Source organism: Phascolarctos cinereus, unplaced genomic scaffold (assembly GCF_003287225.1).
Source record: "Phascolarctos cinereus isolate Bilbo 61053 unplaced genomic scaffold, phaCin_HiC Scaffold_726;HRSCAF=1367, whole genome shotgun sequence".
Taxonomy (NCBI): domain Eukaryota; kingdom Metazoa; phylum Chordata; class Mammalia; order Diprotodontia; family Phascolarctidae; genus Phascolarctos; species Phascolarctos cinereus.
Window position 1 is genome coordinate 418,225,189 of NW_027556098.1, and position 141,536 is coordinate 418,366,724.

General features: G+C 40.3%; 2 protein-coding genes and 1 pseudogene across 4 annotated transcripts; all 3 read left to right on the forward strand.

Annotated features, from left to right (window-relative positions):
* Positions 1-11,567: 11,567 nt before the first annotated feature.
* Positions 11,568-38,511, forward strand: LOC110219877 (vomeronasal type-2 receptor 26-like; annotated as a pseudogene).
* A 14,072-nt stretch (positions 38,512-52,583) lies between these two features.
* LOC110219752 (uncharacterized) lies at positions 52,584-97,958 on the forward strand. 3 transcript variants are annotated; one of them, XM_021003384.2, is made up of 6 exons: positions 74,018-74,119; positions 80,513-80,900; positions 83,325-83,407; positions 89,450-89,576; positions 90,132-90,227; positions 94,842-97,958. In XM_021003384.2, the coding sequence occupies exons 2-6, from the start codon at positions 80,867-80,869 to the stop codon at positions 96,503-96,505; spliced, it is 2,004 nt and encodes a 667-aa protein (XP_020859043.2). In that variant the 5' UTR covers positions 74,018-74,119; positions 80,513-80,866; the 3' UTR covers positions 96,506-97,958. The 3 variants fall into 3 exon arrangements, with proteins under 3 accessions (XP_078002077.1, XP_020859043.2, XP_020859042.1); XM_078145951.1 differs by lacking the exons at positions 74,018-74,119; positions 80,513-80,900; positions 83,325-83,407; positions 89,450-89,576; positions 90,132-90,227 and adding exons at positions 52,584-52,804; positions 57,350-57,476; positions 57,918-58,013; positions 65,001-65,867 and having other exon boundaries at positions 95,391-97,958; XM_021003383.1 differs by lacking the exons at positions 74,018-74,119; positions 80,513-80,900; positions 83,325-83,407 and having other exon boundaries at positions 89,483-89,679.
* Positions 97,959-114,495: 16,537 nt separating this feature from the next.
* Positions 114,496-123,105, forward strand: LOC110219763 (zinc finger protein 28 homolog). Its single transcript, XM_078145965.1, has 5 exons — positions 114,496-115,010; positions 116,265-116,359; positions 118,993-119,119; positions 119,917-119,960; positions 122,989-123,105. The coding sequence occupies exons 1-5, from the start codon at positions 114,791-114,793 to the stop codon at positions 123,010-123,012; spliced, it is 510 nt and encodes a 169-aa protein (XP_078002091.1). The 5' UTR covers positions 114,496-114,790; the 3' UTR covers positions 123,013-123,105.
* The last annotated feature ends 18,431 nt before the right edge of the window (positions 123,106-141,536 follow it).

Sequence of the window (141,536 nt, forward strand, 5' to 3'; positions counted from 1 at the left end):
GTAGTTTGCCCAGGGTCACACAGTGGTAAGTGTCTGAGGACAGATTTGAACTGAGAAAAATTAGTCTTCCTGAATCTAGGCCTGGCCCCCTATCCACTGAGTCACCTAGCTGTCCCATTTGTGTGTGTTTGTGTGTGTGTGTGTGTATAACATATGAAAACTATATATGTGTATTTATAGACACATATAATATGTACAGATATACTTTCTTATACAGTACATATTTAGGATTGCGTGTATACATGAATATCACACATATATCTCATATTACTCCCCCTCAGAAACTGTATTCTAGCAAAATTGCCAATTTCTAGTGCATGACATTTGTTGTACATGATATTGCATCTTTGGCACCCATATGTTTCCAGAAACTGTCCCCCCTCCCTTGCACATTCTCCTTCACATTCTGTCCTTGGTAGCTCTATCTTCCTTTAGGACTTAGGCACCACCTTCCACAGGAGCCTTTTTCTGATCTGCCCAGGTTTTTAGTGCTCTATTACTTCATATTTCTTTTGCATGTGTTTGGTATTGAATTATTTTTGCACACATTGTTTTCCCCTGAGGAAAAGATTGAATACAGGAACTTTTTTTTTAATCTTTTCATTCCTAGTGTCTAGAAAAGTTCTGGAAATAGGATAAATGATTGATAAATTCTTGCTGAATTGAATTAAATTAAATCAACCTCTCATTACTCTGAGGCAGTTCTCTCTATGACTATAAATTTCAAATGAGTTTCATATCTGCATTTGCAGAAGGATTTTAAACATAGGAAGTTTCCTTCACAAATGAAATCATGTTTGGATAAAAATGTTTTCTCATAACATAATGCAATAAATTTAAGATTAAATTGCAATGAAAATCACATAATTTATAAAAATAACAGGAGCTTTAAAAAGAGTAATTTGTTAAACAATGATTAATTTAAAGAAACCAAACATTAAAAAATGGGATATTTGTTTCATTTTATTATTGTTTTAATTTCCATTTTCATGTAATGTTTTTTCCTTCAATATTTTCTGGTTTCTATTCCATTTTATCAGCTATAATTACTGCTACTCCTTTTTCTTAAACTTTCAGTTCACGATATATTTTTGATTAATTTTTAAAATTTTGATTCAGACTTCCACTTTTGGGAGCCAAGATGGTGGAGTAAGAGGTGAGTCTCTCTTACCCTCCCTTATTAACCCCTGAAAGCCCAGAAAATATCACCCCAGGAAAAACCCTGGAACAGCTGAACCAGAAGAAAGATAGGGTACAGCAATCCAGTAGCCCAGGTAGCTTAAGGATTAACTGGAAAGGCCCCTCTTACCCTGGGGGAAGGGGAGCAGTAGAGAATGGGAGGCATCCAGGTAAGCTAGTAGAAAGCCCCACTTCAGCATATCAGGAGGAGATCCTGAAGCCCAGGTGGTGGAGCCGGCAAACACTAACGCCTGGACTCCTGAGTGCCTCACTGAGGGCAGGGGAACCAGTGGAAACCAGCTCAGAAAACTACCAGATTCCTGGGCATTCTAGAGCAACCTGATCTCCCAGTGCCTCAGCAAAACTAAGGGAAGCAAAGCTCCAAAGGGCCCCAGGCAGATAAGCACCCTACAATTTCCATCTGAAAGGAGCTGAAGAAAGCTAAAGGAAGGAAAGGCCCAGGTGAGCAGGAAATCTCCAGGAGCCACACTATCCAATCCTACCCCTAGAGTTCCAGTGTTGCTGATGCCAGCCCCACACCAGGTAAGCTGCCAGAATCCTACAGCCTCCAACTGCCAACACTGGAGGATCCAGAACACAAAGCCATCAACCAAGCCCTAAGCTCTCAACACAAGAAGCTTGGGTCAGTGCCCTCTGCTCCCCAGCAGGAGAACCCAATCTCTTTAAAGGCCAGGAAATAAGCAAACACCATGAGCAAAAAAGAAACATATGATAGATTCTTATTTGGGAAGAGTGAAGATCAAGGCAGAAATTCTGAAGAGGACAACATTGTCAACAAACCCATATCTGGAACCTCAAAAGGGAATATGAACCGGTCTGAAGCCCAAAAAGCCTTATTAGAAGAGCTCAAGAAGGATTTTAAAAGTCAAATGAGAGAGGTAGAAGAAAAAATGGGAAAAGAAATGAGAGGTATGCAAGACAGAGTCAATAGCTTGGAAAAGGAAGGACAAAAATTAACTGGAGAAAACAAGTACTTAAAAAATACAATTGGCCAACTGGGGAAAAAAAGTACACTGAAGAAAGCAAGTCCTTAAAAAATACAATTGGCCAAATGGGGAAGGAGGTACAAAATCTAATAGAAGAAAACAATTTGTTGAAAATTAGAATTCAGCAAATGGAAGCTAATGACTCTATGAGAGAGCAAGAATCAATCAAACAAAAACAAAAGAATGAAAAAATAGATGAAAATGTAAAATATCTCATTGGTAAAACAACTGACCTGGGAAAATTGGAGCACTAATGCATTGTTGGTGGAATTGCAAAATGATTCAACCATTTCGGAGAGCAATTTGGAACCAAGCCCAAAGAGCTATAAAAATGTGTATACCCTTTGACCCAGCAATAGCAATTCTAGGGCTGTATCCTGAATAGATCATACAAATGGGAAAAGGACCAACATGTATGAAAATATTTATAGCAGCTCTATATGTGGTGGCAAAGAATTCGAAGTTGAGAGAATGCCCATCAATTGGGGAATGGCTGAACAGGTTGTGGTATATGAATGTAATGGAATACTATTGTGCTGTAAGAAATGATGAACAGGCAGACTTCAGAAAAACCTGGAAAGACTTGTATGGTCTGATGCTGAGTGAAATGAGCAGAACCAAGAAAATGCTGTCCACAGTAACAGCCACATTGTGAGGTGAGTAACTTTGATAGACTTAACCCTTCTCAGCAATGCGAGTATCTAAGACATCTCCAAAAGCCTCATGATGGAAGTGATATTCACATCCAAAGAAAGAACTATGGAGTTTAAACGCAGATTGAAGCATATTATTTGCTATTTTTTTCTTCTGTTGTATTTTGTTTCCTCTTCCTGGTGGTTCCTCCTATTAATTCTAATTCTTACTTACAACATCATTAATGTGAAAATATGTTTAATAGAAATGCATATGTGTAGCCTATATTAGGTTGAGCGCCATCTTGAGGAGTGAGGGAAGGAAGAGGGGGAGAAAAATTTAAAACTCAAAAGCTTATGGAAGTGATTGTTGATAAATCAAAATAAACAAATAAAATTTTAATTCAGCGACACACATATTTTGTATTAAATGGTTTTGTTGTAATCAGCACATGGATAGGTTTTTGCTTTTTATCTGTTCTGTAGCCTTTTACTTTAGTGGAAAAATTTATGTTACTCACATTTTATTGTTATCATAACAACTGAATGTAATTTCTCTTCTAACATTTTTGCTTTATAGAAATGAAAATCTCTTTTACTCATTTCAGTCTAAAGTATCAAAATTATTTTATAAAATAATATTTTTTAAAGTAAATTGTATTCTTCCTTATGGTTTCATTATAAATTTTCATTATAAGTAGAGTTTTGACTTTGTTACTGCAAATTTCTTTCAGGATTTGTGCCATCAATTTGCAAGGTCCTTTTTCTTTTCCTTATTACCATTTTGGTGTTATTATTTCCCAACTCCTTCCCCCAGACCCACGATGTCCCAATAAATCGAAGTCCAAAAGAGCCCTAAGTTATCTAATACAAACTTATTCACTGTTATCAAATCTAACTTCCTGAAAGAGAGCTATCTAAAAGTGAAATGAATTACCTCAGAGGATAGCTAAATTTCCATTAACTGATGTGTTCAGGCAAAGGCTGGATGGGATCTAAATGGCTATCTTCCACCAGGAATTGTTTGTGTTACAGATTAGTCTAGCAGACGAGTCTAAAATTCTATGGTTTTTACTTCTAAGTATCAATCAATTTCATTATGCTTGAAAGTAACTTTGATAATGGGATAGCTAGCATTTATATATCATTTTAAGGTTTGAAAAGTGCTTTGCTCATATTATCTTATTTGATCCTCCCAGCAATCCTGGAAGCCTGTTGTTATTATCCCCAATTTATATATGCGGAAACAAGGGGAGACACAAGTTAAGTGACTTGACCAGGAACACACAGCTAGTAAGTGATTGAGGGAGGATTTGAATTCAGGTCTTCCTGACTTCAAGTCTAGCATTCTGTGAATTATTCCAACTAGCCGCCTTAATACTAAAAACAAAGTTTCTATAAAACCACATACTTTACAGTTAATGCAATCCTAGTTAAAAAGTCAATGGGATATTTCATAGAATTAGTATCAACAAATTATATGGAAGAAAAATAGACGAAATAGTAAAATAAAGTATGAAACGTAATAATAATAATAGTGATAATGATGGATTTACTCTGCCAGATTTCAAATTCCATTTTAATTCAGTGATTGTAAAGCTCTCTGGTACTGAATTTCAAAACTAGGAGAATAGATAAGTGGGTCTAACATTTGATAAATCTAAGATCATAAATTAATGCAGAACATTTTCTTATTTAGCAAACACTGCTAAGAAGTTTGAATAGCAGCATGATGGAAAATGGAGCTAGAGCCACACTTTATAATATGTGCCACAATAAATTCAAATGAAAGAATAATATGAATAGGAGATGGTATAATGTTACACCATCACAATTATGGAAAGAGCAAACTTCTTAGCTATTCAAAAAGCAGAAGAAACTATAGGAGAAAAATAGATGAATTTGACTTAAACATCAGGTTTTCAAAATAGCGTTGTTTTTAATGAATAGTAAAGAAACAGACTGAGAGAAATCCTCCTATCATAATTTCTCATCAAAGTCTGACATACAGAATCTAAAAGGAATGGGCACAAATTTAAAAGAGAAGCTTTTGAAGAGGCAGTACTCCAGTGATGAAACAAAGTCTGAAAATCTACCTGAAAAGTCATTAAAATTCAATAACAATCAGATAAATGAAAATTAAAACAACTTTGTGATGCTACCATAGAGCTATAAAAACAGGCAAGGTTTTTTTTTTTAATTTTCTGGTGGAGTTGTGAATTGATTGATCTGACATTTTTGGAAAGCAAAATCGTTACTATAAAGTAAGAGTAAAGTAAAAAAAATGTTCTTACCATTTGAGTCAGTGTTTCCTCTACTGATACTATATCTTAGAAATGTTTTTGATAAAAAAGAATATCATTGCAAAGTTACTTATAGCAATATTATTCTCAGGAGCAAAATTTTAAAATTTGACAATGGTCTGTGTGTCCAGACAGTTTGATTCCTATTTGTCATCTGTGTGTGTGTGTGTGTGTCTTGTTGATATATATATTTGCTTGCTATCTTACCCATTAGATTTTGAATTTCTTGAGGTTGTGAATTGTCTTTTACCTTTCTTTAAATCCCCAGAGCTATGGATGGTGATTGCTGGCCTGATGGGTCTAGCTTCCTATAAGGGGGAGGGAGTGGAGTGGAAGAAGCCCTCAGTAACACAGGTAGGGAGATGAAAGGTGGTAGATAGTTTTGATTCACATTCTGTCCAAGGACTGGTACAGACAGGTCTCAATTTACATAAGAGGACAATACCACAGACCTCTACACAAAGCGATTTTTTACTTTGTGCATATTTACCTATGGATGTGAGTAAGGGAGGGAGGGAGGGAGGAAGGGGGTCACGTGCCAGCGGAGGGATGGGGTGGGCACAAGGTTTGAGGATACCTGGGGGCTGAGGACAGATATGTGAGAGCAGAAGGGATGGAGCCAGCCACGTGGGAACCTGGCCGGAACTGAGAGATAGACAGTGGTGGAGGGCCGGGAAGAGGGGCTAGAGTAGGGAGGGGGGTCAGACACAGACAGTACAGGAGAGGACCAGCACCACTTCCGGAGAACAGGGAAGGTCTCCTTATTCCGCTGGAATTTAGGAAATCTCAAGTCAAACCCCTAACAGGGCGGTGGTCTCTTCATAAGTCCGTTCTTCTAGAGGGCTTTTTTAAGGGTTTTTTTTTTTTGGTGGGGGGGAGGCCATGGAAAGCCTAGCTGTGGGGCAGGAGCAGAGAAGTCACAGTACAGAACAGTGAAGTTAATATAAGTGGGAGTTTTTTATTTTGGAATGAGGATTTCTTTAAGAATTTTTTACATGAAGTTGAATTTGCATAATGTGAATTTATGTAAAACAAGAACATTATAGTACTAACGTTATTATTAAAATGATAAATGAAAGCACTGAAATGTTAGTTGATTTGCCAAAGGTCATACAGCCTTTGCTTTGGATTTGATCCCAGGCCTCTTCACCAATGTTTCCTCTGTGGTGAGATAGCCACTTGTGGAACCTGATGGTTCATCTGACTAAGGAGAGACAATGGCCCTAGGGTGCATGAAAGTGACGTTGTGTGTCAACTGTCTCCAGGTAATATTCAAGTGGTGACTGTGGAAGCTTTCTCCATTTTGGCCTCCAGTGCTGGGCTACTGGGTTGCATCTTTGGTAGGTGGGGAGGAAGGAGATCCAGACGCTGCAGAACACTAGCATGCTGGAGGTGATTAACTTGGCTTCATTGTAAATGTCAGGAAAGTTCCTGGCCAGGAAGGCTACAATGAAGCTCCCAAGGGCCAGGAAACTCGTGTAGCCCAGGACACAATAGAAGGCAATGACAGAGCCTTCATTACACTCAATGATAATATACCCAGGCTGAGAATGGGTGTCTGGAGCTGGGAAAGGTGGAGATGTTCCCAACCAGATAGCACAAATAGTGAGTTGGATGGAGGAGAATATAAAGACCATAGAATTCAATATTTGGGGTCTCAGCCACCTCCTAACTGTGCTCCCTGGTCTTGTTGCCTGGAAGGCAAAAACCACAATGATGGTTTTGGAAAAAATGGAGGAAATTGCCACTGTGAATACAGTCCCAAAAGCAGTAGGAGGCAGGTGACTTTGGTTGGATGACTTAGGAAGAGCAAGGAGGAGAGTAAGCAGAGATCAAGGGAGATAAGAAGAAAAAGAGATTCCCCATATAACATATCCAATAAGTGACCACATAGCCTGTTTGAAGACTTCCAAGGAGAGGACCCACTACCTCTACAAGTGTCTCATTCCATTCTTTGGATGTTAGGCAGTGTTTTTCCCTTGACATCAAACTTGTTTCCCTCTTTGCAACCACTATTCATTACCCATAATTCTGACCTATGAGTCCAAAGAGAACAAATCTAACCCATCCTCTATAAAACATACTTAAAATGCTTAAAGATGGTTATTAAGGCCTTTTATTCTCTCCTCTAATGTAAGAATCCCTAGTCCATGTAAATGATTCTTACATGGCCTGGACTTAAGTTCCTTCACCTTTCTGGTTGTCCTCCTCTTGATAGACTCAAGCTTATCAATGACGTTCCTGAAATGTGACACCTAAAACTGAACTAAGACTCCAAAGACGGTCTGATCCAGACAAAAGTACAGTGGGACTATTACCATCTTATTGATAGAAATTTTGTTTCATCAGATTGTGAGCCCCTCAAGAGCAGGGGCTGGTTTTTGCCTCTCTTTGCATCCTCAGAGCTCAGCACAGTTCTTGACATATAGTAGGCACTTCATAAATGATTATTTAGACTGACTGAAGGTGGTCCAAGATTATATTATCTTTGGAGGATTATCATATCATCTTGTTGACTACTACTGAACGTATAGTCAACTCAAATAAATTTTAGACAAGTTGTCAAACTATGTGTCTGTCACTGGGGAATGTAAAAAGGCCGTCAGCTCACACTAATCCACCATGTGAGTACCATGCAGTAACATTTATCTCTTACATTGAAGATTTGACTTTATCTACCACAGACAACTGAGAAGGCTTCTATCCAGAAAGGGGGAAAAGGGATTTCTACTATATACATTTGCTTTGGTAGAATGTCATTCTTGAATCTCAGAAATGTTTAAGGAGTGAGGAAAAAGGACTTAAAAATTTAGGTACAGTGAGTTTTTCCTCTGGTCAGGTTTTTCCCCTAAGCAGGCTTTCTCTCCTCAGTCCCTCAAACAGACTACCTGTCCATTTTCAGAGAAGTCAAAGAACAAGGAGCAAACTTACCTTTGACGTCGTTGCTGGAGGCTTCTGGGGTGGGAGAAAGGAGGTGGGGCAGAGCTCCAGCTCCAATCTGCTCTGAGCAGACATCACTGAACATAGGCTAGTGCTGGCCTTTTATATGCCTCCCCCAGGGATGTCCTGGCAGGTCCAATTTACATTGAGAAGGTGTGAAGTCCCACCCTCAGAATGAGTGCCACAGGAGAAAAATCCTTTTCTTCCCTTCACCCCTTCTCCAAGATTCACACCTCAGTGCTCTCTTCCCTTCTACCTCTCTCTACCCTTAGCACCATCCAATTGCCTTTAGCCCTGAAACACTTCTTGAGGGCACCTAACTCTTACTTCTATAGAAATAGTTAATCTTGATCCATTAATTTTAAGAGTCTCCTACACTCTTAGCAAGTTTCTAGAGCTTAATGAATGGAAGGCTTCTGCCTTCTTCCACTGAAGAGAGCTTTCACACCAAGTGTTCATACCAATTCCTGCAGGTCTGACAGCAACATCCCAATGCATCTGGGGAATGCAGTTAAGGTTCAAGCTTCTCCTGCTCTGATCTTTGGACTAGACAATTACCAGCTGCTTGATGGAGGGAGTCACACCCATCCCTGGATCCCATAAATCTTATGATCCATGCAGTGTAGCCACAGCACCAAGAAATGTTTTACTAGAGTCAAACAGAGAGTAAGGGACTTCCCTAGACTCAGAGACAATCCTTGATAGTTTTGTAAATGGAGCTAGATGAATTTCTAGGAAAGAGGCATACAAGCATATGAAAGACTTCTTTCATAGTGGGGTGAGAGAATAATTTACATGCCTAAGTAAGAACTGGGAGACCTAGGAGCAAGGTTTTTCCCTTCACTTATGAAGGAAGTATCAGAAAGGCAGTAATTATCAACAATATTAAATATCAAACAGTGCTTTACAAAGTTGAATAATTATAAGAAGCCCTTGGATTATATAGGGATGATATCATTGCATTTGTCATTGGAGAGAAAATTTCAATAGAATATTGGGGATGGAAGGATGTTAGGAGGGTATGGATGACAAGAAAATGGGGGAAGTGAAGCTTGATGGATGGATGGATGGATGGATACAAAGATTGTATATATTGTAATGTATATATTCTCCCAACAACTGCAGAAAGACAGGGTTCAAGTACATCAGGACCAATGATTTCTGGAGGGAAAGGTTGGAGATGGCTTGCTGCTCAATAATGAGGTTTATTGATCTTAGAAAGTATCCAGTCAGCTTCTGCCCTCAAGTTCCTCCTCTTTTTTTCTGACTATCCTGAGGCAAAATCTTCTTATGCTGAATCTGAACCCTGAAGTATCATTCAGTGAAGGACATGAACTCTTAAAGCAAAACAGTGTTTTGCTTTGGCTTAATTTGCATCACTAATTTTGGTGTCACAATCGCTTGCTGCTTATGAATAACACAAATATCTGCTGACACCTAACCTTAAGGAGGGGGTGATGAGTCTGTCATTAAATTCTATTTGAACTCAGTCCGCTTTGTGACTTGAACTAAGTCATAGCATCTAATACTTTGAGAAACACATTTTTCAACTCTCTCAACATCACACAGTTTATATTGCTCTTTCTATAATAGCACAATCATCTCTTGATTAGTTTAATCAAACTGAATTTACATAGTCAAAAGGAATTTAATATAACATGAGAAAATATCAGGCAGAGATAAGGCACCAAATTTTTCGGAGTTTTCTAGGTCATTTCCATGAGGTCACTTTATTAATTCAAATCTAAGGCCAAAATAAGTGAGAGGCAGAAGGTCTAATTCTTGAATCAGACAGGATTTCTACTATCTGTATTCTTGAATTGAGTTTAATTCAAGTCAATTGAACGAATATGTCTCAATTACCTGTACCTCAGTGGAACCCTCTTTTGTTCAAGACTGCAGATACAAAGATAAACAAGCAACAGTTTCTTACCCCAAGAAGCTTTTAGTCCATTAATTGGGGGAATGGTGTGATATTGGTGTGTATAGCAGCAACTATCGTAGAAGACAGAATGGCATAAGTGCAAGGTTCCGGGGGGGAAAAAAACAAATAATGTTATGATAAATGAGAGATACTCTGCAGTGAGGTGGATCAGGAAAGGGTTCCCAATGAAAGTAAAACTAGGGTTGAACCATAACTTCTTACAGGTGGAAATGGATGCAAAGATTCTATGGCAGACAAGTGGGAGAGCATTACCAAAATTATACAAATGGTGGAAGAAAAGACAAGAATGGTGACAGGTTACTAAATCAATTATGAGAAAGTATCTTATATAAAGTGGACCTAGAAAGATAGATGGGATCCAGCTTGTGAACGGCCTTGAATGATAGGTTATGAATTTACACTTTAATTACTAGGCGACAGGGAGCCAAAAATGATTTTTCTCATACTGTTTATTACATTATTAATATTCTATTATTTATTATCATATTATTAACTATGCAGAACTTCACCTCTAATTTCTATCAGTAAGGATGCAGAGAAGAAGATTAATCATTAGGTTGAGGGAAAAGAATTTGTTTGGCTCTTGCTTTTACTTAGCCAGCTCCTTTTAATTTTGGAAATAAACCTTGTCCATCCCTGGTTTCTTTAAGAATGGCCGTGTCTTGGTCAGCAGTTTTGGACTCATGTGCCTGCATGTACCCCCCAGAGTGCTTGGAGACAGAACTTGTGGCCCTTCCACATCCAAGGACCAAGTTTGTGGAGGAATTATTCTCTACATCATCTGAGGGAGGCCTGTGCTGCCCTGTGACCATGGTGCCATAAATTATGGAGAGCCAGAAGCCACAGGCCTGGCAGACTGCAGGCACTATCGGTATCACTTCACTTTCTGACCTTATCACCTCTCATGGACTTCCTGCTTCAGCTTCTGACATTCCAGGGAGCAGCTCCCTCAGACTGCCAGATGCAACTCCTGACACCCTCACTCAGATTGACTGCAGGGACATAAGGCATACATATATTTCTCCAGCTAAAGAGTAGTACCTGAGGGCTCTAGACTTCTTTTTACCTTGGGCTTCAGAAAAGAGAAGGAGGTTCCCAAACAACCTCTGCCATTATTTTTTTTGCTTGGACTCAGGAACACAGGTGCTGAGACTTCAGGCAAGGACAGTCCTCAGAGCCCCTCAATGCATAAGCTCTGTCTATGTGGACTGAAGGCTAAAGGGGGTGGGATCTCAGTCATCCCCAATGACAAGAGCACTGAGAGTCACCTTTAAAACCTCCATGAATTGGCTTCTGTTCTTCCAGGCTCGTCCTTGTCCTTGACATGGACCCGATTCACATTCTCTTGTGTTTTCTCAGGTGTCAGGGACAGACAAGATTTGGGGAAGAGATTGCATACATTTTTCTTATGCCAGGGACCATTTCTATTGGAACATGAATTAAACAGCTATTATCTCCTGAGCCCTGCCTGTTCCCCAACTCCTCACGGATTCAGGACTTAATTTGCTTATTATTCAGGATCCATTATCATGATGCTTTCCCTTTTTTCAGATCTCTGCTTCCGTATCTGCTTCTCTCTGTGTTCAGGACAGAAACACTGTCTTGCCTCCAACAAATTAGTCATGACTTCTGCAGAGATGGGACCTGATAATTGGGGGATTTTTCTCCTTGTATTCAGTTGAAGTGAACAGTTTCACAGGCTCGGAACATCCTCAAAAGGCTTGTAATAATTATCAGGAAGTGGCTGTGTAGCCGTGCTTCAAAGAGTTGCTTTTCTTCCTAGTGATTCTGAACGGTACTGATGGAGCCCATGGGACTCACTACAGTCTATCCTCACATCTTTGTCATTGACTTTCATTCATTTCATTTTCCAATGTCTCAGTATTTCGTGTGTGTGTGTGTGAGAGAGAGAGAGAGAGACAGAGAGAGACAGAGAGAGACAGAGAGAGAGAGACAGAGAGACAGAGAGAGACAGAGAGACAGAGAGAGAGACAGAGAGACAGAGAGAGAGACAGAGAGAGACAGAGAGACAGAGAGAGACAGAGAGACAGAGAGAGAGAGAGACAGAGATAGAGACAGAGGCAGAGAGAGAGAGAGAGAGAGAGAGACAGAGAGAGAGAGAGAGAGACAGAGATAGAAACAGAGGCAGAGAGAGAGAAACAGACACATGGACACAGACAGACAGAGACACACAAAGATAGAAACAGAAACAGAGGTGGAGAGACACAGAAAGAAGGAAAACGGAGAAAGAGTGACTGAGGGAGAGAGACAGAAACAGATTATGAAAAGAATACTTTCTTCTTTGGCATTCATCATCTCTGTAGCCATTTAGTTCCTCAGAAGACTCCAGGATGAGGTAAATTAGAAGGCTCTGTTCATATTTCCATGAAGAATGTACTTTGCCAGCAAAACTGAGTATAGTTCTTCAGGGGGAAAAAATGGTCATTCAGTGAAATAGGGGACTTTCAACCATTCTTGATGAAAAGACCAGAGCTGAACAGGAAATTTGACTTTCAAATACAAGACTCAAGTGAAACATGAAGAGGTAAACAGGAAAGAGAAATCATAAGAGACTTATTAAGGTTGAACTGTTTGCATTCCTGCATGGAAAGATGATATTTGTAACTCATGAGTCCTTTGTCAGTATTAGGGTAGTGGGAGGGAAAAAAATTATATGTATGTAGATAGATAGATAGATAGATATAGATAGATAGATAGATAGATGGCACAGGGTGAGTTGAAGATGAAGGGGTGGTATCTGGAAAATAAAATTAAGGGGTGAGAGAGTAGATTATCTGGGAAAAGGAGAAAGGGAGAGGTAGAATGGGGTAAGTTATCTCACATGAAACAAACAAGGAAAGACTTTTACAATGGAGGGGAAATGGGAAGGTGAGAATGAATGAGTGAATCTTATTCTCATCAGATTTGGCTTAAGGAGGGAATAATATACACAGTTGGGTATGGAAATCTATCTTACCCTACAGGAAAATAAGGAAGGAAGGGGACAAGAGAGCAGGGGGGTGGTAGAGGGGAGGGCAGATTGAGGGAGGAGATAATCAGAAGCAAACACTTTTGAGGAGGGACAGGGTCAAAAGAGAGAATAGAATAAATGGGCGGGCAGGATAGGATGAAGGGAAATATACTTAGTTTTTCACAAAATGACTACTATGGAAGTGTTTTGCATGACTATAACCTGTATCAAGTTGCTTGCCTTTTCAATGAGGGTGAGTAGGGAGGGAGGGAAGGAGAAAATTTGGAACTCAAAGTTTTAAAAACACATGTTTTAAAAAATTGTTTTCACATGCAACTGAGAAAAGAATTACAGGCAGAGGGGTATAGAAATCTATCCTGCCCTACAGGAAAATAGAAGGGGTAGGGGATAAGAGAAGGGGGGGAGGGAAAGAAGGGAGGGCAGATTAGGGGAAGGGGTATACAAAATGCATTCCATCTTGGGTTGGGGGGAGGGATGAGATGGGGAGAAAATTTTGAACTCAAAATCTTGGGGAAGTGAATGTTGAAAACTAAAAATAAATATTTTTTTTAAAAAAACCAAAAAAAACACTTTAAAAAGTGGAGTTGTGGGGCTACAGATATGAAATACTACATGCACTTTCAGATGAGGTCATAGTACTGTTAATTTTGATTGTTTTACTCTGTTATAATAGAGCTCTCACTGGGTGGGGGTAAAGTAAAAATAAAGCATGTCAAGAAAAACTTTTTTAAAAGAAAAAACATAGAATGGGTTCTCTTTTCTTCCCACATGTTGAAATTTATCTTTTCCCTAAGTCATAGAATAGGGAAACCATTCACGCTTGCTCTATCCAGTAGAATCTATCCAGTTCATTGAGGGTAACTTTTTCATGTTTATCTTTGTATTCTCAGTGCCCTGTACATAATAGCTAATTAATAAATTCATATATGTTTGTTTTATCAAATGGAAAAAAGAATGTAGTTTGTGGCTTCTTAGGTATGAATAATCCTGTCAGTGTTGAAATCAACAAATATAAGATGTGATCCCTGTGATCAAAGGAGAAAGATGAACACAATGAAATGATACTAACCTTCTCTGCTCCTAAACAACAGCCCCTCTTTTTGCTTGGCTCTTTTTGGAGTGATTATTGCTATAAGCATTGGTGTTTAAGGTGTTAATCAAACTGAAACAAAAGCAAATCTATATCATATTCCATATCTCCTTTTTTATTTTTTCTTATTTATGGTTGAAAGAGTTTAACACAATATGTTGTTTATATTAGGTGCTTATTAAATGTTCGGTGAGTAAATTCAACCTAATTTCAAAAATATTTCCTAAGAATCTTGCATGTGCAAAGCACTAGATAAGCACTACAGGGGTCAAAGCCACAACCCAAATAGTTCCTTCCCCTAAGTAATTTAATGATATTAGTGAATGAATTAATGATGCAAATATCAGGTGAACAGCCCCAATAATGGAGTCATACGCCTGTCTTCAAATTGGGTATTAGTGACCCACATCCCCCTAGCCTGTATTATCAGACCGTACCCTTTGCTGACTTTCCATTTAGTGGGAAAGGATTCAATTTCTCATTAGATTACCACACGATGAAATTTATGTGGTCTACTAGTACAGCCCATGCTGTAAGAACAGATCAAAGATAACTAGCCCATGTTGGAAGTTTGAAGTGACTCACTCTAATTTACCAACATCACTCTAGGAACTTATAACCTTAACTGCTGAATACTTGACATTTCCTAGAGACTTTAGGAATTTTCTCTTTTCTCCCTCTAGGAAATTTAGAGATTTTTTAACTTGCTGGTCTGAATTCTTCTTCAATAATGTCAGAATCACTGGGCCTTTAGCCATTTTCCCACAATTTTTATGTATTCTGTGTTGATTTAGATAATGTTTATTAAAAAGCCCCACATCTCACAAAAATTTTATTGTTCAGTCATTTCAGTCATGTCCAGCTCTTTTTGACTCTGGAGTTTTCTTGGCAAAGATGCTGGAGTGGTTTGCCATTTCCTTCTCCAGTTCATTTTACAGATGAAGAAACTGAGCCAAAGAGAGTTAAGTGACTTGTCCAGGGTCATACAATTAGTATGTATCTGATGCAAGATTTGAACTCAGGCCTTCCTGATTCCAGGCTTGGTGTTCTAGTCACTGTTTCACCTAGCTACCTCTAAAGGCAGGGATACATATTATTTTTATTACTATCTAAGCTATTGTAGTGAGAAGGACATTGACTCACAGAGAAAATCTGTCATTTAATTGTGATCTGATTGCTTGCAATTGCCAGCTATAATATAAAGTATATAATGAAGAATTAACCAAAAAAGCAAGGGTACTTGTGTGGGATCACAAATTTTTATTAAGTCTAAGCCATTTTGTATGAGGAAAGAGAAGGACTGAGTGCTCAGTTCTCATGTATGTATTAGTAACATTAAACAATTTTGTTTCTTTCTGCAAAAAGGATACTGATAATGACAAAAGAGTTTATGAAAATCATTGAAAGGGACTGGGATTGAGGTGAGACCCAAACACTGGAAGCAGATATTTCTGCTCATTTTATATTGACATGAAGGTGAATTTAAAGGTAGGATTATTCAAGGCAAGAAGAGGATAATATAGGATCCCACTCTCTTTCTCTCCCCAGTTTTAAGATGGAAGCTTCATATAGGACAGCAATAACATCCACTCTCCTTTTGTTAGGGATGTTCTGGCTGACACAGTAAAGATTGCTTTACTGGAATGAGAATTTTAGAGATCAGCCAATATGTGCTCATTCTCAAAATCCTCCTGCTTCAAGACAGGTGGAGGCTCATCCCCATAGAATTTCTTTCCCTGATAGATGAAAGAGCAGAAGCTACGATGACAGGTATCCTGGGCAATGTTTGTGCACAGTACAGTATTTTGGACAGTGTAAAGTGTGGGACCATTTGAAGGCAGAAGTTTTGACTTCCTCTATCTCCCTGTGAGGGAATGATTTGTGTGGTCTTCTCTCTCCCACTCTCAATTCCTCTGCGGTTTTTCTCTGTGCTTCCCTTTCTTCTTTTCCCTGCTTATCTCTTCACTCACTGAGCAAATCAAGAACAATAGCGTTTTATCACTTGGTCTGTTTATTTGGCATCTTTAAATGTTCCTTACTCCTAAACTCTTTAGCTTTCCTGTTGAAGAGTAAGGTTATAAGCCAAGTCAAGGGTGACACGGCCAGCCCTGATTCCCTACTCATGCCTCTGCTTTTATTTTCTTTGAAAGGCCTTGAAGCTGTATATTAACATCTGGACTTTTTTTGAGAAATAGTGGCACACAGTCAGTTCTTTGTCACACTATTGTTTATGCAAAATTGTGGTAATTACAAATATTTATGTAATTGTGATTTTCTGTTGTGGAAGTAAAGGAGGAACTGGGGACTGAAGTGTCCTTGTGAAGGCCTTGAGGCAAGAACAGTTCAAAAATATTGTGAGTAGGAGAGATGTTTCTGTGTCTGTATGTGTGAGAGAAAATGTGTTTTTTTTTTAATTCACCAGATAAGCATGCCATTGCTATCTGCTATATGTGTGCATGTATTTTATGGATCTGTGAATTATTGTGTTTCTGTGCTATGTTCTCATGAATCAAAGAGTGTGTTCAAATCTTCTGCCTGCCCCTATGCATATCCCTCTCACTCAATGTTTATCCCATTTCCCCCTTTTTTCCACTTTTTCTGTTCATTAACCCTTCCCTATCATCACTCCTATTCAGTAACTATTGAAATTATCCACTGATAATTGGATATTTCACTTGAATAAGTGCATTAGATTCACTGAATTTCCTCTAACATGTTATATAACTGAAGAAATAATGGACTTTTTTTATAATGCTGAGAATTTTCTAATACACATTTTAAATAAGAAGATGTTTTTGGGAGCAGCTAGGTGGCCCTGGAGTCAGGAGGACCTGAGTTCAAATTCGGCCTCAGTAACATAATACTTCCTATCTGTGTGACTCTGGGCAAGTCACTTGACCCCAATTGCCTCACTAAAAAAAATAAATAAATAAGAAGAAGAAGGTATTTTTGTTTCCTGAGAGATATTATTAGGTGATACATAAAGCTATGTAAGCCAGAGTGGCTATGGGTCTTTGAGCAGGAAATATTTGAAAATAATGGATAGATAAAACCATACTGTTTTCAAAATATTACTTCATATAAAATCTAAATTTTTTCAACCTCTTAGTAGGCATTGGGTATCTCACAAAGGCCCTTTTTTTGATACAACAAATTGACTTATCATCAGGAAAGACTGCTTCCATTCATTCCCCACAAGAATTCTCTTATTCATTGATGCAAAGTTCTGGAAACTTTAGAGAGTAAAGACTCAAATTCTCTGAGTTGGTAGGATCCCCAATATATGAATCAGATAGACTGGTGTAGTAGTCAGAATGCTGGATTTCTTATCAGGAAAAGCTTGGCTTGAATCCCACCTCAGGAACTTATGAGATTTATGACCCTGGACAAGTCATTTAAACTCCCTACATCAGTTTCCTACACTTGAGTTAGACTCAATGACCTCTAAGTTCCTATTACGCTCTCAATCTTTGGTCAATCTTATAATTTTTGGTTTATGAAATCTCTCGCAAATCTTTGCTTACTTTAAACACTCCCTGACTTGTCTACCTAAAATTAATTGGCACTGGCTCCAAATACTTTATCCTTCTTTTCCTTTTCCTCCCTCTAAAATATCCGCACTCTGTAATACTGTCCGTGAAGTAGTGATTTATAAAGAAAAACATCCTCAGTAAATTGTCTTTTTAAGGGTCATCAATATTTCCTTTCTATCAAATGAAGTAATTTTCAGTTTCCATCTTCCTTTGCTTGCTCAAGTAAAATGTTATCTTAATAGAGACCAGCTATCAAATCTGAGATTACAAAAGCATTGAACAACAGCAATAAAAACAACAATGACAACAATAGTTATCATAGAGATGATAATTAAATCTATGGGAGGTAATGAGATCATCAGGGGAAGTTGCATAAAAGGAAAGAGGGCCAAGGACAGAATCCTGTGGGACAACTATGGCTAAATTGTGTGATTTGGATGAAGATCCAGCACATGAGACTGAGCAGGAATGGTCAGATAACTAAGAGGAAAACTAGGAAAGAGTGGGGTCCCAAAAATCTAGAGAGAAGAGAGTGTTAAAGAGGAGAGGGTGAACAACAGTGTCAAACCCTGCAGAGAAGTTGAGAATGAGGCTGGATGGCTTCATATTGCCTAATGAATAAATTCAATACATCTCTTTCTCCCTTGATTTTTTAAATCAGTCTTTCCAACCTTATTTCTCATCACCTTCCTACTCAAGCACTATGCTTAATCAAACTGATTACATTCATTAATATTTAGATAGTATAAATGGAATAGTCCTAGCTCAGTCACAACACCTCTGTGACCTGTACCAAGTTATTTCTCCTCTGAGCTTCAGTTTCCACATTTGTAAAGGATGGGAGTCAGAGTACAGCACTTATAAATTCTTTTCCAGTAGTAAATCTATTATCTCATGATAGTAGAATAATAAGTGCCTTGGTATTTCTAACCTCTATGCCTTTGCTTATTCCACTCCTTCCACCTTTATTTCTTTTATTTGACATTTTTTCTTACTGAAATCTTACCCATTCTTCTCAGTCCAGCTTAATGTCCATATTCTCCAGGAAACCATATTTATTTTTCCTGTCACCAGATGATATTGCTTCCCCCTCTGAGATTATATTGACTTTTATTCCACTGATCTGGCGCTCATTGCATAATGCCATGCCTTGTGGTTGTGTGATTTATCTGACTTAGAAATTTGACTCCAAGGTTCAGCTTTGTCTTGGTCATATTTGGTCTTTTGCCATAGCAGAGACTTGAATGTGGTAGCTGTTCAAGAATTGTTGTTCAGTCGTTCGGTCATGTCTTACTCTTCATGACCCTGTCTTGGCAATGATACTGGATTGGTTGCCATTTCCTTCTTCAGTGGATTAAGGCAAACAGAGGTTAAGTGACTTGCCAGTGTTATACTGCTAGCAAGTGTTTGAGGCTAAATTTGAACTCGGGCCTTTCTGACTCCCGGGCCCACACTCTATCCACTGAGTCTCCTAGTTGCCTCAAAGCTGTTCAATATACTGTACATTTTGGGGACCTATAAAAAAAATAGAATTTTCAGGTAGACAATATAATGATGATACTCCTGAAAAATGATTCTCCATTCTAGAATGTGAAACAGGCTAGGAATGTAAAGGAAATCAATATGTAGAAAACAGGTATTGCTCTGTGATGGCCAAACTGGCTGAACCATGCTCTCTGAAAGATCAGTTTTGTAATGCAACTGCAGTTCCTCCATCTGAAACCCATTGTCTTGAGATAGTTTCCACCCCCACCACCTCCACCTTATTGTCTGACACTCTTCTTATTCCTTCACCACATGTTGATGCATAAAAATTATCAGCAGGTCCTGGCCCTGGTGTTTGCTGTGGAGGAAATCAACTAAAATCTCAGCCTGTTACCTAACATTACCTTGGGATACCATCTCTATAACACCTACTACAGTGATGAGAGCACCTTGGAGAGCTCCCTGAAGTGGCTATCAGGCCAAAGTCCAACCATGCCTAATTACAGCTGCAGGGCCCAAGATAAGTCAGTGGCCGTCATTGGAGGAGCAGCATCTGCATTATCTGTTCAGATGGGGTCCCTACTAGAACTCTACAAGTTCCCACAGGTGTGGCCTGTTGTATCTGGCATCTTTTCCCTCCTTCGACAAATTAGGAAACTGATACAGAGAAGTTAACTGACTTGTCCAAAGGTTCCTTATCTGACACCACATTCAGTACTTGTTCCATGGGGCCATACTACCTGGTTTTCTAAGATCCCAGAGATCATTTGTAGCAGAACTGAGTTTAAGACTCCAGTCTCATCAATTTCATCCTATTGCTCCCTCCATTGGAAAGGATTACTTTTTTAAAAATCAATTTTTTTTAAAGTTTCAAATTCTCTCCCTACCTTGACCCATCCCCCTTGTCAAGAAGGGAAGTAGTACAGAAGCCATAACAGATATGAAGTCATGCAAGACAAATTTTTGCATTAGCCACATTCAAAAAAAAAAGCAAGAAACAGAGAGGGAAAAAATATTCTGCAATCTGCATTCTCACTCCATCAGTTGATGCCTTGTCATAGCTTTAAAAGGTATCTGATCTGATTGTATTTTATATGTTTTATGGTATGAGCTCTAATACTCAAATCACATGTCCATTTTTTACTTATGATGTATAGTACTAGCTAGCACTTATATACGACCCTAGGGTCTGCAAAAAAATTATAGTTACTGTTTCATTTTATCCTCACAATTATCTTGTAAGGCAGGTAATATCATCATCCTCATTATACAGATGAGGAAACTGTGGCAGTTCGAGGTTAAGTTAATTGTTCAGAGTCACAGAACTAATAGTCTGAGGCCAAATGTGAACTTGAGTCCCCCTCACTCCAGGGTCACTTCTCTATCCACTGTGCTGCCTAGCTACCTCATAGAGGGGAATATATTGATCAAAACTTGATTTCTACTGCACTACTTCCTTTTCTTTCTATTTTTATCAAATAGGGAGTTTTCCTCCAAGTAATTTCTTTTACCGGTTCTATTGTGCACAGAATTTTTTTCTGATTTCTCCTTATCTTGCACCATCCAAGGACCTTCTTTTCTGCTTGCCAAACTGTAGCAAATAGTTTTTAATGAATATTACTTTATAATAATATTGCTTGAGTTCTGGATGTGCCATTCCCCTTTTAATGCATCTCTCCCCACATTATTGTCCTTAATATTCTAGCTGTAAACCTTTTATTCTTCCAAATGGATGCTATTATTACATTATCTTGCTCTTGATAATACACTTTTGGCAATCGAATTGGTATAGTACTAAATACATAAATTAAGTATTATCATCATTTTAAATTACATTGGCATTGCTCAACTCTGGGAAATGAATATCCTTCCTTTTTTGTCATTTATTCCCTTTAAAATATTTTGTAATTATACATCTGGAATATGTCTTGATAACTAATCAATCAACAAGTATTTATTAAATCTTCACTATGTGCCAGACATTATATTAGGTGCCAGGCATGCAAATACAAAGAATGAAACAATACCTACTGAAAAACAGCCCGCATTCTAATAGGACAAGAACATATAAAAATGTAGCATAATTATAAAGTGGATAAATACACATATGTATGATGTAGTAAGTATGAGTTAGTTTAAGAGGGACAATGCTAGCAGTTGGGGATATTAGGAAAGGTTTCATGTAGAAAATGATATGTGAGCCCTGTTTTCTAAGGAAAAATGTACTGTGTAAGTCAGAGGTGAGGAGAGAGTGCATTCCAGGTATGTGGGATTACTGACGCAAAGGCATGGACTTGGGAGATGGTATGTCATGTGTGAGGATCAGAGATAAGGCCAGTTTGGCTGTGGGGATAAAAATGATCTAACCTACAATAAGAGAAACTGAGGCAGAAGTCTGAGCCAATGGCACTACATTAAAGAGTCCATGGTCCCCTCTAATAAAGTGGACCTCAGATTTTCCTCATGATCTGAGACGCCCCCTCCTTCAAGGGCCCTATTTTTTTTATAGACTTAGATATGTAAATATTCAAGAACAGCTATACCAGATACAAAATAACTTCATTGGTTGACATATTATTTACGGGCTAAAATAAGCAAAGCAATATATCAGCAAGGTCATGAGTTGGGCAAAGTAAGGAATATCTCCATGGAGTAGGTGGTCATAAGACAGACACTTGCTCAAGCTGGACAAGAGAAAATTGTCAAGACATACAAAAATAATTTGGGGGGACTTTCCATGTAGTTGAGTCACCTCTGCCACACTGGGCTTGGTCACCACGACAAAGAAAAGCAAAGGTGGAGGGCCTCCAGCCAGCTTCCCATGATTACACAAATGACCTTACCATCTGCAGCTCACAGCTCTGGGGCCAGAACTTATAATCATATCAAATCGATTGATACTGATTGGAATAGAGTAGAGGGTCTTCAATGAATCAACTTCCTCATGGCTAAATTGCAGAATTCATAAGAGAAAGTAATGTTCACTGAGTCTGGGAAGATAAGTTTGGGTCATTCTGAATTATTTAAAAGCAAACGAAAGAGTTTCATGCTACAGTCCACAGGAAGCAATTCGAGTTTGAGTAGAGAAATATATGGTCAGATTTGCACTTAAGGGAAATTACTTTGGCAGTTGTGTGCAGGATGGATTGGAGTAATGTGACACTTGAGAGGGCAGGAAGATGAATTAAGAGACTATTGCAGCAATCAAGGAGAAAAGTGATAAAATCCTGAGCCAAGATGGGAGCTGTGTGAATGGAGAGGAGTTAAATGTTAGACATGGTGGGACATTATTGATGCACATTTGACAACTGATTGGGTATGTGGGTGGGAGAGAGTGAGTAATTGAGGATAATACTGAAGTCATAAACCTCAGAGACTAAAAGACTTGTTCCTTTAACAGAAATAGGAGATATTTGAAGAGGTCAAGGTTCAGGGGGAAAGGTAACAAACTCAGCCAGTCAGTTACTCATTGAACAAGCATTTATTGAGAGGTTACTATGTGTCAGTCACTGTCTAAGGCTCTAAGTGCTGAATAAACAAAGGCAAGGATTCAATTTTGAAGATGTTGAGTTTAGAATGTCTTTAGGATATCCCTTTTCAAATGTGCAATAAATAGTGGGTGATGCAGGCCTTGAGGTTGGGGACAAACTGGAGCTAGCTGTGTAGGTTTGGATGATAGCTAAACCCATGGAAACTGGTGTGGTCACCAAGAAAGAGGGGTAGAAGGAGAAGAAAAGACCATGTAGGCCAAAACCTTCAGGAGACATAGTTAGTTAGAAGGTGAGATAGGGATGATGAACCAGAAAATGAGACTGAAAAGGATCATTCATATAGATAGGTGAGAGCTGCATCATGGAAACCAAGAGAGGACAGGGTGTCTGGAAGGAGAAGCTGATTTACAGTGTCAACGATAGCAGATAAGTCAAGAAGAACTTGCACTGAGAAAAGATCATCAGATTTAGCAATTAAGAGATTGTTGGTAATTTTGAAGAGAGCAGTTGAGTGACTAAGTGGGAAGCTAAATTGCAAAGAGTTGAGGAGTGAGTGAGTAAAAGAGAAGAGAAAGTAGAGACAATGAGTATAGAAGGATTTTCTAAATTGTCTCCATATATTTTGTGAACTCAAAAGTTATTTTAATGGAGCCTCAATTTCTATGATTTCCTTTTGGATTTTGCTATTGCTCTACAAATAGTCTGTGAGTTGTGTGTGTGTATATGGGTGTGTGTGTGTGTGTGTGTGTGTGTGTGTGTGTGTGTGCGCAGTAACCTTATCACCTATTATTTCACTGAAGCTATTAATTATTTCCACCTGTTTCTTTACAACCTCCTGGAATTTTCTATGTGAGTCTATCTTCTCTTTGTTTTTATTTTTATTTACTTTGTCACTGCTATTGTAATGTAACCATAACTCGTTGATATACTACTCTTTTGTCATTAGTGGAGATCAGTACCCCACACCTGTGTGATGATTCCATGACAGTAGGAGAGAAGAGAACCTCCCTGTAAGTGGGAATTCAATATACAGTTTCCCCTTCCACATCGTGGGGGTTAGGGTCACAGGGCCACCATGATCTGGAAAATCCCCATAAAAAATGTCGGCCTTCCTTTTCTACCAGAGAAGTCTTCTGGCTTTAAAGATTTTCTTTTTTTTTACTTGATATTAAACAATACTATATGCATATTTTGTGAATTTCTGACCTAAATTTTTTCAGTGTCTTCTGCTGGCTTTCACATGTTGTCTGCAGCTTCCACAAAATTCCCCCAAAATTTCCATTTAATTTCTTATGCCAAACACCAATATATGGGAACCACAATGTGGAAAGTTGTGATGCAAAAGGGATAACTGCACTTTTCTCCTTTGTGCTGCACAGTATTAGGGACAAAATTAGCATAGGGGCATTCTAATATTCCCCTCAAATGTCTCAACTATGGTTTGTCTTATTTCTAGAGCAATGTCAAATAACAACGAAGAAGTAGGACATCCTAACTTTTTCTTGTCATTTTTTTTAAGTTGTGTCCAAGTCTTTGTGACCATATTTGGGGGTTTTTTGGCAAAGATGGTGGAGTGGTTTGTCATTTCCTTCTCCATCAGCTTGCAGATGAGGAGACTGAGGCAAACAGGGTTGAGTGAATTATCCCAGGATCACACAACTAAGTGTCTGAGTTCAGATTTGAACTCACAAAGTCTTAGTGACTCCAAGCCCTGCACTTTATCCACTGTGCCTCCTAGCTGGGGATCCTTATTTTACTCTTGTATTTATTGAGAAAACTTTGAATATTTCTCCATCGAAAATGAGGTGAACCTTCGCTTTTAGGCATATACTATACACCAAATCAAAAGTGGTCCTTTTATTTGCTAGTATTTTTTAGCATGAAAGATTATTGTACTTCACCAAAGGCTCTTTTCTCTATCTATTCACATAATAATGTAGTCTAGGATGTTTTTGTTTCTAATTTTATCAATTACATTAATGGTTTTATTAATTTGAACTATCTTTTTGGCTTTTGTATAAATCCACTTTGTTCATGATTAATCTTTTTTTCAATACATTTAAGTTTTAAAATAAATGTACTGAATATTGAAACAAAGGAACCAAGGATTAATATAAATGCATGATTTGTCTTTGAGAGAACTGAGTTTTGTGAGTGGAGAAATTCAGAATTCTTTTTAATTTGATTCATCGAGTGTTTCTTAAGTTCCTCCTATATTTCAGGCACTTCGGGTACTGGTGACACTTAATATTTAAAAATCCATGTAAATCCCTTCATCTCTTAAGGTGCCTACACTCTGTGGGGGGAAAACAACAGATACAAAGATAATCCAATGCAAAATATATGCAAAATATTTACAAGGCATTTATTTTGGAAGCAGAGCAAGTTCAAACAACTGAGGTAACCAATAAAGGTGCAAACTAGGAGATGATAGAAGATGATTCTTGAATGGAACCAAAAATTTCAAGAGACAGAAGTGAAAAAGAAAGCAATTTCCAGCCATGGGAGATAACCTATACAAAGGCACAGAGGTGAAGGTTAAAAATCCATGTATGAAGAAGAGTGTGTTAGCAAATAGAGGACAAAGCAGAGTTAAATTGATTCACTAAGGGGTTGAGGCAAGAAAAAAGAGAATGTGGATAAGGTAGGGGAAATGGCCTGGGAAAGATCTGAGGGGTCAAGAGATTGGAGGTCACAGTGTAGACCCACATCCTGACTGTGCAAGAAGGGGACAGATGTGGAGATAGAATTGATAAGACATGACAACCTGATGAATATGGGATCTGAGGAAATAAGGAAGAGTAAAAAATCAAAAACAACTGAGAATTACTCTGAGGGTGGAACCTAGGTATGATCTTTTTAGCATCACTTTATTTTTTTAATGTGTATTTTTTAATCTCAGAGTATACATTGCCATAATTTTTATGTAGTTTATTTTTCTACCTTCATTCCTCCCATTTTTAGAAAACCGATTCTGGTTGTTGGTGGGAGCTTTTCATGAGCAGTTTAACCATCACCCTTCTCTTTGGTATTTCTAGATGTTTTATGTTGCAGTAATGAGGGATCTGACTTTATTTTTTTTCTCTCTCTCTAACATCTTGGATCAGTCGCAAGTCCCCTACAATGTAAAAAATAGCTAATTTTCATTTTAAAATCCAGTGATTAAACCACAAAAATTAGTGTTCTTGTTGAATGATTTTCTACTTTTAAGTTCAACCTCTAAAATTATTTGTATATTCCAACTGAATCTCATTTTTAGCTTTCTGGTCACCATTCATCATTTTCTTAAATAAAGCCCAGTAAAAATGATACTTTCACTGAGTAAGTCAATTCAGATTCCAAATAAAGTAGAACATAAAGTACAAAATGGAGGTGAGGACTAGAACAGGTACTAGCTGATGTACACAGTACCATAAAAGTATCTGTGTAATACTTGTTTTCCAGTGGACCCCAGAAGGGATAAATATTGGGGTGGTTAGACTTTCCCACTTGATCAGTGCCTCATGAGCCTATAGAATTTTCTCCTAATGAAGATATGTGGACTTTGTGATACACTTTGCTACTAGACTTTCACTAGCACCATTTTCATGGAACTCAAAATAACACACACTCTTTTCCCATCCAGATCACCTATGGTCCATTTGAACCTCTCCTGAATGACAAGGTCCAATTTACTTCCCTTTATCAGATGGCTTTGAGGGACTCCTTTCTATTTGTAGGCATAGTTCAGCTACTGTTCCATTTTGGATGGACCTGGGTGGGGCTGATTTCCACAGATGACATGAGAGGAGAAAAATTCCTTTGGAACATTGCAGAAGAGATGTCCAGGAGTAATATCTGTGTGGCCTTTATAGAAAAGATCCTTGTCAGTGAGAGACGTCAAGATGAATCTCATGTAGCTTTCATGCCCAGGATCATAGCACCATCAGCCAAAGTAATCATCATTCATGGAGATGCAGATTCACTCATGATCCTCAGACATTCTCAATCTCTTATTTTTACATCATTGAAATTGTGGATCATCACGTCTGCCTTGGATAATACTCTAAGAGCCCATCATTATGATAGTTACGCTTTTCATGGTGCTCTAGTATTTAAACACCAGACTACTGAAGCTCCTGGTTTTTCTAATTTTCTCAAGAGCGTTAACCCTATTAAATATACAGAGGACACTTTCCTGAAGAGCTTTTGGCATTTAACTTTCAATTGCCCAGATGAGCCTACAAAACTGGAGGAAGGGGGTTGTTCACCAAATGCTTCACTGGAAGATCTGCCTCTAGAATATTTTGAGATGACCATGTCTAGCTTGAGTTATTCCATCTATAATGCTGTGTGTGCTGTGGCATGGGCCCTCCATGAAATGTTCCTGGTGAGAACAGAAATGGGATTTGAGAGACAGGGAGAAATTTTCATATTTCAAGCCTGGCAGGTAACATTCCCTCTAAATCAGCTAGCCAATCAGTCAGTCTGCCTATCGGCATATACTAAGCATTCACTATGTATTTGGCATTGCAGGATGCCCTGGGAATACACAAAAAAAATGGTATAAACAGTCCCTGCCCTAAGTAGACATTCTAATGAGGGAGATGACATATGAATAACATGGTATACAGAATATATTTACAAATATATGCAAACATATGTGCATCTATACATATACACGCATTTGCATGTGTATATATGTATGGTGAGAGGGAGAGAGAGCTATAAATGGAGAATGAGAGAGAGAGAGAGAGAGAGAGAGAGAGAGAGAGAGAGAGAGAGAGAATAAATAACGTAATTTGAAAGGGAGACAGCATTATCAAGGTGGAGGGGGCAGGAAGAGCCTCCTGCAGCAGATGGAATTTGAGCCTTGAAGGAAGCCAGGGAAGATAAGAGCAGTGAGGTGACAGAGCATTCCTAATGTGGAAAGCAGCCAGTACAAATGGATGGAGATGTGAGATGAGGTGTTACGTCCAAGGAACTGCAAGTAAGCCAGTGTAGCTAGGTCATAGTGTGGAGCAAATTAAGGTGTAAGAAAAACTCCACAGGTAGGTAGGGATCATATTATGAGGAGCTTTAAATGCCAAATAGAGGACTTTACACTTGGTCCTGGAGGTGATAGAGACCCAGTGTAGCCACCGGCTGTTTCTGGTGAATGTAAGCTCTTTGCAGTTAAGAACTATTTCATTTTTGTCTTCGTATTAATATCATCTGGCACACAGTAGGTGTTTAGTAAATCCTTGCTGAATGAGTGAATCCTGGTAGACTCCATGGAGATGGAACCTGAGATAAGCTGTGCATGAAGGAAAGTATTTTAAGAGGTAGGGATGAGAAGACAACATATTACAGCCATGAGGGGTAGCTTGTAAAAACTGTGGAGGTGGAAAATGGGATATTGAATTCAGAGCAAAACAAACAGTTTGATTCGTCTGGCATGGAGGGTGTGTGGAGAGAACCACACAACAATATGAGCACAACAGGCTGTTTATGACATCTTCATACATCAGGCAATGGAAATTTGACGGACATTTTTTTCATTCTGTTCTGGATGGTCCTCACTTCCCACATTTCTGCATTTACTACGAAATAAGAATACTTGGTCTTACCTCTGAAATGTGGACATCCCACTTAAACAGACAGCTCCTTTCAACAAAAATGGAATGTCTTCAAAGGTGGGTTCTGGGGATTCACAGACATAAGTGAAGCCTTTACCTTCATGGAGCTCATTCTACTTCTTACATATACAGTGCTTGTTGGGTAAGTATGAAGTGTATGTTTATGGCCATAATAGTAATGTGGTCAGTAATAAATGCAAGATACTTTATCATCTTTTGTTGCTCAAGAGCTGAATTTTCTCCTTTAATTTTATAAATCCTAATGCATTTTGGAGGGTATTCTGGATAAATGTCAACTCATTTATTAAGAATTCACAAACAAATTGTTAGGTTTCACCATATATCCAACCCAAGCCTTTCCTCTTTACTCAAGATCCCTTGCAAAAAGGGCTAGCTCCATTTTCTTCGTCTGACACTCCATTTCTTGGGCCATAGACTTCAAAAAGTGTCTTCACTTAGCAGATCAGAAAATTTCACTGCTGCCTGGGCTAGAACATGCAACGAAGTTTTGCGATTAAATATTAACCACCTTTCTCAAAAAATATGACAATCAAGTACAAAATTTGTTTTCTTTTTAATGGATATCCCACCATATATTGCTTTGTAAACGTCATGCCACTATTTTAATGGTAACTAATAATTGCATTAAGGGCAGCTATGTGGCACAGCGGATAGAGTGCAGAGCCTAGAGTCAGGAAGACTTATCTTTCTGAGTTCAAATACTGCCTCAAGCACAAGCTTCACAAAAAAGTCAGACACGACTGAAATGACTGAACAGCAACAGGTGGTGCAGTTGATAGAGCACCCAGCATGAAATCAGGAAAACCTGAGTTCAAATCCAGCCTCAGACACTTGCTGTTGACCATGGGCAAGTCACTTCATCCTGTTTGCCTCAGTTTCCTCATCTGTAAAATGAGCTGGAGAAGGAAATGACAAATTGCTCCAGTATCTTTGCCAAGAAAACCCCAAATAGGGTTTTGAAGAGTCAGACACAACAGAAACAACTAAACAAAGACAAATTCAGTGGTGTATATTGTTTCTGATATTCATTTCTGCGAAGTTGAGAAGTGAATATAAAAACTCTCCTCCTAAGGTACTCTTTTGCCCCTTTACAATGAGGAGCCAGACAATTGTGATCAAAGAGCAGGAAGGTTCAATGATTCCTCCTTGTACATGATTAACTTACTCTCTGCAAAGCAGTGTTTGAAATGCTAACAAGATGACACCTTCAAAAACTCTGTGGATCTCTGAATTTTCCTACTAGAGATAGCCTCTCTGAGAGCAAATTATAAAAACAAATCCTACTCTTAAAGGAATATGACATATCGCATAGCCTAGGGTTCCAGCAACTTGACATATCTAGCACAGAATATTATACAAAATGTCAAGCATTTTTCATGAAAAAGAAACAATATATCTGATGAAAAAGAAAGATTATATTAATTAATTTCCTTCACTACTCTCAGACCTTGATATTGGGCCCACACTACTCTCAAGGAATAGGGAGTAACTGAGATTTCCCTTCCCCACTTAACTCCACTCCTTCCTGAAGAATGTCAAGTTTAATAATAGTGCTGGGGAACAGCTGGTCTTGGATGAGCAAAGAAACCCTGTGGCTAAATATGATATCATGAATTACTTGATCTTCTTCAACTAAAATGAAATTTTTGTGAAAGTTGGGCAGTCTATTCCCAAGAGTCTGCTGGATCAAAATTTCACCATTTCTGAGAATTCAGTGTGGGGTATTTCACAGGTCTGTAAAAATTTGAGTGTCAGTTTTTCATTTCCAGTTATGAGAATTATTCTTACCCATTTGAGTTCCTCCACAAGCCACAGTAATGAAAAGACTTTCTTTAATTTACCTGCTTTTCATTATTTTAAATTATTTGTTATGTGCTAAAGTATCCAATTAATGCAGGACATATATGATAAATAAACTATGTATGACATGTAATATTGTGCTTTATTATATGTGATATATAATGTTGCTGCAGTATATTACTTATTATAATATAGTATGATTATGTTATATATGAGTATAGCATTAGCTGATGCTTTGGATATAAAAGGGTGTGTGTGTGTGTGTGTGTGTGTGTGTGTGTGTCTACATACATACATCCCTGGAAAGTTTACTGCCAATGTAAGTGAACTTACCAATAGATATTCCGTTACCACCAACTGGTCTATATAGAACCAATTTTTCTGAATATATAAATAATATATAATTGCTGAAACTCTTATACAAAATATTTTCATAGCCAGTACCAAAGCAACATTATCTACTTTGACAGAACAATCAATCTTTCTCCTTGTAATTACAAATCACATTCCTCATGACATTTATTTTGCTTACTGCTCAGACTACTCCACAGTCTGTGTGCAATGAGAGCTGTGGTCCTGGATTCAGGAAGCTATCTTGTGAAGGGAAGCCTGTCTGCTGTTTTGACTGTGTGCAGTGCCCAGAAGAGGAAATTTCTAATCAGAGAAGTAAGTGTCTAAAAATAATTCTCCTCCCCAAATCTCAGATAACTCTCCTTCACAAGAACAGAGGAAGAGCCTTTGGCAAATACCTTTGCCAAGTTCTTGCAGTCACATTCAACTCATGGGAACATTACTCCAAGAGATCTACTTGTTACATCTAATTTATAGCTATCCAATGGGGAAAACCAAATTTACAAAAGAGAAACAACCCAGAGAAATGACCAGCTGTGAAGAATGAGCCCACAGAGTTTGTGAGCCCTAGGAGGAGGGGAGTAGCTCTGTTTCATGATGGGTGTTAGTCTAGAGAAAATTTGGTTGCCTTTTGATGGGCCACACTGGAAAGATTATCCACCTGGGACTCTCATTCAAGAATCTTCTGGCTTTGTAGGATCAAAAAAGTTATTGGGTTTTTTTGTTTTATTTTCATGTTGATCTGACATTGATTGATCTTCTGTTTCTTTTTCAAGTCAGACCACATATTTGGCTAATTTTCATTTGTTTCAATAAGTATTTATATATTGGTTTATTAAATTCACTGCAAGTATGCACAATATGGACATTGCATCTCTAGAACGCTGGTGTCTAGAAAAGCAATCAGATCCAACCCGAGGACTCCTACTTAAAGGAGTGTCATGTGACTGAAGAACCAAGGATATTGAGAGGATTTTGAAATATATTAATACTTTGGGGAGATGTGAAGTGTTCAATTATATAAAGAGAAAGAAAGTTGTTTTCTATAAGTTGCCTAAGGATATAGATTCTTAAATTCCTGCTAAGGTAGAAATTTTCTAAAGCACTTGAAAATGGATTTCCAGGCCTTTCTTTTTTAATTTTTTTTTTGCTTTTTTCTGTATTTTTTACATCACCATACTATCCTCAGTATCCTTTATCCTCCCAGAGAGCCATCCCATAGGATAAATACTATTTTTAAGAGAAAAAATTCAGCACAACTGATTGATACATTGAAAAAATCTGAAAATATATAATGTATAACACCTGTATCCCTCCTTTCTCCATTAAGGTGTGGGTTGCAAGTGTCCTCTCATATCTCTTCAATAGAGGCCATAGAGTTATTCCCCAAAGAAACATCCCCCAAAATTTTTCCTCATTCAACCACTTCCCTTTTATGTTAAGTATATAAATGTTGTCCATACAGCTTTTTTGTTTCGTGTAATGCAAGTTATTGATTTTATCTTTTATAATTGTCTCTTATCTCTTGGGTGGTTAATATATTTCCTACACATAGATGAAAGAAACATATAATCTGTTGCTCTTCTAATTTCTCTATAGTATGAGCTTTAATATTAAGATGTCATATCCATTTAGAGTTGTGCAATACGTGGTAAGATTTATTTCTGCCAGATTACTATCTAGCTTTCCCAGAACTTTTTATCAAATGATTTTTTTCCTAGGTAATTTATATTTTCTCTCTTATTGTGCACTGGATTGTTGTGCTCCATTTTTTCTGATTTTGCCTTGTCTGGTCTGGTCCATTGATTTAGCTCGCTACTTTTCTTAGTCAATACAGATGATTTGATGATTGATGCTTTAGAATGTAGTTTGAGGTCTGAAAGTCTATTTGCCCATTATTCCTATTTATTTTCATAATTTGCCTTGAATTTTAGATTCTTTAAATTTGTAAACGAATTGTGTTTATCAAGTTCTATAAAGCATTTCTTTGGCAATTTGATTGGAATAGCGTTAAAAGTGTAAGTTTAGTAATGTAGTAATGTCATTTGTATTATATTGGCAAGACCTAGCTATTAGGGTTGAATGATTCTTCCAGCTCCTCAATTGTTCTTTATTTCATTTAAGAACACTTTGTAGTTGAACCTATACGAGTCTTTTGAGTGCTTTGGCAGATAGTCCCCAGACAGTTTATGAATTTTGCTGTTATTTGGAACAGCATTTCCCTTTCTATTGTTGCCTCTTGTGTTTTTGTAATATTATATGGAAATGCTGTTGTTTTGAGAGCTTATTTTTTAGCCTACAACTTTGCTGAAGCTATTGTCTCAGCGTGTTTACTTACTCCGCCAGGTTTTCCAAGTGTATCTTTGCCTTTGGTTTCTTTATTTTGTCTTATTGCCGTTGCTAGTATTTCCAGAATTATAACAAATAATAGTGGAGAGAGTGGGCGTGCTTTTTCCATTCCTATATTTATTGGAAAAGGTTCAAATGCATCTTCATTGAACATGCTACTTGCTTCTGCTTTTAGACAGAAGACTTTTGTAATATAAAAATAAGTGTTCCTACACTTCGTATGGTTGTTTGTTTTTGTTTTTGTTTTTGTTTTTTAGTGTTAGTGCTGTAAGGCTTTGCATCTATTAAGATGATTATGTGGTTTTGGATATTTTGATTTTTAACGTGATTAATTATTTGATTGTCTTCCTAATGTTGAACCATCATTGCATCTTGGTATAAATGTCACTCAGTCATAATGAATGTTTTCTTGGATTAATCATTATAGACTGACAGTATTTTCTTTAAAATGTCTGAGTCAAAAGCCATGATGATATTAGCTTATAATTTTCCTTCTCTGTTTTATCTTTCCTTGGCCTCAGTATTAGGACTATATTTGTCTCATAAAAAGATTTTGGTGGTGTGCTTTCTCAATTTTTAAGAATAATTTATGAAATATGATCATTGTGTTCCTTAAAAGTTTGATAGAGTTCTCCTGTGCATGTATCAGGAGCAGAAGTGTTTTTCTTTGGTAATTCTGTTATAGTTAGATCTATTTTCTTTTCAGAGATTAAGTTGTTTAAGATCTCTGTATAATCTTCTGATAGTTTGGGTATTTATATTTTTGAAAGTATTCCTCTATTTCTTCTGTATTCTGTTTCGTTTGCATGTAGCTGTACACAATATGTTCTAATTATTCTTATTTTTTCAGGTTTTGTGATTTCACCTTGCTGATTTGCTATTTTATTGATTTGGTTTTCTACCTTCTCTTTTAAAGCAGATTAGCTAGGAAATTGATCAGTTTAATTAATGTGTTCAAAGAACTAGCTTTTAGTTTTACTCATCATTTCTATTGGTATTTTTGGTTTCTAATTTATCTATTTCTCCTTTATTTTAAAAAATGCATGTTTGGTTCATTAATCCTCTTTTTTTCTGTTTTCCTAATAGATGTTTGTAGGGATATGATCTTTTCCTGAGGACTACTTTAACAGCATCTCAGAAATTTTGGGATGCTGTTTCATCATTATTGTCTTCTTTCACATAATTATTAGTAGTTTCTAGGATTTGTTTTTAGACCTGCTCATTACTTAGGAGTACATTGTTAAGTCTCTATTTGGGTTGGCGTCTTTTACTTGTGGTACCTGAACTAATAATTATTTTTATTGTATTATTGTCTGTAAAGGATGTACTATTTCTTGCTTTTCACATTTGCTTGCAATATCTCTGCGCCCTAATAGATTGTCAACTTTTGTAAAAGTTCCATGTGATCATGGGAAATTTTAGATATGCATACGTACACATTCACACATATACGTACATACATGCATATGTACATACTCATATACGTATACATACATATGTATGTATGTATCTATACATGTGTATACATAATTTTACAGTCCCACAAGTCTTTTAGCTCTAATTGCCTTCAGCAGAAATTTGTTCAGTTTAGTATTTTCTTTTTTGTTTATCTTTCTGTTCAATATATCCAAAACCAAGAGAAGGATATTGAAACTCCTGTCACTGTTATGTTATTGTCAGTGTTTTCTTGCAGTTCAGTTAATGTTTCCTTAATAAATTTGGATGCTAAGGAATTGTGAGCACATAAGTTTATTCTGACATTGGTTTATTATCTGTAGTTCCCTTCAGTATAATTGGTTATAACCTTTTATTTTTGGAATATTTGTTTTTGCTTTGTCAGATAATATGATTGCAAGTCCTCCTTTTTGGGATTTACTTGATTTATAATGATTTTTTCCATCCTTTCATTTTTATTTTTTAAACGTCTTTGGGTTTATCTTCAATGTTTCTTGTAAACAAGGTTTTGTTTTCTTATCCAATCAGCTACTAATTTTTCATTTTATTAGATTGTTTAATCCATTCACATTTAAAGTTATGACAGTTGGTTTTTAATTTTCTCTCTCTGCCTCTAATATGGAATTTTTCTACTTAAGGTATTTACCATCTTTTGCTATAAATATGGTGCTATGTTCCTTCAGTTACTTTAACTTAATCTTTTTTTTTCTAAGATGGGTCTATTTCCACTGGCTCTCTTTCTTTCACCCCAATCCTCCTCTCCCATTTGTTATTCCTTTCACTTTGAGGTTTCTCCTGTTGGTATTTTTAATTTTCAGTTTTATCTGATTATTTCATTTCCCTTTTTGTTCTCTCAAATATATTTGCCTTTTCTCTCCTCTCTTCAGCTCATCTTGTTCACTTTTTACACTCCTTTCCAGAGAGGGATTCTTTTGCTTTCTTCATTATGTATCTTCTCTTTCTGTTCACTCTGGACCTTCATTCTCTTGTTCCTCCCCCCCCCATTATTATTTAGTCTCTCTCTATTTTCCGTGTACCTCATAGATTTATAATCCCCTCTAGGAAGTTTCTGTGACTGCCTCACACCCACAGTTCAGACAGCTGCCAAGCTGGTGCTACAGGGTTGGTTTCTGTAGTTCTCTGAAGCATTGGTAGGGATTGAGATGGGCAACGGTGTTGGGCTTTATTTTAACACCAGAAATGTGCTCTTCCCCTTTCCCTCTTGCCTTTCACTTTCCTGCTGAGATCTTTTGCAGTGTGAAATGCTACAACCAAAGGTATAACTGTCTTTCAGGGCTGCAGCAAGCTTCAACACCCTGTAATACTACTCAAAATGGTCTCTCTCTCTTGGACTGTGAAAAATTCTGCAGCCTGGTGCCCATACCTGTGCAGCACTAAAAAGGGGGAAGGTAGATCAGGGTACGGAGTTGGGTTTTCTTGCAAGCCCATACATTGGGTCCTTGGATCACATATCAGGTCCCTTGGTCAACCAGTGCAGTCTTTATGCCAGAAATGTGGTGGCCAATGGAGAGTGTATTGACTCAGCTTGGGGTAGGTGTCAGTTCGTGGTTTTGTTTTACCTTCTTTTGGATTCTATGAGTCCTAAACCAGAGAGACAGTTGAAGTCACTTTCTCTTTGAGGCATAATTTCTCCATTGAAGAGGAGTGAGAGGTCATGAGGATCAGAGAAAATGGCTAGCCTCCCTCTTGTTGATCACATGACCTGAAAGTTCAATTTCCAGGACTTTCACAGAGAATCAGAGGATACCACATATCATTAAAACTTTTTAAATAATGCAGGAGAATCTGGAAACAGATTATTTACTATCCTGGTGGGAAAATATCTGAAGATCTGTGTCTTCAGAAGGAGTAAATAAAGATGTAGATAGGCCTTCATAGTTTGTCAATATGGTGTTGAACTGCAATAGAACTATAGACCTGGGTTAGGTCTTCTTCTTTTTCTTTTTCTTTTTCTTTTTTTTTTTTGAGGAAAGGATTTGTCACTGTGAGGAATAACCTTGGGATATCTGGATCAGAAAAATAACGATGTTAACTAAGTCTTTAGCAGGTACCTGAAAAATGATATATCAAAGGTGGTGGTTTAGACTAGAGGAATATTATAGCTTTCTTCAGGTAGTTCCAGTGTTTTCCACAGGAAGATGGATTAGACCTGATCTATTTGCCCACAAAGAGAAACAATGGATGGAAGATTAATATATTCAAAGATATGGTCAATGAATAAACTTAAGCTCTTCCATTGCCTTAAGAAGTTGTATATTCCCTCTCAGAGCTCTTCAATCAAAGGTTCGACATTCATTGGTTATTTTTTGGAGGGGATCTTTGTTCTCACAAATTTGGCATAAATAGCTTCTTAGATATGTTCTTGCTCTGAGACTCTGCGCTGTTTTGATTTTGGTCATATGTCTTCCCAAATCCTCTAATTTTCCAGTTCAGGTTGTCTCTTTTATAATCCCACTAGATTATCACTTATGTTCTCTTTCCATTTCCAAGTCTTATTTCTTCTTATCCAAGTCTTCTAAACTATGTTTCTCGCTTTTCTCTCTGGATTTCCTTATATAAGTACATGCTAATTATTACAAATGATGCTTCACTTTGTCGTGTCTTATTCTCTGATCATTTAATAAGGCATAATTTTTTAAAGCCTTATGATTTTCTTGACTACCCATCCTAAGCAATTTCAATGATCCTTCTATATTTAAAGTCTCTAGTAAAAGGAGTCATTTTACCTAAGATGTTAAGAAGATACTGTGAATTCAGATATGCTGGATTAGGTCCAATATCATCAGCTGTTAGCATATGATCAGAAGAAACATTGCAGATTTTGCTAATCAATTAATGGTATCTGAGTTATCAGCTGGAATACCTGAATGGTTTTGTCAACTACTTTCTTAAGACATCATCTGAACATGTCACTGCAGCTGCACAAGTCGTTAATTTGTTAGACATCATCAAGAGGGACTTTGGTAGGAGGCAAGGTGTTTTGTAGGAAATGATTTTACTTTTATGGTAATCTATTAACATTTGCTATTCCAAATACTGCCACCCTAAAACAAAAGACATTGAAAAGAGGTAGGTTAGGGTGTTTGTTTTCTCTTCTTACATGGTCTTGAGAAAACATTAAAATTGCTCTATTTTGATATGAAATATGTATAGTTTGATAATGAATATGACTTTCATCTACCAAATCTTGATTGATTTGGGCAATGTAGAAATGTACTCTTTCATTGTGTTGCATACTGGTGGCACTCTATCCCACTGCTTCAGAAGGGTTCTGTAGAGTCAATAGAATTGATTTGATGTGATATAATGATTTTATTGATCTGGGGCTGAGGTGAAATTATTAACTATAAGATATTGACATACTCTGCTCCTTTCAGACATGGACCATTGCTTGAAATGCCCAGAGGATAAATATCCAAATAAGGAGAGAGATAACTGCCTCTCAAAGACCACGGCCTTCCTCACTTTCAAAGAGTCTTGGGGATTGACTTTGACTTGTATAGCTCTTTCATTTTCTCTCCTCACAGTTCTGACCCTTGTGATGTTTATGAAGTTTTGAGATACTCCCATAGTCAAAGCCAATAACAGAACTCTCAGTTACACGCTCCTTATATCCCTTACCTTGTGTTTCCTCTGCTCCATGCTCTTCATTGGCCGTCCAACATCAGCAACCTGCCTCCTACCACAAACTATATTTGGAATTGTGTTCACTGTGGCCATTTCTTTTATTTTGGCCAAAACCATCATTGTGGTTCTGGCCTTCAAAGTCACAAGACCAGGAAGCAAGATGAAAAGCTGGGTGCAACCCAGAGTTTTTAATTTTGTTGTCTTCATCGCTCTATGATCCAAGTGACTCTCTGTGGCATCTGGCTGGCAACCTATCCACCTTTTCCAGGACTAGACTTACACTGAGAACCTGCTGACGTAATCATTGTATGCAAAATAGGTTCTGTCATTGCCTTCTATGGTGTCTCGGGTTACATGGGCTTTCTGGATATAGGGAGCTTCATAGTGGCTTTTTTGGCCAGAAACCTTCCTGACACCTTTAATGAAGCCAAGTTTATCACATTCAGCATGCTGATCTTCTGCAGTGTGTGGCTATATTTCATCCCTGCCTATCAGAACCCCAAAGGAAGGGCTGTGATGATTGTGGAGATCTTCTGTATTTTGGCATCCAGTGCTGGGTTATTAGGCTGCATCATTCTTCCCAAGTGCTATGTGATCCTTCTGAGACCAGAGAGGAGCACCTTGGAATATCTAAAGCAGAAAGCCGATTCTAGAAGGAGTAATGCTGAAATTTTAACTAGGAGGCATATCTGACAGTATAAGAGATTCCTGAAAAAAGTTATTTGAATCAGTTTGAGAAACCTATGGTTGGTGATGCCAACCTTTCACAGCTGTTGTTATTCTCAACTAGATCATCATCTCTGGACTATTATAATAATCTGTGTGATACTTCATTCTAAAATGTCTCTTATTCTCATTAAGAGAATATTAAGTTCATAATTCAACCATGCCAATTCTTCCTACATGTCTATGGAAATTTACTTTGCTACAATCCAATGCCCCAAACATTAAAATTCCTACTATGTGCCATGAACTGTCTAATCATCTAATTAAATATGAGATCTATTCACTCTCATACACCCTTAAAACGGCTATGAGAGTGTTACTATCATAGGAGGAGAGATAAAAGAGCATTTATTAAGCACTTACTAAGCATTGGGCCTTATAGTGATAAACAGTGGCCTTAGGCCAGAGAATTGTAAAACAGTGCTAAGTATGATCTGGTAAATTCATTCCAGTTCAAAACAAAATGCTATTTGAGGTCTAACAGGAAAATTGTTACTTAAAGGAGGGATCAAGAAAGACTCTTGGAATTTAAAAGATGAGCACGAATTAAAGAAAAGACAACCTACTCTTGGCAGATATTTTCCTTGGGAAAGAGGCATACTCTGTCTTAACATTACCTGTGCCCTAGGCATCATGAACTGTATATTAGATTGCTATCCTATTGTGGAAATTGGAGATTACAGAGTCTGTGGCTTGATGTCTCACAAAGCTAACTCCTGTATTGCAGTAAGCAGGGCATTTATAACATCACAAGGATTGCCTAGAATGGGTTGCTACAGGGGACAGGCAACAGATTCTCACTGATTGGGGGCAGAACATCATTTATCCAACAGTCTCAGATTTTGTAGGTTCAAGTTTACATTTTTCCAAAATCAGGAAGAAAATCCATATTGGGAAATGAGTCAAAGTTAAAAGTATAGCATTGGTCCCAGCAGTTATGCTGCCAGTGAGATATCCTACAAAGTATATGCTAAGCCCATAAATTGAGGAAAATAGGAGAGGAGAGCACAGTGCTACAAAATGCTACAAAACAAATGTGACACTGATGTTGTTTGGGTTTTTTTGTTGGAGCACTAAATCATTGTGGCTGTTTCATGGTGGCTGGAATTTTGTACTTGGTTTGCAAAGGTGTTGGCAGGTGGGAATGGTACAAAAAGGTTGAATCAGCAAGCAGAAATAACATTGTTATATATCTTTCGGGACCTAAGGAATAGGTTTTGGGAATGGTGGGTGGGTGTTAAAATATAAAATAACCATTAGAAGAATGTTAGGTTATGCCATACAACAGCAATGGTCCTTATAAGGAGCACTCTAGAAAATTCTGTAACATTCTAGAAAATGTGAGGTTATCCTTCACACTTATCAGATTGGCTAATATCACAGAAAAAAATAAATGCTGGAGGAGATGTGGGAAAATTAGGACCTTAATGCATTGTTGGTGGAGTTGTGACCTGATCCAACCATTCTTGAAAGCAATTTTGAACTATGCCTAAAGGGCAATCAAACTGTGTAAACCCTTTGATCCAGCAACACCACTTCTAGGTCTGTATCCCAAAGATATCATGAAAAAGGGAAAAGGACCTACATGTGCACAAATATTTATAGCAGCCCTTTTTGTGGTGGCAAAGAATTGGAAATTGAAGGAACGCCCATCAATTGGGGAATGGTTGAACAAGCTGTGGTATAGGAATGTAATGGAATATTATTGTGCTATAAAAAATGATGAGCAGGTGGGTTTCAGAAAAGGATTTCAGGAAAGACTGACATTAAATGATGCTGAATGAAATGATCGGAACCAGGAGAACATTGTATACAGCAACAGTAACACTGTGTGATTATCAATCATGATTGACTTAGCTCTTTTCAGCAATAAAATGATCCAAGACAATTCCAAAAGACTCATGAAGGAAAATGGTATCCACATCCAGAAAATGAACTGTTGAAGTCTAAATGCAGATCAAAACATGCTATTTTTACTTTTTTGTGTTTGTTTTTTTTCCCTTTCCTTCTATTTCTTCTCTCACAACATGACTAATGTGGAAATATGTTTTTACATTATTGCACATATACAACCTATCTCAGATTGCTTCCCGTCTTAGGGAGAGGGAGGAAAAAAGAGAGGGAGAAAAATTTAGAACTCAAAATCGTTCAAAAAATAAATGCTGAAAATTGTCTTTACATGTAATTGGAAAAATAAAATCATATTAAGAATGAAAAAATGGGTGTGGAGATGCAACCAGTACTAAAAATGGAAGTGAAAAAGTGGGAGGAAAATTTGCAACAAATGTCTCTGACAAAGTCCTCATTTCTCAAATATATAGAGAACTGAGTCAAATTTATAAGAATGCAGATCATTTCCCAATTGACAAGTGATCAAAGGATATGAACAGGCAGTTTTCAGACAAAAAAAAATCAAAGTTATCTATATCCATATGAAAAAAGATGCTATTAATCACTATTGATTAAAGAAATGCAAATTAAAACAAGTCTGAGGTACCACCTTACACCTACCAGAGTGGCTAATATGGAAAAAAAAGGAAAATGATAAATTTTGGAGGGGGATATGGGAAAACTGGGATACTAATGCACTGTTGACAGAGTTGTGAACTGATCCAACCATTCTAGAGAGCAATTTGGAACTATGCCCAAAGGGCTATAAAACTGTGCATATCATTTGACCCAACAATATCACTGCTAAGTGGGTGTCCCAAAGAGATTTGGAAAATGAGGAAAGGATCACTTTGTACAAAAATGTTTCTAGCAGCTTTTTTGTGATGGCTAAGAATTGGAAATCAAGGTGATGCTCATCAATTGAGGAATGACTGAACAATGGTATATTATTGTGATGGAATATTATTGTGCTATAAGAAATGAGAAACAAGATGATTTCAGAAAAACATGGAAAGACTCACATGAACTGATGCAAAGTGAACTGATGCAAAGTGAAGTGAGCAGAACCAGAAGAACATTGTAAACAGAGTAATATTACTCAATGAAGAACTGTGAATGACTCAGCAATACAAGTATCCAAGACAATCCCAAAGGACTCATGATGAAACAAGCTATCTGCCTCCAGACAAAGAACTCATGTTGTCTGAATATAGACAGAAGCATACTATTTTTCACTTCCTTTTTTTTTTCTTTTTTATTCATGCCTTCGTATATAAAATGAATAATATGGTAATGTTTTCCACGACTGCACATCTATAACCTATTTTGGATTGTTTATCATCTCAGGGAAGGGAAAAGGGAGGGGAAAGGGGAAGGAAGGATAAAATTTGCAACTCAAAACTTTAAAAAATGTTTAAGTTGTGTTAGTGTAATTGGGAGAAAAATGAAATATCATTTAAAAAAGAAAATAGGTGTAGTGAAGAACAGAAACATGAAATACAAGGGCAACCTCCCTGTGAGAAGGTTGAGGCATTCTTGAAGGTGATCTGGATCTGTTGTAGCCCAGCAGCTAACACAATACTTCCCATCATCCAGATCTCATTTACTGAGTCAGCTGTGCTTAAGAATACAGATCATCATAATTTCTGAGGCTAGTTTTAGTCAGAATTCTCCAACTTTGCCTTCATCAGGAAGAAAAAATACTTCTAATCTAATCCTTGTTCAACCTCCCAACTTCTGTCTCCTGATTAGCCATTTGCTTTGGATGGTTTTTTTAAGGTTAGTTCCAGATCTGACTAACTCCAAATTTATCCCAACCCCAATAGCTCGTGGGTAGAAAATAGACCTACCCAGGCCCAGTTAGAGTTAATTTACATCTTGGAGGAGCTTTCAGTTAGTCTCCATTGAAAAGATCACCCTGCCCTAAACAATAAAAACAACAACAATAGCTAGCATTTCTATAGTGCTTTAAGGCTCAAGGAATGCTTTTCAAATATTACCTCATTTTAACGTCATAAACACCCTGAGTTACATGCCATTATTATCCCCATTTTATAGACAAGGAAATTGAGACAGACAGAGATTAAGTGACTTGCTAGGAAATGTCTGGTGCTAGATTTGAACACAGGACTTCCTGACTGCAGGCCCAGCACTCTATCCACTGTGATAGCTAGTTGCCTTTTAGTAATCTTCATTCAGTGCTCCATCTTTTATACCTATGCTTTAAAAATTCAATAAAATTAAACTATTTTGTTAAAAAAAATCATAGTGAGTTACTAAAAATATTTTTTGAAACCTAAATTCTCAGATATTATAATACTTTACTGATTAAAACAACTCTCCAAGCAATGTATATTATAGGAAAGAGGGCTGTAAAAGGAGTTAGGGTCATTTTATCTTTAAAAAAATTCGTAAACAACAATAGCTCAGATCACACAGGTCTAAATGGAACTTCTCCCATATTATTACACATCTATAATTAATTTTTGACATGATGTCCAGAAAGCATAATGAGGAATGAACTAAATCTGAAAGGCTACATTCATAGGATTTTGCCCACTGTAAATTATCTAGTTTGTATTAATAGATGAACAGCTCTTGCAGGTTTCCCCACACTAATTACACTCCTAGGGTTTTTCTCCCTTATGAATTCCCTTATGCTGAATGAAATGTTCCTTTTTGCGGAAATCTTTTCTACTTTAAATACACTGAAAAGTTTTCTGTCCTGTATGTATTCTCTGATGTTTCATAAGTGATGAATTTTTGCTGAAGGCTTTCCCACTTTTGTTGCATTTAAAGGGTTTCCCTCCAGTTTGAATTCTATGACGTTTTCTAAGGAAGGAGTTCATTACACATTCATTACATTCAAAGGGTTTCTCTCCTGTATGAATCCTCTAATGTTCAGTAAAATACTCCCCGTGACTGAAAACTCTCCCACGTTCATTACATTCACATGGCATATGGTTTCTTTCTAGTGTGAATTCTCTGATGCTTCTTGAATGATGAATGGCTGCTAAAGGCTTACCCATATTTATTATATTTAAAGTGCTTCTCTCCTGTACCAATTCTCTTATGTTCTGCAAGATATTTTCCATGGTTGAAGGCTTTTTCACATTTGTTATATTCATATTGTTTCTTGCCATTATGTTTTTGATGATATTGAATAAGGTCTGAATCAAAACATATCTTCTTGCCTTTATTATACTTGTAAGGGTTTTTATCTGAGGAGATTCCATCACTTTTCGCCAAGTCTGAAAAAGGTCTGAAGCACTCACCATGTGTACCATGTCTATGGAGAGTTTTCCTGGCAGCATCCACCTGTTGTACAAAAGAAACTGACCCCAGACTCAAACTTCTTGAAAGCATCTGACATTCCTGAGTGACTGTCATTTGCCTGTATTTTTTCTCCCATCTATCCTTTTGCCTACCCCACCCAACATGACATTCTCAGTCTCCTCCCAGCTTGGAATCCCACAGGTCATAGTTTGTGAATCTTTCCTTGGATGACTTTTCCACAAAAATGTCTCACTTTAGGGCAGTCTCTATGATTTTGCATGTTATTTCCTGATTAAGGGAATCTGAAAGAAATGAAATTATGTCAATATCCCCTGATGGGAGAAAGTATAGTTTTTCCACGAAGGAGATAAATCATTAACATGGAAAGTGAAGAGCATTGTTAAGGCATATAATGCCCAAGAGAAGTCAAGAGATAGTAACAAAACATCTAGCTTCTCCAAATGGATTGATGGCTTCAGGACAAAATTAATAATTATCATGTGCCTCAACTGACTTTATGGCTTGTCCTGTCACTCTTACTTTATTTCATATTCCTAATCATTCTCCAACTTGGAATCATTGTATTTAATCTTAAGGTAAATGCAAATATCTTCCTCAAGGGGAAACTGACTGAATCAGAAAGCTACAGAACGATAAACCGTGATGTTAGTCTCCAGGAAAATTCTAGCACCTGAGTGTCAATCAAATTCTATTATTCACACTTAGAAAAAAAAACTTAGCTTAAAGAGATGTAAAATGAGTTCAACATGAAAAGATCGTGTACTACAAATTCTATTTTTTATGCTACCTAATGATAGGTTCATCAGGAAATATTATAGACATATGTATATTTTAGCTGTGATGACTGAAAATTTCCTAGAGACAGACTTTATGGTAAATTAAAATCAATCTTATTAACTATGTCTAGAAAACACTCAATCAAGCAGGTTTATTGTCCTCACAATAGCAAAGACAGAGACACTGTTGAAACTTTGTTGTTTATAAAGTCTTTCGAAAAAGGGGTGCACATAAAAATGAACTCTAATTGGTTAACAAGTAACAACAAAGAATGAATATCATAATGAGAGGAGGGTGCTTGGGATGGTAGTGATTTAGGCCACCAAAGTCTTGGTCAAAGAGACTTTTAAATTTCCATATCACCTGTACAACAAAAAGTATAATCTGGTCTGAGTGAAGAAAATGAGTAGGAATAAAGCCATTAGTCTACATCTAGAATTTCTTCAGTCTTTGATTACATCGATACACTGAGTAAGTCTTAGAAACTTTTCCAAAACTAATTAATTTCTGGATGAGGAAGTAGAAAAGGGGGCAAAAAACTGGGCATAATTCAATAATTAGTTATTAAATACGGGAGATTATCATTTCTCTCAAAACAAACCACTTCACACTCTCTTCAAAGAAATTTTTGGGGGAAAAAAGAGACAAATGTGGGTGGGATGATAGCATAGCTACAAAGCGCCAAAGTTTCATAATTGATACATATAAATAACGAATTTACATGATTCTGAAGGGAATTCTTGAGTGTCATGCCCGAGGACTGAGTATTTAATCCTATTCTGGTTCTAAGTTTTACGACGATTTCTATAAAAATACAAAAACCAGAAAAATATTACAAATATATTAAACAACCTGGGGTGGAAAATCAAACGGTCAAATTAACGAAGATATTTTAAGAAGTGTCTCTCTCTCTCTCTTTCTCTCTCTCTCTCTCCTAGTGTGCCTCGAACTCTTTCACTCCAACCTCTTTTTCCCACATTCAGGCATTCTCTTAAGGTCCACACCGAACTCTCTGAAGGTCTTGTGGGATTTTCTTTTCTTTTACTCTGGGTCTCTTAAGAAATGTTTTTCTGCTTTACTCTTTCTGAAGTTAGTGTTTCCTTTTGCTTTGAATATAGGAATATGAAAGCATTCTGACGATTTCTTCCAGGTTTTCAAGGGAGGAACTGATCAACGTATTTGGTGCAAAAGAAGGTTTTCCTCCACGATGCTGTTGGCCTTACCGTCTTCTTCTTTTTCAATATTTGCGGTGAGTGCATTTTATCATTTTTCAGGAGATTCCATCTCTTACCCGGTCCACTCTGGGTTTTTTTTTCCCATTTCTCCTGTTCTCTCTCTCAATCTCTGTCTCTCTCTGTTCTCTCTGTCTCTCTGTCTCTCTCTGTCTCTCTCTCTCTCTCTCTCTCTCTCTCTCTCTCTCTCTCTCTCTCTCTCTCTCTTCTCTCTCTTTTCCCCCTCTCTCTTTCGGTCTCTCTCTCTCCCTCCTTCTCTCTCTCTCTCTCTCTCTCTCTCTCTCTCTCTCTCTCTCTCTCTCTCTCTCATTCTCTCTCTCTCCGCGCCCCCCCCGTCTCACCTTCTGTGGCACGACCTCTTTGTCTCCAGCCTCTTTTCCCCCATTCAAGCCTGTTCATTGGGCCAAAGGCCATCTCCTTGTTGGATTTTGCTGTTCCTTTTCTGAGGGTTTCTTACTCACCCTTTTGCTGTTTTCAACTTCTGGAGTCAGTTTTTCCCGTTCTTTGTTCCTTTTAACATAGGGAGACCCAAGGGTTCTGACCATTTCTTTCAGGTGCTAGAAGGAGAGGCCGATCTGCAGATGTGGTATCCAAAGGAAGCTTTTCCTCCCCAACCGCTGCCTCTTTACCTTGATGATTGTTAAAAGCATTTTGTGGGTTTCTCCTCACTTTTATCAGGAGGTGCAAGCTCTTCCCTAGGACCACTCTGGCTGTGCAGATGTACGATCGTGACTGTTTTCCTTTTGTTTTTTCTTTTCGGTTTTGGTTTTATGTTTCTCTTCTTTTATTTTTTGTTTGTTTGTTTCACGAGTTCTTTTTTTTTTTCTTTTTTGATTTCTGGTTTTCTGTTTGAGTTTTGCTGGGTCAGTGTTTTCTTTTTGTTCTTCGTTTTCCGCTAGGAAGACTAAGCGTTCTGAGGATTGCTTCCAGGTCCTAGAGGGAGGAACTGACGAGGACAGGTTTGGTAGTAAAGAACGTATTCCTCCGTGAAGTTCTTCTCTCTACCTTCTTCATGTTTTTCAACTTTCATGGGGCCTGGGGTCCCCGTTTTTCAGCAGATTCCATCTCTGTCCTGGAAACGCTGTGGTTTATTCCAGCTCTTTGCGCTCTCTCGTGTTCTCCTTGCCCAGCGTCCGGGAGCATTAGGAGGAGGGGAGGAGTTCAGAGGCTCCCGCCAATCAGCTGTGGCTCCGCCCTTGCGGCCCTGGGTCCCTGTATAAGAGGGCCAGCCGGGGGCTGGAGTACACAGTCCCAGGGGTGACAGACTGAAGAGAAGTTGCTCGGCTCCCTCCCTGTCTCCCTGTTGGGATCGCTCCCTGGCCTCGCCTGGCCGCTCCCTCGCTGCCCAGCCTGCCTCCACCTGCAGTTTGTGGCTGGACGCCGGGTCCTCCCTCAGGCCTATTCCAGAGCCTCGGAGCTCAGAGTCCCCAGCCCACTCTGCCTTTGCCTTGCTCCGCCACCCAAGCAGCCATGCTGCTCGACGCCCTCATGGAAGAACTGGTGGAAGCGCTGACGTCGCTCGGTGACTCGGGCTTCCTGCCACTCTGTGCCCAGCTGGCCGAGCTCCAGCACGAGTTCCCCGAGATGGCTACTCAGGTGCTGCACGACGTCTCGGCCTGGGAGGGTTGGCTGCACGTCGGGCAGGGCCCCCGAGGCCTGCAGCTTCTGCTCAATCTCTGGGCTTCCGTCCTCGACCTGGACTTTTTCCTCCTGTACACAACTCTGCACAGCCTCTGCAGCAGCCTGGCCCTAGGACAGCTAAGGGCCAACTCTGACCACGAGCTCTGCCTGCTGCTCGCCCAGGCTTGCAGCACTCTGGCCCAGGCCCAGCCGGGTGTCCTGCTCGACCGGCTCCAGCAGCTAGACGACGAAGGCTTCTTGTTCCAGAACCCGCCCGGTGACGAGGACGCCCTCGCCCAACTTTACACTGACCCCTCCATGTTGCCAAGCCACCTGCTCCTCCGCCAAAGCCTGGCGCACCTCTCCAGCCTTGCCAACGTCCTGCGGGCCATGAACCAGACGCACATCCTGCACTCATTGCGCTGCCTGCAAGGCTTTTTGGACGCGCTCCAAAGCCCCCAGGGCTGGGCCATTGTGCAAAGCAACCGAGCCTCCTAGCCTCAGACCGGGGCTCCAAGACTTCCAAGTCTCCACGCATGGCCACATGCCCAATCCATCCTTTAGCACCTGCTTTTTCTGGGGTGACTAGTTTCTTTCTTTCTTTTCTGTTGTTTTCTTTGGTTTTGTTTTCAACCTAGGAAGACCCAAGCATTCTGCGGATTTCTTCCACTTCCTAGAAGGAGAGGCTGATCAGGAGGGGGGTTTTCCAACGGAAGCTTTTCCTCCCCAACCCCTGTCTCCTTACCTTGTTGATTTGTAAAAGCATTTTGTGGGCTTCTCCTCATTTTTTTCAGGAGATGCAAGCTCTTCCCTCGGACCACTCCGGTTCTGCAGATGGAGGATGATGATTGGTTTGTTTCCGTTTTCCTTTTAGTTTTTGATCTTAGTTTAGTGTCTCCTTCCTTCCTTTTTTGCCTTCTTTTTTTCTTGGCGGATTTTGTAGTTTCTCGTTTTGTGTTGGAGTTTGTGTGGGGTCAGTGTTTCCTTTTTGTTTTTCTTTTTACACTAAGAAGACTACGCACTCTGAGAATTTCTTCCAGGTGCTAGAGGGAGGAGCTGATCAGGACCGGTTTGCTCCTAAAGAAGGTATTTCTCCCTCAAGTTCTTCTCCCTACCTTCTTCAAGGTTTTAAACCTTTGCGGGACTTGCACTTCACCTTTTCTTTTCCCCATTCAAGCCTGTTTACAGGGCCAATGTCCATCTCCCTGCAACTCTTGCTGCATTTTGGTTTGTTTTTCTGAGGCTTTCTTACTAAACGTTTTTCTGTTTTACTCTTTCTGGAGTTAGTGTTTCCTTTTGCTTTGAATGTAGGAGGATCCAAGCGTTCTGACGATGTCTTCCAGGTCTTCGAAGGAGGAGCTGATCACCACGTGTTTGGTCCAAAAGAAGATTTTCCTCCACGATGCTCTTGGCCTTACCTTCTTCTTCTTTTTCAACCTTTTCGGGGAGTGCACTTTCTCATTTTTCCGGAGATTCCAGCTCCTACCCTGGTCCACTCTGAGTTTTTTTCCACTTCTCCTGTCCTCTCTCTCACCTTCTGTGGCACGACCTCTTTGTCTCCAGCCTCTTTTCCCCCATTCAAGCCTGTTCATTGGGCCAAAGGCCATCTCCTTGTTGGATTTTGCTGTTCCTTTTCTGAGGGTTTCTTACTCACCCTTTTGCTGTTTTCAACTTCTGGAGTCAGTTTTTCCCGTTCTTTGTTCCTTTTAACATAGGGAGACCAAGGGTTCTGACCATTTCTTTCAGGTGCTAGAAAGAGGCCGATCTGCAGATGTGGTATCCAAAGAAGCTTTTCCTCCCCAACCGCTGCCTCTTTACCTTGATGATTGTTAAAAGCATTTTGTGGTTTCTCCTCACTTTTATCAGGAGGTGCAAGCTCTTCCCTAGGACCACTCTGCTGCAGATGTACGATCGTGACTGTTTGTTTCCTTTTGTTTTTCTTTTCGGTTTGGTTTTATGTTTCTCTTCTTTTATTTTTTGTTTGTTTGTTTCACGAGTTCTTTTTTTTTCTTTTTTGATTTCTGGTTTTCTGTTTGAGTTTTGCTGGGTCAGTGTTTTCTTTTGTTCTTCGTTTTCCGCTAGGAAGACTAAGCGTTCTGAGGATTGCTTCCAGGTCCTAGAGGAGGAACTGACGAGGACAGTTTGGTAGAAGAACGTATTCCTCCGTGAAGTTCTTCTCTCTACCTTCTTCATGTTTTTCAACTTTCATGGGCCTGGGTCCCCGTTTTTCAGCAGATTCCATCTCTGTCCTGGAAACGCTGTGGTTTATTCCAGCTCTTTGCGCTCTCTCGTGTTCTCCTTGCCCAGCGTCCGGGAGCATTAGGAGGAGGGAGGAGTTCAGAGGCTCCCGCCAATCAGCTGTGGCTCCGCCCTTGCCCTGGGTCCCTGTATAAGAGGGCCAGCCGGGGCTGGAGTACACAGTCCAGGGGTGACAGACTGAAGAGAAGTTGCTCGGCTCCCTCCCTGTCTCCCTGTTGGGATCGCTCCCTGGCCTCGCCTGGCCGCTCCCTCGCTGCCCAGCCTGCCTCCACCTGCAGTTTGTGGCTGGACGCCGGGTCCTCCCTCAGGCCTATTCCAGAGCCTCGGAGCTCAGAGTCCCCAGCCCACTCTGCCTTTGCCTTGCTCCGCCACCCAAGCAGCCATGCTGCTCGACGCCCTCATGGAAGAACTGGTGGAAGCGCTGACGTCGCTCGGTGACTCGGGCTTCCTGCCACTCTGTGCCCAGCTTCCCGAACTCTTTTTTCTTCAACTGACTTTGGGACATCTGAACCTAAGCATCCTGTATACCCATTTCCTGTATCCTCATCCTATTGCCCTGTATACATCCTAAATATCCTACATACCTCTTAAACTCAGCATGTAGAGAAATGTACGAAACAGAAATCTTTATTTTTCCCTGTGAACTCCTTCCCTTTCCCATTATTGTAGATAACAACATCATTCTTCTAGCCATTCACTCTCACAGTGTAGGATTTACCCTGGTTTTTCCACCAGTTTGCACTGCCACCACTTCCCTCCTTTTTCATTATGTGGTGTGGTGTCTGCTTCATCCTAATACCATATGTATAATATACCTGTTTCCCTTCTCTGGTATTGCTACTACCCTAACCTAGATCCTTTTCACCTCATGCCTAAGCTATGGTCATGTTGGCTGCTTTTTTTGTTTGTTTGTTTACTTTTTCTTTTTTTTTTTCTTTCTTGTACTGTCTGTCTCCACGTGGGTCCATTTTCTATTCAGTCCCTAAAGTGATCTTTCTAAAATATTGCCTTGGTTATTTCACACACTTTCTCTCAATGAATAATCGCATGTGGCTCCTTATCAATTTTAGATCAGATATGTTGTTAGTATTCATGGTACTTCATAACCTTTTCCTTCTGACTTTTCAGTCTTCGTGCACCTTACTTTTCAGGTACTCTTCTATCTTCTACCCTTGCCTCCTGGCTGTTCCATGAACAAGACCCTCCATCTCAGCTCTGGACATTTTCTCCAGCTGTTCCCCATGGCTGGAATTCTCTCCCTTCTGTTCTCTGACTACTGACCTTCCTGGCTCCCTTTGTGTCCCCACTAAAATCCCACCTTGTACTGGAAGCCTTCCCTCTTGTAAATATATCCTATTCATCTTGTATATAGCTTGCTTGTGTGTGTGTCTGTGTGTGTGTTTGTATACACACATGTACATATAATACATACATATATTATACATATATATGTATATATATTTACATATATATATTTGTATGATGTCTCCCCCATTAGATTGTAGGATCCTTGAAGGCTTGGAGTCTCTTTTGCCTCCTTTTCTATTCCTGGTGCTTGCCACACTGCCTGGCACAGAGTAAGCGTTTAATAAATGTTGGTTGGGTTTTTTTCAATTATAGCATTTATGCGCTAGATGTTGTTGAGTTTTTTTAAAAAACTACTCAGTTGTTCTTTATTTCTCATTTAATATACTTATTTTACCCAATTTTATATTAAAGCATTTTTTAACATTTATTTTCAAGTTTTGACTTCTAAATTCTATCCTCTCCTTCCCTCCCCCCTCCTCTCTTTCTCAGATGGCAAGCAATCAGATACAGGTTATATATGTGCAATCATGTAAAATGCCATATTGGTCATTAAGTAGCAGAAAACTAGAATTTAAAAAAAGCAGGAAAGAAAGTGAAAAAAGCACACTTCAGAACTATCAGGTTTTGGGGGGGTGTTTTGGCAAGGCAGTGGGGTTAAGTGAATTGCCCACGGTCACACAGCTAGTAAGTGTTGTGTGTCTGAGGCTATATTTGAACTCAGGTCCCCTTCTGAATCCAAGGCCGGTGCTTTATCCACAGTGCCACCTAGCTGCCTCCACTATTGGTTCTTTCTCTGGAGACAGGTAGTATGCTTCATCATTAGTCCTCTGAGATCTACTTTGCTACTTTGATCATTGTATTACTGAGAATAGCTAAGGCATTCACAGTTCTTCATCAAACAATATTGCTTTTACTCTGATGGCAGTATTTTTTTTTTAGGCAATTGGGGTTAAGTGACTTGCCCAGGGTCACATAGTAGTGTCAAGTGTTTGGAATATTGCTTTTACTCTGTACAAAGTTCTCCTGGTTCTGCTCACTTCACTTTGCATCAGTTCATGTAAGTCTCTCCAGGTTTTTCTGAAATCATCTTGCTTGTCATTTCTTATAGCATAATATTGTGATGGAATATTACCACATCTTCTTTTGCCATTCCCCAATTTATGGGTATTGTTTCAATTTCCAATTCTTACCCACCACCAAAAGAGCTGCTGTAAATATTTTGGCACAGATAGTTCTTTTTCCATTCTTTTTTTCATGCTTTTTGATATAGATCTAGTAATGGTATTGCTAGATCAAAGGGTATGCATCTTTTTATAGCCCTTTGGGCATAGTTCCAAATTGCTCTCCAGAATGATTAGATCACAACTCACTAGATGCTATTATTATCTTCACTTTGCAGATAGTAAAAGTGAAGGAGAGAGATTAAAGGACTTGCCTATGGACACAGCTGGTAAGTGTCAAACTGCATTTGAACTCGTGTATTGTTAACACCGGGCCACCGACAGAGGACTACGTTTCCCAGAAGGCCACGGGGCCGGGCTACCCTAAATTCACCATTGGAAGGTTAAAGATGGGGAAACGGATGGGAATGATGGGAAGTGGCCCCGCCCGAGCCGGAAGCTGTGGGATGCCCCGAGCTCCGCGCGGCCGCTTTGGTGGGCGGGGCCTAGCTCTGGAGTGGTCCTGTGCTCCTGAACTCCTGGCATTGTCCCGCCGCCGTCCGGGCCCTGGGGCTCGGCATGGCGGCGCAGCCCTGGGCCCGGCCGGTCCCGGAGCCCCGGCGGGAGCGCGCCCGGGTCTGGACGGCCGCCGAGGGCGAGGACGTGGTGGCCCCGAGGAGCCTCCCCGAGGGGTCCGGGCCAGTCCGGCTCTGCCAGGTGAGCGGTGGGCGGGGGTTCTGCTGCCCTGCCCGGGACCCTCCCCCGAGTGATTCACTCATCCCCCAGGGAGTCATTGCTCTGTTCCTCCATTCCCCGTTTCAGTCATCGCCCAGGCTGGCCTTTATTCGTCTCTCTAGACTTTGACTTCTTCGTTCTGTTCTTCATTCCTCCATTCGCTCCTTCAGTCATTGTCTCCGATCGTCACTGCAGCATTCACTCCTCTAGACTTTTACTCCTTCAGTCATTCACCAGACATTCATCTTCCATTGGTTCCTTCAGTCATTCACCAGACATTCATTCTTCCCTTGGCTCCTTCAGTCATTCATAGACATTCATTCTTCCATTGGCTCTTTCAGTCATTCACCAGACATTCATTCTTCCCTTGGCTCCTTCAGTCATTCATAGACATTCATTCTTCCATTGGCTCTTTCAGTCATTTTCTCAGATCATCATTCCTGCATTTATTCCTCTAGACTTTTACTCCTTCATTCATTCATAGACATTCATTCTTCCGTTGGCTCCTTCAGTCATTTTCCCAGACTTTAATTCCTTCATGCCTCCATTGACTTCTTCCATCATCGTCCCAGTCATTCACTGATTCATTGGTCATCCCAGTCCTCCCTCCCCCAGCATTCATTCCTTCATTACTGTAAACTTTCCCAGGTTTCCAGCTTTCCCATGAACTCTGTAATGAGGCAGGAGCTCTGCAGGATACCCCGTGATATCAGAGAAGTTGTTCATTATGAAAATGTTTACTGACATTGGAAAGACACAGCCAAGACTGACTTGAATGCTTAACCACGAATTTCTATGTATTGTCTTTTAAATATCAAAATCATTGGTAGAAGCCTTCCAAGAAGTTGTTGTGTGAGCTAGAATGAAGAGAGAAGTCTTTGTGGAAAAAGGGGAATTTTAGTTGGTCCTTAAGGATGTAGCATGGAAAAAATTATTAAGGGCAGGGACAATTGCCAAGATCACACTCTTGGGTTGAGGCTCAGTGGTATATCAGAAAGGATGCTGAGTTTGGAGTCAGTCAGGACCTAGGTTTGAATTCTAGTTCTGTTGCTTAATATTTGTGTCACCTCTCAAAAACCATTTAACCCTCTCATCTGGCCTGTGTGTTTAGGGGACAGGAATTCCTGTTAAGGTTAAGAGGGAGGAGGGGAGGAGTAGGGAGTTCCTAAGCCTCTTTGATGGTAGGAGACTATGTGATACATTGGGGAACCAGTGTGCCAGCTGGCCTGGCTGTTAGCAGGCAAACTAATATTAGGGAGTGGTAGGAGAGGAATTGGGGCAGGTTATGAATGATAAAGTTTTATTTCTAATCAGAGAGTGAAGACTTTTCACCTGGGAATGGGGAACAGAAGTTATTTTTCTTGGCAGATAAAAGCTGAATCTTCAAAATTGGGTGGAATTGTGGAATACTGTTTGACAGAGGAGGCATAGGGACTCAAATGGAATGGGAGAATTGTGGAGATTACATAGCTAAGGTTGGGACTGGGCAGGAGATTAAGTGTGAGAGGAATAAGTAGTTTCTGTAGCTTTTGTAAGTAAAAATAGCCCACTGGACAGAACATGAATTTATAGTTGGTTTTTCGTAGTTCTGTGTTTGCCTCCTCTCATTTTTTTTGGTGTTAAGGAAGAGTTGTGACTCACAGGGGCTTTGAGGTTGATCCAAGGCTGTAGAAGGTCATATTACTTTGGATGGTAAGAAGGGCAGAGATTGTGTGATAGGAGAGCTTTAATGGAGCTTAACTAGAATGACTTTGTGAGGGGCTGAGTGATTGGAATTGTCAGTGAGAATGCGAGGCAGATTTAATAGAGGTTAGGGAGATAGACGTAAAAAGGCTGTGCTTGGGAATTGGGGCTACTCAGTTTGAGAACTTGGAGGCAGAGAAGCAGTCTGAGTGGCCATGCCTTCAATGGCAGATGATGGGGTAAAGTGAGGAAGGTCAGGATGCTGCACATGGAAGGTGAAGTGTTAACAAGGATGATGACAAGTGTCAACCAAGTGCCCTTTTGGAAGACAGAGATGGCACTGGGGAGGTGGCAGAAAGATGGCAAAGATCTGGGAGGGGTGGTACTTAGAATGAGTTGTTGGTATTCTTGTCTTCCTTGGTTTTTCTCATCCTAGGCTTATTTGGTACATTTTTATCCCCCCAAGAGAAAGCCTGCTCCTTGGCTGCAGGGCTGGTTGCAATTTTGTCTCTGTTTCATCAGTTGTTAGCATGATGTTTTGACACAATAGGTGCTTAATAAATGTTTAAATTCACTTGTGGTTGAATGTAGATGGCAAGTGCTTAGAGAATGCCCGTGATTCCAGTGAAAAGAATTAGAGGGAAGTTGGAGGATCTGTGGTTCTGAAGTGGCAGTGAGAAGCAAGGAGTAAGATTCTCCTAGGGAGAAGGTGAGTGACTTCCTCACCAAAGGACACCTGGGGATATGAGTGGCTTAGGTCCTTTTAAGTTACAATAGGAGAATGTGAAGGAAGAGGTATAGAGCAAAGAGAAGTTTACCTCTGGTTGACAGGGTACTGTGAAACATCGGCACGCATGACATCATAGGGTAGAGGAAAATACTAAGCTGGGAACCTTGTTTCTGAAGTTTATTTTGTCAGCAGGTCACCTCCCTGCCTGAGACAGTTTCCTCATCTATAAAATAGGGATTGATAATCCTTGTACCACCCTTATATGAGGTGTTCAAGGAGGACTAGCCTCTCTGGTATCAGGGTTTTGGTATCTACCTGGCATTCAACTCTCACCTGTGGCTCCAAGAAGCTGCAGTATTCAAAATGGCCACACCCGGTTAAACCATCCCAGCAGATGGCTAACCAACAGGTATCAAACCCTTCGGTGAATTGCGGGGGGATATCTACCCCAAACATAGGAAGACTTTCCTTGTGAGAATAGGTGGATGAGGACAGTTTGTTCCAACAGCCATGAAGGTGGCTGAAGCAAGTGCTAGGGAGCACTTAGATTTTGGTCAGACACTGAAGAAGTCAAGGTCATCTACTACATCCCTGATCATCACCAATCATCTTGAATTTCATTTTGCCACTGGACTTTGATGACTCTGAAAGAGACAGTGAGGCCAACGACCTTGTGCAACTCTGCCTCACTTAAATCCGATTCACATGAGTCAAGACGTCACTTCATGCTGTCATGGATACTCTTCGACCACCAAGCCCATGAGATGCATTGCTTTGGAAACCTTAAAGTCCTAAAAGCATATTCCTGTATTTGAAACCATGACTGAGAAACTCAAATCCATCTGTCAGACATCATATTCTTAAGCAACTCTTAGCTTTTGAAACATAATGTACCTTAATTTTCTGATGCTCTTGCCTTCAGTCAGCAGACACATCATCTGTGCACCCAAGTATCTGTTTCTTGTTGAAGACTTTGCAATCTGGAGCCTCCTCCTTGATTCCTTGGTTCCATCTTCTCCAACCCTTTCTGCATGTTCTCTTGCCTGGTATCTGTAGATCCAAACCATTATTCCTTAGAAGACAAGCAATTGCTGCTTATATAGCAGAAGCATCTGGATAGCTCCTGGAATTGGGGAAGCCACAAATCTTTTTCTTTCATTATATTTATTGCTCTTTTCTTCTTCTTTTTTAGATATCACTAATACATCCCACTGACTTCCTCTGCAATAAAATCCTCCCTTATAGGAAATAGAGTCAAGCAAAAAAAATATTGCTTGGCTCCTGCTTTCTTTGCCATGACATTTTTTTTGCTTATCTTTCTGGGTAGGATGGCTCTGGTTTGGGGAGTCTTTTTGGTGCATGTATTCAATTTCCCCACCTAATGTAAGTTCTCTGAGGTCAGCATCCATTTTGAGGGTTTTGACTTATATAAGTTAGGTCCTTAAAATATTGCATGAGTTGAATTCTGAGGATCAGAGGGTCATAGGTTTGAAAGGGACCTCAGAATTAATTTAGTCCAGTCCTTTCATCTTCCAGGGGCAGAAGCTTAGAGAGAAGCTAAGTGAGTTGGCCGAAATCACACCATCCTTAAATACCAGAGTCCAAATTGGACCCCCTTTCCTCTGATTCCAAATGCAGCACTCCTTCCATGTCACCATCCTGCCTTTCAGAGTTACATGTTAGGACCTGATTAAAAGCAAGGTCATTAGATGTCCAGTAGAAGTAATTGATTGGTAGTAATGAGTGATTGCTATTCTATATGTAAATGCCAATACATAGTTTGACTACTGATATGGGTGTGGTGTAGACATTTTCTAAGATATATGCATGGTTTGAGAGTTAAAAGAGTAAATGGCACCATTTCCTTGGACTTGCTTTGGGAGCTGTTATCTAAGAGTGACCTTGAACCGTAGGGCAGAACTGTCTACATGCTCGAGTCTTCTTCAAAGAGAGCCACATACCAGAGCCTGAGGGCCTGAACTCTTTTTCTTGAACTTCCACATCCCAAGAGCTATGAAAGACAGTCCCTAAACCAGCAGCAAAGTTCATGTTGTGATAAAGCACCGTAGGATGAGACATTGTTCCAGTGAACATGAATATGTTTGATATTTCAGCCATCAATAACCTTCGAGGATATCGTTGTGGACTTTACCTGGGAGGAGTGGGAATATCTGGATATGGCTCAGAGGAACCTGTACAAGGATGTGACACTGGAGAATTATAAGAACCTTATCTCCTTGGGTAAGGACAGTTCTCTCTATATCCATGAGGAAGTTCTTGAAGACACCTTAGACTTTAGCCAGTTAAAATGAAGAAACTTTTCTAAGTTTAAGGTTAGTTGTTATGGACCAGTCAAGAGTGTGGAGACACAAAAGGACTTAGGTTGTAGACAGAAAATCCATAGCATCATTGTCTTGCTTCTGAGGCTGCTTCCTTTCTCATCCTTTCTCATCCCTTCAAGTCAGATATCCCCCCCATAGCACCCCAAGCACAAAATCTAATAGCAGTCATGAAATGGTTCAAATGAATTTATTTTCTTTCTAAGCCAAAACGGCTCCTTGGTTTTGTCCCATACTTCCTGGGCCTTCCCAGGCTTCCCTTTCTCTGAAGTCAGAGATTAGGGTTGAATTCTGATAAGATTCTAGAAATCTAGAAATTCCCCATTTCTTTTTCCATGGACAGGGTTTCCAATTTGTAAGCCAGTGCTGATCTCCCAGCTAGAAAGAGGAGATGGATCATGGATGCTGAGGAAAGACATTCCAAGAATCACCTCTCCAGGTGAGTACATAAACTTCCTGGAGACAGGAATTATTGCCATCAGTAGCGGAGCAATTCGGGGTCAAGGAGTTTGAGCTTCAGAGCAAATGGCCAGAAGCTGTGAAACAGGAGCCCCTTCCTAACTGTTCATCTTCATGTCAAAGAATCTATTTCCATTAAATGGCAGAACTGGAAGGGACATTAGCAATTAACTTTAACTATCACTTGAACTCAGGTTGCCTGACCCTCACATCGAGTGAACGAGTGTTATTTTTTTCTTCCAAAATATACTTCATCGTAAGTAAGAAAGTTACTGAAGAGCTAAGGTTAATTTTTTTTTATTTTGGTCTAGAATTAGTTTTTTTTCCTTTATTTTATTTATTTTATTTTTAATTTATGAAATAAAACAAGCATTTCCTTAGCATACTAGAATTTTTAAACAGATGATTGTTCATGACAACGCAAATCTATTATGTACAACTTGCTATTCCTTTTTAAAAGATATTCCTTTTTTTCCCTCCCCTCCCCTGCCCTAGAAATGGCTACAATTAGACACAAATATGTGTGTGTGTGTGTGTGTGTGTATACATATACACATATATGTAAAATTATTCTATACATCTATTAGTTCTTTTTCTGCAGAGAGCATCTTCCTTCATAGGTCCTTTGTATTTGGGTATTTATAATAGTCAAAGTGACTTAGTTGCTCAAAGTTGTTCTTAAAACAATATTGCTGTAGAATCTAGTTTCCCATGCCCTTTTCCCTCCATTTCTCTCTGCCCCTGCATGTACACTGATATTCAAATTGCCAGATGTCACATAGTGAATGAAGCATTATGATTATTCTTGAAGCCATTCAACCTTTTTTTTAACCAGTTACTCAGATTAAGAAAAGAAGACAGACTTCTCAAACCCATAGGTGTCCCTAAGCTCTCTGGTTAGAATCTAAAAAATACTGGACAAACTAGTAACAAGATCTAATTAGTTCAAATCCAGTTAGCTGAAATCTAATAGAGATCTGCATCTTACTTCCTTGTTTAAGTATCACTCCTATGCTGCTGAATTCCAGGCCTCTATATCCTGATATTGTCTATATTAGAAGAGTCTCTAGACCCACGTTACCAACTGCCTCTTGGACATTTCACCCTGGATATCTCACAGATACCTCAAATTTAGCATGTCTAAAAGAAAACTCAGTATCTGTCCTCCAAGACCCCCATTCTTCCAAACTTCCCTATTTCTCTCAAGGGCACCCCCATCCCTCCAGTCACCCGAGTTCACAACCTCAGTGTCATTCTCATCTTCTCCCTTGCATTAACTCCCACACATCCAGTTAGTTGTGAAAGCTTTTCATTTCTACTTCCCTTTCTTCACTCACATAAGCATTACCTAGGTTAGGCCTTTATCCCCCTTCATCCGGACCACTGCAATAACCTCCTAATTATTCTTCCTCCCTCAGGTCTCTCTCCCCTCTAGTCCACCCTTCATTTAGCTGCCAAATGGTCTTCCTTAAAAGCAGGTCACTCTCTTACTTAGTATACTGCACTGGCTCTCTGTTACCTCTTGGATCAAACAGAAACAGTTTTGACATTCAAGAAGACCCTTTACAATCTGGACTTCCTCTGCCACTGCCTTTCACACCTTATTATAGGTGATTCCCAAAACATAGCTTGTGGTCCAGACAGACTGCGTTCCTGCTGTTGTCCCTCATATATGATGCTCCATCTCGGCTGCCATCCTTTTAAACTGGCTCTTCCCAGCACCTGGACTTCTGATCCAGGCCTGACTGAGACCAGTCTCATGGTTAAGGCTTAGGATTAGAGTGCAGTGAGACATTTTGAGATCATTTTGCATTTAATAACTGTCTTCCTGAACAGCATGGCAAGGAGGTCCAGCAAGACTGTGAACCACATGGGTTCCCTTGCTCCTCCACCTTTGCCACAGTGGCACCACTGTCAGCTGCTCACACGTGAAGCTTTTCATGCTTGAGGTGACCAGCAAGCTGGGTCAGTGACTTCATCCTTAGGACTCAGTCTTGAGGATAGTTTCAAAGTAGCCTAGCCTGTATACCAGGGACTTTCTAGCCTTAGTAGACATTGCTTGTATTTCCTTCTCTGTACTTGTATGTGTCCATCTTAATCATCCTCCCCTCCCCTCACAAAATATAACCAAGAAATAGAGCCTGGCACATAGTAGGTGCTAAATATATACCTGCATCAGTTGACCTAGAACTAAAAATAAGTCTAATATCTAGAACTGATGTCTCTTCTGACATTTTAGCTTCTTTAAGGAGATGAAAATAAATTATTCTTAAAGCTAAACTCTCCCATTCATTTAGTCAGTAAACATTTATTACATGCCCACTGTGTGTCAGGCACTTCTGAGCAAATTCTTGATAAGATAGTTTCTAGGCTATTGACCATTCTGATGGCATCTTCTTTAGCCACTTCAGTTTCATAGAACTGTGGAGTTAGAGCGGGAAGGGACGGGATAGACCATCTCAGTCAAGCCCCTACTTTTACAAAAAAGGACATTGAGACTAAGAGGATGAAGAGACTTGTTCATGGTCACACCTTGGCCAACTTTGTCACACTTTGAAACAACGGTTTGGGCAATGGCCTTCTTACTACGTATTGAACAGAAATAGAAACAAATTCCAAAGGTGGTCTGTCTCTACAGATTACAGTGATCAATGTCTTTAGATGATACTGTCTGTTATGCAACTTACTGTTTTAGGCTGAGTTTGAGCTAGATTTTTTTTTCAGGTGCCAAAGTGTGTTGTTGAGCTTGTAGTCAATTAAAATAGGGATTTTAAATTCCACTTGTTGTCAAATCAGGCCTGCTTAATCTTATACTTAAGCAATTAATGTTTGAAATTTAAATCTTAAGACTTGACATCTGCTCATGAAATTTCATCTTTTTTGTTTGGCTCACTTTTCCACCCTGTGGATTTCATAATCTCAAGTAGACCCTCACTGCAGCAAAGACAATCCTTTTTAAACCTTAATAAACACACTTTACCACTCAGCAGAGTAATTCATCCAAATCTTTTCATCCATCCTCAGCTCTCCCATGGTACCCTCTCACTCAACCTTCTCAGCTGAGGATTTTGCCTTATACTTCACCAAAAATTCAGGCTACTCTCTGAGAGATCCCTCTTTCCATCTTCTATCACTCAGATGTCTTCCCCCATCACCTCCTCCTTCATCCTTGTCTCACAGGAAGAAGTGGCTGTTCTTGCCAAGGCAAACCTCTCTGCATGCACAAATGAGCCCATTCTGTCCCATGTTCTCCAGCACATTATCCCTTCTGTTATCTCCAGTCTCACTCATCCTCAATTGCTCCATATATACTCACTGCTTCCCTGCTACTTACAAACATGCCTATGTCTCCCTCATCCTTAAAAAACCCTCACTTGATCCTAATATCCATACTAGCTGTCTTCCTATTTTTCCTCCCCTTTCCATAGCTAAACTCTTTGAGAGGGGTCTGCAAATGGGAATTTCTACTTCCTCCCTTGATTCTAAATCCTCTTAGTCTTCTGATCTCATCATTCAGCTGACACTGCTCTCTCCAAAGTTATCAATGGTTATCATATCCTAAAGCCTTTTCTTGATCCTAATCCTTCTTGACCTCTCTGCAACCACTGACATGATCACCCTCTTTTCCTGGATACTTTCTCCTCTCTAGATTTTAATGCATTGCCCTTTCCTGGTTCACCTACCTGTCTGACTGCTTCCTCAGTTTCCTTTGGTGAATCTTTATCCAACTCACACCCACTAACTGTGCATGCTCCCCTCTTCCAAAGCCCTATTCTGGGCCCTCTTCTCATCAGCAGTCCCAGGTTCAGTTATCATGTCTCTGCAGATGATTCTCAGGTTTCTTTATCCTGCCCTAATCTTCCATCTGAATTGCAGTCTCACATCATCAGCTACCTTGTGGACATCTCAAACTAGGCGTCCTTTAGACATTTTAAACTTGGCATGTTAAAAACATGATTCATTGTTTTCCCCTTCCCCCTAACCCTCCCTTCTTCTTCACCTTCTTATCACTTTCAAGGGCACCACTCTCCTAGTTACCTAGGCTCAAAATCTTGGTGTCACCAACCCTTTACATATTATACTCCTCCCACATATCTAATCTGTTTTCAAGTCTAACTGTTTTCTGCCTTCACCACATCTTTCATGTAAGCCCCCTTCTCTCCACTCGGTTGCCACTCTGTCCAGGCTCTCCCTCCTAGCCTCATTACTGGACTATTATAATATCCTCCATCCATTTCATTCCATTCTCCACTCAGCTGCCAAAATGATCTTCCTAACAAATCTGACCATATTACCTCTCTACTCTATACATGCCAGTAACTCTCTATTATCTCCTGCATCAAATAGAAACTCCTCTATTTAGCTATAAAGCCCTCTACAACCTTGTGCCTTCCTACCATTTCCATCTTATTATGCTTCACTGCTTTCCTTGTATTTTACCATCCAGATCCACTGGCCTCCTTGCTCCATTGGTTTCAGTGTTCTTTTTGCTTATGTTAATGTAGGAGTTATATATATTGTTCTCAACATCCATTCAGCATCAGTTTATACTAGTCTTCCCATGATTCTCAGAAGTCCTCCTACCCATGATTTCTCACAGACAAATCACCTTTATCTATATTTTTTTTGCAACCTTTCTCCAACTGATGAAAGCCTGCTTTGTATTCAGGGTTTTTTGGTTATCACAAGAAGTGCTGCTATGAAACATTTGGTATTTGGTCATTCCTTTATGCCCATGACCTTGTTGGTTTAATAGTGGAATCTCTGGGGGTTGAAGTCCAGGAGCCAGGTACAGGGCCGAGATAGGAATGAAGGCTAGCCTAACTGTTCTACAAAATGGAAGCTTGAGGAAGATCTGACCAATGAGAGACAGAGCTGGGCCTGACAGTGTAATGTTCCAGGGTGAGGAGGCCTCAGGTTCTGAAGGAAGTTCCAGGATTAGATAGCTTGGTTTGGAATGTTTGAACTGTCCAGCTGGGTTTGTATCATCATTAAAACTGATAAGGCTGCTCTCTTTTTTCCAAGGTGTTGATAAAAATATGATACAAAGGCCTTCCTTTAGGTTGTCATTGGTCCAGTAGTCAAGAACGTTTTTATTAGGCTTACTAAAACATCCTAAAATCTCCTATCTGTCTTATCATTGAACCCATATTTCTTTATCTTGTCTACAAAGATATCTTGATTTTGACTTTCTGATACCTGAATACCTAGTAACAAGAGTACTAAGTACTTCATCCTTTTTGAGCTTTCTGCAGGCCTTGACACTATCAATCACTCTTCTCTCCAGGTTTTTGTTCACAGTTCTCTCCCTACCTGTCTGACCACTGTCAGCCACATTTACTAAAGGCCTTGCTTTTGGCCCTCTTCTTCCTCTGTGCCATTTTGCTTGCTGATCTCTTCAGCTTTCCTGGGTTTGATTATCATCTCTATGCAAATAAGTCTTAGAACTATTTATCTAGCCTTAACCTCTCAGCTTGACCTCTAGTCTCACATTTTAAGCTGATTATTGGGATGTCTCACACTGGATGTTCTATGCACATCTTCAACTGGGCATGGCCCAAAACTGAACTCATCTTTCCTCCCCAAGCCCTCTCCTTTTCTTACCTTTCCTACCACTCTCAAGGGCACCACCATCCTCCCATCACTTAGGCTCACAATCTAGGTATCATCCTAGACTCCTCTCTCCACTCTTCCTGCTATGCAATCTGTTACCAAGTCTTGTGAATTTTCCCTTTCTACATTTCTCCTAGAATGGTGTTCTCTCCTTTGACATTCCCACTACCCTGATACAGTTCTTCATTACTTCATGCCCAGGTTATTACAACAGCCTTGTGATTGATCCACTTTCTCAAGTCTCTCCCCACTCCAGGCCCTCCTTACTTCAGGTTCCAAAGTGATCCTCCTAAAGCATTTCTCTGACCTATATTCAGTAAACACCAGTGGCTCCCCGTCGTCTCCAGGAACAGATGTAGAATTATCTGCTTAGCATTCAAAGCCCTTTACTACCTGGCTCCTTCCTTCCTTTTCAGTCTTCTTATACTTTACTCCCCTTCATGGACTCTTTTAACCAATCACCCAATTAATAAACATTTCTTAAGCACCTGCTGTGTGCCACACTCTGTGCTGAGTGAGTCGGGCTTCTTTGCTGTTCCTCAATGAAGACACTCCATCTCCCACACTCAGCCTTTTCACTGGCTGTCCTCCATGTCATCTCTACCTCCTGGCTTCCCTGCCATCCTTCAAGTCTTTGCTAAAATCCTATCTTCTGCAAGATTTTCCTGGTCTTTCTTAATGGTAGTGCCTTCCCTCTGAGATTTCCTCCAGTTTACCCTGTATAGTTTGTATATTTATAGTTGTTTGCATGTTATCTCCTCCATTACAATGTAAGCTTCTAGAAGGCAGGTGCCATTTTTGCCTTTCTTTGTATCCCCAGTACTTAACGCAGTTCCTGGCACACAATAAGGATTTTAGAACTTGTTACCTTGACTCCTCATTAACCAAACCAAAATTCATATAAAAAAATGAAGCTAATTTCATGTGATTTCTTCATTTTTGCCAGATTTTTAAGAATCAATATTTGCTTTCCCAAATGCTTAATCCAGCCAGTTGAATGTAGATTTGGGGTGTTATTGGATTTTGCTTTGGCTGTTGCAGAGATGAATGTCATTTCTAGCATCATCTTGTTTTCCCTTTCTGAAAATTTTTACTTTTCTCAAAGCTTATGAACAGTAATAGTATGATGGCATTTATAAATGTTTTAAGTACCAGGGAGCGTCATTCCTTTAGTATGGGTCAGCTAGCTATGTCCTTCTCTATCTTGAGCCTTAGTTTCCTGTTAACAATATTTGTTCTTTCCAGGTTGATTAGCCTTCTCCTTAATGGCATAGGTGAAATTTACAAATTACTGTAGTTTCCTTTCTCCCAGCATAAAGAGTTGAGAATATTGACCCTATTACATTTCTTTCAGGTCCTCTTTGTCAGGTGAGTACATGTGACGACTCCACTCTGAAGCTGGGTAATTGTATAGGAGAATCATCTAAGAAAAAACTCACAGTGAAGAATAATGAATGCAGCAAAGCCTTAAAGCAGATCAATCAATCCACCAATCAGATGGGACACCTTATTATGCATCAGAAAATCCATACTGCAGAGAAAACCTTTAAATGTAATGAATGTGGAAAAGCCTTTAACTGCAACTCAGGTCTTCTTATGCACCAGAGAATTCACACTGGAGAAAAACCCTATACATGTAATGAATGTGGGAAAACCTTTAGACACAGGAGGACACTTACTGATCATCACAGAATTCATACTGGAGAAAAACCCTACAAATGTAATGAGTGTGGGAAAGCCTTCAGCTTCAACTCAGGCCTTACTGTACATCGAAGAATTCATAGTGGAGAGAAATCCTACAAATGTGATGAATGTGGGAAAGCCTTCAGAGAGAGAGGAAGCCTTATTAGACATCAGAAAATTCATACTGGAGAGAAAGCCTATAAATGTAATGAATGTGGGAAAGCCTTTAGACAGAAGGGACACCTTACTATACATCAGGAAATTCATAATGGAGAGAAATCTTATAAATGTAATGAATGTGGAAAAGCCTTTGGTAGGAGGGATAGCCTTAACATACATCAGAAAAATCATAGTGGAGAGAAAGCCTATAAATGCAGTGAGTGTGGGAAATCATTCAGCTGGAGGGGAAGCCGCTATATGCATCAGAAAATTCATACTGGAGAGAAATCCTATAAATGTAATGAATGTGGGAAGGCCTTCAGCCAGAAGGGAAATCTTAATATACATCAGAAAATTCATACGGGAGAGAAATCCTATAAATGGAATGAGTGGGGGAAAACTTTCAAGCAGAAGGAACACTTTTAGTGTACATCAGAAAAGTCATACTGAAGAAAACCCTATAAATGACATGAATGTGGGAAAGCCTTGAGAAAGAGGGTATACAGCTGTATGTGAGGGAATTAAGACTGGAGAGAAATTCTCATAACGAAACAAACATCAGCCACAAGATATCCTTCATTTATCTGTAGAGGAATACTTTGGATGAAATGAACATAGGAATATTTTCATCCAGACAGAAATAAATTGCTAAATTTCTTAGAGTTAAAACACTGAGACTTAGAAGTGACCTTAGACCCATCTGTTCTAGTCTCTTGAGCTTACAAATGATGGTGCTGTTGAGCAGAGAAGTACAAGGCAGCCCTCAAGTCCTTCCTGAAGAACATCTGCCCTAATGAAGCACACGATCACACTGCTGCTTAGCCTGCCTTCCCAGGCTGTGGCCTGATTGAGCCCCCGGATCTCTTACTGACAGACTGCTATCAATCGTGCCTCCCTCATTTTAGCACTAGGGAATGAATTTTCTTAATCCCAGCTCAGCTACCTGATGAATTCGGTAGCCCAGCTGGCTTTGTATCCTGCGTGGCTTTGAGAAAGATACAGCCTGTACCAGGAGTGGGGAACCCACAGCCTTGAGGCCAGGTGTGGCCTTCTAGGTACTTGGGTGCGGCCTTTTGATGGAGCCTAAGTTTTGCAGAACAAATCCTTCTATTAAGGGGATTTGTTCTGTGAAGTTTGGATTCAGTATAGCCACTATACCTTTATCCCAGTCACTGATTAAAAACAATACGAGCTCATTATGGCCAGGGACTTTCTTTTGATTTTGGCCTTTGTGTCCTTAGGACCATAGAGTTAGATTCAGGTGGGATTTCACAGGACATCCAGTCCAATATCCTTACTTTACTAACGAGGTGCTGAGGCCCCCCAGAAGAATAAGTGACTTACAGTCATAAAGGTAGCAGGGCCACAATTTGAGTGAAGGGCTTCTGACGTCAACATGGGTGATCCAGAGGCACTTGTTCAGCAACTGAATGTTAAATAATACAGTTGCTGATCCCTGGGATATTCCACCGAAGACCTCCTGCCCACTTGACAGAGACCAGTTGAGTACTCAACAATAATACCACCACCACCAACTAGAATTCATACAGCATTTTAAGGTTTGCCAAGCACTTTACAAACACCTCATGTGAGCCTCACGACAACCCTGGGAGGTAGGTGCTATTGTCATCCCCATTTTACAGATGAGGAAACCGAGGCAGGCAGGAGGTAAGAGACTCGCCTGTGGTCACACACTAAACGTCTGAGCCTGGATTGGAGGTCAGATGTCCCTGACTCCGGGTCTGGTGCTTTGTACGCTGCCTTCACCAACTACCTTATCCAGTTACGAATGCATCACATTTATTGTCCTCTAGTCCAGATCTCTCCATCGTTTCCCTAAGAATGTCATGAAAAATTGGTTAAAAGCTTTACAGCCATCTAGGTTACCTGTATCTGTGGCATTCTGCTTATTCATCAGTTAATTTTTTAAAAGGATGTACAGTTAGGCTGCCACAACTTGTTTTTGATGAATCCTTGCCCACTTTTGGTGATTAACACTTTCTTTTCTAGATATTTACTATCTTATTAATGATACATTCTATAATTTTATTTATTTATTTATTTATTTTTTGCTAGACAATCGCGGTTAAGTGACTTGCCCAGGGTCACAGCCAGTAAATGTTGTGTGCTGTGTATCTGACATTCTATAATTTTAAAGGATAATATTTGCCTTTTTTCTGTCCTTTGGTTCTCCTATTATCCTTAATCTTTCAAATATCACTTTTTAGTTTTTTTATTTAAAAAACAATTTTATAAACATTCATTATCTCTCCCTCCTATTGTCCTCTCATATGAACAAAAAAAAAAGGAAAGGGAAAAAGAAAACCCTTGTCTGACACAACAAATCCCCATATCTCCGTGTCTAAAAATGCACGTCTCGTACTGCATTTTAAATCCAACACTTCTCTGGTAGGCGGTGGGGAATGATTCCTATTCAGTCTGCTGGAATCCTAGTTTATTATTACATTGATCAGAATTCTAAAGACTTTCAAAGTTTTTTTCTCTATGTTGTTAAAATATATAAATTGTTCTAGTCCTGCGCTCTTTGCTCTGCATCTTCTCAGTTTCCTCTGAAACTGTCCATTTTGTCATTTCTTATAGCACAATAAAAAGAACAATAATGAGAGCCAGCATTATATAGCACTTTAGGGTTTGTAAATTGTGTTACAGGTGTATTTTCCTTTGGTCCTCACAACATCTCTGTGGGGTAGGTGCTACTATTGTTCCCATTTTACAGATAGAGAAACAGAGGTGTTGAGAAAGTAACTTGTCCAGGTTCACATGCCTAGTAAGTGTCTGAGGCAAGATTCAGTTCTTACTGACTCCAAGTCTAGCACTCCATCCACCGTGTCACTTAGCAGCCAACAATATAAATTAAATTAGCATACCATAATTTGTGTAGCCATTCTGGACACCCCCTTGGTTTCCAGTTTTTATCTATTATAAACATTTTTGTATGTATAGGTTCTTTTCCTCTTTTATTTCTTTGGGGATATTGGCCTAGTCGTAGTATATTTCTGGGTCCAATGGTATGTACAGTTTAAGGAATTTTGGCCTAGTTAATTAATGTGCCCATTTTCCCAAATCCCCTCCAACATCTGTCACTTTCCTCTTTTGTTCGTCAATCTGATGGATATGAGATGGAATCTCAGAGCTGCTTTAATTTGCATTTCTCTATTAGTGATTTGGAACATTTTTATATGGCGGTTGAAAACTGACTATTCATATTCTTTGACTATTCCTCTATTGGGGAATTCCCTTTTGTTTCAATACCTGAAGATGCAGCTCATCTGGGTGAGGTGATTAATTCATCAGGGGATAATAGGTTTACCTTCTACTTTGTTTCTTTAAAAAAAAATTTCTTCAAATTTAAGAAATACCAAACAAAATGTGCATTTTTATGTGCATAGTAGAATAGAAAAAGAGGATTGCACATGAAACTGGATCTATTACATACAGCTTGCTTATCTTTTGAAATATAGTAAATTCTACATGTAATTTTCAAAACTGTTCACTTTTTCTGAGATTACTTTTTGAACTGTGCAGTAAAAAAAAATCCTTTTTTCTTTACTACCCTTCTCTCCCTTTCACCCTACTTCCCAAATGTAAAGAAAAAAAAAGAAAGAAAAGAAAAATGTCGTAACTAATATGTGTCATGAAGCATAACAAATTCCCACTTTGGCCATATCCAGAAATCCATGACTTTTATTCTGTAGTTTGAATCCGTCACCTGGCAGGCGGTAAGGATTACACTTCATCACCGGTCATCTGTGTTTGTGGCTTGTTGGTTGATCACTGCATTGCTCAAGAGTTCTTAAATAAAAATAAAAAATTTTTAAAAAGACTTAACTCTTTCAAGGCTGTTTCATTACTGTTATTGTGTAAGTCGTCTTTCGGGTTTTGCTCACTTCTATATAAATTGCTCTGGCTCTGCTTACTCTCTACACTAGTTTCTATAAATCTTCACAAGTTTCCCTAAAACCATTTCCTTATTTCTTATGGCTCATTAATATTCCATTATATTCACATGCCATGTTTTATTCAGTCATACCTCAGTTGATGAAGAACTACTTTATTTCCAGTGAGTTGGGGTTTTTTTTGTTGTTGTTGTTACAACAAAAAATGTTGCCATATTTTTGTGTGTGTTGGTCCTTCTGGGTTTTTTCCCTTTTTTTTTTCCTTTTTTAACCTCAACATATAGATCCAGTAGTAATATCATGTGGTAGAAAGGGTATTTGCATCTTCTGCATGTATCCATGGACCACATTAGGTTTTTTTTTTCCGTTTCTAAAAACATTTTTATTTAAAGTTTTGAATTCCAAATTCTACCCCTCCCTCCTTCCTCTCCCCACTCCCTGAGACAGTAAGCAATCAGATATAGATACACATGTGCAATTGTGTAAAACACTTCAGTTATTTTGTACGAGATGACTTGAATAAAAGGAAGGAAAATGAAAACAGCAGTCTGTATTCAATCAATATCAGTTCTTTCTCTAGAGTTGGATAGCATGCTTCATCATGAGTCCTTTGGGATTGTCTTGGATCGCTGCATTGCTGAGAATAGCTAAGTTATTCACAGTTCTTCATCACACAGTCTGCTGTTCACTTTGCATCAGTTCATGTAAGTCTTTCCAGGTTTTTCTGCATTCATCCTGCCGGTCATTTCTTATAGTACAATCGTATTCCATCACAATCACATACCACAGCTTGTTTAGCCATTTCCCAACTGATGGGCATCCCTTCGATTTCCAATTAATTCTTAGCCACCACAAAAAGAGCTATGATAAATATTTTCGTACAAACAGATCCTTACCCTTTTTGGGGTGTCTTTGGGATGTAGACTTAGCAGTGATATTGCTGGATCAAAGGGTATGCACAGTTCTACAGCTCTTTGGGCATAGTTCCAAATTGTTCTCCAGAGTAGTTGGATCAGTTCACAACTCCACCAACAGTGCATTAGTGTCCCCTCCAACATTTATCATTTTCCTTTTTAGCCAGTGATAGGTGTGAGGTGGTACCTCAGAGTTGTTTCATTTTGCATTCCTCTGATCAATAGTGATTTAGAGCATTTTATATGACTATAGATAGCTTTGATTTCTTTGAAAACTGCCTGTTCATATCCTTTGACCATCTATCAGTTGGGGAATGACCTGTGCTTTTATAAATTTGATTCAGTCCTCTACATATTTGAAAAATGAGGCCTTTATTAGAGATATGTGTTGCAAAATTTTCCCCCAGTTTTCTGCTTTCCTTATAATTTTGGTTGCAATGGTTTTATTTGTGCAAAAACTTTTTAATTCTATATAATCAAAATTACTTATTTTACATTTTGTAATGCTTTCTATATCTTCTTTGGTCCTTGTTCCTCCCTTATCTGTAAATCTCTCAGATAAACTATTCCATGCTCTCTTAATTTGCTTACAGTTATCACCCTTTAGGTGTAAATCATGTACCCAACTTCACCTTATCTTGGTATACAGTGTGAGATTTCGGTCTTTACCTAGTTTCTGCCATACTGTTGTCTAGTATTCCCAGCAGTTTTTGTCAAATAATGAGTTTTTGTTCCAAAAGCTTGGATCTTTGGATTTATCGTGTACTAGATTACTGTGGTCATTTACTATAATGTAATTTGTAGCTAATCTATTCCACTGATCCTACCACTCTACTTCTTAGCCAGTGCCAGACTGTTTTGATAATTACTGCTTTATATTACAGTTTGAGATATGTATGGCTAGACCACCTTCTTTCACATTTTTTTCATTGATGCCCTTGATATCCTTGAGCTTTTGTTCTTCAAGATGAATTTCATGATTTTTTCTAGCTCCATAAAAGTTTTTTGACAATTTGATTGGTATGTACCCATAAACTGGGGAATAGATGAACTAACTATGGTCTATAAATGCGATGAAATACTATTGTGCTGAACTCTTACCATAATGACCAACTACAACTGCAGAGGACTAATGAAGAAGCTTGCTCCCTAGCTCCTGATAGACTCAATGCGGAATGAGGCAAGTATTTTTAAAGACATGGCCAATGTGGAAAGTTGTCTCTATTTACTATATATGCTTAAAACGGGTTTTGTTTTTCTTATGTTCTCGTGGGGGGGGAGGATAAGAACTTGGATCTTGACCAATGAAAACAAAATATGACAATATTTGTACTGGCTCTCCCAGAGATAGGCATCCTTGGAAGAGATCTATACCTTGGACAAAGTGCATTCAGATTCAGGGTGAAATCTGAACAATGTACCTTCTTCATAGTGTCCTTCCTGTGTGGACAGACAGCACAATCTCCTTGGAGTGAGTATAGATCTCTTCCAGGAGGCTTCTGCAGAGTCACTCGGCCTTGACGCAATCAAGACAATGCTATCCTCAAACAGAAGCATTTGAAGGAACTCATAATCTACAGGGAATCCCTCCTTGATCTTGACTTTGGTTCTGTCATAACAATGAATACCTTTGTGGAGCATGTAGATCCTTGTTCTATGCCTCATCCAATATTTATTTTCTCTTTTTGGTGGTGTTGGGGTTTTTTTTAGGCAATTGGGGTTAAGTGACTTGCCCACGGTCACATGGCTAGTAAGTGTCAAGTGTTTGGTCTGAGGTCACATTTGAACTCCGGTCCTCCTGACTTCAGGGCTCTATCCACTGTGCCACCTAGCTGCCCCCAATGTTTATTTTCAGAATGCTACTGAACAGAGTTATTTCTGTTGTTATTATCTTCCAAAGAATTCTGAACGAGATCTCAATTTAAAAAAGGGAGGGACTTAGTTGAAAAAAACCTGTAAAGTGGTCTTTGTCTAATAAATCAAATGTTCTGTCATGACCAACACACAATAAGCACAGTGGGCCCTTATGTTTTCTAAATCTTTCCATCACTCGTGAGATGATAAAGATGGAATTGGTCCATTGCTGAACTTTGTTTTCAAGGCTCTTCTGGCCAGAATGGCTGCCTCAGCTGAGTCAGGAAGATTAGCTGCCCCACACCTACTCCAGCAAAAAACTAAAACTCGAATGAGGCCAGTTATTGATCAAGGAATGCAACGAAAAACTACAGCAGCTGACACCTTCCACCCCAGAACAAACAAAAAGTCAGCCAGAAGCCAGTGTGGATGCCACCTTTCAACTTCTCTCAAATCTCCCCCCTTCTCCCCTCTGACCCTGCCGCCACCCTGGCACACGCCTTCATGCCCTCATGCATCAACCATGGCAGTGGATGGCTGGTAGATTGTCTCTCTCCACTACAATTATTCAGCCACCAAAGTGATTTTCCTAAAGCACAGGTCTGACCCCGCGTCACACACACCCCAAACTCAATAACTTCCAATGGTTTCCTGTCACTGCTGGAATCACACACAGAATCCTCTTGCATTCAAAGCCCATTCCGTTCCACAAACAAGACACCCCATCTCTCCACTCCAGGCGTTTTCTCTCACTGTCCCCCACGCGTAGACTCTGTCCTCATCCCTTAGGGCTTCCCTGGCGTCCTTCGAGTCCCAACCAACATTGTTCTACCGGAAGCTTTCTCAACGCCTCTTAATTCTAGCGCCTTCCCTCTCGTATTTCCTACCTACGTATTTGTTTACTTGTCTCCTGTGAGATTGTGAGCTCCTTGAGGGCAGGGGCTGTCTTTTGCCTCTTTTTGCATCGCCAGTACTAAGCAAAGTGCCCGGCACATAGCCCGCTCTTTTAAAATGTTCATTGAGAGGCAGCTAGGTGGCGCTGTGGATGGAGCACCGGCCCTGAAGTCAGGAGGACCCGAGTTCAAAGTCGGCCTCAGACCAAACACTTGACACTTACTAGCTGTGTGACCCTGGCAAGTCACTTAACCCCAATCGCCTAAGGAAAATAAATTAAAATTTAAAAAAAGAAAAATGTTCATTAACTCGTCTGGGCTCAAAGTCCATCACTCAAATCCACCACGGCACCCAGGGGCCTAAGTGTAGTAGCGAGAAAAAGATACGGTGTGTGATTGAGATTTAACGGTAAATTACTAAGTAAGCTGTTGACAAATTAAAGAACGGGACGTGGATAACAGGTACGGTTAATTCTCTCGAGGAGCCCGAGGGGCCCGGGGAGCCTCTTACTCAGCAGGTGGGCGAGCTCCTTCAGCGGAATACGCGACGGAACCGAAGCAGGCGCATGGCACAGGTCGGACGGTAGATTCAGGAGTCAATTGGGAAACTGATGGGCTTACGCCGTCTGCCTCAGTGTCCTCATCTGTAAAATGGGGTTAATGACCCTTATCGCCCAGGCCTGGAAAGGCTGAGAGGGCCAAACGCACAAAAAGAGGTTTACACGACACCCGGGGAGACCAGGGGCGGCCTCGGCCCACGACAAGAACGCAGGCCACCGAGGGAGAGTCTGGGAAGCGCTCTGTGGCCTCAGGTCGCACCGTACGGCGCCTAGCCGCGCCTCCGGACCTGCACGTGCCCGGGCCGCCCCGCCCTGCGCGCCGCCGGCCCCGCGGCATGCCGGGAGCTGTAGTCCGGGAACGAGGCTCCGCGTGCGCAGGCGCAGTGGCCCGGGGGCCGGCGTTCCGCCATTGAGGCCGGCCGGCTCCGGAGGTTCATTGTGGCCGCCCCGGCGAGCGGTTCTCAGGCAGGCGCGGCGGAGGGAGCTGGGGCCGGTGAGTGGGGATGGGAGGCCCGGCCTGCCGGCCTGGCAGCCAGCTCTCTGCCGCTGTCGCTGTCCCCGGTGGAGCCCCTGGCTCGGCTTGGGCGGCTCCACCGCCGCTTTGTCCTCCGTCGGTCGGGGTCCTGGGAGCGCCGAGTGCGCCTGCGCGGGGGGTGGGGGCTCCCCAGAGAGTTGTAGGCAGTGTCTCTGTGAGGGGGCAGATTGTCTTCAGGGGAGTGGGCTCTCCGGGTCCGAGATGGGGCAGAGTGCATTTATAGAGGACGAGTCTTGCGAGGTAGAGTGTGTCTACAGGGGAGAAGGCTGGGGGGGGGGGACCAGAGTGCATCTGTAGGGGAGGGGTCTTGGGGGGGCAGAGTGTGTCTGCAGGAGAGGGGGCTCTGCAGAGCCGAGGGGGGCTGAGTGTTTCTATAGGGGAGGAATCTTGGGGGCAGAGTGTATATAGGGGGGTGGGTGCTAGAGGTGTGAAGAGTGTAACTGGGTGAGAGGAGGCGTTTTTGAGGGCAGGACACAGTATAGGGAGGAGTGCTAGAGGCAGTTACCTGGGGATTCGGGGGGTAGGGTACTTGTGGAACAGAAGTATTTCTCCGTGTGTGCGCTGAGCTAAAGACAGGCACTTTTATATGGTGGCAGGCGGAGTCTTGGGGACCCAGACAGGTATTGTGGAGAAATGTTGCTGCAGGGCAGGAGGCAAGGGGTCTCTGCTATTGGGGACACAGGTGCGTGAGACGGGGACAGCGGGGACCTTGGTGATGCTGCTCCCCATTATGGCCAGAGATATCTGCTAAGGAATTTGGAAGCTCAGGATTGGGGAGAAGAGTAATCTGGGAAGATGCTAGGGAGCTTGAGGGTGGGGGGCACATCTGGGTAGACAGAGGGAGAAAGTCTGTCAAGGAGGCAGTGGCCTTTGAAAGGAGAGACCATTAGCACTCCCTGTGATGAGTTGGGCAGAAGAGGGGAAGGGTACTCTGTAGGCCCAGAACTGCCCTTATTTTTACACCGTTAGGTCCCGCAGGAGCTTTTTTCAGGACAGTTTCTCCCTTGCTTTTACTGGACTCACTACTTTCCTTTTCCTCTTCCACCATCTCTTCTTCTTTCCAGCTGCCCTAAATTTATTCTTTCTCTTCCTTGATGCTAAGTTCATTCTATGTATTATGCACAGGTGTTTGCCCACCACCCTCAGATACAATCTTTGATGCCTAGAGCTGTGATTTTATTGGTGCGGCTACCCTTTCTACCAATACCTGTTGCAAACACTTCATGCTTTAATAGAGATTTTGGTGAGCTTCACTGTCTCATTCCCCCCACCCCATAATAATTGGGAGACAGAGTCTCCAAATTTCTCTATAATGGGCTCTACATCTCCAGGTTTGAAGCCTTTCTTGTGTGATAGGACTTCTTTATCAGAGTGTGCAGCCTACTGGCACCCAAGTAGGACTTTATTGGAGAACGGAGGTTGATAAAATGCAGTGTTGAGTATTCAGTAGAGGGATGGTTTTAACAACAGAAAGACTTGGGTTCAAAGTCTGCCTTTGGTACATACTGGCTCCAGGCAAGTTTTCTGACCTTTCAGTACCCTAGGCAATTCTCTTAGACTAGGATAAACAAGTTGGGTATTTTCATCAATGAGGAGAGTGTCCACACCAGAATTTCACCACATCGATGAAATCACTGGTGTGAACAACAACAAAAAATTTTCAAATTAAAACATTATGAATATATGTATGTATACATATTTGTATATATGTGTACATATATATTTAATGGTAGAGGAGTTAATTTTTTGCTTATAAATTAAATTCCCTATTTGGTGCCTCATTCTGCTATGACACAACATTCTCAAAGATCTTGTCCCTGGAACCTTGGCAGGCCAGGCTAAGCTAGAAAGGCCCCCTCCTCCAATGGACTTGGCAGTGCCCTTTGTCAGTTATTCAAGGGGTAGTATACCTAAAGTCAGAGAGACTTATGACCTTGCTCATGGCTGGCTACCAGCTTATTTATTAAGCTCCTACTCTACTTAGGCGCTGAAGATACTCGGACCCATGGGAGATAGGCCCTGCCTGGGGAGCTCACGATCTAGTGAGGGAAACAGCATACACCTGGATGCAAGATTGTTTTAAGGAAAAAGTACTAGTAGCCAAGTAGCTAAAGAAAGGGGGTGTGTGTGTATGTTTATGTGTGTGAGTATAATACCTACACATACTCACATGTATACATATGTAATATGTACATAAGTATGTGTATAATATATAATGCTTATAATTATATAGCATACATATAACCTTTCCTGATATACATATATGTACATATATAATTAATATTACAGAGGTGAATGTTTCCATTTATAATTAAAATTTTAAATTATAGTTCCATTTCTGTTTATATTTAATTTTTAACAAATAAAATCCACAAGAGCTGATAAGATCACCATGTGAGATAGTATGTAAAGAGAAGAGGGTTTTGGAGGTCCTGGAGTGGGTTGGGGGGAGAAGGAAGGGAGGTCTGTTGCAGGGGTCTAGAAGTGAGGTGATAAGAGCCTTTACAAGGTGGGGGGGGTGAGTAGAAGGAAGGGGACATGTAGGAGACGGTACAAAGGCAGGAACAACTTTGGCTACAGATTGGATATGTGTAGTAAGTGTGAGAAAAAAAATCAAGGATGATACCAAGGTTGTGAATGTGGGGTCCTGGGAGGAAGCCCTTGACAGTAATAGAAAAATGAGAAGAAAAGAAGATTTCAGGGTTGGGAGCAAAGAAGAGGAATTCTATTTTAGGCTCCTTAAATTTGAGGTGCTTAAGGGGCAGCTAGGTGGTGCAGTGGATGGAGCTCTGGCTTTAGAGTCAGGAGGACCTGAGTTCAAATCCGGCCTCAGACCAAACACTTGACACTTACTAGCTGTATGACCCTGAGCAAGTCACTTAATCCTGATTGCCTCACCAAAAAAGAAAAAAAAATTTGAGATACTTAAGGGATGGTCAGCTTGAAGTGTCCAAAAGCCAGTAGATGATGCAAGATTGGAGTTCAGGAGAGAGAGGTTAGAACTGATTATGTAGTATGGGAATCATCTGTGTCGAGATTCAATCCATGGGAACTGATGAAATCACCAAGTGAGATAGTATAGAAGGAGAAGGTGGCCTAGGACAGAGCGTAGGTCCCCACAGTGGACCCAGGATGAAGACTTAGCAAAGCTGCCTGAGACAGAGCCTTCAGAGGAAAGAGGAGAACTAGAAGAGAGCAGCGTCATAAAACCCTAGAGAGGAGAGGGGGTAAGGGACAGTGTCCAATGCAGCAAATGAGTCAGAGTTGAGGACTGAGAAAGACTATTAGGTTTGGCAGTTAGGATCATTGGTAACTTTGGAGAGAGTAGTTTTAGGTGAATGGTGAGGTTGGAAGCCATATTGCCAAGGGTTAGAGGAGAGGAAATGGCTGAACAGAGGATAGGATCTCCAGTTTAATTGACCTACACCAAATATCTTCTCCCCCCTCCCCATGCACTGTGCACCTTAGTGACCTTGTTACTGGTCCTTCATGAAACTCTTATTTCCCGGATCAGGGTGTTTTCACTGGCTCCTCCTCCCCTCTTCTCTCCCTCCATACCTCCACCTCCTGGCTTCCTCCAAGTCCCCGGTAAAATCCTGCCATCTGCAAGAAGCTTTCCCCGTCCTCCTTCATTCTAGTACCCTCCCTCTGTTGAACAGCTCCAATTTATCCTGTGTATTACTTGTTTGTACGTAGTTCTTTTACATGCTCTTTACTCCTTTAGACTGTGAGCAGGGACTGTCTTTTCCCTTTCTTTCTGTTCCTAGGGTTTAACACAGAGTTTGGCACATAGTAGGTGCTTAATACATGTTTACTGACTGACTGAGGAGATAAAAGATGATTGCCAGCCTTGATAATAAGATCAGGGAAGGATTTTTTTGGATCACGGAGACTTGGGTGTGTTTGTAGGTAGTAGGGAAGGAGCAAGTAGATGAGCAATTAGAGATAAGAGAATGGGGATAATCTAGTGGGGGGGGGAACTGCACCCTTGTGGCCCTCAAGCTTGGCCCTTTGACTAAATCCAAACTTCACAGAACGAATCCCCTTAATAAAAAGATTTGTTCTGTAAAACTCAGACTCAGAAGGCCGCACGGAGGACCTTAGAGGGTCACATGTGACCTGGAAGCCGAAGGTTTCCCACCCCTGATCTAGGGGCTCTCTGCTGGAACAGATGGGACAGAATGTTGTTAAAGTTCATGTGAAGAGGTCTGCCTTGAAAGACTTACATGAACTGATGCAGAGTGAAATGAGCAGAACCAGGAGAACATTGTACACAGTAAAAGCCACAGTGTGGGATGACTGACTTTGATAGATTTGGCTCTTCACAGCAATGCAGGGGGGGGGGCGCACAGCTGCGTGGCACAGTGGGTAGAGCACTGGCCCTGAACTCAGGAGGACCTGAGTTCAAATCTGGCCTCAGACCAAACACTTGACACTTGTGACCCAGGGCAAGTCACTTAACCCCAATTGCCTAAAAAAATTTTTAAAAAATAGCAATGCAGGAATCTAAGATAACTCCAAAAGACTCATGATGGAAATTGCTATCCACACCTGGAGAAAGAAATATGGAGTCTGAATGCAGATGGAAGCGTACTATTTGCTCTCCTTTTACTTTGTGATTTCATTTTATTGCTTCATTCTCATAGTTCCTCTTATTAGTTCTAACTGTTCTTTACATCATGACTGATGGGAAAATATGCATAACATGAATATATAAGTAGAGCCTGTGTCAGATTGTGCGCCATCTTGGGGGGGAAGAAGTGGGAGGGGGAGAAAATTTAAAACTCCAAATCTTATGAAAGTGAATGTTGAAAACTAAAATTAATTTTTAATAAAAGAGGTCCACCTTGGCAGGAATAAGGGCTACTTCTTTGTGACAGACAAGGATGAAGGAGGAAATGGTAGATGTCTGAGGGGTATGTGATGAGGAGGGAAGAAGAAGAAGCTCCAGTTTAATGGCCTTAATTTTTTCAGTGAGGTTTGTAGCAAGGTCCTTAGCTGAGAAGGTAGGAGGAGGGACACTAGGAAGGTGTAAAAAGAGTGCCTTGCTGCAAAGAGGGCCCACTTAAGATTACGTAATAAAAATTTGTAGTAGACCTAGTTGGCATTGTTTTGTGAAAGAACTAAGAGTTGGGAAAATTGGAGGTCACCATGAGGACACAGAAAAGGGTAAGTGATCATTAAGTCAGAGGGACAGATGGAATGGTAAAAGGCAAAAGTGAGATAAAGGTGATTGGGAGTTCAAGAATATGGAAGAGGAGGTGGGGGCGGGGATGGTAAGATCAAAGCTCTGACCACTCCCTAGATGATGGGTGGTGAGAGCCAACAAGCAGTTATTGTGTGCCAGGCAAAGAGAAAGAAAGGCAAAAGAACAGCCCCCCGACGTCAAGGAGCTCACAGTCGGATGGGGAAGACAACCAAAAAGGCCCTAGTACTAAGGAGGGCATCAGCAAGGACTTCTTGTACAAGGTGGGATTTTAGTTGGGACTTGAAGGAAGCCAGAAAATGGAGATGAGGAGGATGAACATTCCAGGCAAGGGAGACAACCAATGAAAACTCTTAAGAGTGTGTTTGAAGACAAGCAAAGATCTCCCTCACTGGATTGACGAATTTGTGGAGAGGTCAAGTGTAAACAGACTGGAAAGTAGGAAGGGTCAAAGGGAAGGCCCATTCACTACCCCTGGGATGGTAGTTGTTTGAATAGGGAAAGGAAAATATACAGGGATGTGGAGGTAGAAACAACATGATTGGCAGCTGATCAAATATATCCCAAGGTTGTGAACTCAGTTGGCTAGAAAGATGGTGGAAGGTGGCTTCCACAGAGCTAGGGAAGTTGGCGAGAAGAGTTGGTTTGGGGAGAAAAGGAAACTTGTATTTTGAATATTCTGAGTTGGAAGCTTGTTTAGGACATTCAGTGAAAATTCCAACAGACAATTTGCAGTGTTTGTGATAGATCAGGAGGAAGCCTGGGGCTGGACACAGAGCTCTTAGTGTCACCAGCATAGAGATGATCATTAAACTGATAGGAGCTAATAGAGATTTTTCTAAAGCAAAGGTTTGTCATCTGCATTGATGGGGGTATACCCACAGTGATGAAATCATGTGTTGTTGAAATACTGTGTGTGTATCTGGAGACATGCACCCATAAACATGGTGCAGGTGTTATTTTGACCCGGAGCCCAATACATGTATTTGAATAACCGCATCTGACTCTCAAAGTGAGCTTTGCTGATCCCTGCGCTAAATTTTAAGCACTTACATTAGATCTGGCACATAATAGGTTTGCTTTAAGTCTTTATGGAAGGATTGTTGGATCAGTGAAACTCAGCATGGCCTCATTTGTATTTCCAGGGCCTCTGGCCACATCAGCAGTGCCTTGGGTTGGAGTGCAGGACTGACACTGCAGATCCTTCCTGCTCACTCCGGCCTGTCTCCGGCCCCAGCAGCCCTTTGGTAGAATCTGCAGGAACTCACGGCTGGGAAGATAGAGTCAAGGTCCTACCTAAAGTGGCCTTGCTTTTGATCCTCCAACTCCACTGGAAGGTAGGCAGGACACCTCTAGGGAACACGATTCTGTTGTAGGAGGAGCCTGTGTCTTGTCTGAGACTTCATCACAACGTTTGAGCAGAGACTAAGGTGAATGAGCAAACCCTGGAGCTGCTGGTTCTGCAGAGACTCGGGTAAAATCGAATCATCAAGGTGACTATGGAGAATTCGGCTCTCACAATTGAAGAGAGAGGTGAGAATTGCACAGGTCTGAGGGGGGAGTCTGTACTGTGTGGAGGGAAAGGAAAGCCCACCAGTGGGGAGACAGGTCAGCGGCAGGAACGCATTGGCATCTCTCATGACCTCAGCTCTGCTTCTCTTCCCATCTGCTCCCAGCATACACACAGCTCGGGTCTAGTTCCACTGGCCCTTCTGGGCTGTGTTCCCCATCTCTGGCCTGCCCAAGGATTTGTTTTTATGCCGTCGCAGAGCCTTTTGTGTCTTAGTTCAGTTGATCAAGATTGACATTTTTAAAAGAATTTTTTACTAAAGCAGTGAGAGAGAGTGAAAGGAAATACAATGACTTATACCTCATGCTATAGGAATGAAGGGGGTCTTCTCCCTTTGAGCTTGCAGCATACTCAGAGCCCACACCTTTGAATGATACTCTTACTTCCGTGTTGTCTCCCCCAGGCGGTAGCTTTGAGGATGCCTGTTGGAACTCAGGTGTGGCTCTTCCTTTTATCCCCACTTAATTTTCTCTCCTTAGATTTGGCTGTTTGTTCTGGTGTGCCCAGGTCTTGGGGATTTGGGGTCTTCTGTGTTATTAGCAGTCCCTCTAGCTTGGTGTCATCCATCAGTCTGACATAAAGCATGCCACTCACGACTCCATCCAGATCGTGGGTGAGTGTTTACTAGAACAGGCCAAGAAAGCATTCAGGTAGAAATTAGGTTTAGAACAAAATCTTACACCACCCTTATGCTTCAGGAAACTCAAAATGGGTGTGCAAATGGAATCCAGAAGAGCACGCCATCAGACTGCTTAGAAAAGAACAAGGCCACGGACCTTATTGTGATCCTCCCATTCTGCCTGAAGGTGGGGAAGACACCTCTGGGGAACACGATTCTGTTGTAGGAGGAGCCTGTGTCTTCTCTGAGACTTCATCAGAACGTTTGAGCAGAGACTAATGTGAATGAGCAAACCCCGGAGCTGCTGGTTCTGCCGGGCCTTCTGACCCTGCAGCCAGGGGATACAGGACAGGGACCTTTTGCATCAATGCCTAGGGAAAGTTCTTGTCCAGAGGAGACAAGTAACCACAAAAGATAGACAAGTTAAATTAGGTAACATTTTAAAACTTTAAAAATGAACAAAATCAAGGTCTTTGATCGGAGTCTGATGTTTTAAGATATAAGAACTTAATAATCACTGATAGTAATATGGAACTTTCAATGTGGCAAAGCACTTTACGCATATTATCTCATTTGAGCTTCCAGCAACCTTGTGAAGTAGGTGCTGTTCTTATCATCTCTATTTTACAGATGAGGAAACTGAGACAGAGACCTTTTTCAGTGACTTACCCAAGGTCACATAGCTAGTAGGTATCTGGGACAAGATTTGAGATCAAGTCTTCTTTAGTCCAAGCCCGGCACTCTTTTCCCTCCACCACTGAGTGGGATGAAGAGCAGAGGGGCTCAGCTCCTCCCAGGCACAGTCTCAATGGTTACCTGCCCCTACAGTAGGAAGGACACAGGGTCAAGCCACTTCCCCTGACTACTCCAGGCAACAAGAGGCACATAGGGGTTGTCCACCTGGCTTGGTGTAGGGCATCTCTATTCTGGGCATCAGTTACTCACACTGATACAATCACCAGTCTGGACTTCCCCCTCTCTCCTCCCCCAAAAGCCCGGATGCTTTTAAAGCATCGGCTCTTGACATAAGCAGTCAGACTGTTGGCACCTCAGGAGGCTTTACTTTTTCCCAGGGTCCCAAGGCCACTGTTTTCCCAGGTATCCTTGGGTAGGGTGGTGTGTCCCTGTGGGTGGGCGTGTTGGTAATGAGGTCTGGAGGACAGATTCTCCATCCCTGACTCCGGTGTACCTTGGATGTGCCTGGGCCCTGCTGGGAGCCTTCTGCCTAGAGTGGGGCCCCTGCTCAGGCGCTTGCCTCTGGCTGGGCCCGAAAGCCCCACTCTCTGGCCCCCGTTTTCTAGGGCAAGCTGACACTGAGTCGGGGTGATTGTGGTGGTGTTTTCACTTGTCAGAATGCTTCTGTTTCTATTATCTCATCTGGGCCTCAGGAAGGTCAGTCAGTCTTTGTCATTCTCCTTTTTACACTTGTGGAAATTGAGGCTTAGATGACAAGTGTCTTGCTGATGGTCCTCTGGTCACTAGCAGAGCCGGGCTAGAATCCGGATCTGCCAAGTCCTGGTTCTGGGCCCTTGCCACCACCCCGCATGCCACACCACTGCCTGTCTGATAGTAAAGCTGATCACTCTGCAGGCCTGCTGTGTGCCAGGACTATGGACATAGAGCTCTGAATTCCACCGATGGGTCTGTTCCTGCTCTCTGCTTCCCCCTCAATTCCCAAGACGCAGCTGGCCTCTCTGTTGACCGTGAGCTGTTTTCTAGGGTTTTCTGCCCTACAGCATATCCCTCATGACTCCTTTTTCTTCTGTAGCACTGTCTTTTCAAGACCCCGGCCTTCCCGGAGAAGGTGCTGAGGAGGAGGAAGAAGAGGAAGGTGAGCTGGCCAGGTTCCAGGTGAGTTGTTTGTCACATCTCTCCCAAAGTGTGCAGCATCATTGCACATCCCTCTTCCCTCCTCCCCATGCCATTGTCCAGTCCAGGGGTAGGGAACCTGCAGCCTCGAGGCACACGTGACCCTCTGGGTGGGGCCTTGGACAAGGGCTGCGCTTGAAGACCTAGAGGGCCATCTGTGCCTGGAAGCCACAGATTCCCCACCCCATTCAGTCTGCCTGGCCTGGGACTGTGCCTCAATCACAGCCCTCTGTCCCCCATTTCCTCGTGCCTGGCACAAACTCTTCTACTCTCCCTTCCTTCTGTGGCGCGTTACTTCAAGTCTGGCAGTAGCGTCACCCTCTATGCCTGATCTTGCTCCGTGGGTTGGTTAGTGCCCTTGTCCCCCAGATGCCCTGGGATCTCTTCTGGGAAGGTCCTTGAGGGCAGAGATGCTTTCTTTCCTTGGTTTGTATCCCCAGTGCTCAGCACAGTGCCTGGAAGGTGTCGAGCATTTAATAACTGAGTGACAGAAGCAGCGGAACAGATAATTGCTGTGAGTACAGGGAGGAGCTCTTAGTCTGTGTCGGTGTAATCAGTGAAGCTAGGTGGCACGGTGCAGTTCAAATCCAGCCTCAGACACTTGCTGGCTCTGTGACCCTAGGCAAGTCACTTAACCCTGTTTGCTTCAGTTTCTTCATCTGGCCCCTGAAGGATGAGCCCGGTATGGTTGTTGTCCTCCATTCTCAAAGAGAACCAAAAATGACGTTGCTACGTTAGAGTCAAGTTACAGTGTGTCCAGCGGTGGCTGGTCAGGTCGGGCACAAATAGTCCATGTGAACATTTGGGCGGGATTCTCTAATTTTGCGCATCTTGAATTTCTTTTGAGCTGCTGCAGTTGTGCTTTGCTCATAATGCACAGTACCTGCTGTGATGAGGGCACGCCATTCTAAGGGGTCCTGTACCAGTGGTCTCCCGTGTCCCATAATTAATTCCACAGTTCTTAAGAGAGGCCTTGAGAGTATCCTTGTAGCACTTCTGCTGATCACCATGTGAGTGCTTATGTTGTGTGAGTTCTCCATAAAATAGTCTTTTAGGCAAGGGCACGTTTGGCATTTGAACAACGTCACCAGCGCTTAGATAGAGGGGGCTAGTTTGCTTAGATGCATACACAGTCATCTGGTTTGGGCCCTAGGGTGGGAACTCCAAAGATGAGTGGATGAACTTCCCCAGGAAAGCTCCTCCAGTTGTAGAGATGCCAGTCTCAGATCTAGCGTGGTGCTTGCTGGGCCAGGTGGGCAGGAGCCACTTGGGTTTGAATCTCAACTGCAATCATTCCTATAGGGACAGGTGACAAGGGGCAAGTCACTTCACCCCTCCCCAGTTTTATCAACTATGAAGTGGTGGTGGTACTCCTAGGACCTTCCTTAAAATTGTTGTGGGGATCAAATGAGCTACTGTTTGTAAACATTTAAAGCTCTTGATATCTGGGTCCCTTCCTGCCTTTTAAGTCTTGTACTTGGCTCCCCTCCACACATCCCACAATCTGTCTGCACTGGCCTGCTTAGATTTCCTCAGACACGTTCTGATTGTCCCCTGTCACCTCTACCTGTTAGTCTTCCTGGCTTCCTCCTAGATTCCTGAAATCCCACCTTTCTTAGGTCTGCCAGCTGCCTTTGCCTCATCTACTCACTCTGTATCTTCTCTGTACCTAGTCATTTACATGTTCTCTCCCCCATTAGAATGGGATAAAGGGATTGTTTGTACTTTTTGTTTGTTTCCTGTGTTCAGTACAGTATCTGGCACACAGCAAGTCCTTGATAAATGCTTTCTGATTCACTGACTATAAGCCTTAAAGCCCAGTACAAATGATAGTTTTTAATGATAATAACAACAATGATGTTATTATTATTACTGGCTTTACCGATATTGTCCATCTTATTCCTAAACTGATCTCTCTAATTACAGTTCCCTAGACCTAGCTGCATTCCTCATGATTGTGCCTAAGCCAAGTAGTTCAGAGCTAAGTAGTTTTCTTTATAGGTACTTATAATTACCTAATACCATAAGTACATTGTTTCTGAATTTCTGTGTACTCTTTTCCTTTATAAATACCCTCTTCCCACCAAAAGTTCCAGACCTAGAGGGGTAGGGGGAAGAATTTTTGTACATTGAAAAAAAAATTTTAATTAAAAAAATACTTATAGACAACATAAAATATTTAAGAATTCAGCTATTAATACATTATATTTTATGGAATTAGACAACTACAAAACCCTCTTTTACAGAAATAAAGACCTTTGTAACTGAAAAGATAGTAATTGCTCATGCTTGGGCTGTGTCAGTATAATACAAATGATAATATGGCCCCCGCAAAGGCTCCAAGTCCACAAGACTGTTAGGAAGAAGGGAATTTAGGGAAGTCGGTATTAGAACCAGGCACTAACACGCTGTGTGATGCATTGGTTGCAGCTTCGTGGGCATAGTTCCTTGCTTTCCAGTTAACTTCCTTTTCTTGCAAAATCCAAATCGCTTTGGATCAGATCTAGTTGTCCACCCCTAACCTCTCTCCTGACCTCTCGTCTTGCGTGCACAACTCCCTAGTAGACATCTCTAACTCAATATGAACTCATCATCTTACCTCCAAACCCTCCCCTATTCCTAACTTTCCTATTATTTTTGAGGGCACCACTATTGTCTCAGTCACTCAAACTACCAACTTTGATGTTATCCCTGACTCCTCACTCTCAACACCCCCATATCCAATCTCTGGCCATGTTCTGTCAATTCTACCTTGGCAGAATCTCTTATATATGCCTCCTTTTCTCTTCTAACACCACCACTACCTGGAGCAGGCCCTCGTCATGCCTGGACTGCTGCAGTGGGCTGTGGTTTGGTCTTCTGCCTCTCCCCTCATTCTCCGCTCTGCTGTCAAAGTGGTCTTCCTAAAGCTCAAGTCTCGTCAACTCCACCGGCTCCCTGGTATCTCTAGGATCAAATATACAATCCTCTCTTTGGCTTTTCAAAGCTTTCATAACCTGGCCCCTACCTTTCCAGTCTCCTTATACCCCCCTGGGTATTCTGTGATCCTGTGACACTGGTCTCCTTGACGTTCCTCACATAAGATACTCCATCTCCCAGCTTCCAGACTTCATTTGCCGTCCTTCATACTTAGAATTCTACTTCTTGCTTACAAAGGAAACCAATTCTATTGAAATACAGTTATATAAATTATTTTTTTAAGTTCACAAACCTTAGTTTAAAGACTCTTGGTTTGGAATTGTGCCCAAGTTACTAAACTGTTATAACCTTCAGCCCAGCTAGTACTAGGTCTGTGCACGAAAGAAATCAGAGAAGGAGGAAAATGACTCATATGTCAAGAAAAAATATTTATAGCAGCTCTTTTTTGTGGTAGCCAAAAATTGTAAACCAAGAGGATGTCCTGGTGGAGAACCACTAAACAAACTGGTATGTGAATGTAATGGATTATTTGTTATGCCCAAAGAAATTATGAAATAGTTTCCCAGGAAACTGGGAAGACTTTTATGAACTAATGATAACGTTAAGAAGAAAAAAAAGTTTGAAAAACTTTAGATCAGTGCAGTGGTAAACTGCCAATCTATAAAACGAAGGTGAAACACCTATTCATTTCCTATCAGAGAGATGGATGAACTTAAGTGCAGTAAGAGACCTACATGTTTGGACATAGACAATATGGGAATTTGTTTTGACCAACTATGCAGCTATGTATTGAGGGCTTTGTTTGTTTGTTTTTGCCTTTCTTGAATTTGCACTATTGAGGGGGGCAAGGAGATGATGGGACAGATTATCATCATCATTGTTGTCGTCATCATTACCAAGTACATGCTAGGCATTGTGCTAAGTACTTTCCATATATCATATTATTTGATCCTCACAATCCTGGGAGGTAGCTGCTATTATTACCCCTATTATACAGTTGAGGAAATGGAAGCAAATAGAGGTTAAATGACTTGCCCAGGGGTCCATGCCCAGCGCTCTATCCACTGTACCACTTAGCTCTCTTTTAATAAAAGAAATTTAAAAATGCATATTGCAGTCACCCTCATTTCCATTTCTCTTCTAAGACTTGATAATCTCCAGTGATGCTTTCCATATTCCTTCTGGCAATAATATTTAAGTCTTCATGAATCAACATAAGTGGGTGGAAATCATCTGGTTTGTCAGTTTTTGGGAGGAAGAAAACAGGCCTCTCTGTTGTTATCATCTGCCTTGGTTCCCCTCAGCAAGGAGTCACCAACCACCACTGACCTCCTCTTCTTTCTCTGATCCTTCCTGGATGAGTTCTCACCTAAGAGCTACATCATTCCTTGGAGGATAAGCTGCTGATTTTTCTTTAAAATGTATAACCCCCTGTTGTCTGTGAAGATCCTTACATCTGTTTCTCAGCTCTAAGTATTTAGTGATCGTCCTTTTGCCCTTTCTGTGACATTTTTCTATTTTCCAGCTTCCTAGTGCAGACTCAGGATTCTCCTTTGCCTCTTGGAGATCCTTTTTCTTTTATTGTTTTCACGTTGAAGCCCTTCCAACTTTTTTTCAGGAATACATCATCCTTCCTTGTAATTTAGACAGGTCAGAGTCATTCCTTAGGCCCCTTTGTCCTTCCTTGTAGGAGGAAGACCATCCTGCACTTGGAACAGGAGCAGTAGACCACTAGGCCTTGGCAGAAATGTAAACGTTGCAGACTTGGTTACGGCCCCCTGCAGAATTCAGCTCGCTTTTCTTCCATTCTGGGAGTGAGATCCTCAGTCCTGTTGGTTTTTCCTTTGTGCTGCTAAGTCACATGGAGACTTGTTTAGCAGTTGTCTGTATGGGCTTTCTGCTCCTGAGCTGGCAAACTCCTCATTTGTGAGCTCCTCCTCATCAGCACTTGGACAGCCACACCTCACTCCCATTCTCATTTCTTATCATAATTCCATTTTCCTTTTGCCGTACAACCTTCTCCCAAAGAAGACTCTGACGAAGTTAGACTTGTTAGGTTCTAACAAAATCAAACTGTGTGCCATGCTTGGAAGTCTGCCACACTGTCCTGTCCATGATCTTTGCTCATGCTTCCTTATTCCTCTCCTGCTCTTGCCACTTTCCTTTCCACCTTTATAATAGTGGCTGTCCTTTAAGCACAGATGTCATCTCTTCCGTAACACCTTCTTTCATTCCCTCTTCCCCACTCCCAAACACTTACTGTGTATGTTTCTTTTCCACTTGTCTCATTTTATATTGTAATTATTTTATATGTCATTATTTCTGAATATGCTGTTCCCTCCTGCTTGATTATCAGGTACGTGAGAATGGGAACAAGCTGGTACTTTGTCATTTTTAGGATCTAGTATGCTTTCCACATAGGAAATGCTTACTGATAAATATTTAAGGAAGTCATTAGAGCAGGGGCTGGAGAATTTTGCCCTGTCATTAGCTGGAATAGGGGCAGCTAGGTGGCGCAGTGGATAGACCACTGACCCTGAAGTCAGGAGGACCTGAGTTCAAATCTGGCCTCAGAACAAACACTTGACACTTACTAGCTGTATGACTGTGGGCAAGTCACTTAACCCCAATTGCCTAAAAAAAAAAAAGCTGGAGTAGAGGAAATAGTGTTTTGGAAGAGCGATTAGGATCACATCCAGTAGCTGGAGGTGTAAATTTTGGGCACCTTTGTGCTCTGTTTGTGCTCTGCATCCTGCCCAAAATTTAAGCAACATGATGTGTTTGGCTAGAGATTAGCATTTGAAGTTTAAGTGTGTGTTATTTATCTAAGATGCATTTTGACTATATTGACCAGTAAAGTACAGGTTGGGCCTCACTTGAAGAGATAAACTATGAGGCTAAAAGTGAATTAAAGTTAAGTGTTTATTTTACCACCGGTTACAGAGAGTTTAGTTCAAAGTGAGACACATAGTAGTATTGTTCTAATACTCACAAGAGATACTCAAAACCCTCAATGATACAACTCTCTGTATTCTGTGCACTCCATGCCCCACCCACTGTCCATGTGAGAGGTGATCCTGGTCTGAACGAGAGTTTTTGTTTCAGAAACTATTGACATTCAAGGATGTGGCTGTAGAATTCACCCAGGAAGAATGGGGCCAACTGAACTCTTCCCAGAAGAACCTCTTCAGGGATGTGATGCTGGAGAACTACAAGAATTTTGTCTACCTTGGTAAGGACGGCCAGCTTTCCTCATGCCTCAGAACTTATTCATTGGAGCATCTTTGCATCTTCATTTGCTAAAGTCTGAAGAGCTTAACCAGCATTTTGGCTTGGTATGTAGAAGACATAATGGGAAAAGATTCCTAAATTCAAGGTCCTAGAGATTGTGTGTTTCTGTTTGAAGGAGAAAGGTCTATGTTTTATACAATTATAAATCAGTAGCTTCATTGTACTGACCCTCAGATTATGTCTTGCCCACTCTCTATTCCCGTAAGTCAAAGATTTTCCTCTGAAGTATGTAGGTATATGACGTATATGAAAAATTCTCTCATGGCAGAGATTGGGTCAAACAGACTAATTTTCTTTCTGGTTTCAAGGCTGCTTTGTGAATCATTTGCCAGACTTCCTGGGCATACAATGTAGAACATTCTTCATAAGTCCCTTGTACCACTGGCAGGGCCTTCCTAGCATACCCTGTCTTCCTAGAAGAGAAAGTGAGGTTGGAGTTGAATTCTCAGATGAGTATTTGCCCTTATCCCTTTCCTCTTTACTTCTCTTTGAGCAGGGCTTCCAGTTTCCATGCCAGCGGTGATTCTACTATTGGAACGTGGAGAGGTGCCACGGATGTCAGAGGGAGAAGTACCCAGAGGCATTCATTCAGGTGAATGAGGAAAGCCAGAGAGACTATAGCCATTGTAAATGAAAATGGTGTTTGGTTAGGAGGCAGCACCTTTGAAATGTTGGACAGTCAGCTGTCCTCAGAAGCCTCCAGGCTTATTGAGAAGGTCTGATGCTATCGAGTATGCGCTGCATAGCCTCACTTCTTATTTTTTGCTTCAAGAAAGAACTTTCCTGATAGCTCTTCCTCGTATTTCTTCTAGCCTTAAAGAAGGATGTGTTTGTTCCTCTGACTCTAGCCCATTCTCCTGTAAGCTGGATCCCATCTAACCTCTTCTACTCATAGGACCTTAATTCAGGTCCTCATTACCTCTTGTCTATATTAGTGCAGTGGCCTTCTAATTGGTCTCCCTGCCTTGAGATCCACAATTCTAATCTATCCTCCCCAAAGCTGCCAAAGTGATTTTTCTTATGTACATATCAATAATACCTTATAAACCACATAGCACTTAAATTTACATAGGGCATTTCTTCTCTGTGAAATAGTATAACTATTCTTAGCACTATTTTATGGATAAGGAGCCCAAAACTCAGAAAGACTTGACTCCTACAGTCACCTCTTGGTGTCAGCTGTGACTGTGGCTTTCTGATTCTTAAGTCTGCACTTTTATGATCAGTCATGTTGCCTCCCTTCCCTTGATCCAGATCTAGGGATCTTTTCTCAAATCTTAATTTCCTTCAACCTTTTCTAGCTGTTGACGATTTTGACCAAGTCTTTAAATCTTTTCTCTAAGTTTTCTCCAATCCTTGCAATCTTTCTTTTTTTAAAAAAAAATTTTCTTTTAATATACAATTATTTATTTTTAGTTTTCAACATTTACTTCTACAAGATTTTGAGTTCCAAATTTTCACCCCATCTCGTCCCCCCCCCCACCCCAAGACGGCACGCATTCTGAATACCCCTTCCCCTAGTCTGCCTTCCCTTCTATCTCTCCCCGCCCCCCTTCTCTTATCCCCTTCCCCTTCTGTTTTTCTGTAGGGCAGGATAGACTTCTGTACCCCATTTCCTGTATTTCTTATTTCCCAGTTGCATGTGAAAACATTTTTTTAACGTGTGTTTTTAAAACTTTAGGTTTCAAATCTTCTCCCTTCCTCCCTCCCCACCCACCCTCACTGAAAAGGCAAGCAACTCAATATAGGTTATACATGTGCAGTTATGCAAAACACTTTCATAGTAGACATGTGGTGAAAAACTAACTCCATTTCCCTTAATCCTATCCTGCCCCCCATTTATTCTATTCTTTTTTTGACCCTGTCCCTCCTCAGAAGTATTTGCTTCTGATTACCCCTTTCCCAATCTGCCCTCCTCTCTATCATCCCCTGCTCTCTTGTCCCTTCCCCCCTATTTTCCTGTAGGGTAAGACAGATTTCCATACCCAATTGAATGTGTATGTTATTCCTCCTTAAGCCAAATCCTATGAGAATAAGATTCACTCATTCCCTCTCACCTTCCCCGTTTCCCCTCCACTGTAAGAACTTTTCTTTTCTGTTTTTTTTTGTGAGATAATTTACCCCATTCTACCTCTCCCTTTCTTCTTCCTGAGTATAATCCTCTCTCATCCCTTAATTTTATTCTCCAGATATGACCCCTTAATCTTCAACTCACCCTGTGCCCTCTATCTATCTATTACTATACATACATATAATTTTTTTCCTCCAACTACCCTAATACTGACAAAGGTCTCATGAGTTATAAATATCATCTTTCCATGCAGGAATGTAAACAGTTCAATCTTAATAAGTCTCTTATGATTTCTCTTTCCTGTTTACCTCTTCATGTTCCACTTGAGTCTTGTATTTGAAAGTCAAATTTTCTATTCAGCTCTGGTCTTTTCATCAAGAATGCTTGAAAGTCCTCTATTTCACTGAATGACCATTTTTTCCCCTGAAGGATTATACTCAGTTTTGCTGGGTAGGTGATTCTTGGTTGTAATCCTATCTCCTTTGCCCTCCGGAATATTATATTCCATGCCCTGCAGTCCTTTAATGTAGAAGCTGCTAAATCTTGTGTTATCCTGATTGTGTTTCCACAGTACTTGAATTGTTTCTTTCTGGCAGCTTGTAATATTTTCTCCTTGACCTGGGAACTCTGGAATTTGGCTACAATATTCCTAGGAGTTTTCCTTTGGGGATCTCTTTCAGGAGGAGATTGTGGATTCTTTCAATTTCTATTTTGCCCTCTGGTTCTAAAATATCAGGGCAGTTTTCCTTGATAATTTCTTGAAAGATGATGTCTAGGCTCTTTTTTGATCATGGCTTTCAGATAGTCCAATAATTTTTAAATTCTCTCACCTAGATCTATTTTCCAGGTCAGTTGTTTTTCCAATGAGATATTTCACATTGTCTTCTAGTTTTTCATTTTTTGGATTTGTTTTACACTGTCTTGATTTCTCATAAAGTCACTAGCTTCCAATTGCTCTATTCTAATTTTTAAGGAAGTATTTTCTTCAGTAATCTTTTGGACTTCCTTTTCCATTTGGCCAATTTTCTTTTTAGGGCATTCTTCTCCTCATTGACTTTTTGGACCTCTTTTGCCATTTGGGTTAGGCTATTTTTTAAGGTGTTATTTTCTTCAGCATTTTTTGGGTCTCCTTTAGCAAGCTATTGACTTGTTTTTCATAATTTTCTTGCATCACTCTCATTTCTCTTCCCAGTTTTTCCTCTACTTCCTTACTTGCTTCTCAAAATCCCTTTTGAGCTCTTCCAAGGCCTGGGACTGATTCATATTTTTCTTGGAGGCTTTGGATGTAGGAGCTTTGACTTTGTTGTCTTCTTCTGGTTGTATGTTTTGATCTTCTTTGTCACCAAAGTAAAATAATATAGTCTGACTCTTTTTGTGCTGCTTGCTCATGATCCCGGCCAATTACTTGAGTTTAAATCTCTTTGTTAAGGTAAGAGTCTGCTTCCAGTGTGGAGAATGTACTGTCCCAAGCTTCAGGGCTTTGTACAATTGTTTTCAGAGATACTTGTAGGGACCTGTAAATTTTCAGTTCTTCCAAGGTGGTATGATAAGGGGCGAGGTGTTTACTCCTTTCCTGGCCTGTGCTCTGTCTAGTGACCAAGACTCCTTTCTGTCCTGAACTGTGAGGAGGTTTCTCTCCACAGCCACTACAAGCTCTACCACACCAGCACTCCTCCTAGCCCCAGGACTGATGTCCAGAACTGTGACCCAGATCCAAGCACAGGCAAAGTGAGAGATTCCTGCCTCAGCACTGGCAAAGAGATCCCTGCAATCCCCCTCTGATCAGCCACTGGATTTCCCCTTCAGTCTGTGGGCCGGAAGCTCAGGATGCAGTCCCTGCCCCAGGCCTACGCTCTGTACTCTGCACTCTGGAACTGGCTCTGAGACTCAGCACCACAGAAACAGACTTTTCCCACTGATCTTCTAAGTTGTCTTTGGCATTTGTGGGTTGACAAGTCTGGAAACCTCCACAGCTGCCCGAGATTCAGTCCTCTGAGGCCTACTCCAGGTTCTCTGTGGCCTGTGCGCCTACGCCTCGCTGTGCTCCGCTCCCAGCCCAGTGTCATATACCTTTCTGATCAATCATCTAGGTTGTCTTGGGCTGGAAATTTGCTTCACTCTGTCTTTTTGTGGGTTCTGCTGCTTTAGAATTTGTTTAGAGCCATTTTTTATAGGTATTTTGAGGGGTTTGGGGGAGAGCTGAAGCAAGTCACTGCTTTCACTCTGCCATCTTGGCTCCACCCCTCTATTATTGCAGTCATTCGTTATAATATTTAAAATGTTGTTTCCATATCTTTCAGCATTTTGGTAGAATCTCTTTGGGAACACTACAGGTTATTGATGTCTCTCTAAAATGGTTTTACCAAGATCTGAAAACAGGTGTCTCAATGTGGCCTAACGTAGAATCAATCAGCATAGAATACAATGAGGCTAGTACTCTTTATGTTCTGGACATCATACATCTGTTAATGCAGACATAGAATTTTGTTAATTTTGGGGGGCCCACAACATTTTTTGTATGACCTTCATCTGTGTTAAAGTAAAACCCCATATCTTTTGAACATCAAACTAGATGTCCCCGAGCATGTACTTATATAATTGATATTTTGAACATAACTATAGGACTTGACATTTTATCCTTGTTACATTTCACCTTGTTGCTTTTTTTCCCATTTGTTCTAACCCATTGAGATGTTTTAAATATTACTTTAAACACCCAGAGTATTGGCTGTCCTTCACACCTATATGTCAGTATACGTCTTATGTTTTTATCCCAGATGTTGATGACAGTTTTGAACAGGACAGGACCAAAGTATAGACCCCTGAAGTACAACAGTAAAGATAGACCTCCAGGTTGACATTAATCCTTTAACTACGACATTTCAAGTAAAGCTATGCAACCTACTACAAATCCACCTAGGTATTATGTGACCCAACTTATATGGAGGGAAGAGTTAAACAATATAGATCAAAAAACAAATTGAATTTTAAAAACCAAAAAAACGGTGCCTTGCCTTTTCAGATTGGTCAGCTTTTTCCTTGATGGAAGAGAGTCTGGAACTTAACCATAAAATACCTTTCTCTTAGCTAGTATAACAGTTGATATTGATATTTTTTTTTGGTTTTGTTTTTCAGATTCTGTCAGTCAGGAGACTATATGTAAAACCAGGAACATAGCTCCAAAGAGAGGCATTTTCATGGAAATGTCATCTCAACAAAGAATGGCAAAGGCTGGTGGTAGTTGGAATTCCAATATGGGAAAAGTTTGGGAACATGATAAAATGTTAGAGAATCAGAAAGACAACCACGAGGGACGATCCAAACAAGTAACAGTTGTTCCCAGAAAAACTCTTAATGAGGCAAGTGTCCTTGAATATAATACATTTGGGAGAAGCTTTCAACTTGGTTCAATCCTTGTTCCACAACGGAGAGTTCATACAGGAAGAAGTCTTCATAATTATGATATCCTTGGAAAGAGCATTAAAGAATTTTCAGATCTAATTAAATGTAACAAAACCATCTTAGGGAAGAATCTTTCTAAGCCTCTTGGTTACCACTCAGGTCTTATTCAATATCAGATGATAAATACTAAAGAGAAATCCTTTGCTTATAGTGAATATGGGAAAGTTTTCAACCAGAATGTAAACCTTAATAAAACAGTTCATACTGGAGAGAAACGCTTTGAATGTAATGAATGTGGAAAAACCTTCAGCAACAATTCTTGCCTTACTCTTCATCAGAGAATTCATACTGGAGAAAAACCCTTTGAATGTAATGAATGTGGAAAAGCATTCAGCCAGAAATCAAACCTTACTCTACATAAGAGAATTCATACTGGAGAGAAACCCTTTGAGTGTAATGAATGTGGGAAAACCTTTAGCCAGAAAGGACACCTTATTGAACATCAGAGGATTCATGCTGGAGAAAAACCTTATAAATGTAATGACTGTGGGAAAACCTTCAGCCAGAGAGGAAACCTTAATGAACATAAAAGAATTCATACTGGCGAAAAGCCCTTTGAATGTAATGAATGTGGGAAAGCCTTCAGCCAGAGGGGACACCTTACTGAACATCAAATAATGCATGATGGTGATAAGCCCTATAAATGTAATGAATGTGGGAAAGAGTTCAGCCATAGGACATCCTTTATTTATCATCAGAGAATTCATACAGGAGAAAAGCCCTATGAGTGTAGTGATTGTGGGAAAACCTTTAGCAAGAACTCAAATCTTACTCTCCATCAGAGAATTCATACTGGAGAGAAACCTTATAAATGTAATGAATGTGGAAAAGCTTTTAGCCAGAGAGGACATTTTAATGAACATCAGAGAATTCATGCTGGAAAGAAACCTTATAAATGTGGTGAATGTGGGAAAGCCTTTAGCAAAAACTCTAACCTTACTCTACATCAGAGAATTCATACTGGAGAGAAACCTTATGAATGTAGTGAGTGTGGGAAAGCCTTCAGCAAGAAGGGTCACCTTACTGAACATCAGAGAATTCACGCTGGAGAAAAACCCTACAAGTGTAATGAATGTGGGAGAGCCTTCAGCCACAAAACAACCTTTATTAATCATCAGAGAATTCATACTGGAGAGAAACCCTATGAATGTAATGAATGTGGAAAAGCTTTCAGCCAGAGAGGAAACCTTACTGAACATAAAAGGATTCACACTGGAGAGAAATGCTTTGAGTGCAGTGAATGTGGGAAAGCCTTCACTCATGGGTCATCTTTCATTCATCATCAGAGACTTCATAATGGAGAAAGACTACACAAAAGAAATGAATGTAGAATGTAGTGGAAAGATGGCTGAATTTGGAGTCAAAAGATGTGGGTCCAGATTCTGGCACTGCTACTAGCCACCTGTGACACTTGGGCAAATATCCACCATTGTGGGCTTCACTTCCTTCTTCCACAAAAAAGGGTTGAATTGGGGTTTTTGGTTTGGTTTTGTTTTTTCATTTGTGTTTTACAGTCCCCACAAGAGGTGTTGTAGATAACCACTAACATTCATTGCAGACATTTATCTATGATGCTATTAGCATGGGGAAAAAACCATCAGGCCAAGGAAAAAGAAATCCCATGAATGCCATGAATTTAGGAAAAATTTCAGCATGTTTAACCTTGAAGAAGCATTAGATAATTTGTACTACAGTTAAGCCCTATCCATGCACTTTACATACATTATTTCATTTGAGCTTCAAAACAAAGCTGGGAGGCAGCTACTACAGATATTCTTGCAGTACAAATGAGAAAGCTGAGACACAGAGATTAAATAACTTATTTGCCTATCATTGCAAAGCAATAAAGGGCGAGGATTTGAATCCAGGTCTTCCTAACTCCAGGTTTGACATTTTCCACTACCATTTGCTGCCTCTCTAGTAAACCCACTCAAATGTTATTTAACAAAATAAGCTTCAGAAACTTCTTATTGCAAATAAAAGATTATAGAGAAATGACCTAAGGTGACTTCCTTGCCTCAAATTGGGTAATATTTAAAATGGAGACTGCCTGTCTGAATTCAGACTGTTTACCTAGGAAAATCTTTTTTGGGGAAGGCAATCTGGCAGTTCACATGAAAAATTATGAAAAGAATCCTACCTTTGAGTCATCATTCTGTGGTTGGGAATACCCCCTAAAAATATTATCCAAAATTGTCAAAGATTTTCATAGAAAGATTATTTAGGATTGTTTAAAAAAAATGGAAGCAGCCTGAAGTTCACGAACAGGGAAGCGGTTAAATACATTCTGTTACATTAATGTGATGAAATATGATGATGTTAGTAAGCCTGACAAGTGTGAGCAAAATAGAGAAATCTGAAAAGACCTTTATGAAGTAAGTGAAACTGTAAAAAGCAGAACCAGAAAAATGGAGTACGCTTAACTATGTAAAAAGAATGGACAGTGAGAGTCCTGAGGGAGACCTAGAGAATGACTGGAAAGTTAGGACATTCTTTGCATTGAAATTCATTTATTTAATGTAAATAGTTGCAAAGCAAGTTTAATTGGTTGTGTCAGCGTCTGATATTGTTTGTCATTAAAAAAAATAATAAGACTGGGCCCCTCTACAAGTTTGGCCTGGGTAGCATGATGTAGTGGGAAGCGTACTCTTCTCGGAAGCAAGAGACCTGGGTTTGGATCCCTGGGATATAACTTAATACCTCTGTAACCCTGAACAGATCTTTACCTGTCAAGGGCCCAAGTAATTGTACTTGCACTACTTTCTGTTATTAAATGGGTTCCGTTGTCGATGTCCTGTTCTGGTTGAGAGTGCTAGCATCGAGAAGGTGCCCCAGAGATTGTGTAGTCCAGCTCCTCTATGTGACCAAACAGTCAGGGTGGGGGAATAACAGGATGGTATTTTGGAGTTCTGCTTCTTAAAAGGGAAAGAGAAGGAATTCAGGATGAATATTCGGAGAAATACAAAAGGTTTTAGGAGATTTGGGGTTGGCTTCTTGGGAGGATATGAGGAATGGATGTAGGGGGTGTTTTTACTGAAATCCTCACGATGGCTGGGAGTGGTCTTAACAATATGGAGGGATGAAATTGGTGGACTTGAAGATGTTTTTTGCCCACATACTAATCCCAGTGACATGGGCATCTGTATATATGCAAGTTTGAAGCAAAAGCACATTTGCCATACTGAAGCAAAGCCTTAGAACCCATTAGCACCTAAATCCCCCACTCTCTACCCATACTTGCATTAGAGTCACATGCTTTTCAAAAGCCCTATCTCTGCTAAACCAAAATTTCCCTACTTAGAGGTATCTTAGCTTCCCAAAGAAGGCTTTGCTCTAACTTCGCTTGTTGGGGTTTTCTTGGCAAAGATAATGGAGTGGTTTGCCATTTCCTCCTCTGGCTCATTTTACACAGTGAAAAAACTGAGGCAAACAGGGTTAAGTGACTTGCCCAGGGTCATACAGCTAGTAAACAAGGTTAGATTTGAACTCGGGTCTTCCTGACTACAGGCCTGGCACTGTACCACATAGCTGACCTCTAACTTCCCTTCTTATTATCCCATATATCCACCAACACTATAAGAGATTCAAAACAAAATTAACATAAATACTCCACGTTGATACCCTTTTGCCATTAAGTTGTCACCATTAGGTTTACCCCCAATATATAAATATGTACAGTAGTTCTTGCACCATCTTTTTTATATATATATATATTTATTTTTAGTTTTCAACATTCAGTTCCATAAGATTTTGAGTTCCAAATTTTCTCCCCATCTCTCCCCTCCCCCCCCACCCAAGATGGTGTATAAATTAATATAGGCTTCATATATACATTCATATTAAACTTATTTTCACATTAGTCATGTTGTAAAGAATTAGAACCAATGGGAGAAACCACAAGAAAGAACCGCCCCCCCCCCCAAAAAAAGAGCAAATAATATGCTTCTATCTGCATTCCGACTCCATAGTTCTTTTTCTGGATATGAATGGTATTTTCCATCATGAGTCTTTTGGAGTTGTCTTAGATCCTTGCATTGCTAAGAAGAGATAAGTCTATCAAAGTTAGTCATCAAATAATGTGACTGTTACTATGTACAATGTTCTCCTGGTTCTGCTCACTTCACTCTGCATCAGATCATATAAGTCTTTCCAGGTTTTTCTGAAGTCCACCTGCTCATCATTTCTTATAGCACAATGGCATTCCATTATTCATATACCACAACTTGTTCAGCCATTCCCCAATTGTTGGGCATCCTCTGAATGTCCAATTCTTTGCCACCACAAAAAGAGCTGCTATAAATATTGTACATGTGAGTCCTTTTTCCCATTTATATGATTTCTTTGGGATACAGACCTAGAAGTGGTATTGCTGGATCAAAGGGAATGCACGTTGTTATAGCCCTTTGTGCATAGCTCCAAATTGCTCTCCAAAATGGTTGGATCAGTTCACAACTCCACCAACAATGCATTAGTGTTCCAATTTTCCCACATCTCCAGCATTTATCATTTTCCTGTGTTGCCACGTTAGCCAATCTGACAGGTGTTATGTGGTACCTCAAAGTTGTTTTGATTTGCATTTCTCTAATAGTGATTTAAAGCATTTTTTTCATGTGACTACAGATAGCTTTAATTTCTTCATCTGAAAACTGCCTGCTCATGTCCTTTGACCATTTATCAATTGGGGGATGACTCGTATTCTTATAAATTTGACTCAATTCTCTATATATTTTAGAAATGAGGCCTTTATCAGAAACACTGGTTGTAAACATTCTTTTCCAGTTTTTTGCTTCCCTCCTAATCTTGGTTGCATTGGCTTTGTGCAAAAACTTTTCAATTTAATGTAATCAAAATTATCCATTTTGCATTTCATATTCTCTTATTTCCTGTTTGTTCATAAATTCTTCCATTCTCCATAAATCAGACAGGTAAACTATTCCTTGCTTTCCCAGTTTGCTTATAGTATCAGCCTTTATATCTAAATCTGTACCCATTTTGACGTTATTTTGGTATACAGTGTAAGATGTTGGTTTATTCATTGCAGCATCATAAGATCCCCTGAACTGTATGTAGTCAAAACGGAAAGATTCAGCAAGTTGGTAAGAACAAAATCTATGGAAAGGTTAATTCTGAAGGTTCCTGACCCATGTATGAGGGCAGTACATAACTCAAAAAATAAAAGGACCATTGGTGAATTGTGTTCATTCTAGCTTAGTTTTGAAGAAAGTATGCATGAATAAACCTTTTCCTGTCTCTTCTGTCATGGATCACCTTTACTTCCTAGTTTCACACACCTTACTAGATGTGTGATTTTGACCACCAATGCTCTCTGTAAATAGGGGCCTCAATTCTGAGGACCCAGATTTATTCAGCACGTGACTGTGACATTGTACTATGCACTGGATATAACAGCAAATGAGTCCAATTAAGAAGCTATTGCAATAGCCCAGAAAAACATCAGGATCCTTCTGTGAATCTAATTCCCTTCCACACTTCTACTCATCTTTTTTCAGCTCACCTGTAATGTAGGTCCCCTTCATCTCTACTCAGCTCTTCCTCTGCCTGATCTCAGAGGTTCTTCCTCCATGAAGCCTTTATCATTACCATGGACTGCACCAGTCTCCATTTTATGAGCTAAAATATTGTATTTAATCATACAGTTGTGTGTGTGCACCAGTTATTCTTCCTGCCCTAACCAGATCGCAGATGTCTTGAGAGCTAAGGCCTTTTATCACCTTTCTATGCTTCTGAATGCTTAGCGGTATGCTGGACACATAAAGATAACATATAGAAAGTGCTTTGTAAACCTTACACCACTATATAAATGCTATTAAGAGATACTAACATGATTAATAATAAATACTGATTTAACTTTAGAGTGTCCTTAGGTCCCAGCAGCAGGCCCTTGATTCCCTAGGCCAAAAGATTCTCTAGTTCCAAAGCAGTTGGGAATGAGCCCACCAGAACAGAAATCCCCGACCCAATAATCCTAATAAATGATCATTCTGCTTACAATCTGGGGCGGCCTGTTGTTTTTTCTCACTGGCACCTTCTAGGTATTTATGTTGGTTGAGTCCACATGCTACAAGTCTACACTTGGGAGTGACATCTCCATTCTGTTCCTTGAACCAGATATCTCAGAAACCAGGAAGGGTTTATCCTGATGGGATCTGGTACAGATGTATGTTATCTTAACTGGACCCTTGCTGGGTCGTGGCTGTCTTTTCCTTCTTCCTTGAGCATCTTCGTGTAGCACTCCTCACAGCACAAACTCCAAATCTTCTCTCTCCTCAAGCCACGGACCCTCCCATTTACGCAGCAGAAGATCTGCTTCTTATCTTATCAAGTAAATTGTGCTTCCTCTTCTCTGTGGCTTACTTTCTTTCATAACGCTAACTCCTGATTGGTTTGGTCTTGTAACTGTTGCAGCTTCTTGCTACTAGAAAATGCATAAAACAGTGCGTATTCCATTGCCTCATTGTCTTGCTTGAACAACAGGTCCTAAACTGGATTAAGATGAAAGAAAGTCCTTGAATGATGATAGATCTCAGACCATTTCCTAATAGAGAGCTCCCCGTCCGCCAGCTGCCCTCCCAAGTTTGGCCATTTTAAGACTCTCCTTGGTTACACCACGAAGAGAGGAAACCAGGAAAAGAGATGGATACCATTATGGAATGGTGTGGTAAATACAGGTAGAAGTGAGTTGATTAGACACTAGCTGGGCAAGCGAAAGAAAGTGAGCGCAGGGAAGGGAAGACACCCTGGGGATGGAGTGGGTATCCTGTGAATTTAGGGAATTGGCTGGTAGGCTGTAAGAGCCAGATGGCTCATTGTCTCAAAACTGGCCAGTGCATGATGGTGCTCCAGATTAAATTTCTCACAGGTCTCCCTCCTCCTACACTCCCAGCTGAGAATATCTCATCTCATAGTCTGGTGACAAAATTGAGGCCATTCATCTAGAACATTCTCTTCTCTGCTCCTTTCTTAACTCACTTATCCCTTATGACTTCTGCCACTATGTATTCCTTCATCCTTGTCTCACGTGAAGAGGTGGCTCTTTTGCCTGCCAAAGAAAAACCCTCCCCATGCACAAACGATCCCATTCTACCTCTACTTCTCCATCAAATTGCCCTTCTATCCTACCTATGTTCTCACTTCTTTTTAATTTCTCTCTGCCTGTTGACTGCTTCCTTTCTGCCTTCAAACATGCCCATGTCTCCCCTAGCCTTAAAACCCCCTCACTTGATCCACCCATCCTCACTATTGTCTCGTACCTCTCCTCCTTTTTATGGCTAAACTCCTTGAGAAGGTCATCTATAATTGGTGCCTCCATTTCCTTTCCTTGTGTTCTCTTCTGAACTCTGAATCCTGGCTTCTGAGCTCATGATTCAAATGAAACGATTCTCTGTAAAACTGACAGTGGTCTCTTAGTTGCCAAATTCAGTGACTTTTTCTCAGTCCTCATCCTTCTCAACCTCTGTAGCCTTTGGCACAGCTCATCACCCTCTTCTCTTTGATACTCTCTTCTCTCCAGGTTTTCATGACATTGCTGACCATTCCTTTTCAGTCTCTTTTGCTGGAGCTTCACTTAGGTCATGCCCACCAACTTCAGGTGTCTCCAGGTTTTTGTTGTGGACCCTCTTTTCTTCTCCCTCTATCCTATTTCATTTGGGGATCTATTGGCTTCCATGGATTCAATTATTATCCAATCTACTAATCTAGTCCTCACTTCTCCTGGCCTCCAGTCTCAAGTCTCCAAATTCCTCCTGGGCATCTTGACCTGGATGTCCAATAGACATCTTAAACTCAACATATCCACAATTCAACTTTCTCCTCAAGTCCTATACTTCTCTTAATTTTCCTATTACTGTTTAGTACACCACTGTACTCCCACTCACCCAGGTTTGTAATCAAAGTATCATCCCTGACTCCTCCATCTCACTCCCCATATATGATCTGTTGCCAAGGCCTATTGAGTCTAACTTCATAATATCTCTGGTGCAGGTCCTCATCACCTGCCTGAACTATTGCAATAGCCTTCTGGTTTGTCACCATGCCTCACGTCTCTCCCCACACCAGTCTATCCCCCACTTAACTGCCAAAGTGATCTCTCTAAAGCACAGAAATGACCATCTCATTTTCTTATTCAATAAACTCCAGTGGCTCTCTGTCACCTCCAGAATCAAATATTAAAATCCTTTGTTTAGCATTCAAAGCCTTTTATCACCTGTCCCTTTCCTACCTTAGACCTTATACTCCACCATATACTCTTCCATCCAGTGACACTGACCTCATTGCTCTTCCTCCCATGAGACATTTCATCTCCTGATTCCAGGCATTTCACTGACTGCCTCCCCCAATCTTGCTCACACCTGTAATTATTTCACTCTTTATCTCTATCTCCTGCACTCTCTGGATTCCCTCCAGACCCAGCTAAAATCCCACCTTCTGCAAGAAGCCTTTCCCAGTCTTCCTTAATCTTACTGCTTTCCGTTTGAGACCACCACAAATGTATCTGGTCTATAGCTTGCTCATACATCGTTGTTTGCATGTTGTCTTCTGGTTTTTGTTTGTTTGGGTTTTTGTTTTTGTTTTTCCTTTCTTTGTATCCCCCGTGCTCAGCACAGTGCCTGGAATACAGTAGGTATTTAACAGATGTTTGTTCAGATAAATATGTTCATGTCAGTAACTTTGTTCCTCACAGTGACAAGGACATATTGCATCCTACCTTCAGATTAAAAAAAATGACATAGTAAAAAGCCATTAAACTGTACACTTTTGCCATTTCTTTTTTATTTCATGGACAGAAATTCTTTATAGGTTAATGTTATTAACTCTGAGCTTGATGAGTTACAAATTATGGAATGGAAGCCTGTTTTTAATGTGAGTCTAACTGAATTTACTATATTATTTAGAATGAATCTAGTTGGTGATACTAACTGGGAATAGTTTTCATTTGTGGTGTATTTAGTCTCTGTAATAGGCAGTAATTGATAGATAATAGTATCACACATTTGTAACTGTGACATAAATTATAGGCTCATTTCGCTACAAATGGAGATTTTTATCCATGTTGATAATTTGGACATGCATTTAACTGATACAATTTTAATTTAGTTTTATTTTATATCTGTATACTGTTTGGTTTTGTGTGTGTGTGTGTGTGTTGTGCATGTGTGCTAGTTACTCGGGATTATGGTTTTGGAAATTTTTATAAAGTTATTTAGCCTTTAATGGTTGGGAAAGATTTTTAACTATTTATAGTACTCAAAGTATGGTGTACATGTTATATTAAATTTGGGATCCTCTGAGGACTGAGTACTATGATAGATATATTAGCATTATCACAGGTTTTAGGTAACTATCACTGACACAGATCATAGAGTAGTGCTATAGGCTAGTCTATTCTTTTGATATCTGAACTATTCTACATTTATGAACCTCTTGGAGTCTCCTTGGTGTCCTGTCCCAAGTGATCATGCCTATTCCTGGCCACGGGGAGGGAAAACAACAATTCTGGTCTGTCTCATAGTTATGTAATACAGAAGGGAAGGGATATAAAAGAGAACCGTGGTTATAACAAGGACACCATAGAAAAATCAGCAGTGACAGATAACAAGTGAGTCATTGCAGTGAATAGATATTTCATGGCATAGGAAGCAGAAAAAAGGCAAGGCCCGCAGAAATGACAATGGAGCAACCCTAACACAGTATTACAAAGTAGACCATAATTAAAGTAGTGAATAGTCTTAGAAGAGGGTGGGATTTGACTAATATGGTTACAGTAGAATTAGATTGTAAGGCAAAGGAAGAATATGCATGTTTTTGGATATGTAAAGGGTTTGGGGAATATTTATTCTTGGAAAGGCAATGTAATAGTTACTTTGATTCTAAAATTTACTGTTGTTTATTATTTTAAAAAGCTAATTGGTGTTTATGTTGGGTTTGGATTATGGAATTTTTATGTCTGCTTAAACTTTGAAAACAAAAAGGTACTTCTGAGAAATAATGGGGAAACTGATTTTGAAAATGACACACGTATGAAGAATGACTCCAGAAAACATCAGTATCAGAAGAAAATTCCCAAGGGCACACAACTGTTAGAGATTAAAGTGATCTGATCATGTGTCTAAAGGACTATTTTAGGGGCAGCTAGGTGGCACAGTGAATAGAGCTCTGGCCTTGGAGTCAGGAGCACCTGAGTTCAAATCCAGCCTCAGATACTTAATATTTGCTAGCTGTGTGACCCTAGGCATATCACTTAACCCTAATCGCCTCACCAAAAAAAAAAAAAAACACATAAAGGACTATTTTATAGTTATGATTATTGTGACTTACTGTTTGTAGAATCATACTTGGAATGCTATTAATATTTAGGGTGTAGACTTAGTATAGACTTAGAAAAAGGTCAGGTGGGGAACACCTGATACAGGATTCTCTCCATAGAATTTCAAGGATATGAAATGTCTTTTTTATATTTGTTTTATACTCAATTATGTTAACATAACCACCTCACTCTTCAGTTCCTTGCCCTTTGCTGGGTGTGCAGTTGGAAGCAAGCATAGGGCTGGCATGCATGAGGATGCTTGGGGTCATGAAGTTGGCCAACATGAAGATTGGAAGGCTTCAAGGTGAGGCAAAGAATGGAAACATTAGCAATCAACAAGCTACAAGGAGTGAGCTATGTCTTATATAACCTAGCTGAGGATTATTTTGTGCCAAAAAGGAGCTAGAGAACAGAATTAGAGGTCCCAGCCAGTGACAGAGTGGTGAACAAGGTGAGGTTAGACCAGAGGAAGATGCATGAATTACTCCCACACACTGATCATGTACCCTTTGGGAAGCTGTGAACAGGAAAGTGGATAAAGAAAGCTTTGTGAGTGTCAGTATTGGGGACATTTGATCTATCCAGGTATGATGAGCTTTGGGGAGATTTGAGTCCAAATACCTGAACTGACTTCCAAAGAACTTGGGATTGGTGCTTACCTGTAGACTGGGTAAGGGCTGTTTGTGTTTTAAAGAAATTGTGATGGTTGCTTTCTAATATTTCAAATTTTATCCTTTTGGGTTTTTTTTTTGTAATGAGTAAATACTCCTCAGTTTCTTCATCTATAAAATGGGGATAACAATAGCATGTACTTCGACGGGTTGTTGTAAAAATCAAATAAGATATTTGTAAAAGTGCTTACACAGTGCCTGGCACATACTAGGTACTATAGAAATGCTTATTCCTTTCTTCCCTCTCTCCCTTGCTTATGGAATCAACTTCATTATGCTAAGAAGAGGGTAGAGCCAGAAGAATAAGATTGAAAAAAATTAGAAAACCAATCCAGCTATATTAATCTCTTGGAGTCTCCCTGGTGTCCTGTCCCAAGTGATCATTCCTACTCCTGGCCAGAGGGACAGAGAACAACAGTTCTGGACCTGTCTCATAGTTATATAGTACAAAAGATGTAAAAAAGAATCACAATCATAGCAGAACACCGCAGAAAAATCAGCAGTGACAGATAACAATTGACAAAACAGAAGTGACTCATTGCAGTGAACAAGTATTTCATGGTAAAGGAAGCAGAAAAAGGGCAAGGCCCCTAGAAATGACAGTGCAGCAAGAGCTTCTGGAATATTTCAGAAAAACAATAAAAAATTAAATGAAGACGTCAAAGAAATAAAGAGCAGAAACTCGAACTCTCTAGTAAGAAATGTCTAGCACAAGAACAGAAAATTTAGAATAAGATTTACTGTTTTTTCAAATCAGTAGATTCTCTGAAAAATAGGACAACAGAATTGGAATGTAAACATGCAAGGTGAAAAGGAAAATTAATTGATCAAAACAAAAAGAAATATTAGAAAAAGATATTAGGTCTATAGTACAATAATATTGAACTTGAAGATAGGATACATGTTTCTAGTTTTGCTATTTTGGTTGCAATTCTTGATTTATTGAAAGCGCATTGATGAGAGTGTTTAGAGATAACAATTTTTGCCCTAACTGCTTTGGATTTAACTTAAAAATTGTGGTATGTTGTCTTATTGTATTGTTTCTATTTTTTTTATTTTACCTACACATTCTTTGGTATTATTATATTTAGTTATGATTTAGGTTTAAATCCTTACTTCAGATTCCCTTTATTGATTAAAAATTTTATTGCTTTATGGCCAGTAAAGATTGTGTTAATATTTCTGCTTTCTTGTATTTGCTTGTTTTTATGCCCTAGGAAAAAGTCCATTTCTGTAAAGGTGCTATCCAAAACCAAAACATAAATACACTCATTTTGCTGCCCATTTCTCAATTTGTCAGAGATCTACATGATCTAACTTTTCAAAAATTCTAGTCAGGTCATTAGCTTCTTTCTTGTTTGTCTTTTTATTAGGTCTAGATCTGAAAGGAACACATTGAAATCCTTAACTATTACAGTTTTGATGTCTATTTCTCCCTATAGTTTGGTTAGCTTTTCTTTTAAGGATTTAGAGACTTTGCTATTCAGTGTCTATATACTGAATACTAGCATACTCCAAATTTATGATGCCTTTAAGGGTAATGTATTTACCTTGATCATTTCCTTTAACCATGAAATTGCTACTGTTGCTTTGTCTGAGATCATGATTGCCACTCCTGCTTTTTCAGATTTTGCTGGGGCACATTAAATTCAAATCTGTCCCCTCATTTTAATTCTTTATGAAAATTTGTATTTCAAGTGTGCTTCTTGCAGAAGTTTTTGGAATCTGCTTTCTAATCCATCTTGCTAGCCTGCTTTGTTTTCATGGGTGACTTTATCTCATTCATATTCATAAGTAAAATTTGTCAATCAATTTCTCCATCATATCCTCTTTAAAATTTTCCTCTTTATCACCTGCTTGCGATCTCGCGATCTCTCTCTCTCTCTCTCTCTCTCTCTCTCTCTCTCTCTCTCTCTCTCTCTCTCTCTCTCTGACAAAGAAACAGAAGGCGAGGGAAAGAAAGGGAAGATGTTCACCATTACTAAGCTATAATTTAGGTAATATGATCAACTTCCTCTTCTATTTCTCTTTTCACCCATCCCAGACCTACATCAGTGGTTCTCACACCTTTTCTCTCCTTTCAATTCTCTCTTTTATGATCCACCCTTTATAGTTTAAGGTTAATTTGCTTGTGACATTTACCTCCCTAGTTCTAATTCTCCCTCTTAAATTTCCCTCATCCCTCTACCTATTCCTTCCTATTTCCCTGTTGAATAGAATGTATATCTATGAGAAAATTTGTCTATGTGTATATTCAACACTCCTTTGCCTGGTTTAAGTTAAGTGTGACATTTGTGAGATGCCCACTTCCCCCACCCCACTTTTGTTTTTATATAATCTTCTTCTGGTACACCTCAACTACAAGAAATAGTAAGCTCATCCCTCTTCTTTCTCATTTCTTCCCCAGTGTATCCCCTTTTCCTTCCCCTTCTTTCCCCCTTTTAAAATAATTGAAACAGAACACAACCACACTCAGTCCCTTGTTTTTCTCTATTCCTTCTGTGACCCTTAAAGACAGAAGGATTCTGAAAGGACACTTGTCTCTTCTCCTTCATTAGAATTTAAGCACCTGATCATTGTTTAGCTCTTTCCAAAATGCTGAAATATATTTCCCTTTGTAAGTTTCACTGGTCTCCTTTGCTTGCTTCCAAAGATTCTACCCAGGTCTAGTCTTTTCATCATGAATTCTTGAAAGTCTTCTATTATGTTAATTCTCTGCCTCACCTCCTGTAGGATTACACTATTTTGTAGGATAAATTATTCATGGTTATGAGCTTTTTCTTTTGCCATTTGGTATATCATGTTCCAAGAACTCCCTTCCTTTTACAGCTGTTGCATAGTCATATGTGATACCAACTGTGATTCCTTAGTACTTGAACTCCATCTAGGTGCCTGTAGAATTTTCTTTTACTTAGAAGCTCTGGATGTTGGCCATGATATTTCTGAATGTTTTCCACTTGAATTTTCTTTCAAGTAGTTGAGCAGTGGATTATGCTCTGGTTCTAGTAATTCTAGGCAATTTTATTTTATGATTTATTAAACTATGATATCCATTTTTTGTTTGGTCATGGTTTTCAGGAAGTCCCAGTGATTGTTAAATTATCTCTTTTCTTGTACTGCTTTCTAGGTCAGATGTTTCTGACAGTAGATATCTTACATGACAACATAACCTATGAAGATTCTAGAATATCCTTAAAAAATGAAAGAAGGAAGGGAAGTAGAATAAAAACATTTCACAGGAAGGCATTTACAAATGCCACCTAAAATCAAGGGAGTGAGTCGACAAGAGTTGGCAGCATACTTATCTGAGTATGGAAAATGGGAAGGGTAAAAGAAAAAGAAATAAATTTAGGAACTCTGGGATTGGTCAGAGTAATGTAGTGATGAAAGTGCATTAACAGAAGGTGGTCAGATTAATGTAGGCAGAACAGACTACAAAGCCATTACTGATTTTAAAGGGCAGGGGAGGGGAAGGTAAAAAATTTAACTGAAGAAAATACAAACCATTATAACCTGAAATGTGAATGGATTTTTAGTTCCCCAATTAAAAGAATGATGGAAGAAAATAGAAAAATAAAAAACACTTATTAAATCCCTGCTAGTTTCCAGGCAGGCTTTATGCTAGGCACTGTTATTACAAACACAAAAGTGAAATAGTCCCCACTTTCAAGGAATTTACCTTTTACTAGGAAACTACATGTTTCCAAGTGAATAAAGAGAGTGTAACATACTCCTCCTACTCAGCCCAATTCTGTAGTTATAGGTTTGCACACTGGGTCCCTGGGAATGGGGGTGGGGAGGGAGGTGTGGTAATGACTGCTTCACTTCAAGGGGTAATCTTATGGGTCTATACTCCTAACACTGTAGCTCAGGGAGGCCCCCATAAATATACTTCCCTTTTAACTAGCAGACATAACTACCTCTTAGCAAGAGGGTGCAAACTCCCATAACCTGTGCAAGCCAGGTTATAGAACTGTGCACACCCACAACCTGGGGTGCACACTCTCACAAACAACACAGCATCTTTGACCAGAGTGGGCAGAGACTATATCGTGGTGATGAGGCATGCACATAAGGAACATAGGCCAAGCCACTCACAACTCCAGAACGGCAAAGAAAGGTGTTTGTACCTCATGAAAAGATCAGGGGAGACTCACAGCCAGCATTCTTGGAGGCCTTCCATGACTTCTCCCACTATCATAAAGAAGGCTACCCATAAGGTACTCTAGCTGTCCATCTGTCATCTCTCATTCTTACAATGTAACCAGCCCATCTTCCCTTACTATCATACAATTACTTGAGGCTGTCCTTTCCTGTTCCGGTTCCTTGGAGTTCCTCCTTGGTTATGGGATGCAGCCTGTTCACCGGCCCCACCCCACCATGTATCTCTCCATTTCCCTTTGTATGATACTGCTGTGGTCTAGGGGTGCTGGGAACCCCAAAATTCTAGGACAAAAGGCACAGGTTCTGCCTCAAAAGAATTCAACTCAAGTCTTCTTTCAGTCAGAGACAAGGCTTATTAAAACACTGGCTGGGATGATTGAGATTTTAAGAATCCGCGCATTTGTGACGCTTGTATTGACAAGCAGGACGGATTCTTAAGGAATCTGCACAATTTAATGGAGGGGGGCGGTAAGCAAGATGGATCTTTTATACAGAAAGGGTGTAAAAGGATATGGATATTATCTAAGAGGGTCCAAGTGGTCTGGGGTGGGGCCAGGTGCAAACAATGAGGGCCACAATGACAGGGCAGTTAAAAGGGTTACACTGGTGCCTCAGGTAAACACCAGAGACTTGGTTCAGGGGCGTTGGGGTCCTTTTCGGGGTCCAGCACAAATCCCATCCCCTATAAATACCTCTCTTTAGTTCCTTGGAGACAAGGGTGCTCTGCATCTCACTGTCATACACAATAGCGAAACTGTTTTAGTTTGAAAAAAAAATGGACCTTTCCTTTCCTGGGAAGTTTGGGGCCAGTAAAAGAGCTCTGAAACTTCCTGAAAGTAATTCAGCTGGGTCTCTTCCTTTTCAACTCTGCCCTCACTCATTGTCCATAATACAATATATCAGCTGTACATGCTGTTGGACCATGGCAAACTTGGAAACAAACATTGATGATGAAAAATAACATTTATTAATTACATATGCATCAAGTGGCATAGCATTCCATATTCTTAAAAGTTAGGTAAACTGCAATAAAAAATACACAGTGATATTAGGAAACTTTAATATTCCTCTCAGAGCTTGGCCCTAAAAAGACAGGCTTCTTTCTAGAGTTGGGGGGATCCACAAGTATAGAACATTGTATATAACATGAAGCTTTTTTTGATGTGTTGACTGGTTTTACTGAAATTATTTTTTTCTTGTCCTCTTTTCTTATAAGGGAGGGTGACAAAAGGTAGGGGTAGAGGATGACTTAAACTCAAAAGATAGTAATAAAAATCTAATTCTAAAAATTCCTCTCAGAACTGGAGAAATACAGCAAAAATATAAACAAGTAGGAAAACATGGAGTAGTTGAGAAAATTGGGTTTCAAAGATCCGTGGTGATTTCTCAATGAAGTATTTAAAAATATACAATTCTCAGCATCCCATGGCACCTTTTTCAAAAACTGGATGATATACTTCAGTATAAAACAGAGATTCTTAACCTGCAAGATTTTCACTGCAGAAAGGGAGTAGGAAGTCCAAGGGTAAGGGAAGACTCTAGTGGATATGAGCTTGAGAAGACATTGGAAAACTCTGGTCCCTCCTCTAAACCCTTTTGAGATCTTATTTATATATAAGTGTCTATTTGCAACAAAAAAAGTGCCATGGAATATATATGGATTTGTGGGAATATCAACAAATAACTTTCACACACACATATATACACACACACATACACCTCAACCCTGAAGATTATGCTAAATAGCTATCTGTTACTGTACTTATGTAGGAGGACCAGCCCAACTGAATTTGATTCAGCGAGCATTTTATATGCACCACACTGGTAGGCATTAGAAATACAAACAAAGGCATATCTTGGAGATATTGCTGGCTCAGTTCCAGACCATTGCAATAAAGTGAATAACACAATAAAGTGAGTCACAGGATTTTTTTTGGTTTCCCAGGGCATATAAAAGTTATGTTTACACAAGTGTGCAATAGTATTAGGTCTAAAATAACAATGTACATACTTTAATTTTAAAATATTTTATTGCTTAAAAAATGCTAACCATCATCTGAGCCTTCAAGGAGTTGTAATCTTTTTGCTAGCGGAGGGTCTTGCTTCCATGTTGATGGCTGCTGACTGATCAGGGTGGTGGTTGCCAAAGGTTAGGGTGGCTATAATAATTTCTTAAAATAAGGCAACATGAAGTTTGCTACATGGATTGACTCTTCTTTTCACTTGAACACTTAGAGGCTACTGTAGGGTTATTAACTGGACTAATTTTAATATTGTTGTGTCTTTGGGAATACCAAGGCAAAAGGAGAGAGAGACTGGGGAAAGTTGGTTGGGTGGAGCAGTCAAAACACACACATTTATGGATTAAGTTCTGACTGAGAGGCTGGGTTTTTGGTGCCCCAAAACACTTATAATAGTAACATCAAAGATCAATGATCAGAGATCACCATACTAGATATAATAATAATAATGAAAAAGCCTGAAATATTGTGAGAATTACAAAAAGGTGAGAGACATATGAGCACACGCTGTGGGAAAAATGGTCCTTGTAGAACTGCTCAAAGCAGGGTTGCCACAAATCTCCAATTTGTTTAAAAAAAAAGCGCAATATCTGCAAAGTGCAATAAAGCTGAGCAATGAAAGGAGGTATGACTGTACAAGAGGGAAAAGAGTCTTTGCTCTGGAAGCGCTTACTTGCTCCTGGGTTGATATGACTTAAGCATAAATACAAGTTTTGAGAAGGAAGCCAGAATTACAGCTAGGGGACTGAGTCAAACTTCTCATGGAAGACCGTACCTGAGGCTGCCCCGATTGCTGGTGGGACCAAGCCACAGACATAGCACCTGCTGCTCGCTCTGCCCGGACGACTCTGCTCCTCACTGCGGTCTTCAGGATCTCTGACTTCGTCCAAGACTCAGCTCAAAGCTGCCTTCTACAAGAGGCCCTTCCCGGCCCCTTAGCTCCCCTTAAAGTTACTTTCTAATTACTCCGTTCATACGTAATTGCTCGCATGTTTCCCCCAATAGAACGGAAGCTCTTTGAAGGTCGTGTCTGATTTTTGCCTTTCTTTGAATCTCCGGCACTTGGTACAGTGCCTGGCTCATAGTAGATACTGAGTAAACGCTTGTTAAAGAGACCGACCACTTCACCCCTCTGGAATTCCGTTTCCTAGACCTGCGAAGATGCCGGGCGCATCACTGTCCTCTCGCTGTGGCCGCAGACACGCGGAGGAAAGCCGGCTGCAGGACTCATCAGCAGCCCGGCACAAAGGGGCGGTGTCCGTGTGGGGAGCTTCGGGGGGGCCCCGGGAAGGAGAAGAAAAGCACGTGCAGCAGGAGGGCTCCAGGACTCCGAGGGAGGGGCCGCTTTGGGGGATGCACGTGATCCGAGCGCAGCCGGCTTTATCCTGGAATCTGGGCGCACTTGTGGGGCAGCGTGTCCCAGACTTGGAGGGGAGGTGTATGTTTTGCAGCGACTCTCCTGGAGATAACGTCTGCTAAACAACCGGAGTCAAATGCCAGTGAAGCTTGGCTGGCTGAGTACGTGGGAAGACGCATACTGAGTGGGGGTGCAGAAGCCACCTGCTGGGGAGCTAGTGTGCCGGTGGAATTATGGGGGTGGAGGGCAGGCCCAACGCCTGGGCTGCAGTGGGATTCTAGATCGGAGGCCATCGAGTCCAGCCCCTCCACGACGTGAGCCCCAGAGTTAAGCGGCTTGCCCCAAGTAGCAGAGCGCACTTGTCTGGGGCAGGATCCCAGTGCAGCCCTGCGCTGTGTCCGCCACGCCTCCAGGCGGCGCAGGTCGGGCACGTCCCTCCTTCACTTGGGCATCTGCGACTCTCCCCCCAGGAAGCCCCTCCGCCTGTCAAGAGAAGGCCTGGGCTAGGGAGCCAGTAGGAGGGAGCCCCAGCAGGAGGCGCTCCCGGGACCCGAGGCCGGCCCTCACCTCCACCTCTCTCCGCCTTTTCATCGCCTTTGTGCAGCACACGCGCAGAAGCCTCCCCGGGTCTCGCGACTACGATTCCCACAAGGCGCTGCGGCCAAGGCCGTTACCGCTTCCTTGTCGGAGTTACGTGATGGAGACGGGTCACTGGGGGAAACTTCCGCTTTCGCTCCCTCTTTGTCTGCCGATCCTCCCGATTGTTTGCTCCTCCCGGTGAGTCTCCCCGAGCTGCCCTGCGACCACGTGACGCTGCCTCGAGACCCAGGCTCTTGGCCCCGCCCCCGTCGCGCCGGTTCTGGGCTTCGGCCAATCAGCACAGGTTCCGAGCTCCCCGGTCCCGCCCCTGCGCTCCCAGTGGGCTGGGCGGGCGGCTAAGGCTTCCCGTCGGGCTCGCTCCCGGCCAGGGCCGCGCGACCCCTCCTCCGGGCCTCGTCCGCCCGGCGCCCCGAATGGCCTGCCCCTCGTGAGCCCCTGGGCCCGATCCCGGGCGCCCCCGGCTGGCCTCGCGGGGCCCGGACCGAATGCAGCCCCGGCTCGTCGTGCGGCTTCCCCCAGACTCCGGGCCTCCGCTCGTCTCCGGCTCCTGCCTCGGACTCCTCCCGCCGACCGGCCGCGGCCCCCCGGGACCCCCGGGCCTGCCATGCCTCCGTGCCTCCCTGCCTTCCCCCCACCGCAGGGCGCCTCCGCCGTCACCCCCTCTCATTCAGGTGCCTTTTAGGAACTGCCCTTCCCCGTTCCGATGTAAGTTCTGCGGCCGCAGGAGCCGCCTTTCCACTTGTCTTTGCGTTCCCGCAGCCGGGTACACAGAAGGCGCTTAATGAGTGCTTGCGAGACGTGCCCAGTCTTCTACAGGCCGGGGCGTTAGGACCTCCTAACCTAGTCTCGCACTGGAGATAATCGGTATTTCATGCTGTCATCCTCTCTTGCCTGGACTATTGCAATCACTTCAATTTGCAAAAACTTACTAGTTTTGTGACCTCGGGCAAGTCATTTAAACCTCTCAGTGCCTCAGTTTCCTCATCTGTAAAATAAAGACAATAATGCATGGCTACTGAGGATCAGACGAGATGGCTTATGTAAAGTGCCTCGCAGACCTGAAGTGCTGTAGAATGCTATTCTTAATTAGAATCAAGACGTCCCCCATCCCATCCATTCTTCACGCAGCTGTCAAAATCCCAAAGTACAGGCCCTGTCATTCTCCTTAGTGAACTCCACTGTTTCCTTATTACTTGGAAGGAAAAAGGAAAAACAAACTTCTGGGCCTGGCATTTAATACATATGTTATCCCCTATTCACCTCTGCTAACTTTAACCAAATTAATCTGCTTTTACTCCCTCACAACACCCCATCTCTGATCCTATTTCTGGAATAGTCTCCCTCTTGTCTTTTGTCTCTTGGAATCCTAGTTTCCTTCAAGGCTTAAATTCAGTTATCCATATATCAAGTTTTTCTTGATCCTCTCTAACTCGAGTGTCTTTTCCCTGTCCCAAAATTAATTTGTACTTCTGTATTTATTTTTACATGCATATACATTTACATATTCTCTCCCCCTATAGAATATATGCTCCTTGAAGGATGGGTTTTGTTTCTGCTTTGTCTTTGTATCTACAGTGCCTAACATAGGGTCTGGCCCATAGGAGGCTTAAATACTTGTCCATTGATTGAAGGTACCCCACTTTTACTGCATGCAGTCTGAACTTCTGGACCCCAGGTCTGACCTCAGAGGAAGAGAGCTAGGCATTGACAGCTATGTAGCCTGCCTTCCATGACTAGGATGTGACTTCCTCTGTGCAACTGGTATGTGCCTTCTCTTCTTCCTGGAAAGAGCGAGCCACAGTGATAGCCCTTGTCTCCCATCCTTGGAGCACACTGTGTGCTGTGTATTTGCTGCTTCTGACTTCTCTCCTGTCGGGAAGTCTGCAGGTGTTTTAGCCTAGACAGCTGGGATTTGCAAAGTTATGGTGGTCGTGCTGATGGTTCTTCTCTTTTCCCCAGCTGTGCCTTCTGACAACTCTGCTCTTCCACAAGAGAGGAGCACAGAGGAGGAGGAGGGAATGGCTGATGTATTTCTGACAAGCTGGCTCCACCAGGTGAGATCACAGACTCAGAGCTGGGAGAAATCTCAGATGTCGTCTCTTCTAACCTACATATTTGGAAGAGGGGGACCCTGAAGTCTAAAGGGCAGTGACTTTGCACAAAGTCACTCTGAGCTGTAGCTCAAATCCTCTCTCCAAATCCAATTTTCCTCCTCTAGCACCCTCTGGCATTTTATTTTTCCTGAAATGGCCCTCTAGTTCTCTGATACATTTTGACTCACTCTCAGGTTGGAACCCCAGAGACCTGGGTGCTGCACTCAATGGGTATGTACCTGGTTGCCTAGAACCCCTCTTCTTTTTCCCACAGTTTTCATTTGGTCAGTCAGTACTATTTGCCTAGAACTCAGCTATGTGATATAAAGGAATGGCCTTTTTGTATATGCATTGTGTATAAATGTATATGTTTATGTATACCTACATACACATATATATATACACATATGTGCATGTAGATATAGATATGTACCTATATGGTCTCCCTAGTAGATGCTAGTTCCTTGAATGCTGGGAATGTTTCATTTTTAACTTTGTATTCTCAGCATCTAGTGTGCTGCCTGAGTGTGAAGGGCATTATAAGTCAAACAGAAAATTTTATAGTTGATCTTGGAGGCAATAAGGAGTCTTTGGAGTTTATTGAGTAAGAAGTTAACATGGTCAGGCCCACCCTTTAGGAAGATTGCTCTGAGAGCAGATTGGAGGATAGACTAGAGTGGGGAGAGATTGGAGGTAGGGAGGCCAACCAGAAAAAACAGAAACCCTAATTCTGCTGTGGTAGGGGGTTTATAAATTCTTGTTGAATGTGACCCAGATAAATGTGAGAGTGGCCTTTAAGTTGGGATCGTTTGAGTGTAATTGGTCAGAAACGATAAAATTTGTCTAATATTTATTAGTTGCACTGTTGATCTTTAATATCCAAAATAAGTTGGTAGAAACATTTCCTGTCAGATAAGTTCATAGATGGAATGCTGCATTGTCAGCTAAGGACATCTAGTTTTTTCCCCCCCTTGAGTATAAATGTTTTTTTCCTACTTGTTGGTTTGGCTTCATGTTTGTTGATCAGAGGTAGTTTTCAGCATCTGGGATGAGTGCCTAAGGAAAAAATAGATGAGAGATAGATAGACAGGTGAGTGAAAAATACAAAGAATGCACATAAAGCTCATTGATTGATGAATGTCAGCTCTTATGAAAAGCAGCAAGGTAGAACATATAGAATCCTGCCTCTAACATTGGCTGTGTGACCCCTAGTAAGTCACTTAACCTCTCTGAACCTATTTCTTCATCTGTAAAATGGGACAATGTTTGCACATCAACTGTTGGGAGGCTTGAGATAATGTATGTAAAGTACTTTGTCCACGTAGAGCATTTGTTAGCTGAAGACAAAACTTAGTGGAGAACTGAATACAGACTTAGGTAAGGTAAGGGGGGCAGCTGGAGCGAGACAAAGACATATGAACTGAGTAGAGTTTTGTAAATAAAAGTAAAGTGGACTAAAATGCACTGGGGAGTAGCAGCTTTGAGCAAAACCCGGTGTGATGGTTCTTGGGTGTTTGGTTAGATTATGTGAGATCCTCGAATACAGTGGCAGTTGGGATTGCTACAATGAAGAAAGCACGTTTTAATTTAGCAATATTAAATTGTATAATTAGGAAGATTTGCAAGGGAGAGTGTTCGTTATTTCATAGGAATGGTAATTAACTACAAAGAAGAGTCTTCACTGTGTTGCCTCTGACTGGAAATTTCTGCTTACAGTGTTGTGTGTGTCTCATTACCAAATGTTTGTGGATTATACCAACTGTGGGATTTGTGGGTTTAAGAGGGAAGGGTTTAAGAGTGGCAGCCTCTGGCGAAAAGTATGGCAAGGTGAGACTGAACCATAGGGCAATGCTCTGAATTGTGTGGTGTAATTGAAAATGCCTTTCAGTTCAATCCCCATTCTGTTTACGTGACTGTGGGCAAAGAATCTGTCCTCCCAGAGGCTCAGTTTTCTCATCTGCAAGGTGGGATTGTAAGTACTTTACCTACCTCACCACATTAATGTGAGGAAAATGCTTTATAAACCAAAGAGTCATAAGAGATGCATGGAAGAGAAAAAAAGGCCAGAAAGAATCATAAACAAATAGGACAATTGGGAAAATGGTGTGTTGAATTTATTACATATATTTATATATATTTGAATATAAGTGCATATTTTTATCATATTCCGATCTATTTATATATATTTCAAAGAAAAAAAGATTCATGTATGGTCCTCTTCTTCTGTTGCACTATGTCTCTGGAAATGCCTGTTTTATGTGGTGCTTATTAAGTTAAGATCAGATTAAATAAAATTAAAATAAATCAGGGTGAGCATTTCTTATCATGAGAAGTAGAATATAGTAGGATCAAGTGAGTTAATATTTGTAAAGAACTTAGCACTGTCTGGCACGTAGCAGGTGGTTAATAAACGCTTATTCCTTTCCTTAGTACAATGTGTAAGGCACATAATAGGTACTCTCAATAAATACTTTTTTTCAGAACCCTTAATACTCTGAAGTCCCAATCTCTAAACTTCCGTTCACTTTCACCTTTCACTAACATCCATGTGAGGGACAGCCTCTGGCTAAGCAGAAATATCTTCTGTGTTTCAGGAGTCAGTGACATTCAAGGATGTGGCTGTGGATTTCACCCAGGAAGAGTGGAGGCAGCTGAACCCTTCTCAGAAGGAACTCTACAGGGATGTGATGCTGGAGAACTACAGGAACCTTGTCTTCCTAGGTGAGGACAGCATCCTCCCCCAGTGACTGAGAAAATATTCCCTGTGGTCCATTAGGGTGTTGATCAATGTTTGTTTGACGTAATGGGAGAATCAAGAACCCTCATCTTTCTGCTCCCTATTCTCAGGTTATTACTTTGTAAAATTGGAAAAAGCCTGTTCCCCATCCTTCATTGCCTTTCAGCGCTTCTTAAACTAGCTTCTTAAACAGTTTAAGAAGGGCTGAGGGGTCTTGGGTGGACAAAGTTTAAGAAGCCCTGCCTTAGATCAAGGGCAGTACCCCAGGGTAGATATCTAAGCATGTAGAGGATCCTGGTTTTCTGAGAGGAAAAAGGACAAGTGAGATTATTTTCTTTCTGATTCCAAACCCAGTGTGTGAACTATATAGCCATTCCCCTCCTATCCACACACACAATAACAACCCACAGCATAAACAAACCTGCTCCCCAGGAGCACATTATAGTGAAGAGGCTCCCAAACTCATTTGGCTACCTCCCCCTTTAAAAAAATTACTCTGCCCCCCTGGGGTTAGGTTAGGTTGACCCTTATTCAGTACTCCCCAGTTGCACCCAAGGGTACTACCACCCCCTGGATCGGTCCAGGCTCCCCCCCCCCCAGAGGTAGTATCGCCCACTTTGGAAACCTGTATAGAGCAGCCTTCAGAGGGTTTTGGTATCAGCCCGTGATCATCCTGTAATGCCTTCTTCTCTCTGGAGAAGACTTCTGAATTCTGAAGTCATTCTCTGTCCTTGGTACTTTTCATTTTTCATGAGTAATTTTCATCCTGTTTCCAAACTAGATGTGATCTCTCAGCTGGAACAAAGGAAAACCCCATGGATGCTGGTGAGAGAAGACTCTAGAAGCCCCTATGTGGGTGAGTGAGTGCGTGGGAGCTAGGCAGGCAGAAGCTGTTGCTTTAGGTCAGCTCTTAGTCAGCAGGAACCACCTTAGCTATCTTAGGGAACTCTCCTCCAAGTCCCTGGCCTTGTAGAAGGGCTAAAACTGTTGGCAGAAACTCCCTTGTGTTCTCAAATGAACGTCAGACTCTTAACAGGTCACTTTTCTTGAATCATTCCTTCACGTTTGCCTCTATTCTGAGATAAAGCAGTGTCCTCAGCAAGAGATGGAGTGACTGCAGTGACTATTTCTATAGAGTTACGCAGTAGGCATTACTTACCCCTCCTTACCTGGTCATTCCTACTAGATCTGTGGCACTATCCTAGGACTTGATGGAGATGCAAGATAAAGAAAAATATATTCTTTACACGTTAGTTGTGTGTCTGCTTAGAAGACTTAAGACAGACACAGGAAAGAGCAAATGACCATCCTTTGTTATAACACAGAAGAGACCCTAGATTCTCAAAGGCTATGTTAGGGGATTGATTTTAATCTTTGCAGGTCTTTCCAAGCTTAAAAGCTTTCTGGTACTAGCCCAGAATGTCTGTTGTTAATAGATCACCTAACAGGTTCAGAAGGGATTATACTCAAAGTAGCCATGGGCTGATGAAGTTTTGGGCCAGAGCAAGGCTAGAAGATCATCTGCTAAAGGATAAGGGAATAGTGATCTTTGGAACAAGGACCCACACATCTTGGAAGTACTTAAAGATGGCTTTTGGCCCCAAATTCCATCCACTCGAGGTCTTTGGGGCTTGAGTCTGTCTTCTAGAGTGGTAGCTACCCTTCACAGCTTAATGTCATCTTCAGATTTGATAAGCATTGTCTTCTCTGTCCTAAAGTTATCTGATAAAAATATTGAGGAGGAAGAAACAAAGGTATTATAGTACAGGAGGCACCAGAGACCTCCCACCAAGTTAGTATCAATCCCTTGAGCTTTGTCTTTAGGTAGGAGAGTTTGATCAGACGCCTGGTAACACATTCATCTCTCATCATAAAGGTTATCGTGAAAGATTTTTAAAAATGTGTTTGTGAAGTCTAGATACATCATGGCTAGGGTATTCTCCTGATAGAGCAGGAGAACTTCCCACTCAGTACAAGAAAGGAGGCTTATTTGCTATGGCTGGATTTCATACTTTCTTTACTTACTCTATAATTTGAACAGGCTTTGATATCAAAGTAATAATCATAGCTGATATTTGTATAGCCAATGAGGATTGAAAAAGGTCTTTGCTGAGATTATCTCCTTTGATCCTGACAGCAACCCTGAGATGTAGTCAACCAGTTAAGTCAACTAGGGCTCATTCAGCACTCCTTGTCCTGGTTTCCCAGGTCCAGAGGCTGACAGTAAACCTAGCTCTTTTCTGATTGTAAAACCAGCACTGCTTGCCTTTCCCTACATCATCGCTCTCCCTTCCAGCCAGTTGGAATTTCAGAATCCACCTCTCATCTTCCTTTCACCATTTTTATAGAACCTCCCTTGTTCTCTGTGATATTCAGATTTTTAACAACAGATCTTCAGTCACATATACAAATCATTTTAGGCAGGTAGGTGGCACAGTGGATAGAATGCTGGACCTGGAGTCAGGAAGACCTGAGTTCAAATCTGGCCTCAAATATTTACTAGCTGTGTGACCCTGGGCAAGTCATTTAATCTGCCTCCCTGAGTTTCCTTGTCTGTGAAAAGGGGCTGATAATAGCACCTGCTTCCCAGGCACATTTTGAGAATCAAATGAGATGTTATTTGTAAAGCACTTTGCAAATCTTAAAGCCATATACATTGTTATTGTTTAGTTGTTTTCAGTCGTGTCCCAACTCTTTGTGACCCCATCTGAGGTTTTCTTGGTAAAGATACTGGTATAGTTTGCCATTTCCTTCTCCAGTTTATTTTGCAGTTGAAGAACTGAGGCAAACAGGATTAAGCGACTTGCCCAGGGCCAACCACCTAGTAAGTGTTAGAGACCAGATTTGAACTCAAGAAGATGAGTCTTCCTGATTCCAAACCCAGTGCTCTATCCACTGCTTAGCTGCCCCCATAAGCCCTATATAAAGTGCTATTATTATTGTCCTGTGATATCATTGTTTTGGTCAGTCAGCCAGGAAGCATCTAATAAGTGCTTACCATGTGCTAAGTGCTGGGGATACTAAAAAAAGCAAAACCACATTCCCTCAGGGAGCTCACATTCTAATGGGGGAGACAGTACAAGGAACTGTGTACCTACAAGGTTTATGCAGGATAAATGGGAAGTGATTTCAGAGGGCTGGCACCAGCATGGGGCAGGGAGGCAAGCAGGGGAGGATTGGAAGAGGCTCCTTACAGGAGCTGGAAAGGGCAGCATTCCAGGGAGGGGCCCCAGCCAATGAAAAGGCATGAAGTTGGGAGATGGGAGTGGAATGTTCAAGGAATAACACATAAGTCAGTGTAATTGGATCATAGAGGAGATCTGAGGTAGGGAAACCAACCAGAAAGCTATCATAGTTCGGGAATAAGGTGCTGAGGGCCTCTACAAGAGTGGTGACTGAGTGAGTGGAGAAAAAGGGATGTCATAGTCACATGTTGTTTCCTTACATAATATAATACCTGCCCTGCCTACTGCACAGAGTTTTGAAAGAACAAATTAAATATGTGAAAGTTCTTTATAAATTATAATCACAACACAGTTATAAGTGTTTTGTTACTTGTTTTTTGCTTTCAAGTTTGAGGATAATTATCTTTGATGAGAAGGAACAGATTTTTTTTTTTGAGGCAGTTGGGGTTAAGTGACTTGCTTAGGGTCACACAACTAGTAAGTGTCTGTGGTCAGATTTGAACTCAGATCCTCCTGACTCCAATGCTGGTGCTGTATTCACTGCACCACCTAGTTGCCCCAAGAAGGAACAGATTTGAATGTACTATATGTTTTTTTCTAGAATTGAATGCACAAAATAACCTTCTAACAGGAAATGGAATAGTGATTTTTTAAAAAATATGTTTCAGATTGGGAAACTAAACCTGAAGTGAAGAAACCAGTCCTACAGGTGGACATTGATGTGGATAAATCATCCCTGGAAAAATACCCAAGGAATAATTACCAGGATTCCAAAGTGGAAGAAGACTGGGATTTTGATGATAAGAAACTTTCTAAGCATAATGAATTTGGAGAGTCATCTCACTATAATTCAAATCCTTTTCAGGATCATATAACAGATATTATAGAGAGAATTTATGGATATGATGAATATAGGAAAGCCTTCATCCATCTTACTAGGTATCAGGGAATTTATACTGGGGAGAAATTTCATAAATGTAAAGAATGTGGAAAGTCTTTTACCTGCAGCTCATCTCTTAAGTATCACTATAAAATTCATACTGGAGAAAAACCTTTTGAATGTGAAGAATGTGGAAAGGCCTTTATTCTCCGAGCACAACTTACATCACACCAGAGAATTCATTCTGGAGAGAAACCTTATGAATGTACTGAATGTGGCAAAGCTTTTAGGTCCAACTCATCTCTTACCTACCACCAGAAAATTCATACAGGTGAGAAACCTTATCCATGTAATGAATGTGGAAAGGCATTCAGGTCGAAAACACAGCTTAATTCCCATCAGAGAATTCATACTGGAGAGAAACCTTATGAGTGTAATGAATGTGGCAAGACCTTTGCCCAGAGCACACCACTTACTACCCACAGAAGAATTCATACTGGAGAGAAACCTTATGAATGTAATGAATGTGGCAAAGCTTTTAGATATAACTCATCCTTTATTTACCACCAGAGAATTCATGCTGGAGAGAAATATTGATTTAATAAATATGTAGAGGCCTTCCTTTGGGTAGAACATGCCTTACTTCCTGTTGGAAAATTCATATTATCAAGAAACCTTATGAATGTAATCAATGTTAGGAAGTCTTTGGCTGAAGAACACAACTAGCAAAATATTCATCCTAGGAAGATTTCTGAATGTGGAACAGCATTCATTTGAAGCTTATCCCTTACCTGCTGCAAGAAAACTCATATTGTAGAGCAGCCCTGAAAGTGTAAGCAATAAATCAGAAAGCATTATTGCAGTTAGGACAGGAGTCTCATGTTCATTTCTCCCACCATTTAGCAGTAAATGCTTTCTAAAGGAGTAATTTTATGAAAACTCAGCAGCCACAACAAAAAAGATGAAGGATAACTCATGCATAAAACTGATGTATTTAAGCCACATTTGCTGGGCTGAAAGTTTTGGTTTCAGTTAACTGACTTTTTGACTTCATATCAAGATACAGAAACAGAAGTAAGTGCCAGTGGATCCACAGAGAAAGCATAGCTCAAAGGAAGATCGCTGATATTTCCTTATATATGGGGAAAATCTTGCTTCCTCATGTGGGCTGTGGTATCGTCTTCAGTTTTCCCTAGTTCCAGAATCTCTGCTGTGTGGAACCTAGGGGCCAGGCTTCTATTTTGTTTCCAGAGGACTCTGCAGAAGCCTTTCTACAGACAAAAGGGAGAGCTTCTGAAGGGCCCCCCCTCAGCCTTAAGCAAAGGTAATGAAGAGCAAGACTTCGGGCATTTCCAACACAAGCAAAGCTATGTATCCATGTTTCTGTCTATCTAGATCTCTCGATACACACATAGAGAGAGAGATGTGTGTATATATAAAGATATGTAGGTATCAATATAAAGATGTAACATAGCCATAGATGAAGAATTCAGAGAACATGCAAAAACTTCTATAAAGTGATGGAAGGAAAAAAGTATAACCTAAAGGATAATACACATGTTGACTATTAACGATATAAATGGAGACAGCTTCAAATGGTGTAATGTGTGGTTATTTCATATATATATGTATATACATATGTCTTCTAAATAAATGTTTTCCTAACTAAAATCGTAACACAGTAAAGAACAGAAGCATACAAGACTTTAAGTGAAATAGAGAAAACAGAATCAATGCATCAAATATAAAGGGTAACTCAACCGGGGGGGAAATCTTTGGCATCTCATATTTCTAATGAAGGTCTGATGTCTAAATAAATGGGAAATCACACAAATATGTGACTGAGATCCACTCCTTACTAGATAAGTGGTCAAAGAATATGGAGAAACAGAACTCAAAACTCAAAAGAACTGCAAACTATTATAAAGCATGTAAAAATTGTTCCATATCACTAATAATAAGAGAAATACAAGTCAAAACAAATCTGAGGTTTCACCTTACACTCAGCAAATTGGCAAAGATGACTAAAGATCGAAGTCAGTGTTGGAGAGACTGAAAAGACAGGCACAATAATACGTTTGTGGAGTTATGGTTCCAACTATTCTGTAAAACAATTTTGAATTATGTAAAAAGCTGACTTTTAAATGTTCATACCCTTTTACCAAGAGATGTTACTGTTAGGCTTATGCTAAAGAGATCAAGGATAGAAAGAAAGAATCAATGTATATCAAGATATTCATAGCACTACTCTTCGTGGGTAGCAAAGAAGTAGATAAAAAGTACATGTCCATTGAATGAGGATGGCTAAGTAATTGTGGCACATAAATGTAATGGAATATTATTGCCTTGTAAAAATGATGATTAGGAATGCAAAGAAACATTGGAATATTTGTCTGAACAAATGCAGAATGGGGTAAGTAGAACCAAGAAAACAGAACAACAACAATGACAAAAACAATGGAAAATGTAATGCTTTGTGTAATTATAATAACCAGTCTTTTCCCCTGGAGAAGAGATGAGGAGATAAATATTCCTCCTTTCATTGGGGAGATGGGTAATGGGCATGGGGTGTTGAATATGCCATTGGATGTAGTCAGTGTATTGAGTGGTTTTGTTAAATTTCCTTTTTTCTTAGAAGGGAAGGCTCCCTGGGTAGAGGAGGAGAAAGGTGAATTATTAAGAAGTGACTTGTGATACAAAAACAAAAGGCATCAATAAAATTTTCTTTAAAAGTAATTCATTGGTACCAGTATGTAGGAGACAATCTCTTCATCTATTCTAATGGATATTAGTAGGTAATTCAGGCAAGTCTGGCATATTTTTGTGTAGGCTACTTTAAGAGAAAAGCCATAAAAGAAGATTTCTTCACCTAAGAAAATGCAAGGATTGGATTCTTGTATATGTTTAAGTTATTTCTATTGGGTGAAAGGGCTTTTGTTTCTGAACAGATTTTTTTCCTTTGTTTTTATCTTTAAAGAAAATGTCTGAGATGAATTTATAATGGATTTTGGGAAGATTTCAGTGTGTTAGGACATAGCAGAGCCCAGACCCACCCAGTAAAGCTCTAAAAATCCACCAGATGGAACTATGATAAAATCAAAGCAAATCCACTATAAACTCCTAGATCTGGTCAAGGATTGCACAAAGAAAATAAAAAAATATATAAAGGATTGCTAGAATCTTGGGGAAGTATGGATCAGAGATAAACTGGGTAGGTATAAGGTGAAATGTGAAAGAGCCCAGTCCCACATCAGTAAAAAGGGTCAGAGCATTGCCTAACACAAGCAACTCAGAGACCCATTCCAGATTGGAGGCTGGAGACAGCCCAACCAACCACCATATTCAAGGTGATCCAAGGACACCAATCAACGACAGAAAAAAAGATTCAAACCAGTGTCCAGACCCAGCTCAGGGTAACCTACAGACAACTTCCATGATAGAAGACAGAGCCAAAGGACTGTCCAGTATGGATTTTCTCAGGGGCCCACTCTGAGACAAGAAATGAGGACAGACCGGCACACAAGGTAGGGTGACCTAGGAGCCCTACTTGTGGTAGGAAATAGGACTGGACCAGCATCCAGGCTGCCTGGGCCTGAGACAACAATGGACAAGGCCAATCAACTCCTACAGATGATGAGGCCCCATCTTAGCTACTGAACTCAGAATCAAGCAGAGTTATATACCATCCAGGAATATAGGAGCAGAGTTTGACCTGTATGTGAATTCCTAATAAACTGAAAATGCCAAACACAAGGAAGAAATACCTTGGATTTAGAGAAGTGAGGGTAAACCCAGAAGAAGAGAATAACTTCAACAAGTCTGAGTGTGTCCTCAAAGGAAATAATGTCTACCATAAATTAAGAATGCATGGAATACATGAAATAAATGCAAACTAGTATAGCTATGGAGGGAAAAAATGGGATGGCGATCGTTACTTTTGAACAGATAGTGGCAAAAATTACTCAAGAATTTAATCCTTGGAAAGTTAGAGTGTACCAAACAAATAAAAAATGATTCTAAGATACAAGAAATATTAAAACAAAATCAAAAGATTGAACAAAAAAAGAAAATGTTAGATGTATGCGATCAAAAACAAACATAAATTTTAAATCATTACTTGAAGATTTAAACCAACAGCCAAAATATAATAATGAGACAGCTAAAAATTATTTTTAGACAGCTAAAAATTATTTTTAAAAACATGAGGGAAGTAGAGGGGGAAATGGAGAAAGAAATGAGAGCTACGGAAGGAAGATATAAAAAGAAAAATAACAGCTAGGAACAAGAGGTACAAAAACTTCCTCAACAAAGTAACTCCTTAAAAATTAGATTGAGCAATAGAAATTAATGACTCCATAAGACATCAAGAAATTTGTTCAGTCTTTTCAGTTGTGTCCAACTCTTTGAGACCTCATTTGGGGTTTTCTTGGCAAAGATATTGGAGTGGTTTGTTGTTTTCTCCAACTCATTTTACAGATGAGGAAACTGAGGCAGAGTTTTATAACTTGCCCAGGGTTACACAGCTGTTCAAGTGTCTGAGGCTGGATTTGAACTTAGGAAAAGGAGTCTTCCTGACTCCAGGCCAGGCACACTATCCACTGTGCCACCTCCCTGCCCCTGCATCAAGAAATATTCAAAGTTAAAAGACTGAAGAAAAAAAGATGTGAGAACCCCCCCACCCCCCGCAAAAAAAAATAACTGACCTGGAAAGATCTACTTGATGATTTTGAATGAGATCATTTATCATGGGACTTCCTGAAAGCCATAACCAAAAAAAGAACCTAGTCATCATATTTTGAGAAATCTGGAGAGAAAACTGCCCAGATCTTTTACAACCAGTGGGCAAAGTAGAAATTAAAAGAACTACCACCTCCTGAAAGAAATCCCAACATGAAAAGTCCCAGGAATATTATAGCCAAAATCCAGAGCTCCTGAGATTTAAAAAAAAAAAAACACTTCAAGCAGCCAAAAAAAAAAAAAAAGAATTCAAGTACCAAAGAGCCATAGTCAGAATCACATGAGATTTAGCAGCAATCAGTCCTAAAGAAATGAAACTGGTAACACATACTCTACTGACTACAATACAATTAAAGAACTTTTAAAGAAAATTTAAAATTAATTGGAGACAATAATTTAAACCTAAATAATTGGTGGATCAAAAAATCATAGTAAGAATAGAAAATCTCTTCAAAGAGGGGAGGGAAGACAAAGGAATAAGTAACATCTACTGTGTGCTAGACATTGTGCTGAGTGCTTTTCACAAATATTTTCTCATTAGATCTTCACAAAAAATCCTGTGAGGTAGATGTTTTTCTAATCCCCATTTTACAGTTGAGGAAACGTCATGACTTGCCCAGGGTCACACAGCTAATAAGTATCTGAAGCCAGATCTGAACTCAGATATTCCTTACTCCTGACCCAGTGCTCTATACACTGCCACCTAGCTAGCTCAAAAAGAAAAAAAATTAAAATGATAGAACATACCAAAATAAATGTATGAGATCCAGCTAAAGCCATCATTAGGGGGAAAGTTACATCTCTAAACACTTTCATCAACAAAATAGAAATCAGCAAAATCAATGAATTGGGCATGCAGAAAAAAAAAATAGAAAAGAAACAAATCAACCACCCCTAACCAAACATGAAAGTAGAAATTCTGAAAAGCAAAAAGAAATCAACAAAATTGAAATTAAACCATTGAATTGACAGATTAAAAGAAGGGCCTGATTTTTTTAAAAAGCAAACATTTAGCAAGTCTGATTTTTAAAGAGAACAAAACCAAAATGTTCCTATCAAAAATGAAGACTCACAACAAATAAGGAAATAAAGGAAACTATCAGAAATTATTTTTTCTGATTATATCCCAACCAAATTTTTAAGTTAGATGAAATAATATAATTACAAAACCATAAAATATTCAGATTAGAAACAGAAATAGATAATTTCTTTTTAATCATAAGAAAATTTTAAAAGCCATAATTGAATTTCTGACGAAAAAAGCCACCAAGGGGACAGCTAGGTGGTACAATGGATAAAGCACCAGCCCTGAAGTCAGGAGGACCTGAGTTCAAATCCAGCCTCTGACACTTGACACTTACTAGTTGTGTGACCCTGGGCAAGTCACTTAACCCCATTACCTAGCAAAAAACAAAAAACAAACAAAGAAAAAAGCCAGTAAGACTAGATGGATTTATAACTGAATTCCATCAAATTCAAAGTATACTTAATTCCGTTATTACACAAACTGATTGCAAAAATAAAAGAAAGGGCCCTTCTAAATGCTATCATGTAATTATGATCTTGATACCTAAACAAGTAGAGAACAAATCAGAGAAAGAAAACTACACATGAATATTTCCAATGATCATTGGTGCAAAAACATTAAATCAAAGATTAGCAAATTGGCTTCATTAGCATATTGAAAAGATTATACATTATAACCAGGTTCAATTTATACCAACAATGCAGGGCTGGTTCAAGATAAGGGAAACTATAAACATAAAAGACCATAATAAAAATAATTTTAAACATGATTATACCAATACATACTGAAAAGGTTTCTGATGAAATCCAACACATGTTTTTATTAAAAGCAATAAAAAGCATAGAAATAAATGGAATTTTCCTTAACAGGGTAAGTAATATCTCTGAAACCAAGAGGACACATATATAACGGAGAAAGATTGATGACTTTTCCAGTAAAATAAGGTATAAAGCAAGAATGCCATTGACACCACTATTGTTTAACATTGTTAGAAATGCCAGCTGTAGCAATAAGAAAATGAAATTGGGGGGATAAATATAAGCAAAGAATAAACAAAATCTTTGCTTTTTTCCAAATGACACTATGGTTTATCCAGAGAATTCTAAAGAAGTTAATTGAACCAGTATAATTTAGCTAAGTTACCAAACATGAAATAAATCCACATACATGTTCAGCATTTCTCTGTATTACCAATAAAGGTAAACAAGAAGAAACAGAGAAATTTCTTTAAACTTAACTACAGATTGTATAAAATGTTTTGGTGTCTACCAAGACACACATGGGTAATATAAAAATGCAACTATAAAACACTTTACAGAAGTAGAGACCTAAATACATTCAGAAATTTTAAAAGCTCTTGGGTAAACCATGCAAATATAATAAAAATGACAATAACACCTAAGTTAATTTACTTATTCAGTGCCATACCAATAAAACTATCAAATGATTACTTTATAGAGCTAGAAAAAACAATAATGAAATTCACCTGGAGGAACATAACATCAAAAATTCTAAGTGAAATAATAAAAAAAAAAGAAAGGAAATAGACCTCCCAGTACCAGCTCTCAAAGGGTATTACAAAGCAGTAATCATCAAAATGATTTGATACAACTTTAAAAAAAACAGATCAAGTGGAACAGATTAAGTATACAACATACAGAAGCAAATAAACTCAGTACTCTAGTGTTAGATAAACCCCCAGACTTTGGCTACTAGATTAGAGACTCATTCTGACCAAAAAAAGTTCTGGGAAAATTGAAAAATAGTATGGCATAAACCAACTATAGACTAACATCTCACACCATATGGTAAGATAAGCTCCAAATGGATTCATGATTTAGACATAAAGCATTATATTTTAAACAAAAGCAAAGAACACATTACATTTTGGATCTATGACTAAGAAAGAGCTTATGACCAAATAAGAAGTAGAGTTGATGACCAAAGATAAAATGAATAATTTTGATAACATAAAATTTAAGTTTTTGCACAAACAAAATCAATACAGCTAAAGATTAGAAGGGCAACAGTTAAACAGGAAAAAATTCTTCACAGCATATTTCTTTCATAAAAGTCTCATATTCAAAGTATACAGTTTTCCAAAAGTCTTAGTCCAAATCTAAGTTTCAATAGCTTAATAGCTCTAATCACTATGAAAGCTCAAAATTGTGCTAAGATTTTTGAGACACCCTCTGTAAGAATCTGATGATGAAGCATGCTATTCAGAGGTGAAGAGACTTAAGAGGCCAAATAAGACATATTTTTGACCACAGCCAGTATGGGAAATTGTTTTGCTTAAGTATGCATATTTGTTACAAGGGTTTCATTTTTACCCCTAGTGGGGCTAGGAGTCCAAGGTGGTTTAACCAAAGGATACCCCTCCCCCCAAGAAGAAGCAAAAACCAAAAACAGAAAGGGAAGAGAATAAGCTTTAAGTGCCAGCTATGTGCCAGGCACTGTGCTAAGCACTTTACCAAATATTTTATCCTCACAACAACCTGGTGATGTAGGTGCTATTATTATCTCCATTTTACAGTAGAGATAGCAGAGGTTAAGTGCCTTGCCCAGAATCACAGAGCTAGTATGTGTCTGAGGCTGGACTTGAACTCAGGCCCTCCTGACTCCAGGCCCAGGACTTTATCCACTGTACTATCTAGCCTCCCTTCCCCACAAGAAAAGAGAGTCACTGAGGCACCTTTTATTTTTAAACACAGAGAAAGGTAAATTGGAGCCTTTCATAGATAAACAGTACCATTTTGAAAGTTACAGATCGAATCTATTATATAATTAAAAAGAAAAGCAACCTATACATAGCAAATATCTACAGTTTCATGTACCATCATCTTTTTCTATTCTACTGTGTATGTAGAAATGGCCATTTCATCTGGTATAAGTTAAGAATTAAAATGGGAGGAGGGGTAGGAAGGGCGAAAAAAGAACAAAGTAAAAAGTGCACAGCAGAGAACAAAAGCAAACTTACAAGGAAGCAAACAAATCATGGACAGCTCTCAACATAACGTGCAGGCTTTCTTGAAACGAAAATGTATCCTTACATATTTTGAATCCACTCATGTTCTGCTCTGCACGACATGCTTTTTTTCTTTTCTTACTTTATATTTAAGTTACAGTATTTAAGTTTATATTAGGGTCTCCATTCAATTTAATGATCTCCCACAAATCAGCAAAATGTAGAGCTAGGATATATAACTCAGTTTTGTAAAAGGGGCTTGTTTTGAGAGGCAGAAAGAGAAGCAGAAGAAGGCCAGGGAGATTTTCCTCTACTTTTATTCTCTGTGACCTTAAGTGTATAACCCCTTAGGTCTTCATGCTTCAAATTTTAGACTACATTCAAACAAATAAATTAACAATTAACATACAGCTTTTTCTCTTAAAAAATTATCATGAACTAGAAAATCATCAACAAATTTTAATATTTCTGTATCCAAAGAAGGTCAGAAAATTGGGATAGTATAAATCACTCATTACATATAGCTTGTTTTAAATATATATTCTACATGTACAAACACATACATACATACATACATATATATATAATATACACACACACACACACATGCAAATATACAGTCTTTTTTTTTTTTTGCATTTTCAAAGGATCAATGGTGATGCATGCAACCCACCTCCTGACAGACAGGTAATTGACTCATGATATAAAGTTAGATAAGCATTTTTGGAAATGGCCAGTTTGGGATTAGTTTTCTTTGACTGCACCTATTTATTACAAGGATTTGGTTTCCTTCTTTTTTCATTTGTTTGAGGGAGTTAGTGAAGGTAGGGGAAAAGTCCTTGTTAATTTAAAATAATGAAACGACAGTTAAAAATATTAATGTAGTAGTACCAACATTGCCTTGCTTATCTTTGTCCCCTTTGGAACTTCATTCCATGTACTTTTAAATGTGTCATTGATGTCCATTTTCTTTCTTTTCTTTTTTTTTTCCCATCACTATCTACTACCCCCATCCCTTTATTATCTCTCAAAATATTAAAGCCTTGCTTATAATAAAATTTTACTTAAGTAAAAAGAATTTGTTGTAGTGTTCATATCTGAAAATGTATTTTTCCATCTGCCCCTATGATCCACCAAAAGGTAAGAGGCATGTTTCATCATTCTTTTGGACTCCTGATTGGTCACAGCACTTATCTTTCACTTTCATCTGTCTTCTTTTACCATGTTGGGGTGATTGTATTAATAGCATACCCACTCTGTCTTCACTTCATTGTGCGTCAGTTCATCCAAGTCTTCCTAAGTTTCTCTGAATTGATCCCATTTATCATATATATAGGGAATATTCAGTACTGAAAGACAGGTTTGCAGTATTGGAGCTTGCATATCTATGAAATGATATGGCCAGCACTTACAGGGCCTAGTAAAAGAAGAAAAAGATTTCATTTTCTAGCCTTTCAGCTTGGGGTTACTCCTTTTTCAGTATTGAAGGATTTGGCCAAGTACATTTTTATAAACTTAATAACTGTAGAAGAATGACTAATCTAGACCATATAGAGACTTTACTGGCTATCATTCAATTCTTATTGGAGCAGAACCCTACAGGTATCTCACTGCCTATCATTTTGCTATGCAGTGAATTGGGTGAGGAAATTTTTTCTTTTCACTATTTGTTTTGACCCAACAGATATTTCCCCACAAATGCTCAAACATCCCCTCTACAAAATACAACCCCCACTCCAAACAATCAAATAAAGTTATGTGGTATGCTGATAGTATATGCCAATTTCCCAATTTACTATTTAACACAAAGAAAGGATGCATGTTTTTATTTTGGTCTTCCATTAATTATAGCATCTTATACTTTTGTAGGATTTTCCCTGTTCCTCTTGCATTTAACTTGTTTATTAGCATATAACTATGCAAAAAAAAATTCAGATACTTCTTTTTATTTCTTGTGATTTTACCTCATTAGAATCTTCCCACATTCCTCTGAATTCTTCATAGTCATCATTCTTTACTGCACAATAAAATCCCATTATGTTAAAATGCCATAATTTATTCAGCCATAATGATATTGTTGGCACAAAGTTTGTTTCCAGTTTTTTGCTATTGCAAATAGTGCTGTTATGAATAATTTTGCTTATATGAATCTAAAGAGGCCAATCCCTCCTCAGAGCTTAAACCCAGTAGTCCAGTTCCTGGCCAAGAGTGTCTTTTCTTGAATAATTCAAATTTGTTTATCAGAATAGTTTAATGAATTTACAACTCACCAGCAGTTAATTAGCATGCTTCTAAACTACAGCTTCTCTACTCTTTGCAAATCCTGTGAGTATAAGGTAATATCTTAGTTGTTCTAACTCCTATTTCAATCTACATTAATGATTGTTAACATTTTTCATGTGTTTGTTGACAGAGATAGAAATGTCACTGAAGAGAACAAACCCTAAAAAAGCCCTTGGGTTGGACCAAGTATATAAAAAGGAGATCTGTGCTAGAGGAACCACAATTGCAAGTATTCTGAGAGACCAATATTCTAAGTATCTAGGAGGGGAAGATAACAATACATGGAAAAATCTCTTACCTCATTGATTTAAAAAAAATGGTGACCAAGAAAATGGTGACCAACTTCATACTTCTGGCTTCTATGGAAAAAAGGACTGAAGATTTGGTGGTGCTTCCCCCTAGAATAAGAGCAGAATGAGAGAAAAGAGGTCTTTAACCAGGAAAGAAGAAAAAGGAAATTATGCAGGTGACTTGGAGGAGTTTGGACTAGGGGAGTAAATCAGACTTGAATTTATGGAGGAGAAATTTGGTACAATTTGCAGAGCAATCTCTAGATCTAGATACTAGTCTAGGTTTTAGTCATGGTTTGAAGAATGAGCCAAAGCTTGTTGATATGGCATCCGAAACATGTTCCTCTTCTGTCCTCTTTTCTCCACTCATATACGTTCCATATGTATTTACAGCAGATCTTGTAGCAGCAAAAAAACTGAAAATCGAGGAGTTCCCCATCAATTGCAGAATAGCTGAACAAATATATGGATATGATGGAATACCGTTGTGGTTTAAGAAATGGGACAGGAATGGTTTCCGAGAAACCTGGGAAGATTGGTTTGAACTGATGCAGAGGACAGCCAGCAGGACCAGGGGCATGCTTAATACAATAACATTAACTTTGTAAAAAAAAAATCTAGAAGGCTGAGTAACCGTAAGGTGTGAATGATTAGCCAGAATCCCAGTGGACCAGGCACATAAAGCGTGTTTCCCTCCTGACCTCGGGGTGCAGAGACACCCAATTTCAGAGGGGCCAAAGATGCTGCTTGACTCTGCTTTTAGGAGACAAGGGTTTTGTGTTTTGCATTTTTGTTTCTTCTCGTTTTTTGTTTGTTTCCAGGAAGGGGTTGGGTAAGGAGGGAGGAAAAAAATGCTTGAAAATGGAAACTCTCTCTCTCTCTCTCTATATATATATATACATCTATATAGATATCTAGATATCTTCTTACATATAGATATAGATATATAGATATCTAAATATCTTCTTACACACACACACACACATATACGTAAGAAGTTATTTCGCAATGAAAAAAACCTTCCCCTCTGCCCATCCAGGCTCTGCTCTTCTTCACGCTGTGCCCTGGACTCTTTCTCCAGGGAGCGTCCTCTGCTGCGGGAATAGAAAACGCCAGACAGGCAGAGCACGCAATACTCAGCAGCTGGGGCGAGCCCCGCCACACCTTCATCTCTAGCTGCTCTTGGGACAGTTTCAGTGCACATACGCAGAAGTCCACAATAGTCTGGCCTCTCAACTACGACTCCCATAAGGCCATGCGTCCACAGGAGTTTCCGTTTCCTTCCTGCATCCCATGCCAGGGGCGGGCTTTCAGAAGCATCTTCTTTTTCTTTGTTCTTTGGCCCCGCCCCTTGAATTTACCTCGGTATTCCTCTGTCCATGTGATGTTGCCGTCTAACCAATCAGCTGGATATCTTGGCTGCCCCGCCCCGCCCCACCCCGCCCCTGGAGGTCGAGACTCCCGATGGTTGCGTCGTATGAAAGCGCTGGGGCTGGTGAGGGACGGCTGGGATCCGAGCGACCTCTTCCGGGAGCGGCGTGAGCCTCGGGCCGGCCCCGCATGGAGTGTGCCGTTCCACCTCCAGGTCGGGCCTCTAGCGGGCCTTGCCTGCCCCCAGGCCTGCACAGGAGGAGCCAGGGGGAAGGAATGGAGCAGGGATGATTCCCGGTGGGTGGGGTGCACAGGCGCCACAGATGACCTTCCTGGGGAAGCGGGGGAGACTTGGGGCACAGACAGCGCACCCTTCCCGTGGGTAGAATGGTGTAGACACGCCGCTTCCCCTGCTGACATGGACCTGAGAATAGACATGCCCCTTCCCCACCTTGACTGTAGACACGCCCCTTTGGGGGGAACTAGGATAGTATAGACACACCTCTTACCCAACCAACCGGGTGGAATGGTCAGGAGTGTAGGCACGCCTCTTTCTGCCTCTACTGAAATGTTCCTGGGTGTGGACACGCCCCTTCTCCACCTGCCGGAATGGCCCTGAGGGTAGACACATCCCATATCCAGGCACTGGAATAGTCTTGAGTGTGGCCTGGTTACTTACCTGGTGCTGGACTGGACCCGAGGGTGGACGCAACTCTCACCCCCGTGCTGCGGCTCAGGAGCCTGGAGATCCTCTTGGCTGTCCCCCAGGCCTAGAACGACCTTTGTTCTCCGCTCGGACTCCTGACCTCCCTGGCTTCCTTTGAGTCCCAACTCAAACCCCACTTTCTACAGGAAATATTCCGCAACCCCTCTTAATTCTGTTATCTTCCTTCTGAGAATTAGTTCCTATTTATCCTACTATATAGAACTTAATATTTACCGATTGAGATGTTATGTATAAACCTTTTATCAAACCTTGCAGCAGCCGCTGCATAAAGGCCCCCTGTCATCACTGGAGTATCTCCGTGATGGGCCCACATTCCAGTTGCCAATCCAGCCCTTCTCCTGCTTTGCTTCCGAACCTGGCCTGGGGTTTCCTCCTGCTTGAGGGTGGCTTGTGCTGGAATCCAGGTAACTCTGTAAAGCATTTTGCAAACGTCTTAGTTATTATTAGGAGTATCTTGGTGATGTGATCCAAAAACGAATACTCTCTAATTGCAGAGAATTTCCCCCAGCCTTCACAGTTTGATTTGTCAGTAAGTCAACAGGCACTTACTTATTAAACATCCAGTACGTGTGAGGCACGGTGTTAACTGCTGAGGATACAAAGAAGGGCAAAAGACAGCCCGTTGTCCTCAACGAGCTCACATTGAATGGGGGAGACAACAGGTAAATAACAAGGCACATATTAAGTATTTTACAAAGTAGCTGAAAGGGAATACAAAAAAGAGAAGGCATTGGCAGAAAAGGCCTCCTGCAGAAGGTAGGATTTGAGCTGAGTCTTGTCCGAAGTCAGGGAAACCCTTTGTTTCTAGGCACTGAAAGCTTGGTATTAGGTCCCTAGAGAGGTGCTCTGTGGAATACAGAATCAGTAATAGAGATCCCTTTAAATCTAAGGGGTTTCAGTGTAATTGGCCAGGCACTATGATGTCTGTCTGAAGTTTTAAATCATGTACTTAGGATTTTAACATCTTAAAAAAAAAAAAGGTGGGGACAATAGCTTCCCTCTCTACCTCATAGAGTTGTGAGGAAATGCATTATAAATAAGAGCCCTAATTAATAACAGCTGTTGTCACACACTTCCTCCTCCAGCACAAAGTGGGGTTCCAGTTAGTTTCCAGTTTATATTTACTTCAGGGTCCCTCCCCAAACTTTGTGTCAATTTCACCTTCACTTATGTTATGTAGACTTCATATTGCTTGCCTTCTCAGTGGGTAGGGGAGGAGCTGGAGGGAGAGAGAACCAGAATTCAAAATTTTAAAAATGAACATTTTTAAAAATTCAGCTTCCCCCACATTCCAAGTGAGGGAGACTGGATAGGCAGGAATGATTTTTGTGTTTTGGGTGTCCACGACCTTAATGGAGATGATTGGACCCTGCTCAGAAGGAGCCGTACAAAGATGCTTGTCCTGGAGAACCATAGAAACCTGGTCTCTCTGGAAGAACATGGCTTCTCCCTGTGACTGAGAAGCTATTCACTGGAGGGTGGGGGATAGGGTGGGGGGCGATTGCAGGGTGTGTGTGGCCATTAAGGCTTGACAGTGCTTTTTTGATATGGAGAAAACAGATCCCTAATCCCATGATGTTCATGAGACAGTATTTTTGCTCCCTGTTCTCAGTCTTTCCTTTGTTAACATTACAGAGGGTTGTTTTCGATGTGCTGTTATCTGTTCCACGTTGAGGGGGCTAGGGGCATGATGCCCCTGTGATCTGGAAAATCTGTATAAAAGTTTTTGGCCTTCCCTTCATACCAGAGAATAAGTCTGAATTTTTTTTTCTTTTATGAAGCATTTACAATACCTTATTGTAAAATTTGGATTGATATTATACAATGCTATACATAAATTTTATGCATTTGTGAGTTTCTAAACTTTTTCGTTGTCATCTGCTGGCCTTCTCAAACAAACAAACAACAGATAGCCCCTTCAAAGAACAGTTAAATAAAACCACCTGATAGTGTCTGTGACTCATGTCACTGGCCACTTTTATATTTACCACAGTATCAGCTAGGTGTCAAAGTGCCAGGCCTGAAGTCAGAAAGACTCATCTTCCCGAGTTCAAATCTGGTCTCAGACACTAGCTGGATAACCTTAGGCAAGTCACTTAACCCTGTTTGCTTTAGTTTCTTCATCTGTAACATGAGGCTGGAGAAGGAAATAGCAAACCACTCCAGTATCTTTGCCAAGAAAATCCCAAATGGGGTCATGAAGAGTCAGACACAACTGAAACCACTGAACAACAAATTGTTTAAAAATGAAAATATTTTAATACCAATATTTTTTATTGCAGTTGACCAGACTTTTGTTGTCTTTGTGATGTTGTCTTCATTTACATTGTTATAGTTTGGATAGATAGCTGTATCTATCTGTATATACACACTCATACACATATACGTACACAACCATATGTATATATGTACACAATGTATATATACACATGCGTATATGTATATATGTGTGTATATATGTGTGTATATACATATATTCAGTATGGGTTTGGTTTCTTCACCTCCTATCACTTCACACAAATTTTCCTATGTTTTCTGAATTCTTAGTATTTGTCATTTTTTATGGCACAACAATAACCCCTTGCATTCATAAATCAAGTTCGTTCAGCCATTATCCAATTGTTGGACACATAGTTTATTTCTCACATCTTGCTATTAAAAATAGTGCTGCTGTGAATAATTTTGTACATAATGGATTGTGTCTTACTATCATTGACTTTCTTAGGGTTTAAAACCAGTAGTTGGATTGCTAAACCATCAGATATAAGCAATTTTTTAACTTTTCTTGTATAATGACAAATTACACAGGATTTAGTGTGCCTATCTTCCCCCCCAATATTGAATTTTCCATTTTCATAATCTTTCTCAGTATGTAATTCTCAGTTGTTTTAATTTGTACTTCATTTTATACTTCATTGATTATTAGGAGTTTTTAAACTTTTAAAAAAAATCTATAGATAATTTACTTTTTTTCTTTGAAAACTGTTCCTATCCTTTGAAGAATGGCTTATTAAGCTTTTGAATTTGTGTCAGTTCCTTAGAGATGTGGAAGTCAGACTTTTATCAGAGATGTTTAGTACAAACATTTTCCCCAGGCCAAATTCATCCTTATTCTAGCTGCATTGATTTTATATGTACACAAGTTTTGTTGTTATTATTGTTGATTTGCTTTTATATAAACAAAGTTCTCTCATCTTCTAGAATAGTCTTTATTCCAAGGCTGGTTACAAATTTATTCTATATCCCACGTGGGAAATCTAGCCTACTATTCCTCCCTACACTTTTTATAGAGTAGCTTTTTATATTTATATGGCTTATTCCTTTGGGATCCATTGTGTTATATACTGTTACATACTGGTCTAAACCTATGTTCTGCCAACTACAATCTGTTTTTCTTTTTTTCTTACTAATTTATTTTTAGTTTTCAACATTCACTTCTACAAGATTTGAGTTCCAAATTTTCTCCTCATCTCTCCCCTCCCCCCACCTCAAGACGATGTGCATTGTGAATACCCCTTCCCCCAATCTGCCTTCTCTTCTGTCACACTCCCTTCTCTTATCCCCTTCCTCTTCTATTTTCCTGTAGGACAGGATGGATTTCTATACCCCATTACCTGTATATCCTTACAATTTGTTTTTCCCTGAAATAATTTCATATCACTTAGTACATGGATGAGATTGTTACGATCTAGTACTTGGTTTTCTTGAATGGGATGGGTGAAGCCTTAGATTTCTGGTTTTTGATCTCCACTCCTTCAGGGAGCTATTACATTATTTGATGGGGGTTGTTTGTTTTTCCTATCTTTTTTACTTCTTATTTTCTTCCTGCTAGGTAGGCTATGCCAGGAATCTTAAATCTCAAAGATCAGCACTGTTGAGAAACAGCCCCAAAGTTACTAACTGCTGGGAGGTCCTCTCGAAGACCTTACTACCAAGGGATATGGGATAGTTGTAGTAGGAACAATATTTCAAGACCCTATCTAAGGCAAGCTAAGAGTTTTTCCATAAAAGGTGTGGAAATCATTCCTAGTGGCCTAAGGACACAAGTCAGAACATGACGGTTCACTAGCTCCTCACTTCAGCTTCTGACCAACATATTGGTAACAGGGAAGCTACAGTCAACCGAATCAATGCTGTATCTTTACTGTGAGAGTTTAGAGAGTATGCCAGAGGGAGTACTACATTTCATTGCTCTGGATATCTTTTTCCTTGACATAGCTACATAAATCATCTTTTTATAACTTTTAGATGGTGCACAGATATCTCATTTCATTCCAAACAACCAGACAAGCCCCAAGTCAGGCCTCACCTACTACATATCCTCTTCTCTGCACCCACACAGCCACCATCCTAGTTTAATCCCTTACCACCTCTGCCCTGGGGTATTGCAATAGTCTGCTTTGTCCTCCTACATCTAGGCTCTGCTCTTCAAATCTTCCACACAGCTGCCAGAGTGATACTCCTAAATCAGAGTTCTTACAATGTCACTCCTTTTGGTAAGATCTGGTGGGTCCATCTTGCCTCTGGAACCAAATACAAACTCCTCTTCAGCTTTTAAATGCCTTCATAGTTTGGCTCTGGCCCACCTTTCCAGATTCATTACATATGCATCTTCATTCTCACTATGTTCTAGCTAAACTGGCCTACTTATTGTTCACTGTACATGACTCCATTTGCCATCTTCATGACTTTGCATGACCCATACCGCTCACGTCTGGAATGCAGTTTTTTCTCATCTCATAAAATCACTGGCTTCACTCAAGACTCACATCAGGTCCTATCTCATAGAGGAAGCCTATCATGACCACTCACTCCCCTAGTTGCTAGCAACCTCCTTTGGAAACTTTCTATTTTGTATTTAATTTTCAGCCCACATGTTGAAGTTCCTTGACAATGGGAATTTCCCGTAGTCCTTCCAGTAGTATGTGCAAAT

Excerpts from the sequence above, each read along its gene's own strand:
- LOC110219752 (XM_078145951.1), top strand. The coding sequence starts at position 52,667 with ATGGCGGCGCAGCCCTGGGCCCGGCCGGTCCCGGAGCCCCGGCGGGAG. Across the intron at positions 57,477-57,917 it reads TAAGAACCTTATCTCCTTGG|GGTTTCCAATTTGTAAGCCA; the intron begins GTAAGGACAGTT and ends TTCCATGGACAG. Across the intron at positions 58,014-65,000 it reads TCCAAGAATCACCTCTCCAG|GTCCTCTTTGTCAGGTGAGT; the intron begins GTGAGTACATAA and ends CATTTCTTTCAG.
- LOC110219763 (XM_078145965.1), top strand. The coding sequence starts at position 114,791 with ATGCAGCCCCGGCTCGTCGTGCGGCTTCCCCCAGACTCCGGGCCTCCG. Across the intron at positions 119,120-119,916 it reads CAGGAACCTTGTCTTCCTAG|ATGTGATCTCTCAGCTGGAA; the intron begins GTGAGGACAGCA and ends TTTCCAAACTAG. Across the intron at positions 119,961-122,988 it reads GGAAAACCCCATGGATGCTG|ATTGGGAAACTAAACCTGAA; the intron begins GTGAGAGAAGAC and ends AATATGTTTCAG.